The sequence below is a fragment of the Leuresthes tenuis genome, unplaced genomic scaffold (assembly GCF_036924035.1).
Source record: "Leuresthes tenuis unplaced genomic scaffold, fLeuTen1.0.hap1 SCAF_10, whole genome shotgun sequence".
In the NCBI taxonomy this organism is placed as follows: domain Eukaryota; kingdom Metazoa; phylum Chordata; class Actinopteri; order Atheriniformes; family Atherinopsidae; genus Leuresthes; species Leuresthes tenuis.
In genome coordinates this window covers 33,012,577-33,156,755 of record NW_027325364.1, presented here as the reverse complement: position 1 = coordinate 33,156,755, position 144,179 = coordinate 33,012,577, and the positions used below count along the sequence as shown (strand labels likewise).

General features: G+C 41.2%; 3 protein-coding genes across 11 annotated transcripts; 2 read left to right on the top strand and 1 right to left on the bottom strand.

Annotated features, from left to right (window-relative positions):
• The first annotated feature begins 10,846 nt into the window (after positions 1–10,846).
• On the top strand, positions 10,847–11,615 carry LOC140315770 (uncharacterized). The gene is made up of 2 exons (XM_072393356.1): positions 10,847–10,957; positions 11,049–11,615. The coding sequence occupies exon 2, from the start codon at positions 11,063–11,065 to the stop codon at positions 11,594–11,596; it is 534 nt and encodes a 177-aa protein (XP_072249457.1). The 5' UTR covers positions 10,847–10,957; positions 11,049–11,062; the 3' UTR covers positions 11,597–11,615.
• Positions 11,616–60,822: 49,207 nt separating this feature from the next.
• cep162 (centrosomal protein 162) lies at positions 60,823–113,896 on the top strand. Of its 8 annotated transcripts, XM_072394960.1 has the most exons (32): positions 60,823–60,916; positions 62,190–62,291; positions 62,649–62,784; positions 63,609–63,668; positions 65,222–65,497; positions 67,603–67,780; positions 69,011–69,093; positions 69,166–69,236; positions 70,614–70,643; positions 70,757–70,787; positions 72,052–72,126; positions 74,526–74,723; positions 74,880–74,961; positions 75,493–75,751; positions 75,926–76,136; positions 76,319–76,476; positions 79,047–79,169; positions 79,500–79,631; positions 80,016–80,128; positions 80,255–80,354; positions 80,429–80,555; positions 101,972–102,135; positions 102,420–102,524; positions 102,618–102,857; positions 104,765–104,968; positions 105,110–105,425; positions 109,628–109,748; positions 109,818–109,959; positions 110,030–110,128; positions 110,586–110,720; positions 111,670–111,852; positions 113,567–113,896. In XM_072394960.1, exons 2-32 carry the CDS (start codon positions 62,232–62,234, stop codon positions 113,570–113,572), a joined length of 4,218 nt encoding a protein of 1,405 aa, XP_072251061.1. In that variant the 5' UTR covers positions 60,823–60,916; positions 62,190–62,231; the 3' UTR covers positions 113,573–113,896. The 8 variants fall into 8 exon arrangements, with proteins under 8 accessions (XP_072251061.1, XP_072251057.1, XP_072251059.1 ...); XM_072394956.1 differs by lacking the exon at positions 113,567–113,896 and having other exon boundaries at positions 62,216–62,291; positions 111,670–112,044; XM_072394958.1 differs by lacking the exon at positions 113,567–113,896 and having other exon boundaries at positions 63,612–63,668; positions 111,670–112,044.
• A 1,204-nt stretch (positions 113,897–115,100) lies between these two features.
• On the bottom strand, positions 115,101–142,804 carry cyb5r4 (cytochrome b5 reductase 4). 2 transcript variants are annotated; one of them, XM_072394953.1, is made up of 17 exons: positions 142,621–142,804; positions 141,231–141,355; positions 140,877–141,030; positions 139,326–139,426; positions 138,206–138,290; positions 136,322–136,400; positions 136,181–136,238; positions 135,738–135,831; positions 129,260–129,292; positions 128,707–128,829; positions 127,960–128,100; positions 122,226–122,372; positions 119,968–120,118; positions 117,269–117,355; positions 116,754–116,915; positions 115,894–115,993; positions 115,101–115,842 (listed from the first exon to the last, which is right to left on the bottom strand). In XM_072394953.1, the coding sequence occupies exons 1-16, from the start codon at positions 142,733–142,735 to the stop codon at positions 115,939–115,941; spliced, it is 1,710 nt and encodes a 569-aa protein (XP_072251054.1). In that variant the 5' UTR covers positions 142,736–142,804; the 3' UTR covers positions 115,101–115,842; positions 115,894–115,938. The 2 variants fall into 2 exon arrangements, with proteins under 2 accessions (XP_072251054.1, XP_072251055.1); XM_072394954.1 differs by lacking the exon at positions 142,621–142,804 and adding an exon at positions 141,689–141,738.
• Positions 142,805–144,179: the final 1,375 nt, after the last annotated feature.

Here is a 144,179-nt window from a genome sequence, read left to right as displayed (position 1 = left end):
ATGATGCACTTGCATTTGGCCCACATACTGCAGAGAATGACTGTCGTTTACTGGCCCAGATCCAGTTTGCCACACATGGGCCAGCACTGGGCCTACTGCGGACACACTGTTTGGCCCTGAGGAATCTATACAAGTACAGTCCATTTACCATTTAAAATCTATTCTGTGACTGACTGGAAGCCAGTGTAAAGATTTTAAACCTGGTGTGATGGAATATGAATGGGGCTGTTGCTCAAAGACTAAGGATCCTGTTGGATCTCAGTGCTGCATTTGATATAATCGATCACAGCATTCTGTTACAGAGACATGAACATGTTATTGGGATTAAAGGAACTGCATTAGGCTGGTTTAAGTCATATTTATCTGATAGATTCCAGTTTATTCTTGTAAATGAAGAATCTTCCTCACGCACCAGAGTAAGTCATGGAGTTCCTCAGGGTTCTGTGCTTGGACCAATTATTTTTACTGTAAACATGCTTCCATTAGGTAACAATATTAGACAGCATGGCATACATTTCCATTGCTATGCTGATGATACTCAGCTGTATGTATCTATGAAACCAGATTAAACCAATAGGTTGGTCAGACTACAAGCATGTCTTAAAGACATAAAGACCTGGATGACTCAGAACTGTCTGCTTCTAAATTCAGACAAAACTGTCAGTGCCTCAGGACACAGATGCAGGGTCTTTTTCAAAGGCAAGAATGTTTGTTTATATAAACAGCAGGTTGAGGATCTCCACACAGAGCAAATGAAGAGGCTGTGAAACTCCTAACCCACCCTCCTCAGTAACTATGGTTGTGGAGAGTGCGGCTATGAAAATTAACAAACAAACTCCTATTGAAGCGGACTTAAACGAAAGACGCTCTCTTAAAACAGAGGCACTATGAAACTTAACAATAAATGTAACCACACCTTTAACAGCGGCACAAAGATCTTTAAGAATATAACACAAATAATCACTACACTAGCGGAGGTTTCTATGAAACATTAAGAACTCAAAATCTCTCCAAACGGGAGGAACAAAACCAGGCTATGAAACTTATTATGATGAACACTAAAGCTATGGCTTAAAGAATAAATTACAACAAAAGGATATGCTCTACAGGAGGATCGCTCACTGCAGGCTCAAGGAATCAAAGGCTGTGAAAACTAGGGACGTGGAAACTGTGGAACAAGACGCGAGTAATGAAGCTCATAACAGAAACAACACACTGGCGCAAGACAATGGAGACACAGACTATTTGAGCTCATGAGGAGCCATGGGGAACAGGTGGAAACACTTTGGGAATCAGGGAAGACAACTAGACACAGGAGGAAGGGCAAGGTGCCTAAAACGAGAGGGAAGTTAGTGCTTTCAAAATAAAACAGGAAATGATGAGACAAGACATGAATCAAAACTTAAATCGTGACAAAAACTGAAGTTGTTCTCTTTGGACCTGAGCGCTTCAGGGAGAAATTGTCTAGTTATGTAGTTACTCTAGATGGTATTTCCTTGGCTTCTAGTTCTACAGTGAGGAACCTTGGAGTTATTTTTGACCAGAATTTATCAGTTGACGCACATATAAAACTGGTTTCTAGGACTGCCTTCTTTCACCTTCGTAATATTGTTCAAATCAGGAACAACCTGTCTCAGAGTGATGCAGAGAAACTAGTCCATGTATTTGTTACTTCAAGATTGGACTACTGTAATTCTCTATTATTTGGCTGTCCCACATATTCTCTGAAAAGCCTCCAGCTGATCCAAAATGCTGCAGCTAGAGTTCTGAAGAGAACTAACAGGAGAAATCATGTTTCTCCAGTTTTAGCTTCTCTTCATTGGCTCCCTGTTAAATTCAGAATAGAATTTAAGATTCTTCTCCTCACATATAAAGCTCTTAATGACCGAGCTCCATCATATCTTAAAGATCTCATTGTAAGATATTTTCCTAACAGAGCACTTCGCTCCCAAACTGCAGGTTTACTTGTTGTTCCCAGAGTTTCTAAAAGTAGAATGGGAGGCAGAGCCTTCAGTTATCAGGCCCCTCTCTTGTGGAATAAGCTGCCAGTAAATGTCCAGGAAGCAGACACCATTTCCACTTTTAAGATTAGGCTTAAAACTTTCCTTTTTGATAAAGCTTATAGTTAGGGATGGCTCAGGTAATCCTGAAACATCCCATAGTTAAGCTGCTATAGGCTTAGACTGCTGGGGGACCTCATCTGTCACACCTTTCCTCACTTTGCTCTCTTTTTCCCCCGTTTAATTTCTCAAATGATTTTATGTACATGTGACATTATTGTGGTTATTAACTTGTGTTTCCCTGTTCCAACAGATATCCTTTGAATGGTGTTGTGGTGTTTTTACCCCCTCTTTTCCCTCTTTTCTGTCTTCTCAAACCCCAGCTGGTCGAGGCGGATGGCCACCCTTCCTGAGTCTGGTTCTGCCAGAGGTTTCTTCCTGTTAAAAGGGAGTTGTTTCCCTCCACAGTCGCCTCAGGCACATTCAGGACAGTAGATTGGACTGAAGATAAGTTTTGGTGCAATCTGTTGGTTTCCTTAGCTAGGATATTGTCTTTGAATTGGCTCTATATGAATGAATTGCATTTTTTTCAAATTAATTAATTGAATTCCGATTCCAATTATTTAAGTGCCTTGAGATGACAATTGTTGTAATTTGGCGCTATATAAATAAAACTGAATTGAATTGAATTAAGGAGCACTGTGTGAAAAATGCCTGGTGGGAATCAAAGTCTTCAGTCTTAGGGATTCTGGAGGTAGCACAAATTGCTCACGGTGAGAGACGCTTGTAATTTTTGATCTGGCTGTGGCTGTGGGGCTGGTGAGACAGCTGAGCAGGTAAGGCAGCGAAGTGGCTAGTTGGATGCCAAAGCTGAGAACATAGTTCTTTGCCGCTTTCCAGCAAACTCTCAAGGAGCTGCTCATGCTGTCTTATTCTCATACCTTGTGCTATGATGGCCTTTTGCATTGCCGTGACCATAAAGTGACTGTGGATCAGAGTCTTAATCAGATTGTACTGTTGCATTTTAGCATAGAGAACCCAGATACAGACTTAGAACCATGCAGTAGTTTTGTGGATTCATTTTCATTTGTTTGACCTGGGTTGTCACCTTGAAGAGTTTGTTGTACATAAAACAGAAACAACTAGTGGTGGGGCCCAGACTCCATGGCAGAGAGAAAAAGCAATTAAATCATTTAGAGAAACACTTTGAAAGAGTGACTTGAACGTGACTAACTGTGATTTGGCAGTCAATGACTGTCAGCGTACTGAAGCTGCATCCAAGTATTTGAAGAGGCTGCAATGAGTTGCAGCTGATGCCCATCCTGCACACACCAGGACTTCATTTATAGGCAGAGCACGGGGAACAGAAGGAAAAGCAAGGAAGAGAGGGGGAATTACCTTAGCTTGAACACATCTAATACTTAATTACAACTTGGTCTGAAAGCCTCAAACACTCGATCAAACACAAACAATTAAACCTTTCAAAAGTATGAAACTAAGGAGCAAACTGTGCCAGAACATTTTATGTTAGCACATTTTGACTGTATATTGCATTTACTGTCTTGCACCAAGTTGTCAATAATGGTATAAATGATAAAGAAAAAGCGCCTTTATTCATTAATTTTTTTACACCTACTTAATCCAATTTAGGGTTGTGGGGGAGTTGGAGCCTATCCCAGCTGTCATTGGGTGAGAGGCAGAGTACAGGTTGCCAGTCCATCACAGGGCCACACAGAGACAAATACTCACACTCACTCCTACGGACAATTTAGAGACACCAAATAACTAACATGCATGTTTTTGAATGGTGGGAGGAAGCCAGAGTACCTAGAGAGAACCCACACATACACAGGGAGAACATGCAAACTCCACACAGAAAAGCCCAAGGTGGGAATTGAACCTGGAACTAACCACCACACCACCATGCAGCCCCGCCCTGTCTTAAGGTTATAACATTTGCATATGTATGAGGTGGCGGGTTTCGTCTTATAGTTGGACAGAATTGACTATTCAAAATCAAGTGGCCCTTGCAGCTGAAAAATATTCTGTCTTGTGAATATACAGGGTGTATTATGGCCAAGAGCAGCAGTTAACCATGGCACGATTGGCCAATGCCACTACGTCAAGAGTGACATACAGTTGGCCATTTTTGGAAGTCAGCATCTCTAGTGCTGCATTGGAAGAAGTGTGAACAGCTGTCAGATGTATCACTGTGAGACTTTTTGTTTTAAATCACTTTAGATTTTGAAAAATTTCCTCTCCTGCTGGCCTCGTTTTGTGTAGCTTTTGGTTTTAGCTTGCACATCAGACAAGCTTCTTATTCTCCAAACTAAGAGCTCTAAATTTCTCCTGGCTTTCTGAAGGTTTTTTCAAAGATTTTCTTTGTACATTGACTGCTTTTTCCATTGTTTTCAGTCCAGTCTTTGTACCTGCTACATAGTGGTGTACAGGGACTAGTCCCAACTTCTTTGTGGTATGTTGCTGGTATTTCAAGATAAGCTTATAATTGTCATTTCATAGTAAAATGTCTCACTTGTTTCTCAACATTGGATGTTTTCTGTGTTGTTTATAAACTTGTGTTTTACAAGATTTGCAAATCCTTGCATTTTGTTTAAATTCTGTTTCTATGTTCCAACTCTTTTGGAATTGAAATTCCTTAAAGGAATAACATTTTCTTTGATATCCTTTGCCTGTCTGTGTGTCCTATGCATAATGCCTTTAAAAATGTGATGTTATTTTAAAGTGAAAAAATAGATATTTTATTTATGAACAGCATAAATAGAAAAGCCTGAATTGCTATACACATACACAGATGCGCAAATACAAAAGGAGAGAGGTCACCTTCTGCTGTTTACACATTGTACAAGACTGAGGGATTATAAGTATTCAAATAAAAACACGAGAGGGCTTACAGTTTTTATTGGTGAATGTGCAATAAACTCTGACTTACAATTGCTTACTGTAACATTTACAGTCACTTAACCATCAGACAATGTACAGATCCTAAGATATGTTTTAGGTTCTAGTTTAATGTCCATTTGAGGTCCTAAATGCTTATATCAGGGTGTTCCAGTCTTACAGGATTAACTCAAACTCGTTCTGTAGTCTTTAGTTTGAGGGAAATCAAGATTCACAAGATATGCATTCACCTTTCCATTCAATAGCTTTCTGTCGGGCTTCAGGTCATGCTTGGGGTCTTTCATTCTTGCAGTGTGTCTTCGTATCCGGATCAACCCTCAGAACAAAGGAGATTTCTTGTCCATATATATATATATATCTATATATATATATATATATTTATTTCTCCAACTGTGCAATCCTCCTGGAACTGTGTGCAGAGCTGCGCCAGCGTTGGTGCGCAACAGCGAGGAGCCATGCGCTGCTTGTGCCACAGGTGACGTGCACACTGGGGTTCCTCGCAACCGGGGCATTCCAGAGGGAGCTGGCCAACAGATTAGAACTGTGCCAGTCGATCCTGCCATGCCAGCGGAGTGGGATAGAATTATCCGCATCTCAGCCAGGTAGCCTATATCAAATTCCCACAATGCAGTTGAACAGGCCAACATTGAAGCGCAATTTGAAGCGAGAGCCGGTTTTTCTAATGTAATCGGAGCTATCGACTGCACACACAGTGCTATAAAAGCGCCATCACATGATGAATTTGTTTTGTCATCAGGAAACATTTTAATTTGATCAATGTACAGATCATATGTGACGTGAAAGTGCTTCGTGGGGGTGGCCTGGTTCAACGCACGATTCATACATTCAGTAACAGAATTGTTGGGAACAGACTACAAGCTGGCACTGTGCGCGATGGGTGGCTTCTTGTTGAGTAACTTTATTTGTGTAACTGTCCTAATATTATTCCCCGTGACGTGAGCATGTGCGCCCCCAATTTCTATCCAGCCTTCACAGCATCATAGTTGGTGGTTAAATTTAGTTTCTTGTTGTTTTTGCTGGCTAAACAACAGCTTGAGATCTTTCTAACAAGCCCCTGATTGTCTCTGTGTGCAAATGTTAATAACCCTGTGCGTAAAGTGTGAAATGTCTTAATCAGCCTCACCTTTTCCCCGGCGAACTTCTAGGTTACTGTATGAATACATAGGTATTTACCTTTATTCAGAGTCATCCACATGTGCTCCCACCACCCCTGAGAGAGCAGTGTCACCCATAGCTGTCCTGACTCACTGTTCAAACAGCACCTCTGTTATTGTAGCACCTCCATTTCGCTTTCTGTTAAGTTCTTTTTTCCCGTCTTGCTCATTCTTTTTTCTTTATTTTCTGATCGTGCAGAGAGGGGAATCGTAGGTTCAGGGCTCATTTAAATATGATTTGCATATTTAAGTTGGGGCGTGGACAGGGAGGAGTCGGGTACTCCAACATGTGCGCTCAATTCCACGTTGATTGGGATGTACAAAGGAAATGCGCTTGGATTCATGCGTATGCACAGATTCATACATCCGGATAATTTTGTGTGTGGGAGGATAATTTGGGTTTGAGGTGTGCCATGTTTCAGTAGGAAATCCACGCAAGTCTTTGTACATGAGGCCTCTGGTCTTTTCTTACTCATGTACAAAGGGAACGTACGCACAAAAAAGTGATGTACACACTTTTTCACGTCAACGATCAGATGTTGTAGCGTTCTAGCTATGATATTAATTCTTAATACCTCGTTTAGAAATAGGGCACCACCTACCATTTACGCTGGCAGGAGCGTATGAAAATATTTATATTAAGAGTCGTTACTGAAGGTTAGAATTCTCTCCGAATTGACCGGAATTACTTAAGAAACATGAAACATGGATCAATTACATATATATGGTAATTTATTTAACATAGGGGAAAGACAGTACTTATGATAAGGAGGACATAACACCAAAGATTCAATTCAAGAGCCCAAGGATAAGAGAGACACGGGACTTGATATTTCTATCGTGGTCTCTGGCTGATTATAGGGATGAGTTTACTGCGTGAATGAAAACTTGGTTATTTTAACTCGGCCCTATTTATTACCAAACCACAGCCGATGCTCCGTAGCCAAGGTAGACAAGGGTGGACCTTACTTTGCGCAGAATCCAGAGAATTTGGCCGCCGCCTTCCCAGGAGTTTGGATCATCAGATAAGCGAGTCTACGAGCGGAAGCTCGTAGATTCTCTTTCTCCGGTGGAATCGTGGCCATTGTTGCAGCTCAGGATCCGTGGTGCGTGCGGTCCAGTCTCTGGTTCTGGTTCGGCTTGAAGGCACCTGATGCGGTATCTCGTCTCCTCTTCTTGCCAACGGGGGCGGACAGGTGGCTCAGTGGCTTTGAGCGGGGTTGAGTCAAAATAACCCCAACAAAAATTGGGTTTTCAAGTAAACTTGGTCAAAAAGGGGGGATTATTGGTTGAGTCTGCCCCGTGGGGTTTGCTTAGGAAATGAGCGTCTCAAAAAGGTAACAAAAATGAGAGAAGGGAAATAATCTAAGTAGAGGGTAAATAAGTGACAAAAAGGGAAAATGAGTCTAGAGTCTGAAAGTGTAAAATAAACGTAAAGACTAAATAAAAGAAGAATAAAATAAAACAAGACTAGACTAACAAAAAAAGGAATAAAATTAGACTGCAAACAAGACTGAAGCTCAAACGGCAGCGCGCTTCGATTTCACTGGCGAGGGTGGAGTTTCGTCACTGGTTTACATCCAATGAAGTGTCGGGTTGGCTTTTGGGCGTCACAGAGGGGCTTTGATTCTTAAATTAACTTTTATAAAAGAAAAGTTAATCTCTCTTATCCCGGCATCCCAAATTACATTCAAAGAATACATTAATACCATACTTATCACACAGGCATTAAACATAAGCAATGTAAACATGAATCAGTAGACATGTTCAAACAAGAGATGACAAAGGATTATAGTGAGTGACCAGTAAAACTGAAAATGTATTATTCACACGGTTTATCGACTGCCGATTATTCCGTCGGTTGGACCTCCAGTTCATTGTAACACACACACATTTAATTGGCACTAATGCAGTAGTCACCATATTATAAACCGGAGAATAAAATACAGAATAATTTTAATCCCAAGATTCGCTGTCGCGACCTGTAGATGGCACTGTGGTTCCACAGCACGACGGTCGGGTCCTACGGAGTAATATTAACTTTCCTGGTGGAAAGTCTTAAAATGATGCTTGAGCTGTCCTTTTCCGTATTCCACAGTCAGTAGGTAATTATGAGGCCTATTGGTAACAGATTCATTAATCCATCTGAAACTGGCTCTGAAGTTTTTCCTTTATTTCCAACAAGAGTCTGTCTGTTGTCCAGATGGTGGGTGTCACATCTTAATTTACAGCTCTTTAGATAAGGATGGTAATGTTCTTTTTGATATCTGCTTCAGTGACCTTATCTGGTACCCGAAAGGTGAGGCTGTGTTTATCCAACTCAGCTCTGGCTGGCCGAGCAGATGTTAATCTGACTCCAGAATCTTTCAAAAGTGGGATGTCTTTCTTTAGAATGTTGTTTTCACTCCGTTTCTCATGATCGTAAATTAAGGGGTTTGTTATTTTGAACCCACTCCTAACAGATCAAAGCAAAAAGGGTTCCTTTCGGTCTCCCCCCTTTTTCTGGTCATCATGATTACGCTACAGATGTATCAAGAGCGAAATGACCGTGAAAATGTGCGGTGCCTCACGCAAATTTCAGGGCTGTCGTACGCACTCTTCTACAGCGGTTGTTTCTTTGGCGACACTTACAGGTGATGTTGGGAAACTGTTATAATAAATCAATTTAAACACAATTTGTCCTCAGGCTGAGTGATGTGCACATCTGAGACACATGAACAATTAATACACGTGTCTGCAAGTACACAAGTGGATATAAAAGCATGCGCAAAGTGTTGCAGTGCATACCTTTAAAACAATGGCTGCTTTAGTGGTATTAGAAGAAGTGCAAATAGAAAATAGCGTGTTTTTAAGAGACTGAGAGGATTTGCTGGCATATGATGACAACTGGCTCATCAGCCGTTTTGAGGGCAATCCTCCTGGAACTGTGCGCAGAGCTGCGGCCGGCACACAACACAGCGAGGAGCCATGCGCTGCTTGTGCCACAGGTGATGACCACACTGGGGTTCCTAGCAACCGGGGCATTCCAGAGGGAGCTGGCCAACCGATTGGGACTGTTCCAGTCGACCCTGAGCCGAGCCATGCCAACCTGAGTGGGAGGAATTATCTGCATCTCAGCACGTACATCAAATTCCCACAATGCAGTTGAACAGGCCTACATTGAAGCGCAATTTGAAGCGAGAGCCGGTTTTCCCAATGTAATTGGAGCTATCGACTGCACACACAGGGCTATAAAAGCGCCATCACATGATGCATTTGTATATCAACAGGAAACATTTTCATTCCATCAATGTACAGATCGTATGTGATGCGCAAATGCTTTTTTTTGGGGGGGGGGGGTTCAACGCACGATTCATATATTCAGTAACGGAATTGTTGGGAACAGCCTACAAGCTGGCACTGTGCAGCATCATAGTTAGTGGTTAAAGTTAGTAACTTGCTGTTTTTTACTGGTTAAACAACAGCTTAAGATCTTTCTAACAAGCCCCTGAACGTCTCTGTGTGCAAATGTTAATAATCATGAGCGTAAAGTGTGAAATGTCTTAATCAGCCTCACCTTTTCCCCAGCGCACTTCTGCACTAGTTACTGTATGAACATGTTTGTTGTGAGTTACACACACTTCGGCGGTGGGCAGCCATTCTCCGCTTCACATCCACCTTAATATCGGACCACTTCTTTTTCACCTCTGCTTGTGTGCGCTTCTCAGACGCCTCAGCATTAAAGGCCTCGCTCACGCTCTCCCACCCACTCCTCTTATGTTTGCTGCTTATATCGTAGGACAGCGTGCCAAAGACCACATTTTTGCGGGCCTCCACATCAGAAAGTAGCACCTCCATCTCGATTTCCGTTAAGTTATTCTTTTTCCGTCTTACTCATTCTTTTTTCTTTATTTTATGATCGTGCAGAGGTGCAGGGCTAATTTAAATATGATTTGCATATTTAAGTTGGGGCGTGGACAGGGAGGAGTCGGGTACTCCGACATGTGCGCTCAATTCCACGTCGATTGGGATGTAGAAAAGAAATGTGCTTGGATTCATGCGTGCGCACACATTGATACATCCTGATATTTTTGTACGTTGGAGGGCATTTTGGTTTGAGCGTGCGCCATGTTTCAGTAGGAAATCCACGCAAGTCTTTGTACATGAGGCCCCTGGTCATGTGCCACACCTCAGCCCTTCTCAGACACTTGAAGTCCTTAAACCTAGGATCCAGTGCTGTCGCAACCATCAGCCATGTGATATCAGTTTTTTCTTTGTGTTTATCCATAGAATAGCACTTTAGTTACTTGTTTCCACTAGAATTGTTCCATTAAGTATGAATACTTTATCTTATGGCAGCACTGACTCACCTTTCTCCAGAGATCCATTATATGAAACATTGTGATTTTCATCACCATTTCTGAAGTTGTATTTTTTCACTGATGTAAGTTAAGTTTCAGTAAAATATATCAGTTTTCACAGTAAATGATGGATGGAAAAAAGCCCAAACATTTTTCTTATAAATTAATAATAGATTTGTTGAGGTCACAGATGCGTTTATGAGAAAATGATACTCTGATGAGTCAGAACACATGCTGTAAGGATTATTAAAGTTTAGAAGGGATGGCAGGGGGGCTGCTAATCTGTAGTTGAACACCTGCAGTAAATCTAAAGCTGTGGCTTAAGTTGTCTAAATTTACATTAAACTTTGTGGCAGCTGTGCAGTACTTCCTTTTTCATCACAAACAGAATGTGAAAAGAGGAAGGGCTCTGATCATACACAGATGAGACAGAAGAAGAAAAACAGAGCCAGCAACTCGTGTGTTGACTTCAGCTTCAGCTAACAGCGCACTATAACGAATTTTCTCTTATTTCAACTGAAAGGTGAGTTGGAGAAGAATACTGCTAACTGATATTTTCATGTAGTTTGGAAAATAATGTGTTGATCATATTTTGATGCTTTTTTTGTAGACAGCATACAGCAAAGAGATGTACTGCTTGGTTAATTTCACACTGGTGTTGTCATTGGTCCTGACCTCAGCTCTGAAAACCCTCGACTCAAAACAAGAACTGCAGAGCTGCGGGTTTGGTCAGCCTCCTCCTCGCCACGGCCTCAAGCTTCTTGTATGGTATGTTCAGAGTTGCCTTGACAACAACATGATGGCCCTATGCGATCCCACGCAAGGAGAATATGGATTTCACAGGTTTCAGAATCGAGGGCCCAAGCATCTGCTTCCAGTGATTAGGGACAAAAAACAATACAGATACTATACGATTGGAAACCTCCACTCTCCTCATGCCGAAGACCTGCCATATGAAGTCAGGGAATACTACAACCGCAGCAACCCTGAGAGTAACAAAGACAGAGTTTTGGTGAGATACAGCAACAACAATAAACATGTTGATGAGCTCTATGCATCTGCACATTATGAAGCGAAAGAGACATACATAATTGGACCAAATCTTTTTGCTGCTCTTCGAAACAAACTGGCAAACAAAGAAAAAACAAACTTGGAAATGTGATGTACTTCGACGACAAGGAATCATGATGAAATTTCAAACTTTGTTGAAGTAACCTTTGATTGGTACAACTGTATCAGAAAGAAAAAAAATTGATTTTTTTATGGGAATACATTTTTCTCAGGTTTGAGCATGAGTGAGGACGTTTATGTGACCTGCAAATTTAACCTGCTTGTGAAACTTATAGAATAAATCATATTCAATCAATAAAAATTTTTAAATGTCAGGAGTTTTTATGTGTGTGTGTGTGTGTGTGCGTATATGTGGGTGTCATATAATAATAATCACACAAACATACATATAGGAACATCACCCTCTGCATCCCATGTCACATTCACAGTGTAAGTGTGCATATGTGTGTGTAAATGTGTGTCATTGTAGCAAAACGTGGAAACACGTTTGTCTGTCTGTCATATTTGTCTATCTCTGGAAAGTATTGAACATTAAAACTATGTGCCTCTGACTCATCATCCTTTGTTTTCCACATTTCCGGGCCTGAAACTACCCCAGTGGCAAACATGACACTTCAGAACTTTCGTTTCCTGCCCAGTGTGACACGGTTTTGCTCACAGTTATACTTAAAGAACCATATCATGCACCAGCAACGAGATGTAAACACACTTTCACCACCATCACTGAAGTTTTAAAAAAGAGAAAGGACTGTTGTCAATAGGTGTCAAATTAGGTTTAAGAGGAAGTGAGGAAGAAGAAGTAAAGTGTACCAGCAGGACGAATATAAAAATAAGATTGGATTTTACTGCTGGAGAGAGAAAACACAGGGTGATGTGAAGTTAGCTTCACTGGTACCATCGGTTAGTAATAGTAGTGACGGTGAATAACAAAATGTGTTATTATTTTTCTCTATATGTAAACTTAAAAAAAATATTTACTGAAAAATGTTAGACTTCCGTAGGTGTTTTGGATCTTAACTACTCCTCCATACTGTAGGCCATTAAAACCATTCAAATGTTAAAACGCAGTGGTGGGCCGTCATGGACAGCAAGGCCTTCTCTGCTGGCCTAAACACTATCAGAATCCCTAACTTATATCTACAACCTAAATTATAATGTTAATTTACTTAGTATTCTTAATATTCTCTCTTTTTTCCTGGCTGCGCTGCTTTCCATACATGTCTGTGGCTGATCAATGTTTCGTCTAATCAGATTTCAGTCTCTATGTGTTGCCAGGGTTAATCTAATTTGCCCATCACCTTCAGAATCAGTAGCCAGAGCCGCTACAACCCACACCCCTGTAAACCACGCCCCCAGGTGGCTGTAGAGTCCCATGGCACTTAGAACGTAAACAAAAGGGAAACAAAGCAATAATGGGAGCAATTTTAACAACTTTAACGGTTGATTCACAACATTAAATGTCTCTCAATGCAAACAATGCGTTTGAAACAATACATTTATACAAAAATAGAAAGTAATGTAATTAAAAATATTATATAGGACTGCAGATTTATATTTACTTAAGTATATTTATTTATATAACTGACTAATGTATGTGCACAAGTTTATTTTAAACTCAATAAAATATTTACAATAATAATAATTATTAGTAGTAGTTATTTCAATTAAAATAGGTTGTTTCCACCGTCAGGTTTTCTAAGAGCCACACTGTCACAGAGCTTGGCCTATTACATCAGATGCCATAAATATCACTCTATGGTGATGTTATGGGTTAACAGAAAAGATTGCTTCTCACTAAAGCATATTCCTTGATGTGAATTAATGACTGCAAAAGCATCCAAGTTATTATAATAGGGCAAACAGAGGTTAATGATATAGGCCAAAGCCATGAATTGAAGCATAACATACTGAAGACCTGTGTCACTGCTTTTGGTGTTTTCAAACAGTAATTTCTTTAGAACAAAAGCTCTGAACATCTTAAGAACAAAAGATGGATGCCAAAGCTCCACAAGAACAACCCTAGAAAATAAATACACAGAGTGCATAATAACACAAATAAATTCATCAAATTTGAAATTAGTTTTCCAGATTATTGAATTTTAGCAGAATCGCAGCCTTTTTCTGCACAATTCCGTATATCAAGTCATGCGTTTCTGAGAACATGAAACCCTTATTTCTCCACTCTACACTGAAGCAATTTAGGATAATAAAACCATTTACTGTTGTGCCTACTTGCTCATGTTTTTTGACGTAAAATGAGATCCCCCGAATATGGTCGCTGCAGGCCTCGAGCCTGGTGGACATCAGGCCCTCCTGCCCTGTGGCAGGTCACAGGAAACGGGGGTGCCTATTGCAGCCAGTCCCTGGCTGCCCTCTCCGGGGGTGCTCCTCTCCCCCGGTCTATATCCCCATACCCCTCTCCCTTCTGGCTCCTGTACACAGCACACACTCACACATGAAGGGTTTTGGGGGCGTGTGTCTTCTGTGGGGTGTCGTGGATGGGGCCACGTAGGTGGTCCCCTTTGCTGCACTCTGCAGCCCCCCGCCCCTGTTTTAATTACACCTTAGACATCACTACTCAAACACACACACAGACATTAGGTCTTGGGGGGTGGTTGCACTGAGTGGCATCTGGTGGGCGGGGCTCTTTGGGTATGTAGGCTGCCCAGAGGGCCGCGCTCCCCGTTCTACAAGGTTGGCTGCCCCTCAATTTTAATCGCTCACTATTAGAAAATATTGAAGAGCCAGAAGGGTAAGGGGAGGGGTCTTCCCACGCCCCTGTTGCCTGGTTGCTGCCCAGGGTGGGAGGGGTCAAGAGGATGAGTTTTTCTGCTGGTTTGGGGTCTGTGGTGGCTGGGGGGCTGCTGCGCCACACCCCAGCGGAGTTGAGGGAGGGGGGACGTGTGGATGTATGGGATGTGCAAGTGTGTGTGGTGATGACTGGGCCTGCTTGTGCTGTTCCTGATGGGGGGGTAGCATTGCCTCTCCCCGCTGCTCATGGCTTCACCCACCTGTGGGCACGTCTTGACTCCCGGGGAACTTGGGAGTATGCCCAGCGTATGAGGCATGCACTGGCCCACTGTGCTTGGCTGTCTGGGGCGGTTGGCCCTCTTGGGTATTGGGTGGGGCCTTTGACGGGGGGTTTGGAGTTGCTCGGGCTCCTGGGGCCCAGGTCCGGTGCACGGCCCATGTCTGGGTGGCTGGGGCCTGGCGGAGTCGGTGGGCTGTTGCCACTGGTTCTCGGGGGGCCTCTGCCCTATGCTTAAGGGGGCCCTTTCCGGGGGCTTCCTCTGCAGTCTTCTGGGTGGATGCGTGGTTGTCCCTGTGATGGGCTTCCTGTGTTCTGTGCTCCGAGGGGGCTGCTGGTGGCCTGGGTCTTGTGGCCCTCTCTGCCTGCTTCTGATTGCTGGGGGCAGCTGTGGATTGTGGCCCTGTACATTTATACACTCATAACTAAGCACGGTTATCATGTAGGTCCTGTGCACACACACACACACACACACACTCTGGGCATCAAGGGGAGCTTTTCATTTATAAAGCTTCCCTTGGCAAAGCAAATCTGTTTGGCATAAAAGGTATTCAGATTAGAATTCTGCTGCCGTAATGCTGGACAGGACAAGGAAAAAAAAAGCACAGTTGTAGCTTCTCTTCATTGGCTCCCTGTTAAATTCAGAATAGAATTTAAGATTCTTTTCCTCACATATAAAGCTCTTAATGACCAAGCTCCATCATACCTTAAAGATTAAGATGAGATTTAATGTACAGGGAAATACACAAAGTTTCTCCTCTGCATTTAACCCATCCAGGTTGGCACCTGTCCTTTTTGATAAAGCTTATAGTTAGGGATGGCTCAGGTGATCCTGAAACATCCCATAGTTAAGCTGCTATAGGCTTAGACTGCTGGGAGACCTCATCTGTCACACTTTTCCTCACTTTGCTCTCTTTTTCCCCCTGTTTAATTTCTCAATTGATTTTATGTACAGGTGACATTATTGTGGTTATTAACTTGTGTTTCCCTGTTCCAACAGGTATCCTTTGAATGGTGTTATGGTGTTTCCCCCCCCTCTTTTCCCTCTTTTCTGTCTTCTCAAACCCCAGCTGGTCGAGGCGGATGGCCACTCTTCCTGGTTCTGGTTCTGCCAGAGGTTTCTTCCTGTTAAAAGGGAGTCGTTCCTTTCCACAGTCGCCACAGGCACGCTCAGGACGGGAGATTGGACTGAAGACAAGTTTCTGTACAATCTGTTGGTTTCCTTAGCTAGGATATTGTTTTTGAATTGGCTCTGTATGAATGAATTGGATTCATTTTTAAATAATTTGGATTTGACTGGATTATGATTACAATGAATTGAACTCCAATTGACCTGAATTGGACCTGAATTGGACTGTATTGTTGAAGTGCCTTGAGATGACATGTTGTAATTTGGCCACTATATAAATAAAATTGAATTGAACTGAATTAATGATACTTGTTTTTTTCTGTCCCAACTTTCATTCATTTCAGTGAGCCTGCATGCTTGTGACAAGATGTTCTAGCTGTTCTAACAGGAGTGTGTTTTAAATATCGTGCTGTATCATTGACCTGTTTGTGGACAATCCTCAAGTATAGCATTTTGACCATTACCATCTTGGTTTTACAAAATGGTATAAGTAGGGGCTGGACCAGGCAGTGTTACCTGATTACACTACACATGACTTGAAATATAGCCCCACCCTAACTCTGCTTTTTGTCTTTTTTTCTTTACTCTAAACAAGACCGTGCCTTTTAAAATGTTCATCATTGCTTATTGAAGACAATATGAAACCAGTGACTGAGAACATATCCTCACAAGGATAATGGTCACTTAGTTAATAAAATGGGTGAAAGTGGAGTAATTTCCTGATAGACCTCTGGACAATCTGACATTTGTTTGCAACCACATGTTTTAGTAATCATCAGGAAAAAACGCACTTCCGCCAAGGCTTTAGTTAGCATATGCTTAGATCAAAACTATTATTCATTCACTGTTCATGCTCGCACTTACAAAAACACAGAAATAAAGGAAATGAGAAAACCACCACAGAAAATCTAGTTAGACAGAAAAAAAAAGTCTAAGGGATCCGCCCATTATTTTCTAGACCTGTTTTTTTTTCAATTCAGGGTCGTAGGGAAGAAGACAGACAATAAATATAATTATGAGAGATAGAAAATTATTAGATAATAGAGAAATGGGAATGTGGTATTTGGCACCAGCTTCTAGTGATATTTAATCTTATTACTTTACCCTCAAGGTCAAAATATACCAAAAATACATTATAATACGCTCTCAGTGTGAAAGAATAACAGAGCTTTAGAAATTTGTGTGAATTCCAATATCAGATTAAATAGCAGGTAGTCAATCAAAATGTTGACCCTAATGAGTTGTGAAACAAGGCAGCACATACCTTCATGGCCAAAAGGCACAATCTCCTGCAAAACTCCCTTTCAATATTATGATGACAAAGCACCCTCATGCCTGCAGTCCTCAAATGCCACAGAAAGTCCTCATTCATCTTCAGCTCTCTTCTGTTGCCAATGGGAGGACTGCTGTATGCTCACAGCTTGAATTCAGATTTTATTTGATGCTCCCACTGAAAATATTACAGGGCACTCTCAGCAGATAAGAAAGATTTATAGGATCCTGATTCTGTTAAAAAATATGTGAAGCATTAAAGATCCAGTCCACTCTGATTTTGCCACAAGATCCAAGTGTGTCTTAAAATCTTCAAATTGGTGCTGAGATATTAAAATTAAAATCAGAAGTAAAGAAGCAGCAAGCAGCCAGTATTCATCACATATAAATAACATGACCACTAAAATGCAACCATAAGAATGAGCCTCACTGTATGAGCACATGACAATTAATTTCAGATTCTCGAAACAAACTTGAAAATGTGATTTGTGGGTCACTGTTTAGCTCACTGGGATGAGCAGGCAGCCCATGTATGGAGGGTCTTTGCCCTGTTGCAGCTATGGGTTTGATTCCAGCTTGTGGCCCTTTACTGCATGTCTTCTCCACTCTCTCTGTACCCCATTTCTTGTCAAGCTACTTTCAAATAAAGGCCACTAGAGCCAACAGAACCTATCAAAAAATCTCATTTGTATAGCACTCCCTTCTCACTCCTCTTGGCAATAACAAGGGGATGTGAATATTGAAATCAATCATCAGTATCTCTCTAACTGCACGATGAATGATGATGGATAGGGTCCTAAATTTTCACCCCTAAAATGTTCTTTTGAGTGGAAGTCTTGGAGAATTTAGAAAGATTATTCATTCTAAAGACATCTACATTAGCAGAACACTAGAATACTAATATACTAATATAGACTGCAGTACTGGGGCTCCGCATGGTACTGTTTTGGCTCCTTTTCTTTTCACCCTGTACACATCAGACTTCAGGTACAACTCAGAGTCCTGCCACATACAGAAGTATTCTGATGATACGGCTGTTGTGGCATGTGTGCGTGGTGTACAGGAGAAGGAGTACAGGGACCTTGTGGAGTCCTTCTATGGGCTGGACCAAAAATAACTTTTTGCTCATGAACACTACCAAAACCAAAGAGCTGGTGGTGGACTTCAGGAGATCTAAAACTCCATACCAGTTGGTCTGCATTGATGGAGGGGAGATAGAGACTGTTTACACCTGCAAATACCTGGGGGTGGTGCTGGATAATAAACCGGAGTGGTCTGCCAACATAGAAGCAGTGTACAGGGGGGGGGCAGAGCCGTCTCTTCTTCCTGAGACGGCTCAGGTCCTTTAATGTCTGTAGTGATATGATATGCATGTTTTATCACACTGTCATTGAGAGTGTACTGTTCTATGCTGTTGTCTGCTGGGGGAGTTGCACTACAGACAAAAACTGTAGGTGTCTGGACAAACTGGTGAAAAAGGCCAGTTCTGTTGTAGGAAAAAGACTAGACCCTCTCAGAGCTGTGGTGGAGCGACGGATGAGGAGGAAATTAAATGGATAATAATAGACATCCTCTCCACAGCATCCTGGCAGGACAGAGGAGCAGCTGCAGTGAGAGGCTCATCTCATTGCACTGCAGGACTGAGAGGTTCAGGAGGTCCTTTGTCCCCACAGCCATAAAGCTTTTTAACAGTGACTGCTGACATGTTCTTCTCAAATTCATTTTATTTATTTCGTCATTGATTATTATTATTATTATTATTATTATTATTATTATTATTATTATTATTATTATTAAGTATGAAATCATTGTAAATATTTATCATTTTTTTAACTCCATCCATCCATCATCTGCCGCTTATCCGAGGGTCGGGTCGCGGGGGAAGCGGCTTTAACCCAGACGTCCCTGTCCCCGGCCACTTCCTCCAGCTCTTCCGTGGGGACCCCGAGGCGTTCCCAGGCCAGCCGAGAGACATGGTCTCTCCAACGTGTCCTGGGTCTTCCCCGGGGTCTCCTCCCAGTGGGACGTGCCCGGAACACCTCACCAGGGAGGCGTCCAGGGGGCATCCTAACCAGATGCCCGAGCCACCTCATCTGACTCCTCTCAATGCGGAGGAGTAGCGGTTCTACTCCGAGCCCCTCCCGGATGACTGAGCTTCTCACCCTATCTCTAAGGGAGAGCCCAGACACCCTGCGGAGGAAACCCATTTCGGCCGCTTGTATTCGCGATCTTGTTCTTTCGGTCTCTACCCACAACTCGTGACCATAGGTGAGGATGGGAACGTAGATTGACCAGTAAATAGAGAGCTTCGCCTTCTGGCTCAGCTCCTTCTTCACAACGACGGGTCGGTGCAGAGCCCGCAACACTGCAGACGCTGCACCGATCCGCCCGTCAATCTCAGGCTCCATTCGTCCCTCACTGTGAACAAGACCCCGAGATACTTGAACTCCTCCACTTGGAGAAGGATCTCATTCCCGACCCGGAGAGAGCATTCCACCCTCTTCCATTTTTTTAACTACTTGACTAATTTGAATTCCCCCCACTGGGGGATGAATAAAGTATTTTTTTTATTCTATTCTATTCTATTAGCAACAAAAACAAGTCAGGAATGGGTGTGAAAAGTGGCTATATTCTGAAGGCTGAAAATAATACTGTTTCAAGTGAAACTGCTATTAAACTTTATATACTGTAGTATGTATATAATATATACTTTACACAACGCAACGGCGTTAAGTGTTTGCCGTGTTTACCTGTCTGTATGTTACACCTTTCACTGCTTGCTGAACTGTCCCAGCAGCCTCTTTGCACAGCCAGCACCTGGGGTCCTGTCTGGTGTGTCTGACCTCTATTGCCCTTCTGCTCGGGGCCTGTTCATGAACTGCTACACTGAAAAAATGGAAGGAGGGTTGTTCAATTTACAAGTATGCATTTTGTAAATGCCTCACAATTGATTTATATTTCTTTCCAAAACACGATTAAGTTAGTCTGCCCTGTTGTTTAGACCAGCCTTTTCAGGAATTAATTTGTCTTGATATCAGTGGCTTCTAACTCTTCCTTTGGCAAGTTTATCATAATAGTGGGGTATCTGATTATTGGCAGTGCATATGTGTTGATCACTGGGACTTTGTTCTTCTCGTTTAGTTGTAGGCTTTCTTGTAGTCACACAGATTTATGCATGTCTGAGCTTACAGTTTCTTAGTGTGTATCATGCTATGGCCTGGTCAAGTCCAACTTCATACTTGATACTCTTTCTTGGATGTTTTCCGCTGTGATGATCACTGGTTCCTGTTCTGGAAGATTGCTGTGGTCAGCTCTCAGGTCCATTAACCATGGAACATTAGTGTTGTGTAATGCCTCTTTGTCTATATGCTTTTTCACTATTGTTCAGTCTCAGCCCTGGGTGGGTATATTATATCTATATCCTTCTACTTAAAGTACTCTTCAGATGGTCCTTATGTATGTAGCAAAAGCAAAAACTCCTCATATTTATACATACATATATATATACATATATATGTACATGTACAAACATGGGCACCTGATTATGTTGTAAAGTGAGGGAGCAAACGTGGTCAGACACTTGACTGCAGTGGTGTGAGGGAAATTATTGGGGACATACTCATGCTCGGGCAGAGGGTTCACATTATAAAAGGGATTTCACCTACATATGTACATATGTATACACATGTATTAGACACTTTTTCAGTCTATACTCTGTTTCAGAATTTATGGGAATTTATTTAAATCATCTAGACATTTTTATGCTTGACGATCAAATATCAAAAGGTCCCACGCACAGTATCATGAACTACAAACAACATCAATTTTCTATGTTTTTGGTCTTGTTAGCCTGACTCTTTCATTGGAAGCCCAAGAACAAGCTGGAGAAATCTTAAGTTAAACAAAGTATTTATTAGTGGTCACAGGTAAAGTTTGGCTGGACTCGGAGTGACAGAGCTCTGCAGGAAATCCATCAGCCCGAGCCCTGATATCTGGAAATAGTATTTATCTTCTTCACATTTATCTCACAATGGTTGTACTTATACGTGACCAAGTATGATTGGCAAGTTTTTAGTGACGTGAGCAGGCCAACCACTGTCCTCGTTATGTTCTTTGGATGTGATAATCAACGTGTGTGGGTGGGTGTTGTTTTAGGCGTGTATCTAATGTACCAAACCTAGCTGACAAGATAGAGAAGTTTCATCTGTCCCAGTTATTTAGTCCAGTTATGCTATCTTAAAGTCTTGGACCATTCAATGACATACAATGCATGGTATGAGCAGAGTGGAAAAGTACAAACTAGGAACATGGCTTATTTAGAAAAATACAGAATATGTATATATAATGTCTAAGAACAAAGCCAGTCACAACAGTCTATTAATACTCAGTAAGACCAGCAACTCCGATCTGTAGGGGGTAGGAACAGCTATATATATGGTTAACGTGACTCATGTGGATGCTGTTCCTGGTGTTGTTTTTCTGTGCAATAACATAACAGCTTTAGTAACCAACGCCCCCACACCCTTCCCTCAGGATAATATATCCATCCAAAATTACGTACAGTTCCATGGGTAGTTCAGTCAACAGCAAACTGAGTGAGGCTTGCTTGTACATTCCACTTACCCTGTTTGAATAGGAATATCATTCTTCTGTCTTTCATAGATGCAAAGTGGTTATCAACCATGTCATGAAATTTCTCTCTTGCTTTAAGATCCTTCACAACAGTCAACAGACATTTTGGCTAAGTTGACAAGTCTGGCCTGTCCATACATGTTTCAGAAGTACGTTTTTAATTCACTTAAGACAGGAAAATTAGTGCTCTGAAGATGTGCTGGTAGCTGGTATCATCAGCATAAGCTACAGACAAGAGTCACATGAGAATATCTGAGTTCTTCTTCATCTGTTCATTGAGTTTCGTTATGTCAAGGCTTCTTGTCAAATCCAGAGCTTTATCAATCCTGACACATCCAAAAGGCTTCAATTTCACAGCAGTCTAGGTTGTAACAGTAAAACAGTAACAGGTTGGCGAGGTTGCTAAATCCTGTGATGGCCCAATGGTAATTCAGTGAGCAGACTCCTTGTAAAACAGAAGACAGGGCCAACAAATTTCCACTGAAATTTAGTTGTACCAGCTAGCCACTCTGTGCGGAACTAATTTTCTACAGTGAAAGTCCCAATCGCTCTATTCCATACGCAGCTCCAGTTTTGGTGTTGGCCTGCTGTTTGATTTCATTTTAGCCTGATGCTGTAGTGGTTGTTTTGTAAAATTGTTTTGTTTTTCTCCTAGAACTCCAAATGATCACCCTCTATAATTGTACTTACCCTGCCAATGTTGCTAACACTGTAATTTAATGATCTTGACAAACTGCTGTGATTTGATTGGTGTGATTGGATTTATCACACTTTGGAAGTGGCATATGGGTAACCTCATTTGATTGGTTCATCATTCTTTCATTTTTTCACCAAGGGATGCCCTTTTCTGGCCTTCTTGCTGACCTGACATTGATCTAGTAGCAGAGCAGTGACGCATCTTAACACAGATAGGCGCTGTTTCACTCGTTTCAGAGGGAGCAGTGGGAGGAACATTATTCTTGATTTAAATATTCTAGAAAAATGACAGCCATAGTCTGACAAAAATAAATTAAGAAACAAAGAAATAAATAGAGACGGAGGCTAAATCGCGGCTAACATCTGTCCTGCTCCACTGTACACTTGGTGTCAGGTGAGGTGGGAGAGATCTTGGCTGCATGATACATCAGGAGTCTAAGCAGGCAGTTTTTACCCCTTCATGTGTGGTGTCAAAACTTAATACTAATGTCTTTGCTGGGTATTTGTTTAACATTCATGAGCCCCACATGCACACTGAATAGCTAATAAAAAATACAAAGGAACTTTGTGGTTTTGGCAGTAGCATGGCATTCCCTGCAGGTGTTGTATCAATATGGCAGTTACAAATTTGCGGTTATCGCAACAACCCGACAGGGCGTTTCTGTATTTAGATGATTAATCGTTTGAATAAAATGAGTGGGCCATACTGGTTAATTTAACATACATTTTTTTTGTGTGCTCTGTTTTAAGTCAGTGATTACAGTTAAGCTATATCGCACTTTCCTATCTCCTAGCAGTTGATCCCTGTACAGTTTGACAAACCAACAGCCAAAACAGCCCATGGCCACAGGACATGTTGGACTGAACCAACTGAAAGTGTAGTAGGTTGTTTGTATTCGGTATCAGTGTCTATACCGTGAGATGTTTAAATTCAATGAAATGTCATGATTTCTGGGACTTTACTGCATAATCATAGTTTTAGTTTTGAAACACCAGTATACAAAAAGTGGGGGAGCAAATGTATAAGTTTGCACCCCCACTTTGAATAATGGGGATGTAGTTGCTCCATTTCCTCCATTGCTCAGATGTATATATATAAATACTGCATAATTATATTATATATATATATATATATATATATATATTTGTATATATATACATATATACATGAGAGATACATATATTTATTTAAAAAAATCATACAGAGTGAAACTAGTTTGTTATTCTTTTTACAGCAGTGGTGAGGGATTATGGTGCGGGTTAAAGATAGGTCATTGACACATCCCCAAATATGACAAATACAAACGTTTGTGTGTTACCATATGACAAATGCACATGCACAGAAGTTTTCCCAGTGACATGCAGGCTCTGTTGCCTCATGAAAGCTGGCATTTGCAGAGGCAAATAGCACTAATTTACTCTCTATGTCTCCCTGTGTTTTGGTCGTTTTAAATGGGTTCAAATGGAAATCAAATTGAAGCCGACTCTAAGCAGAGACTGACTCTGATGTTTTACTCTGCCTGTCCATGCTTAACGGAGGACAGGTTTTCTCTGAGTGGATGGTTGGAGGGTGGGGGGAGTCCAAGCTCTTTGACAGAAATGTAAAGCTGTAGAATTACCAGATGTCTCCCAATGATTAATGTTCCTCTCTGCCTTGCCTCATAGGAGCTGTGTGCCTATGCATCTCTAACCCTACGCCTCCTCCCCAGCACTCTGTAAAGTCAATTTCTTTCATTCATAGCTTTCTCCGTGTTTTCTTTGACTTCATCATGCCTCATCATCTTATATCTATACCATTAGAAATGGCCTCTTTTTCTTGCAGATTTTTGTCTCAAATAAAAACGATGCATTTCCTGTTTGATTAATTTCACTTGGACTTTTTATTTTTCTATTCACTGCATTGGAGCTGAAGGACAGTAAAGACTAACTTGTACCTCTTGTAGTGCAAAGGTTTTAAAGAAACCCCATTGTACTGTCTATGTGCTAAAACTGTAGAAAACGGGTCTTTGTCGAAGGGATCAATCATGAAGACAAATGAAAAGAAGCAACCAGGCCCTTTTATTTCTCCTTACTGTAATTTGAAAGACCTTTTTCAAGTGATGTCAGCCTGACCCCTAGTGGTAACAATTGGAACGTAATTTTCATTCCCCTTTGATATGCAGCAGAAAAACGGACCCGTTTAATGTTTTTGTCACTTATATGTTATGCTCAACGGTTTCTCCCTTCAATTTTAAGACTATATCCAAACTTATTTTCATTCTGGTGATTTTTCTTTCATGGAACTTAATGAACTACTATAGAATCACTGAATTAGTTCCACAATAGAAACACTTTTTGTACCATGTCTTGAAAGAGTGAATAGAAAATATTGTAATTCACTGTGAAGAAACAGCTTCTTTTGTTTTCTCAGTACATTTTTCTATATTTATTTATTTATTTGAATGAGTTCTCTGAAAATGCACAGAGCGACAGCATCCCCTGCTGGAGTTCAGAGGGACAGAGAATCTCTACACTGTCTCACGGGATATTGCCCATTAAAATCCAGCACCGCATTGTAATGAATACCAGGTCTTTGGTAAAGGGCTAACATTAAATATTTACATTCTTGCTTAATATTTCATGTGGTAATTTTGTATTTAAATTGAATTTAATATTTGATATAAATACAGAGCTAAGTGAGGTATACTATTTTCAAACACCAATCCAGACACCTTCCATTTGTCTGGGGGAGTAAATATGACACAGACTGCATACATGTGTAAATCCTCAAAGTCAGAACACACATACACACACACAAAGCAGGACCAATAGACAAAACATTCAGCCAGTCTGCAACACTGGGTCTATGACTCATGTTTAGTATTCTATCCGCTTGGGACAGTGGAGTCACCTGAGCCATTGCACTTGAAATGTCTTTATGGCTATGGGAGGACAGAGATGCTATAGATAAACTGAGAAGGTGATTTGAAGCTTGCGAGTTGCAGAACTTGTATTTCAAGGGAAATATAGCACAGTACACTATATCAAGTAGAGGAAGTATTTGTATAATTTACTGGAGTAAAAGTATCTTAAAACAAGTAAGAATAATAAGAACTGTGTCCTTAAAAGGTGAAAAGTCGTAGGTTGAGAAATCATTAGAATCTTTTTACTTATGCATTAATGAGCAAGTGCTGGTTGAACTGAAGAATATTTCTGCACCAGTAATGTTAGACTCCAGTAATTACATTCTCTTAATTCACTCATTTGTTTGTAAAGCATCAGAAAACCTGTAACAAATGTCCATCACAAGTATCCAAGCTTCCCACTTTAGTAATGTAAACAAAATTTTTACATATGAAATTTAAAGATTAAAAGGAAATGCAGTTATTAGTTGAAAAGCTGGAACCACTATCTCTTATTGTCTACAGGAAAAGACATAAATGATTATTAAAAAAGCCAAACGCAATTTGTTTTTTGATGAACAACAAACTGATTATTTCACTCTAGATGCTCATATCTTTTGTATGTAAAATGATAGAACTGTATAATAATTTGTGACATAAATGATCAAACACTCATAGTGAAATAAAATTCCTTCTTAATTTTGAGAAGCAGAAATAAATGTAAGGAAAACACACTGCAGTAAAGTGACTACTTTCTTTTTATATATTTCTCAATATCTATGTGCCAAATGTTAACCTTCTTAAAAACAAGAACTTAAGATGAAAACTTTTGAGATTAATTAGATTTGTGGCCATGTTAGTGTAATGACTGTTCAGCCTGCAGAAGTTAACTTATCAGCCTGGGCGTGTTGGGATGAAGTGACTTTCCTCTACGTCAAAGCTGAATTAGGCAATTACTGTCACAGGACCCAGAAAATTAACAAGAAGTTGAGTTAGTTAAAGCTATTTATTCACAAAGTAGCTGGAATAAATGATTGCGTACAGAGACCCGAAGATGGCTGCGAGGACACAGACAGGGTGGTACGCTGGCAGTAGAGATGACCGAGTAGTGGTTGGACCCGTCCCTCTATAGTGGATAGATGAACCGAGGTCAATTCAATTCAATTCAATTCAATTTTAGTTATATAGCGCCAGATTAAAACAAATTTCATCTCAAGGCACTTAAATAATATAGTCCAATTCAAGCCAATTGGAATTCAATTCATTGTAATCATAATCCAATTCATTCATATAGAGCCAATTCAAAAAATAATATCCTAGCTAAGGAAACCAACAGCTTGCACCGAAACTTGTCTTCAGTCCAATCTCCCGTCCTGAGCGTGCCTGTGGCGACTGTGGAAAGGAAAGACTCCCTTTGAACAGGAAGAAACCTCTGGCAGAACCAGACTCAGGAAGGGTGGCCATCTGCTTCGACCAGCTGGGGTTTGAGAAGACAGAAAAGAGGGAAAAGAGGGGGGAAAACACCATAACACCATTCAAAGGATACCTGTTGGAACAGGGAAACACAAGTTAATAACCACAATAATGTCACCTGTACATAAAATCAATTGAGAAATTAAACAGGGGGAAAAAGAGAGCAAAGTGAGGAAAGGTGTGACAGATGAGGTCCCCCAGCAGTCTAAGCCTATAGCAGCTTAACTATGGGATGTTTCATGATTACCTGAGCCATCCCTAACAATAAGCTTTATCAAAAAGGAAAGTTTTAAGCCTAATCTTAAAAGTGGAAAGGGTGTCTGCTTCCCGGACATTTGCTGGCAGCTTATTCCATAAGAGAGGGGCTTGATAACTGAAGGCTCTGCCTCCCATTCTACTTTTAGAAACTCTGGGAACAACAAGTAAACCTGCAATTTGGGAGCAATGTGCTCTGTTGGGAAAATATCTTATAATGAGATCTTTAAGATATGATGGAGCTCGGTCATTAAGAGCTTTATATGTGAGGAGAAGAATCTTAAATTCTATTCTGAATTTAACAGGGAGCCAATGAAGAGAAGCTAAAACTGGAGAAACATGATCTCTGCTGTTACTTCTCATCAGAACTCTGGCTGCAACATTTTGGATCAGCTGGAGGCTTTTCAGAGAATATGTGGGACAGCCCAATAATAAAGAATTACAGTAGTCCAATCTTGAAGTAACAAATGCATGAACTAGTTTCTCTGCATCACCCTGAGACAGGATGTTCCTGATTTTAGCAATATTATGAAGGTGAAAGAAGGCAGTCCTAGAAACCAGTTTAATATGTGCATCAAATGATAAATTCTGGTCAAACATAACTCCAAGGTTCCTCACGGTAGAACTAGAAGCCAAGGAAATACCATCTAGAGTAACTATATAACTAGACAATTTCTCCCTGAAGCGCTCAGGTCCAAAGATAACAACTTCAGTTTTGTCTGAATTTAAAATCAGACAGTTCTGAGTCATCCAGGTCTTTATGTCTTTAAGACAGGCTTGTAGTCTGACCAACCTATTGGTGTCATCTGGTTTCATAGATAAGTACAGCTGAGTATCATCAGCATAGCAATGGAAATTTATGCCATGCTGTCTAATAATGTTACCTAATGAAAGCATGTACAAAGTAAAAAGAATGGGTCCAAGCACAGAACCCTGAGGAACTCCATGACTTACTCCAATGTGTGAGGAAGATTCTTAATTTACAAGAACAAACTGGAATCTATCAGATAAATATGACTTAAACCAGCCTAATGCAGTTCCTTTAATCCCAATAACATGTTCAAGTCTCTGTAACAGAATGCTGTGGTCGACTGTATCAAATGCAGCACTGAGATCCAACAGGACAAGCACAGAAACAAGTCCAAAATCAGAGGCTAAGAGGAGATCATTGGTAACTTTCACCAGTGCTGTTTCTGTGCTATGATGCACTCTGAATCCTGAATGAAACTCTTCAAACAGATTATTTCTATGTAAATGATCACAAAGTTGAACTGCAACTATTTTTTCAAGAACTTTAGACAAAAAAGGGAGATTGGATATAGGTCGATAATTAGCCAACACTTCTGAATCAAGAGTAGGTTTTTTTAAGTAAAGGTTTACAGCAACCATAAAAGTCTGAGGTACATATCCTGTCAACAAAGACCGATTGATCAAATCCAATACGGAAGTGTCAATTAAGGGGAAAACCTCCTTGAACAGTCTGGTTGGGATTGGGTCTAAAATACAAGTTGAGGGTTTAGAAGAGACTATTGCTGTTGTTAGCTCAGAGAGATCAACTGGGCAGAAGCTGTCTAAATACAAATCAAGTTCTAAAGATACTTCTAAAGCTGCTCTACTTGATGATACATCAGTGATAATAGTGGGAAGGATTCCATCAATCTTCTCTCTGATAGAAACAATTTTATTGATAAAGAATCTCATGAAATCATCACTGCTGAGAGTTGAAGGAATACGTGGCTCAAGAGAGCTCGGACTCTTTGTCAGCCTGGCAACAGTGCTGAAAAGAAACCTGGGATTATTCTTATTCTCTTCTATCAATAATGAATAATAAGCAGTTCTAGCTTTACGAAGTGCTTTCTTATACGTTATTAAACTATCTTTCCAGACTAATTGAGACTCTTCTAAATTAGAGGAACGCCACTGTCTCTCCAGCTTTCTTGCAGTCTGCTTTGAAGCAGCTGTGAATTATACCAAGGAGCCAACCTCTTCTGACTGATTACCTTCCTTTTCAGAGGGGCAACATTGTCCAGTGTTGTACGCACTGAAGCTGTAGTGCTGTCAAGAAGAGAGTCAAGTTCTACTGGAGTAAAATTTAGGTAGCCGTCCTCTGTCATATCTGCACATGGCAGTGAAGAAAAGGATGATGAAATCAACTCTTTAAAACTGGTTACAGCATTCTCTGATAGACACCTTCTATATGTAAAATTCTTCTCAGAAGCCGTATAGTCAAGTAATGTAAATTCAAAAGTTATTAAAAAATGGTCAGACAAGACGGGGTTATGAGGGAACACTGTTAACTGTTCACTCTCAATGCCATAAGTCAGCACAAGGTCAAGGGTATGATTAAGGCAGTGAGTAGGTCTGTGAACACTTTGAGAAAATCCAAGAGAGTCTAATTTAGTCTATATTCTATATAGAGAATTCAGACAGAAATTCAGAATAGGCTGGCCCCTATTCTGGACGATACACAACAACAAACACAAGAGGTTTTTGTGATTTCCACTTTGGGTGGGAAAAACTGAGAATCAGAGATTCAAAAGAGCTAAAACTAATCTTGGGTCTAGGACTGATTAGTAACCCTGATCTGAAAATAGCTGCCACTCCTCCTCCTCTGCCTGTGGTTCGAGGAACATGAACATTTAAATAGTCAGAAGGAGTTGATTCATTAGGTTACATGCTGCCATTCCGACATCTCGCCATTCCGACATGGGTCTCCAATTGTCGGAGTGGCGACACTTATTTTTTTATCAAACGTCCCATCATTCCGACACTTTTTTCCTCCTATGGTCGGAATGGCGGTACGTTTTTTTTTTTTTTTTTAACATACCGCCATTCCGACAGTTCCTTTTAATAGCCTATTTTTTACCCAAAACATTTTGCACTAATGATATGCTGGCGCAAATACGCCCTAAAGTTTGGCGCACAACCTCTGCACATACAGAGGCCACAGCCTCGCAAACAAACTTTAATAATCTATTATCAAAATCCCCTGAAATTTCAAATATAGAAATACAGATATTAATGTAACTCTGGCGAGACTGAAACTGATTAAGAAGAAACAGTGTCAGTGAGCTGTCACAGCAGCCAGCTGGAGCGGAGCTCTCCACAGAGCCCATGCGTCCTTTGCACGCTGTCATCATATGCAAAAGTAATAATTGCAATTACAGATATCACGGCTACTGCACAGGACACAGTTGCGAGCACTCTGCCTTGCCTTGCCAATAGGAGAGGAGAGAAATTACAGCATAGAACGTATAAAACACAACAAAATGCAGTAAAAACGTTTATTCATGTTATTCACATGATTTATGAGTACTTGCTCCAATTTTGGGAAGCGCGGATGGGCTTTGCGCATTTGGCACAAACACACAGCCGTTGCGCAAGGCTTTATACAGCCTGTTGATATCTTAAGGACCTAACTGGTCACACCTGGGAGTAAATGTCATGTAGAGATTGTTTTTACATGACATTACAGCTGAACATATAGCTTTCATCCACAAACCAACGTGGGAGAGCCCGAAGACGCATGTGCCAGACGCACATAGGCATGCGTAAAACCAATTTTGACCACTTCATGCTGTTTATTTGTTTTCTTTTAGTTAACTTTCGTTTCTTTTGGATTCTTGTGCGTGTTATGGAGCCGTTTCGGTCCATGTTTGTAAGCCTTTTTTTCCTGGATTAAATTTTCGGAAGTTGAAACAAGTGGCATTGGAGTGTGTGATTGAAAACCACCGCGGTCTGCTTCTCCTCCTCCAGTTGCCGAGACTTTTTGTCTTTAATAACGCTTATCTGTAAACATGTGTTAAACATATAAATTGCATGAACAGAAAGAAGGGACTCACCTGTTGAGTAACGCACATTTCCTTATACGGAAAGCCTTGTCGGAATGGTGGGACGTTTGAATGTCAGAATAGCGGGATGTCGGAATGGTGGGATGTCGGAATGGTGGGACGTTTGCATGTCGGAATGGTGGGATGTCGGAATAGTGGGATGTCGGAATGGCGGTATTTCGGAATGGGTGTTGCCACCCGATTCATTAATGCTAACATGATCCTCCTGCTGCAGCCAGGTTTCTGTAAGACAAAATATATCAATATGATGATCACAGATCAAATCATTCACTAACAGAGACTTCGAAAGGAGATATCTAATATTCAGCAAACCACATTTAATAGGTTGATGTTTTTGTTCAGTTAAAGTTTTTGTTTCAAATTTTTTTGCACAAGAGGATTTACTCCTTTTGTGTTTTTTGAGGGGTGCAGCATCAGGTGGGAAGCCGCAGAGAAGTGTGTAAGACTACAACTCTGCATCCTCGTCTCAACCCTGGGTTGTCTAGTTTTTGGATGAAATATGGACGAATAAATTTGGCCATATTTCTAGAAATGAGAGCCGCTCCTTCCAAAGTGGGATGGATGCCGTCTCTCCTCATCAGACCAGGTTTTCTCCAGAAAGAATTCCAATTATCTATGTAGCCCAGTTGTTTGCTGGACACCATCAAGACAACCAGCGATTGAATGAGGACATACGTCTAAACATGTCATCACTGGTCAGATTTGGCAGGGGTCCGGAGAAAACTACAGAGACCGACATTGTTTTGGCAAAATTACACACCGATGCAACATTAATTTTAGTGACCTCCGATTGGCATCACCGGGTGTCATTACCGCCGACGTGAATAACTATTTTACCGTATTTACGCTTATCCTTAGCCAGCAGTTTTAAATAGGATTCTATGTCACCTGCTCTGACCTCGAGAATGCATTTGACTATGGTCGCTGGTGTCACTAATGTCACGTTTCTGACTATAGAGCTGCCAATTACCAGGGTTTTGTCCTCAGCGGGTGTGTCACTGAGTGGGGAAAATCTATTTGAAACGTGGACAGTTTGATGGTGAACCACAGGCTTGACTTTAGGACTGTGACTCTTCCTGACAGTCACCCAGCCACTCTGAGGTCCCGGCTGCTCGGGATCTGCTAGGGGACTACTAACAGAGCTAGCTGGGCTGGGTGGCTCCGCACTGGCTAAAGGGACCTGGCTCGCTATCCTGTGGTTTTCAACAGTGCAGAGCAGAGCTTCCAATTCAGATAACGTCGCCTCCAAAACTACAAAAATACATTTGTTACATGTACCATTACCACTAACGGAGGCAGAGGAGTAACTAAACATCTGACACACGGAGCAGGTGAAAGCAGGAGATAGAGGAAGAGAACTGGTTGCCATGCTAAGCTAGAGAACCAGACACACCGCTAAAAAGTGAAAAATAAAGACTGTAAGTCTGTAAGAGTGAGCGTTAGAATATAAAAAGTATGCGATAGAGTTAACTATGCAAGATGTGTAAATTATAGGGAGAAATAAGGTGATTATTAGTAGTTCAAGAGGAGCGAGAAATGTCACAGTGCACACACAAAGCAACAGGAAGTGATGCAATACCAAATCTGACCAGTGATGACATGTTTAGCCGCATGTCCTCTTTCAATAGATGGTGTCCAGCAAACAACGTGGGCTACATAGATAATTGGCAATCTTTCTGGAGAAAACCTGGTCTGATGAGGAGAAACGGCATCCATCCCACTTTGGAAGGAGCTCTTCTCATTTCTAGAAATATGGACGAATTTATTAGTCATCCAAAAACATGACAACCCAGGGTTGAGACGAGGATGCAGAGTTGTAGTCTTACACACTTCTCTGCGGCTTCCCACCTGATGCTGCCTCCCCTCAATCAAAAAACACAAAAGGAGCAAATCCTCTTGTGCAAAACAAATAATTTTAAACAAAAACTTTAACTGAACAAAAACATCAAACTATTAAATGTGGTTATTCTGAATATTAGATCTCTCCCTTCGAAGTCTCTGTTAGTGAATGATTTGATTTGTGATCATCATATTGATATATTTTGTTTTACAAAAACCTGGCTGCAGCAGGAGGATAATGTTAGCATTAATGAATCAACTCCCTCTGACTATTTAAATGTTCACGTTCCTCGAACCACAGGTAGAGGAGGAGGAGTGGCAGCTATCTTCAGATCAGGGTTACTAATCAGTCCTAGACCCAAGATTAGTTTTAGCTCTTTTGAATCTCTGATTCTCAGTTTTTCCCACCCAAAGTGGAAATCACAAAAACCTCTTGTGTTTGTTGTTGTGTATCGTCCACCTGGCCCTTATTCTGAGTTTCTCTCTGAATTCTCAGAGTTTTTATCCCAGTTAGTGCTGAGTACAGATAAAGTCATTGTAGTGGGTGACTTTAATATTCATGTAGATGTTGAAAATGACAGCCTAAATATTAACTTTAATTCTATATTAGACTATTGGATTTTCTCAAAGTGTTCACAGACCTACTCACTGCCTTAATCATACCCTTGACCTTGTGCTGACTTATGGCATTGAGAGTGAACAGTTAACAGTGTTCCCTCATAATCCTGTCTTGTCTGACCATTTTTTAATAACTTTTGAATTTACATTACTTGACTATACGGCTTCTGAGAAGAATTTTACATATAGAAGGTGTCTATCAGAGAATGCTGTAACCAGTTTTAAAGAGTTGATTTCATCATCCTTTTCTTCACTGCCATGTGCAGATATGACAGAGGACGGCTACCTAAATTTTACTCCAGTAGAACTTGACTCTCTTCTTGACAGCACTATAGCTTCAGTGCGTACAACACTGGACAATGTTGCCCCTCTGAAAAGGAAGGTAATCAGTCAGAAGAGGTTGGCTCCTTGGTATAATTCACAGCTGCGTGCGTTAAAGCAGACTGCAAGAAAGCTGGAGAGACAGTGGCGTTCCTCTAATTTAGAAGAGTCTCAATTAGTCTGGAAAGAAAAAGTTTAATAACGTATAAGAAAGCACTTCGTAAAGCTAGAACTGCTTATTATTCATTATTGATAGAAGAGAATAAGAATAATCCTAGGTTTCTTTTCAGCACTGTTGCCAGGCTGACAAAGAGTCCGAGCTCTGTTGAGCCATGTATTCCTTTAACTCTCAGCAGTGATGAGTTCATGAGATTCTTCATCAATAAAATTGTTTCTATCAGAGAGAAGATTAATGGAATCCTTTCCATTATTATCACTGATGTATCATCAAGTAGAGCAGCTTTAGAAGTATCTTTCGAACCTGAATTGTATTTAGACAGCTTCTGTCCAGTTGATCTTTCTGAGCTAACAACAGCAATAGTCTCTTCTAAACCATCAACTTGTATGTTAGACCCAATCCCAACCAGACTGTTCAAGGAGGTTTTCCCCTTAATTGACACTTCCATATTGGATTTGATCAATCGGTCTTTGTTGATAGGATATGTACCTCAGACTTTTAAGGTTGCTGTAATTAAACCTTTACTTAAAAAACCTACTCTTGATTCAGAAGTGTTGGCTAATTATCGACCTATATCCAATCTCCATTTTTTGTCTAAAGTTCTTGAAAAAATAGTTGCAGTTCAACTTTGTGATCATTTACATAGAAATTATCTGTTTGAAGAGTTTCAGTCAGAATTCAGAGTGCATCATAGCACAGAAACAGCACTGGTGAAAGTTACCAATGATCTCCTGTTAGCTTCTGATAGCGGACTTGTTTCTGTGCTTGTCCTGTTGGATCTCAGTGCTACATTTGATACGATCGATCACAGCATTCTGTTACAGAGACTTGAACATGTTATTGGGATTAAAGGAACTGCATTAGGCTGGTTTAAGTCATATTTATCTGATAGATTCCAGTTTGTTCTTGTAAATGAAGAATCTTCCTCACACGTTGGAGTAAGTCATGGAGTTCCTCAGGGTTCTGTGCTTGGACCGATTCTTTTTACTTTATACATGCTTCCATTAGGTAACATTATCAGACAGCATGGCATAAATTTCCATTGTTATGCTGATGATACTCAGCTGTACTTATCTATGAAACCAGATGAAACCAACAGGTTGGTCAGACTACAAGCCTGTCTTAAAGACATAAAGACCTGTATGACTCAGAACTGTCTGCTTTTAAATTCAGACAAAACTGAAGTTGTTCTCTTTGGACCTGAGCGCTTCAGGGAGAAATTGTCTAGTTATATATTTACTCTAGATGGTATTTCCTTGGCTTCTAGTTCTACAGTGAGGAACCTTGGAGTTATTTTTGACCAGAATTTATCATTTGACGCACATATAAAACTGGTTTCTAGGACTGCCTTCTTTCACCTTCGTAATATTGCTAAAATCAGGAACATCCTGTCTCAGGGTGATGCAGAGAAACTAGTTCATGCATTTGTTACTTCAAGATTGGACTACTGTAATTCCTTATTATTGGGCTGTCCCACATATTCTCTGAAAAGCCTCCAGCTGATCCAAAATGCTGCAGCCAGAGTTAACAGGAGAGATCATGTTTCTCCAGTTTTAGCTTCTCTTCATTGGCTCCCTGTTAAATTCAGAATAGAATTTAAGATTCTTCTTCTCACATATAAAGTTCTTAATGACCGAGCTCCATCATATCTTAAAGATTTAATTGTAAGGTATTTTCCTAACAGAGCACTTCGCTCCCAAACTGCAGGTTTACTTGTTGTTCCCAGAGTTTCTAAAAGTAGAATGGGAGGTAGAGCCTTCAGTTATCAGGCCCCTCTCTTGTGGAATAAGCTGCCAGTAAATGTCCGGGAAGCAGACACCCTTTCCACTTTTAAGATTAGGCTTAAAACTTTCCTTTTCGATAAAGCTTATAGTTAGGGATGGCTCAGGTAATCCTGAAACATCCCATAGTTAAGCTGATATAGGCTTAGACTGCTGGGGGACCTCATCTGTCACACCTTTCCTCACTTTGCTCTCTTTTTCCCCCCGTTTAATTTCACAATTGATTTTATGTACATGTGACATTATTGTGGTTATTAACGTATGCTTCCCTGTTCCAACAGATATCCTTTGAATGGCGTTATGGTGTTTTTCCCCCCTCTTTTCCCTCTTTTCTGTCTTCTCAAACCCCAGCTGGTCGAGGCGGATGGCCACCCTTCCTGAGTCTGGTTCTGCCAGAGGTTTCTTCCTGTTAAAAGGGAGTCGTTCCTTTCCACAGTTGCCTCAGGCACGCTCAGGACGGGAGATTGGACTGAAGACAAGTTTCGGTGCAATCTGTTGGTTTCCTTAGCTAGGATATTAATTTTTTGAATTGGCTCTATATGAATTAATTGGATTATGATTACAATGAATTGAATTCCAATTGGCTTGAATTGGACTATATTACTTAAGTGCCTTGAGATGACAATTGTTGTAATCTGGTGCTATATAAATAAAATTTAATTTAATTGAATTGAATTAAAAGAACATTTTCGTGTTCTTATTCTAAGTTTCTCACACTTTTTTCATATTTAGGTCTAATACGAAAACGTCACGTCAGATTCAACAAAGGCTCTTAACTTTGGATAAAACTTTTGGACCTGCTTTAACATGATGAATGCCAAAAAAAAAGCTGACTGCTTTTCATCACTAATATTGCTGAACCTAGACTGCTGGCTTGTCTGGGCCTCATTGCTGCTGCTTCTCTTCATATTTGTCACAGTTTATGTTTTGACTATTTTTATGTTCAGGTTCTGTCACGTTTTATGTTTGATCTTCGTGTTTTAAGGTTCTTTGTTATGTTCTTGTCATGTTTTTACCCTGCCACTTAGTTTCACTCATGTCACTTGTTTCATTGTCATCAGCTGCACTCACTCATGAATCACCCTCCTCAGTATTTAGTCTCCCAGTTGGTTCATGTTCATCGCAGAATCCTCACCTACCCTTTATGTCATGCCATAGAAAGCTAAGTCTGGTTTCCTGCCTCATAGTCTTGTTTATTAATCATAGTCTTATCCATAGTATTTATTCAGAACTACATCTGGGTCCTACCTTTCACCACTGTTTTTGACAATAGTCCCTTAATACCCCTAGGGGAAATGTAATTCAATCACTCAATCGATCAATCTATCAATCAACCAGTCATTCAATTCCCTTTCTATTTATACTACAAATCCCTTTTGATAACACAATTAACACATATTGCATCTCAAACATTTGTGGCATGAATGCAATTTACTCTGCCTCTGCCTATTTAATAGTCTAAAAATATGTGAACGGTGAAGATGGGCTAATTGATACAAACAAAAAGTCCTTTATGTCCGAGAGAAAAAAAGCCTTTAAACAACCCTTAAATCACAGAGCAAATAAATAAACCAAGCTACTTAAATCTAGACTGTCACACTATATTTCACACACTGGTTGGTCAAAAATTTACAAGGTATACTGAACACACACACCTGCAAAAACACCCTCAGTTCAGAAACGTTGCATATTTCATGGCTGTATCCAAATAACAATAAGAAAATGCTAATGTTAAATGCTTAACTCATACCTGCCAATACTGGGCTATTGAAAAGAGGGAGATTTTCCCCCCAGATCAGCTCATCAGCTGTCATCATCGATTGACAGCATTTCTCTTGTTTCTTGTGTTGATGAACTTGACCAACTACCTATTAGATTTGAGGTGGCCACAGGGGTGGCCAATGAGCTTTCAGGGGTGCCACCCCAGCACACCCCCCTGAATTGCCAATGCAGCCATGGCATGAAATTTCCTCTTAATTTGTACTTATTGGGCAGCGGTGTATGGGAATTTGATGTACCATGGGTGATAAACTGATGAGAGCTTTGATGACCAAGGGGAGGGCACGACTCACAGAGGACAGGGACACACCCGGTCTGTCTCCAATCTCCCTCTGAAAGGTTTCCGTGGCCAAAAATCCAAGGGTGGTGAGGACCTGGCGTGTTTCTCTCTGGAGTTGTGACACTCCATCAAGCTGCATATTTGCAGCAGCACAGTCCTTGGCAATCTAAATCGCGATGTCAGTGATTCGTCTGTCTCCACAAGGATATCTACATGGCCTCGGAACACACGCTCTCTTCCAAGAGCCTGACGCGCTAAGACATCCAAAAGCAGCAAGTCAGCTGCTGGTTACACTTCCCATTGACCTTGTTATATACAGTCAAATTAACCTTCAATTAGTGTATAATTTAAGCCAAACAGAATAATGTCAGCATAATTATGGGGTATAATGTATATATTTATTTATGATTGCTTAAAAGTAATTAAATAAACAATCCATTAGTCAAGCAAACTTGATTTGAATAACAGCAGACTATTTTACGGGACTCCTACGAAAGGTCTGAATCACTCCTAAATTCTGTTCGTACCTGAAAGAAAACTCATAACACAAAAAAATTGGTGAATGCGGCAAGTTAGAAGACTTAAGAACAAATCTGTTTGTACGAGTCGTTCTTGTATGAGGCCTAATGTTTTCCTAACCCTAAAGTTATCCGTGCAGCCACTGAAAACAGAAGATCAAAAATTAAAGTAAACTAAAAGTATTAATCATGAGTCGTAGCCTACATGAAGTTCCCTGCAGGAAAGTGTTGAGCCAACAAGTCAGTTTCATTTCCCTATCAACCAAAGATGAAAAACAAAATGTCAAGTCCCAGTTTAAAGTCTTGCACCTGACACATTCCACCACCAGCTGAAGAACTGTGGAGGTATCGGGAGCCAACAGGTCAGCCAAAAAGCCAAATAGAGATGAGGCAGGGCGTGTATCGCATCTGGATTCTCTGTTGTGAATTTTGAGAAAATAAAGACCAAAACTAACTGAGAAATCATAATGTTTGCAGGTGCATTGTGATAATGGTAAGATTCTGTGGAAGATCAAGGTAGCTCTACCACCAGCACCCCCATACACATTCTGACTGTGCTAAAGGTGATAACATCCTGCTGAGCCTGGTATTTGCAGAAAGACATATCTTGGTCATAGACATGGGAGTGATAACAAGTGATAAATGCAATTTAAAGAACTTTATGCATTCAAAGCAAGTGGAAAAATTGTAATTCATTGGCTTCATTATCCTCTCACTTAGGCGCCCTCTCACCCACACACACCAGTGCTTTCTTGCCTTAATAAATCACAGAGTGCCTGAAATAGCTGAGGCTGTTTTTTCCTGTCCATTGAATGAGACAGAAAGAATTAAAGCTCGTTTTAGTTTAATTTTAGCCATCATTAGCACTGAGGACAGTCAGTGTGTTGATGACTGACACAGTTACTGAATGTTGGGAGGACTAAAACTTGTATGTATCTAGGAAAAAAAGATTTACAGCTTTTGAATGTGTCTCAAAGTCCATCAGGAGGGTGTTTAACTCAAGCTTCTTGGATACATAACTTTTTGAGAGTGGCTAGCTACATGAGTTAGGCAAGAAGCTAGTGGTGACAAAGTGCATATAAACTAGCATGGGACAAAAATAGAAGGTGTGCTTAATCACATCAACTCTAAATCTGCTCTGTTCAAGTGCCTCAGTGATTCAGATAGAGTGAGTCAACATACAAAATACCAAGACTAAACTGAAGCAGAGTTCAATATTAGTGCCCTTATTCACATGTGTGCTCTTCCAGCTGACATATTCAAATGTGACAATGACCTCCGTGTATTTCTTTTTGTCTTTAATGCAGTATCTAAAACTAATTTTTGCTGCTGCTATTTTTATTAGATAGATACCAGATACTTGGCTTGTTCATATTTCAACATAGATGAATGTACTTCTAAGCTATTTTGCCAATATGTTAGGAAGGTGTTAAGTCTGGTAGTTTTTAGCTCCTAAAACATAGCATTAAAAAAAGCAAGTCATTCCATTTCATTCTATAGGCAAAATCACGAGAGCACATTAAGTCACCAAAACATAATTTAAATGAACAGATGGCAAATATGTTTAATATACACTATATTGCCAAAAGTATCCACTCACTCATCCAAATAATTATCTTCAGGTGTTCCAGTCCCTTACATGGCCACAGGTGTATAAATTCAAGGCATGCAGACTGCTTCTACAAACATCTGTGACAGATCGGCTCCTCTCAGGAGCTCAGTGAGTTCCAGCATGGTACCCTGATAGGATGCCACCTGTGCAACAAGTCCAGTTGTGAACTTTCCTCGCTGCTAAATATTCCACAGTCAGCTGTCAATGGTATTATAACAAAGTGGAAGCGATTGGGAACGACAGCAGCTCAGCCAGGAAGTGGTCGGCCACGTAAAATGACAGAGTGGGGTCAGCAGATGCTGAAAGGTTGCCAACTTTCTGCAGAGTCAATCGCTACAGACCTCCAAAGAGGAGCACAAAAAGCTAAAAATGTAGGTGGAGAGCAGTTTAAGTGGGAGATGACTGTGAGGAAAAAATGCATTTTCATGTGGAGATATTTTTATTGCAGCCCAGCGTACTACTCAGATAGAAGGAAACATCGAATTAAAGTTTAATTTTGGTTAACTCCGTCAGTACCGGTCATCAATCAATCTCCACCGGTTGAGTGATTTTGCGATTGAAAATGTCAACGACGTCTTCGATTGAAAATTAAACGTTTATTCAGTGTTGATTTCTCAATGTTGGATCTTGAACCTGTTATATATTTCTGCCGGATGCCGGAGCACAACGCAGCAACGCTGCACAGAGCAGCTCGTGCGGGACAGGAAGTCGTGCGCAGAAACTAAATTCATTTGTACCTCTGACACATCTGAAAACATGATGTTGAAATGGCGTGTTGTTTTAATTTCTATCAGTTTAGTATTTAACTGTGTTTATATTCTTCACTAAAGGGAAAACAGGATAGAAAGGAAAAGGCTGAGCCAAACCAAGCTCATCTTTGGTTCAAGCAGCAAGGAGAGGAGCAGTGATAGAGGGAGAGCAGCTACTATAAAAGGAAGAGACTACGCCAGACCTGTATATGTTTTAAAAGTCAGATGTATAATGCAGGATAATTGAAGTTGTCACAGTTTATGTTCTGATTATTGTTATGTTTCAGGTTCTGTCACGTTTTATGTTTAATATTCTTGTTTTCAGGTTCTTTGTTTCAGGTTCTTGTCATGTTTTTTCCCCTGCCACTTAGTTTCACTCAAGTCACCTGTTTTCTGTTCCACAGCTGCACCTCATCACGAATCACCTCCCCACAGTATATAGTTTCCTGGTTTCCCTCACTCATTGCAGAATACTCACTTTACCTTGTATGATCACGCCGCGTATGTTGTCAGGTTTTTCCTCACAGTCCCATAGTCTTGTTTTGTTAGTTTTTTCATAGTCTCGTTTTGTCTCATTATTTTTGCTACAGTTTAGTTTTGGATATCCAGCTCTGCTGCGTTTTTTGTTCTTGCCTTGTGTGCTTTTTTGTTAATAAATCAAGTTGTTTTTAGAAGTCTGCATCTGGGTCCTACCTTCACCACCGTACCCTGACAGAAGTATTGTGTAAGATTATAATAGAAATGTGTTCAAAAGCTGGCTTTCCTTACCAACAGTGAACAGATGAGGCACTATCATTAACATGATAGTGTAATAGGGCTTGGGTATCTATTTTAAATACGGAAGGAAATATGAAGCATTTGTATATATTATCCCTCTGTCCCAGGACAGTTCATTCCTTTTTATTCCTGATCCATGACTTGATGAAATTCATTCTCCAGTTTTACATTAACTCATTTGCAAATCATTTAGGATGAGGGTGATGTTCTCTGATAACAAACAAAGCAAATAAACCTAAAAGTCATGATGTTGCTTTTGCTCTTTAAGACTCTGAAAATGGCCATATTTATATAACAGAATTTAAAAAAATAAAAAATTCCGGGGAGTCCCCGAACCTGCCTAGAAGTTCTGACTCATGACCTCAGTATTTTTTGGGCCCTTCGTACGGTCATGTGTGTGACTAAAAGCTGAGTGAATCTGACCATTGTGACTACTCAGACAACTGGATTAATTTGACAGAGGGTAGTTTATTGTTCAGAGAATTAAAAAATCATATTACTCTAATTAAAAAGGTAGTAAAAACTAAGCTAACACTCACAATCTAGCCAGTCTTACAAAAGCAGCACTCTTCTCCTTTCACTCTCTCGCAATTCTAATTCTCCTCCGTATCATCATTAATTGATTTATTGTTAAAAGAAACACGGCCAGATTGATAGAAGACGGCATTTCGATAGAACTACCTGAGTTTTCTAGATAACGGTAAGTTGTTTTTTTTTCTCTGATGAATTGCTTGTAGTTAGTTGTTGGATGATGGGTGTGAGACAAATTCATGAGTTGTGGAGCAGTTCAACAGTCAAAGCCAGTTTATTCCATTGTTTATTTTATTACAAATGTTAAAAAAAGGCAATTTAAATGGCTTCCTATATTCATTGAAAAAAAAAAAAAAAAAAAGTGTAAAACGAACAGCATGTTATTAAACATTCCAGTAGGTTACACTGTAACTTTCTGTTACTAAAGAGCCAAGAGATGAAAATCTGATTAAATAGTAAACACAATACGAAAATAAAAATTACATGACAGTAATCAAAAGCCTCTAAATTCACAAAAATGCAGTAGTAAACAGACAAGATTATGTGAGACAACGTTAACGTGGTACGTTTTAATTGTACGACAGCTATGACGTAATTACCGGCGCCGAGAGTAGAGTCCGAAAGATTTTTCTGTTGAGCTCGCTATATAGTGCACTACATTTATTTCCCTATATATGAGTAGGGGAAGAGTAAGTGATTTCAGACACAGCCATAACATTCACCCTCACAGTAACACAGTGTTACCCTCTAACTTGTCCGTGTAGCAACAGTCCCCATTACAGGACACTTCCCCCTTTTAGATCTACTTCCTTTATCTCTTTTACTGGTAACTCAAACATTTTCAAGTATATCAGAACATGTTATCCTTAATTGTTATAGTACTCTTATGGGACCATCTTTTCCAGTTCTACCTTAGAACACATTTTATTTGTTATACTCTCTCCCTCTCTGAGAACAGAACAGTCTCTTAAATCAGTTTTATGAGTCCAAACGCACCGGAGGGCGTGACACTCTTCCTGATGAAGTCACATATGATGTGTTAGTGCTGTCAGTATGTATCTGACTGTCAGTGTGTCAGGTACCCCGAACTGGTACGTGACTGAGTGTGTCAGTGTTGGTTGACTCTGTGGATGTATGATGTACCTCCGGAACTGTAGTCTGGACCGGTGGGTTGTGAAGTGTGTGCATGTGTGTACAACTTCTCCTGACCTGACCCATCCATCGTCTGTGTGTATTATGTATGACCTTGGTGTTGATGCCTGTTGTAAGACAGTCCCTTGTTGTTTTTCCCAGGGAAGCCACGGCTTTTGGCCACACTGCAGTTGTGATAAAGGTTGCACTCTGTATTGCCGACGCTGGTTCTCTTTTGTCTGTTTCTCAGACTTCCTAAATTCTCTGTTTGACCAGCGAGGGAGAAGGGTCGCCGGGAGCTGTGTTGAAGCGTATCTGTCTCCGCAATTCCCATAAGAAGCTGTGTAGGGGAATAGCCGCTTTCCAGAGGTGTAGCATGATAGGTCATCAGGGCCTTTGCTTTCTCACCTCCTCCTTTCCACAATCCTTTCACAGTAGCCACTGTGCACTGAGCAAGGGTCTGAAAGAGAGCTCCACTGTATTGTGTCCTGTTGTCAGATACCACTGTCTCTGGTGTTCCATGGTGACTGAAAGCATCCTTCATAGCTGCCACAACTGTCTCTGCTGAAGCTACTGTAAGGTGGGTTACCTCTATGTAAGGTGAAGAGTAATTCACAACAAGAAGGTAAGTATGTTTCTCCCAGAAGAACAAGTCTGTGCTGACTCGTTGCCAGGGTCTCTATGGTACTGGTGTGGTCAGCAGGGGTTCTCTGTGCTGTGAGCATGTTACATACTTTTCCACCACTTGTCTGATAATGTTCTGTTCTCTTCACAAGATCCAGTGAGTTTTTCTACAGCTTTCTGTTTCTCTTGTATCGCCTTCAGCCTGGCTTCTGTGGCAGGAAGTCTTTGAAAAAGGACTTTGACCTCTGCCTCGTTCTCTTTTTCTTGTGTGAACGTGTGTTTCACTGGAGCTCTTGATAGAGTGTCTGCTGTTATCAACTGCTTACCCTGCACATGCACAATGTCAAATGTGAATCTCAGAACTCTGGGTGGGAGCTCATTCAGTGCCTTGGTGCTTAAGATTGGCACCAATTCAGTCAAATTCAATTTTATTTATATAGCGCCAAATTAATACAATTGTCATCTCAAGGCACTTAAATAATATAGTCCAATTCAAGCCAATTGGAATTCAATTCATTGTAATCATAATCCAATTCATTCACATAGAGCCAACTGAAAAAATAATATCCTAGCTAATGAAACCAACAGATTGCACTGAAACTTGTCTTCAGTCCAATCTCCCGTCCTGAGCGTGCCTGAGGCGACTGTGGAAAGGAACGACTCCCTTTTAACAGGAAGAAACCTCTGGCAGAACCAGACTCAGGAAGGGTGGCCATCCGCCTCGACCAGCTGGGGTTTGAGAAGACAGAAAAGAGGGGGGAAAAACACCATAACACCATTCAAAGGATACCTGTTGGAACAGGGAAACACAAGTTAATAACCACAATAATGTCACCTGTACATAAAATCAATTGAGAAATTAAACAGGGGGAAAAAGACAGTAAAGTGAGGAAAGGTGTGACAGATGAGGTCCCCCAGCAGTCTAAACCTATAGCAGCTTAACTATGGGATGTTTCAGGATTACCTGAGCCATCCCTAACTATAAGCTTCATCAAAAAGGAAAGTTTTAAGCCTAATCTTAAAAGCGGAAAGGGTGTCTGCTTCCTAGACATTTACTGGCAGCTTATTCCATAAGAGAGGGGCCTGATAATTGAAAGCTCTGCCTCCCATTCTACTTTTACAAACTCTGGGAACAACAAGTAAACCTGCAGTTTGGGAACAAAGTGCTCTGTTAGAAAAATATCTTACAATTAAATCTTTAAGATATGATGGAGCCCGGTCATTAAGAGCTTTATATGTGAGGAGAAGAATCTTAAATTGCATGGGACAGCGCAATAATAAAGAATTACAGTAGTCCAATCCTGAAGTAACAAATGCATGGAACAGTTTTTCTGCATCACCCTGAGACAGGATGTTCCTGATTTTAACAATATTACAAAGGTGAAAGAAGGCAGTCCTAGAAATCTGCTTTTTATGTGCGTCAAATGATAAATTCTAGTCAAAAATAACTCCAAGGTTCCTCACGGTAGAACTAGAAGCCAAGGAAATACCATCTAGATTAACTATATAACTAGACAATTTCTCCCTGAAGCGCTCAGGTACAAAGATAACGACTTCTGTTTGTCTGAATTTAGAAGCAGACAGTTCTGTGTCATACAGGTCTTTATGTCTTTAAGACAGGCTTGTAGTCTGACCAACCTATTGGTTTCATAGATAGGTACAGCTGAGTATCATCAGCATAACAATGGAAATTTATGCCATGCTGTCTAATAATGTTACCTAATGGAAGCATGTAAAAAGAATTGGTCCAAGCACAGAACCCTGAGGAACTCCATGACTTACTCCAATGTGTGAGGAAGATTCTTCATTTACAAGAACAAACTGGAATCTATCAGATAAATATGACTTAAACCAGCCTAATGCAGTTCCTTTAATCCCAATAACATGTTCAAGTCTCTGTAACAGAATGCTGTGATCGACCATATCAAATGCAGCACTGAGATCCAACAGGACAAGCACAGAAACAAGTCCGCTATCAGAGGCTAAGAGGACATCATTGGTAACTTTCACCAGTGCTGTTTCTGTGCTATGTTGCACTCTGAATCCTGACTGAAACTCTTCAAACAGATTATTTCTATGTAAATGATCACAAAGTTGAACTGCAACTATTTTTTCAAGAACTTTAGACAAAAAAGGGAGATTGGATATGGGTTGATAATTAGCAACACTTCTGAATCAAGAGTAGGTTTTTTAAGTAAAGGTTTAATTACAGCAACCTTAAAAGTCTAAGGTACATATCCTGTCAACAAAGACCGATTGATCAAATCCAATATGGAAGTGTCAATTAAGGGGAAAACCTCCTTGAACAGTCTGGTTGGGATTGGGTCTAACATACAAGTTGATGGTTTAGAAGAGACTATTGCTGTTGTTAGCTCAGAAAGATCAACTGGGCAGAACCCGTCTAAATACAAATCAGGTTAGAAAGATACTACTAAAGCTGCTCTACTTGATGATACATCAGTGATAATGGTGGGAAGGATTCTGTCACGGTTCAGAGAGGTAGGACCCAGATGCAGTTCTTTCTGTTCACAAAAAGGGTTTATTCCACAAGCAGGGAGCAAAAGACAAGAACAAAAGGCGCGGCAGGGCCGGATCAAAATACTTAACTATGACAAAAAAAAAAACAAGACTTTGAAATACAAGACTGACTAAACAAAAAAACAGGACTCTGAGGCATAATCAGACTTATCTCTGTGGCGAAGCATGGAGGGATAGTGAGGTAAGGATTCTGCAATGACTGAAAGGAAACCAGAAGACTAAATACTGTGGAGGGAGTGATCAGTGAATGAGGTGCAGCTGTGAACAATGAGCCAGGTGACTTGAGTGAACCGAGGTGGCAGGGGAAAAACATGACTAGAACATAACTGAAAACATGATTAAACATAAACTGAGACAGATAAAACATAGACTGTGACAGATCCCATCAATCTTCTCTCTGATAGAATCCATTTTATTGATGAAGAATCTCATGAAATCATCACTGCTGAGAGTTAAAGGAATACATGGCTCAACAGAGCTTGGACTCTTTGTCAGCCTGGCAACAGTGCTGAAAAGATACCTGGGATTATTCTTATTCCCTTCTATCAATAATGAATAATAAGCAGTTCTACCTTTACGAAGTGCTTTCTTATACATTATTAAACTATTTTTCCAGACTAATTGAGACTTCTAAATTGTAGATCGGTAGATGTAACCGACAATTAAATACGTCGACAACGTTGACTAATAGTTGCACCCTTATCTGACATTAGGACAGATAAGGCACAGGCACTACCTTGGCATACTATACTGCCCATATATTTTCAAAACTTAGTTGTATAACCTCAGTAGCAGGGATCTACTAATTTCCTATTCTCGGCGCATAAAATCCCCAGTATGGTTGCCGCAATGACTCGCGCAATGACGACATGGTGTCATGCCGGCCATATATAGTAGCGTGAGTCGATGCGCCAGTAGTTGCAATCCAGTAGTGTCGCTGCTAGTGACGGTTACTGCTAACTACTCTACAATGACGAAAGTGAAGAAGAAAACAATGCCCCTGTCAAGAGCAGGAGGAATAGCACTGCCATTAATGATCAGCATTCTCACCTCTACTTACATAATAGCTGATGAACCAACAGACGTTATCATTTCAATTGGCATGATGACACCCATCTCACCTCCAAATATCTGAGCATTCTCACCTCTGCTTACATAGTAGCTGATGAGCCTACAGAAGTTAAAATTTCAACAGATGTGTTATCACCATTATAGTCTGATATAGTACTGGGAATATTGTTATAGGCCTTTTAAGTGCTTCAGTGGCCACACTTGGGAATTATCGTTGCCTTTCTGGATGCAATAATAATAACGGATCAGTTGTTGTATTACTAGCTTATGCTGTTTCAATGCAGTGTCATACAGGTGCCTGTACAGTACCTGTACTTCCTCTCTGCATGCGTCAAGTGAAAAATTTTGAGTGATGCACAACTAAGCGCAGCGCCCCCTTTTCATGGCACACACCAGGCGGAAATATGTCATTTTGACGTCATGCGCCGTATAACTATAAAACAAGCTTAAGACCTGTGATGGACTGACAACCTTTCCAAGGTGTACCCTACCCCCAACCCAATGATAGCTGGGCTTCAGTCCCCCTGAGAACCTGAATAGGATGTGCATGGTAGGTGATAGGGATAACGGATGGTACATAAGGCAAATAGAAGTAAGGAGTCTGAGTTTTTTTTTTTTTTTCTTAAATGATAAAAACTGTTTGAAATGATGGTCAAGGGACATTAAACTGACAAAAATGACACCCGAATTTGTGTGCCTAATTTCTGGAGCAATAATCAAAGTTTCTGTTTTATCAGTATATAACTGAAGGAAGTTGTCATTTGTACATTGCTTGATTACTTAATCTAGACAATTTATAAAACTCGGAGGCTCTAAAAAGAACAGTGTAACTCAATGTCATTAGCATAGAGGTGATGAGAAATATTATTGTCTAATCTAATTATTTGGCCTAGAAGGAATATGTGAAGCAAAAATAGAATCGGACTCAAAACAGATCCCTGAGGTGCCTGGAGAAGGGAGAACTGTTGTTTCAGACATCACTTCATTCATACTAACACTAGCTTCCTGCTTCTGAAGAGTGCAGACGTGTCCCTGCTTCCTCCTGCTGCTTACTGCTTTATTCACTTTTAAATCATTCTACTTCTTTTCACAAATCTTGGATATAATTTTGGAACTTCATGACGCTCCCAATGGAATCCAGTGATAAGAAGTCCACATCTGTTACTATCAGATGCACAGACTTTTCATAAAAAAAGTCAAGGAGTTCATTTGATACCTTTAGCTTTTTCAGAGGGTTGGTTCCTTTTCCCTTGCAGGTCCAAAAGGCTCAGACCAACTGCAGAAACTCCTTAATATCCACCGGGTCCATTCTGGCGAAATCCTTCTGTCACAACTGGTGGTTGTACGTGGCGTGGTGGAGATTTAGGACCCGGATGCAGATATTTTAAAGTAAAAAGAACTTGATTTATTTAAAGGAAACAACAACAGGCTCGGCTGAGCAGGAATACAAAACAAAACTTAACTGTGAAGAAAACTTTAGCAAACACATAAACAAAAACCTGACTGTGAAAACCGTGATGCAAAACCTGACAAAAATACTGAGGGGAGGTGATTGGTGATGGAGTGCAGCTGAGAACAAAACACAGGTGATGTTGTGTCCAAGAGTGACTGATGGGAAAACAATGGCAAAATTAACAGAAACCCAAAAACATGAAAAAGAAACAACTTAAAGTTGTGACAGCCACACTCGCTGGATCCTTAGATCTTGAACTTGTCAGTGGATTTAGGGTAAGGAACTCTTTGTGTTACTATTGTTGGCGAGAAATAGTGTGATTATTAAGGCAAAAATTTGTGATTGTTTAACTAACAACTGTTAACCAACAAGGTTAAATTGAACTGCGTTTAAATAAGACAGTGAAGTGAGTATGGAACAGTATTATGTTCAACTGTAACCTACTCTTCCAGTGAACTTATTAAAATTGATACTCAGCTAATATCTGCTAGACATACATTTATTAAGTTGAACTAATAAATGTGTAATACTTCACAAAAATCTGAAAAAAAACGTTGCTATTCTTTTTGCAAGTGCAGCTAAGTACCCAAGCAGCCTTTAACTAAACTGTATAAGATTGCGATGAGGAACTTGTACTATGATGATACATGACGTAGGGGCATTGCTATTTTTTTTGCTATTTCAGGTGCAGCTAAGTATCAAAGGGTGTAGCCTTTAACTAAAGACTGTATTGTTGTGTTGGATTAACCCATGATAAGTAACATAAAACCAGTCAAGTAAGGGTGTGTGAGTCCATAGTCTGTGTGAGAAGACTACAGGAATGAATATCTCCACGCCGTGCGTTATAAGTGGAATCTTTCTTAAGAGAGTTTGCAATGGGAGATCGCAATAAATAAATCCATCTTTGTTTATTTGTTTGCTTGTTTGCTGCAATGTTGTTGTTATGTTTGCTATGCAGGTATGAAATTGTCAAACAACTGTTGAAGGTGAGCAAACCTTGTGGTTTTTACAGAGGCGTGACGGATCTAAAAGAACAAAAACACTCCAAAAACGGAGGAACAAAACAAGACTGTGAAACTTACCGTGATGAATGAATAAACTATGACTAGGAATAAATTACAAAGAAATATGCCCTGCAGGAGAGTCGCTCGACTGCAGGCTCGAGGTAACTATGGCTGTGAATCTATGAAAGCTATGGAACACGAGGCGAGTCATGAAGCTCAAACGGAGACAACATACTGGCACAAGACAAGGGAGACGCAGACTATTTGAACACATGAGGGATCAAGGGGAACAGTGGAAACACTTTAGGAATCAGGGAAGACAATCAGAAGCTTGACACGGGAGGACGGGAAAGATACGTGAAACGAGAGGGAAGTTAATATTTCAAAATAAAACAGGAAATGAAAAGACAAGACATGAAACAGAATGTAAATTGTGAGAGACATTAGTCTTTTTTTTCCCTTCATTTCAGTTTGTGTCAGCTGTGTGCACTGCTGTTGACTGTTTAGTCATAACAGGGGACTTGAATGTGCACATGGATGTAGCCCAAGATAAGCAAGCGAAAGAACTCACTGCTGTCCTTGAAATCTTTGGTCTAACTCACCATGTGACTGAGCCCCCCTGACCTGTTTGTTACACCCAAACCAGCAGTTGGACTCTCACTGATAAGGGGTTAGGGTTAGTCAAAACTCCAGATTCATAATGAGGTTTACAAAGAAAAACTGTGTTCAACCAGACTTTGCGTAGAACAAGGGAGAGTTATTTTTCTGAAATCATAAAGAAAAATGCAGTAACAACTCTCATGTCTTGCTTGCTACAGTAACAGATTAACAAACCCTCCAGTTTCATTGCCTTTAGAACTCATTTCTACATATAAGTGTTATCAATATTCTTTAATGACAAAGTTCAAGGCATTAAAAATGAAATAATTTCCACCTGAAGCAGGTCTGAGACCAGACAGTCAAACCTTTCAGGTGCAGATGGTTTTCAAGCCAAACTGAAACATTTTCTAGAGTCAAGACTAAACAAGGTGAGGCTGCATTTCAGTTTTATGCTCCTAAAATCTGGAACAGTCTTCCAGAGGAGGCTTCAACTCTGACAACTTTCAAATCCAGGCTGAAAACAGTTCTATTTAGCTGTGCATATGACAACTGAAAGTATTTTAACTGCACTCTATTTGCCTTCTTGTGATTTTATGTTTCTGTAAAGCACTTTGAATTACCTTGTGTACGAATTGTGCTCCACAAATAAACTTGCTTTGCCTTGCCACGAAAACATCTCTCAGAGAGATAACCATATATTTTGCATGTTCATGCATACACACACATTCATTCACGCAGTCACATGCTTATCATACAGGTGCTGTGTCGTCCTGTGGTTTCAAACCATCCGTATCCACAGTTATGTCATATGTACTTGCTGCTGGTGTTGTTGCTGCTAGTGTTTTTTGTTGTTGTTTTTCTCTCTGTTTGTCTACTTGCAGCTGCTCCTGATGGTTCTCCACCTGGTTTCCCCACAGAGGCCGTAGGATGTTTTCTGTTTGGTTTCTACAGATGTAGCAGTTAGTTGTCTGTTTTTGTCTTGTTTTTCATCGTCTTCTCAGATAATTTCTTTCTATCTCTGTCTCATTTACCTTCTTTTTCTTTGTTCTCCCTCTTTTCCTGCCCCCCTGTCAGGTTTGGCATTGTTATATGTAAAGTATTGTAACAAAAATAAATTAATAAACAGTACTTGGGCATCAAGACTGGTAGCAGGTGGCAGAGGAGGAGGGTTAAGTGGAGTTTTGAAGATGGAAAATAGTTTTCAGGTGTCAGTAGTACTGTGAATATTGTCAATGTAGAAAGCCTTTGCATCAGTAACACTGGATGAGAATGATGACAGTAGCACCTGGAATTTAGTTAGATCTAGAGGATCTTTTGATTTGTGCCATTTCCTTTCTGCAGCTCTGAGGTTGGTTTGAGCGATCAGAGGTATCATCAATCCAAGGCTGGGACTGGGAGGATCGGGTGGGTTTGGTGGATAGAGGACACAGACTATCCAGACAAGAGCTCAGTGTAGAGCAAAGGGACTCCGTGGCATCATTAACCTCAAGGGAGGAAAATGTGTTCGAGGTCAGAAGAGCGGAGGCAACAACGGAGGAGAAGTGGGTGGGCGACAGGTTGCGGTTGAAGGAAACCATAGGGGTGGAAGCAGTGGCTCTTTCTGGGAGGCTCACTCTTAAGAAAATCTGAAAAATGCAGAAGTGTGACAGACAGGGCCTCTGTGGCACAGCTTCTTGTGAAAGTGAGATCTAGATCTTTGCTAGTTTTGTGAGTTGGAGGACTGAAAACCAGTTGTAGCTCAAATGAGTGCATTAATGACAGAAAATCTAAAGAGTTAGGACTATCAAGGTGGATATTCATATTACCAAGGACCATTATGCGACAGTCATGCTTAGGGATGGAAGAGAGCAAGGTGCCTAGTTCATCTAGAAAGTCACTGAGTTGTCCTGGTGGGCGATGTACGACAACAATGAAGAATTTGACCGGTGCAGTTACCAAGATGGCATGGTATTCAAAGATGTATTTAGCTATGGGTAGCAATTGTTGGAAATTTATGTTACAACTTTGTCTTTATCTGTTGTTTTGCTTAATGCCAGGGGTTTAAGAGGTCATTTGAAGCATAAAGCGTTACTTTTGTTCGCCAGCAAATGTAGAATCCAAACCCAATCCCCTTAATCAACACTTCCATATTGGATTTGATAGGATGTATCTCAGACTTTTAAGGTTGCTGTTATTAAACATTTACTTAAAAAAAAACAAGCACAGTTTCTTTAGTCTCCATAGTGCAGTGATAAGTAAGTAAAAACAAAACACTTAAATAACTTCTGAATCAAGAGTAGGTTTTTTTTTAAAGTAAATGTAATAATTAGCCAACACTTCTGTTGGCTAATTATCGACCTATATCCAATCCAATCAAGATCAATTTATCTGATAGATTCCAGTTTTCTCTTGTAAATGAAGAATCTTCCTCACACACCAGAGTAAGTCATGGAGTTCCTCAGGGTTCTGTGCTTGGACCGATTCTTTTCACTTTATACATGCTTCCATTAGGTAACATTATTAGACAGCATGATGGCCAAGATGGCACCGCTCCAGTGGCAGCTTGTCACAGCAGCTCCAACTCACTACTGAGTTTTTTTAATTACTTTTAATTATTTAAGTGTTTTGTTTTTACTTACTTATCACTGCACTATGGAGACTAAAGAAACTCTGCTTGTTCTGGTCTTTTTCCTATTTCTTTCACTGTTTATGACTGTGTTCGGGAGATATGGCAATATTACACTATTACAGTAGGGAAGAGCTGTTGTGGCTCAGTGGTGCAGCCCCATGAGAGACCCAACGTTCTCCGCAAGCTTAAGAAGAGAACACGGTGAAGGTGTTCGCCTTGCCAGGAGGAGGAGATGCAGACCTGTCCTCTCGTCCATAGTTATGGGGAACGTAAAATCTCTTCCCAATAAGCTGAACGAGTTATCAGCATTGACCCGGCACCAGAGGACATACCGGACCTGCAGCATCATGGTGTTTGCAGAAACATGGCTGACTGCGCTCACTCCAGACACGGAGCGAGCTAGATGACTTCAAGCTGCTGTGCGTGGACAGGACAAAGGAAAGCAATAAGAGGAAAGGAGTAGGGCTGGCAGTGTTTGTGAATGATAAATAGTGTAACTCTGGGCACATCACAATTAAAGAAAAGCTTTTCATATCTGTGTGTATGTGACCCCAAACCCAATCTCTGTGTAGAATCTTAGTACATTATGGCCAAAAAGCATATGTGGTTTGAGCAGTGGCAAGGCCCTGCTCACCCATAAGTACCATCACAACACATAACAATAATTAACTAAGCAACAAAAATTTATAGAATATTGAAACTCAAAAATTGCTTGAGGCAATTAACATTACCATCAGGATTGTCCACTGTTCACAGCGAATAGGAGTGAAGAACCCAATGGCTGATATCTGGGAAAATTCTCCTATGGCCGCATTCCCACGCCGACCACTGACTTACGTTTCAGTGCCTAAGGTCTCACTCCGAACAGTCGATTCACACCAACGGCAATGGACATGTGTATGATTGGCTCTGACTAGTAATTGGTAAACTTAAAAGGATTCAGCAACAATATCAAATTAAAGCGGAATGAATCAAATGATTAAACGAAAAGCATTTAATAAAATTAATCATAAGCAATACAAAACAAAACATTATAAATTTAACCAAGGCATGGAACTATGAATATATGACCCTGTTGAAAAATGATGATTAATACTGATACAACCATGTGTGATAATTGACCATTCCTTTTTAAGTGAAAAACTTTCTCCATTATTTGTTATGCAGAATCTTTTCATTGTAGTTCTATATCTTTGAATCTTAAAATTAAACATTTCCCTTCAATCATACCCTCCCTCTCTTTCATGAAACATTTTTTGTAAGTGACTTGGTAACAGATTATTCCTGGCTTTAAATAGAAATTGTGCTGTTTGGAATTCTATCATATCATAGAGTTTTATTATTTTAGACTTTACAAATAATGAATTGCTATGTTCCAGATAACCAACTTTATGAATTATTCTGAGGACTCTTTTTTGCAGAATGAATAGTGGCTCTAGTGAACTTTTATATGGGTTTCCCCATACCTCTGTGCAGTAATTTAAGTAATGTAAGACCAGAGAACAGAACCGTGTGGAGTGATTTGTAATCTAAAAAATTCCTTGCTTTGGCTATTACAGAGATACTTCTAGATATTTTAGTGCAGATGTATTTAATATGATACTTCCAGCAAACCTTGTCATTTATTATCACCCCGAGAAATTTTTCTCTTAATTGGAAGAAACCGGTCTATAATTTGTGAGAACTAACTTTAGCTAAATTTAATTGGGAAATTGACCAGTTTGTAATGACAAATTAAAGATATGCGTTAATGGTTTGGAAATCCCACGAATAACCTTTTTTACTATATTCATATCTATTTCATGATAGTCAGTGGACGTCTTGTTTTTGCGCCCATTAACAGTGTCTATAATCTCCTTTTCTTCTACAGGCTTAAGAAACAATGTACTTGAATTTCTATTTATTAGATTATCATTGGATGTCACTGGACCTTCAATTTCATCTGCAAGTTTTGGTCCAACATTTACAAAAAATTATTAAATTTATTAACTACATCATCCATATAATTTATATTCTTAACATTTTCTATAAAATACTGTGGAAAATTAATCTCTCTAGTTTTGTTTCTAATTATACTATTTAATATATTCCATATACCTTTTATATTATGCTTATTATTCTCTAGTAATTTATCATAATAATCTCTCTTACAGTTTCTCATAATGTTAGTTAACTTATTTTTATACTTCTTATATTTATATTCTGCTTCCTTAGTTCTTTGTTTTATAAATTCTCTATGTGGTGTGTTTTTCTTTTTGCAAGCATTCTGCAATCCCTTTGACATCCATTGATCTTTATACTTTTGTTTTCTACGGTATTGTTTAATTGGACCATTTTTATCATATAATATTGTAAATACTCTTAAAAATTCATCATATGCTTTATCAGTATAATTTTTATTCGGGAAATCCCAATCTTGTTTTAGTAACTAATTTTTAAATGCATCCATAGATTCCTCAGACCTCACCCTTCTGTACAGTGGTATCTTACCCTGTTTATTTTTAATTTGATTATCATTATAGACTGTAGAGCCTGGAAGGTGGTTACTGATATCGTTCACTAATAATCCACTTACTGTATTGTTATCCACTTCATTTGAAAATATATTATCAATTAGTGTTGCACATTGAGTTGTAATTTGGCTGGGTCTGGTAATTTTGGGATATAAGTCAATGCTGTATAGTGTATTTATAAATTCAGTGGTCACCTTGTGTTCATTTGGATTTAACAAGTCTATATTAAAATTGCCACCAATAAACATGACTTAATGGCGTTTATGGCGTTCAACACCATACAACCTGCACTTCTGAGGGACGAGCTGGAGAACACCGGGGTGGACCACCATGTCACATACTGGATTTTGGATTACCTCACTGAACGTCCACAGTATGTCAGGACCTGGGACTGTGTGTCAGCTATTATGTAAGTATAGGTGAGAATGCTCAGGTATTTGGAGGTGAGATGGGCATCATCATGCCTACTGAAATTATAACTCCTGTAGGCTCATCAGCTATTATGTAAGCAGTGGTGAGAATGCTGATCATTGATGACAGTGCTACTCTTCCTGCTCTTGATGGGGACATTGTTTTCTTCTCCACTTTCTTCGTTGTAGAGTAGTTAGTGGTAACCCTCACGTAGCAGCGACACCTCTGTGACGGAGAAGATTACAACTACTGGTGCATCGACTCGCGCCACTATATGTGACCGGCACGACACCGTGACATCATCGCAGCAACCATACTGGGGCCTTTACGTGGCTCCTAAATGTACCTGGTATCAGGCCACTTTAGGCCAAAGGTCGATGATCAACTTCGTAGTCGTGTCATCAGACCTGTGGCCGTATGTCTTGGACACTTGGGTGAAGAGACAGGCAGAGCTGTCAACTGATCACCACCTGGTGGTGAGTTGAATCTGCCGGATGGCGAGACTGCCTGACAAAACTGGTAAGCCCAAATGAGTACTGAGGGTGAACTAGGAACGTCTGGTGGAGGCCCCTGTATGTGAGGTGTTTGCGTCACACCTCCGGGAGAATTTTTCTCACATTCCGTGGGAGGTTGAGGACATGGAATCTGAATGGACCATGTTCAGGACCTCCACTGCAGATGTTGTCAGGCGGTGGAAGGAGCACTTTGAGGATCTCTTTAATCTAGCTGGCATGTCCTTCATTGAGAAGGCAGCATGTGAGAACTTGGGAGAAGATTCGGCCATCATCTTGGCGGAAGTTGTTGAAGCTGTTAAAAAGCTTTTGCCACTGGGGGTGGATAAGATTTGCCCTGAGATGCTAAAGGCTCTGGACATGGTGTGGCTGGGAGAGAGAAAGGGGACCGGAGAGTGTGTTCCAACTACAGAGGAAAGTTTACTCCAGGGTGTTAGAGAGGAGGCTCAAACCGATTGTCGAACCTAGGATTCAAGAGAAGCAGTGTGACTTTCGCCCAGGTCGTGGAACAGTGGACCAGATCTTTGCCCTTGCAGAGTTACTGAGGGAATCGTGAGAGTTTGCCGATCTAGTCAACATGTGTTTTGTTAGGCTTTGACCATGTTCCATGAGGGATTCTCTGGGGGGTGCTGAGGCAGTATGGGGTACCGGAGCTGCACTTACGAACTATCCGGTCCCTGTATAACCAAAGCAAAAGCTGTGTCTGTATTCTTGGTAAGAAGTCAAATTTGTTTTCAGTGCGTATTGGACTCTGCTAGGGCTGCCTCTTGTCACCAATCTTGTTTGTGATTTTCATGGACAGGATCTCGAGGCATGGTCGAAAGGGGAGAGAGGGGCGTCTGGTTTGGGAACCTAAGACGTGCATCTCTGCTTTTAGCGGATGATGTAGTTCTGTTGGCTTCTTCAGGCCAAGACCTTCAGCATGTAAAGTGGCCAGGATGAAAGTCGGCTCTCCCAAATCTGAGGCCATGGTTCTCAACCTGAACAAGGAGAGAACATTGCACATGTTCTCTCCAGGTTAGGGATGAGCCCCTCCCTCTAATGGAGGAGTTTAGTGTCTAGGTATCTTGTTCATGAGTGATGACAGGTTGGAGTGAGAGATGGTCAGATGAATTGGGGCTTTGTCAGCAGTAATGAGGGCACTGCTCTGGTCTATTGTGGTAAAGAGGGAGCTGAGCTGGAAGGCGAAGCGTTACAAGTGGCTGAAATAGGTTTCCTTCGGAGGACTGCTGAGTTCAGTCTTAGAGATAGGGTGAGGAGCTTGGCCACCTTGAGGGAACTCGGAGAAGAGCCGCTGCTCCTCTGCATCGAAAGGAGTCCGCTGAAGTGGTTCGGGCATCTGGTTAGGATGTCTCCCGGTCACCTCCCTTTGGAAGTTATAACTACAGTTATACACTTTACAGTTATACACAACAAGTTTTACAAATAAATCACAATCCCCACTCATGTCTTTCTATCTTCATTTTTATTTGTCACAGTCAAAACATGTCGAGCTGCTAACAACCAGTAAAACAAAATTGTGAGGTAAAAAGAAAACCATTCTCAGTCGACTGTGTGTCCTCCACCTCTTTGTGGTGCATGCTTGAGATGTTCTTACAACACATCCTGATGAAGTTCTCTTTGGCTGTGTCATCGAATTTCATGACTCCATCTGCAGAAGTAGAAAAAGAGAAGTGATTAGAAATATGAAGGCAATCTGCTACAGAACGTGGCCGTAATTGCACTTGAAAAATATCCAGTAGCCTACTTGTTAAATAAAAACATATGACCTGCCTTGTGGTAGCCTCTAAAACCCTAGCTTAGTGAATTTAGCCATGAACTATCTTTGATTTATTTTGGCTATCAGCCTGTGGTTAGTGCAGTGACTTAGTTACCGAACAATGCTTGTTTACGTTAAAGCTTGGTAAGCATGAATGTTTTTAGGCACTATGGTCATTTTCAGTAATTCCAATGCCATTTTATGACCAATGTTTAGCTAACTTTAGCTGATGCGAAGACAGGCAATGCTAATAGCCACAGCAAATTCAGGTAGTTTAAGGCCACAAAAGCCAAAACAGATAACATTACAAACAAATACATGAATTAACTGACCTGACCAAACATACCTTCAACTTAATGGAAGACAAGTTCAGTGAAAAGAGCCGAGCTGTCGTTTGCTTGAAATACTCCGAATCGCGCCCAAAGCTTGAAACCGCGCTCAAATTAGCAGTACGTCTGACTCATCACTAAAAATATTACTCCGCCACGTCTGTGGCAACATTGTGAACCTAACCTGATCGCTGGCAGGTTTTCTTCAACACATTTGATCTGAACTCTGTGGACAGAAAGCAGTGGCAGACACGGCATGTTTGCTACTGCTTTGTGATGCTTGCTGAACTCGGCACAAGCGCCTAAGTCCTGACTGCATCACACATTCTATAGAAATCAGTGGTTGAAATAGGCCAACCATGATTTTCCCCATATTGCATTTCCAAATAAATAAACATATGCATAAACTGAATTAAATAGATAACGAAATATCATGTACTCAGATTGTAGGAGCCACATATGTTTATTTGTCTGTCTTTCATAAGTTATGTCAGGTCTTCACAGGTGGCAGTATAGCGTTTTCTTTATGAGCACGGGTGTAGGTAATCCCGGTAATCAATACTGATCATAAAGTTAAGAATAAATATTATATAATACATTTTATAATAATAAATAATCAATTTCCTACACCTGTGTTAGACTTCCCCATGACGTCCAAAAAAGTGACCTAGTCCAAGGTTTAAATCTTTAACTGCATATTGACGTCCAAGTGGGGTCATAGTTAGACTTCCAAACTGACCTAGTTTGCACGTCGTACAGAAGTCCAGAATTGGTCTTGGACCGACGGACGCAATATAGACATAATCTGCACGTCCATATGAGGTCTAATGTTTAGTGGGGAATTAGTGTAGATTTAGCAGATCAAATTAAGAGTCCCGCGACCTGACAGTTGAATTAAGCGGGTATAGAAAATGGATGGATGGAAATTATGACGTTTCCAAAAATGTATTAAATTCAATTCAATTTTATTTATAAAGCACCAAATTACTACAAATGTCATCTCAAGGCACTTAAATAATATAGTCCAATTCAAGCCAGTTGGAGTTCAATTCATTGTAATCATAATCCAATGAAATCCAATTAATTAATTTCAAAATAATCCGATTCATTAATATAGAGCCAATTCAAAAACAATATCCTAGCTAAGGAAACCAACAGATTACACCGAAACCTCTCTTCAGTCCAATCACTGCGGTCAAGCCAGCCGCCCCAACGTTTTCAAGTGCGACCTCATTGCCGACTTTATGGCAAATACTTTAAGACAACTGAGAAAAGTAAGCGCTTACTTACTGCAGCGTGTGTACACTTCCGGTTTTCAAAATAAAGCGTGGGTATTAAATGTGTTAAACATTGATTTATAAATATGAAGAATGTTAAGATTTAATTAAAAAAAAAAAAAAAAAAGAGAAAGTAGGAGTTGTGTCTCATAAAACAAGAATGATCCTGTACTGATTTTAAGTCAATAGGTAAAATAACCTATAAGGAGTGCTCATAATTACATGATGAAATGTATTAAGAATTTATAAGAAAAATATGAGAAGTGTTATGCTATAAAAATAGGTATGTCTCATACAGAACGTGTAGATCTACTGTCCTACATGGATTTTTAGCCAATAAGTCACCTGACCTGGAAGCTATTGAACTTTAAAGCTCATATTTATATCATGAAATGTAATAAAAATTCATGTAAAATATGAGATGTGATCAAATGCTTTAAAATGGGGTGTGTCTCATACAGCATGTGTAGATCTACTGTCCGACATTGATTTTGAGCCAATAGATCACATGACCTCGAAGCTATTGAGCTTTAAAACTCATATTTACATTATGAAATGTCTTAAAAATCCATATGAAATATGAGAAGTGTTAAAATGCAATAAAAACAGGTGTGTCTCATACAGCATGTGTAGATCTACTGTCCGACATTGATTTTGAGCTAATATGTCACATGACCTGGAAGCTATTGATCTTTAAAGCTCATTTTTACATTATGAATTGTATTAAAAATTCATATAAAATATGAGATGTGATCAAATGCTTTAAAATGGGGTGTGTCAGGGTCATTTTCAATGCGGCGGTGAAAAATCTGCCAAAAAAAACAAACAAACAAAAAAACCTGCCAGTTCACACAAAACAAATAAGTTAATACACAATTTACCATTTATCGCGGCCGCTGGTCTCCTTTTCTTTCCTTTTTTCCCGCCTCCAGATTGTTGTTATTGACGCTGCTGAGTTTATACGTCATACGGCGTCTTCTCTGGCGATGGTTAAACGGCTGCCGTAACTTGTGTTACTTTGAGTCTGCGCGCATACCCCCCATTCAATGTCTAAATCGGGGACATTTTCGGGGACAGCTTTGTCCAGGGACAGGTCACCGAAAACGAGGACTGTCCCCAGAAATTGGGGACGTCTGGCCACCTTACTGTAGGTATCTCATGGGGTGATTATGAACAATTTGCCTTATTTTCTCAAATCTATTTCCCAAATGGTCTAATTTCCCATTGGTTATCATCTGTCATGACGCTATTTAGTAGCCAATCAGATTAGTTTGGTCACCCACGTAGTGTCGCGGGAACTGCTAGTCACTCGAAAAAGACAAACCAGTTAGGATGCTACAAGTGTTCAGTTGGAGGATCTGCCAAAGTCGAGTCTCTTGAGTAAGTTCTATTAGGGTTAGTCTGACACGCGTACGTTAACTGCAGTGGGGTACATATATCAACACATATCGCGAAGAGTCGGCTAACTCTTCTGACTAGCAAGCGTTGCTAGCTAAGTGAATACTTAACTGCTGTCAATATACTTGAAAAGCACCGGAAGTACTGCTCTGCTTTCGTCGAAATAAAAACCAGTTTTAAAAACGGTTTTATTCAAAGAAGAGTTTTCAATTGCTTATGAAAAATATGAAGCCACTGTCCCATATTGGTGAAGGTTTTCAGTGGATATTATTTAACTTTGTTTGCACTTGAGCGACATACAACAAATATGCTGATATTTAGACTCCAAGGTTTAAACGCCTATGTGTTGCTTTATTTTCGATTTACTTTTTAAATGGGTACCGGAAACATCATTGTGCTATCTTAAGCAATTGACATGTAAAGTACCGTTTTGCTATTGGTCTACTTTAAGACGTCAGTCCTTATTCGTAAGTTCAGAAGTGTTGTATTACTCTGCCTTGCAATTGTTAGGTTAAATGTGAAGTGTTCCGAATGTGTTCGTAAACAGTATTCAAGATCAGGAACAGTTGATTTCTTATGAATGCCTTGTAAACACGGATATTTTGGGGAATTGTCAGATGTTACAATTGTCAGCTCGGCAAACCGGTCAGTCCCATGTAACGCAGTAATAGAGATCTATTTCTTTGAACGTGTTTTTAATAGAATGAAAATGTGTAAAGAAATCATTAATTTAATTTCACGTCTGAAATGTTTGAAACAAAACTAACTCTGATATATTAACGATACATGTATTAACTACATTTTTATTGAAGGTTGTTTATGGTTGAAAATAATAATGTAGTGAGATGCACCTGGCTGAGAACTGGATTCTCCTGCCAACAGTGCTTTCACACAGTTGGTCATCGTAGCCTAATGTTAGTGATTTATGATAGGTTGATACTAGCAAAGGCAAGGTGAGGAGGTGCCCACTTTTCATTTTCTCAGTTATACCAATCGTCGTTTTAGAAAAAGAACAGTTCTTAAATTAATTTGTTCACACCAGTGCTTTCCTAATGCTGAGTTGCAATGCCATATTGCAGTTTTTGCCATAGATTGTAGATATTGCCATACTTGATGCTTAATGGTTTCATTTAGGTTGTGATTAAGGTGATTTGTACACTTGTCTTAGATTTTAGTGCTTAAAGTAAGTTATGGTATTGCTTTTTTAATGACATACTATGCATAATAAGTTTGATTTTATTGATTTATTTTTCAGCTGTATTGTTTGCTTTTGGCTGATAGGGTGGGTATCATCACTATGTCTCACAGGCTGACCAAGGAAGATCTGGATGCACAGTTTGAGCAGTTTTTAAAAGAGGTAATATAACAAAGTGTGAAAGTGTCATTGCAGTTTTGCAGCACACTACAGTATGATAATAAGGATTACTGTACAGTACATTCTGATACAGCAGATTATCTTACCTGCTGATGGCAGTGGAGCCTCTAGCATCTTCTTCAATGTCAAGAGTTTGACTTGACTTGAGTTTGAGATGAGTCATTGATAGTTGTTATTTTCCTAATTTATGTTTGAATTTGTGTTTGTTTTCTTGTGCTTTGGTAGGGGTGGCTGGGGTCTTATCAGAGGCAAGAAATATGAGTGCCTGACATCAGAGAAGAGGAGACACAGAACCAAGCAGGTTGTGTTTTAACTAGTTTAAACCTTTGTCTCTGACAGTCTGTTTCAGATGACTCTGTGGATTTGGGTGGCCCTGATAAGCAACCCCAGGGCAGAAGCAGCCAGAAATCCAATCGGAAACCAACATTGTCATGGTGGCAAGATGACGAACACAGCAGTGAAGGAACGGGGGGAGGTAATGATCAAAGGGGATTTCTTGATGTTAAAACATAATGCATAGCACTGGGTATGTTAGCTTGTTGGCTTTTTCAGGAGGCTAGTGTGTTAGTCCAGTCACTGTTTAAACTTTGCCTTTCTATTTTAAGTTGCATTACACAGTAGTTTCACAAAGACTATCCTTTTTCAGTGCAGTTTGTTAGCACAGCAATTACTTATCATAGTCACATGTTTGTAGTCATGGTTGTGTTTTGTTGAACACACAGCAGCCAGTTGGAGACAGTTGAAAATATTGCTTTCCACATAGTGAAGTTGTCAAGAGGTTAGAAACACTGATGGGACAGTGGCCGTAAAGAGAAGTGAAGGCTCAGAGAATGACTGTCGCTATAATAAAGCTGTGAATAAATTGAAGCATGTAAAATAAACTTTATGAATACATTATGATAAAAACACAATTGAATATGATTAACAAAACTAAGATTTGCTGCAACAGTTTCAACCTTTTCCATTGTTTCAAGTTATGCTCCCCTGGGCAAGCAGCTCCCTCTGATTCCAGCTGCTTACATGACTGAATTCTGACTCAACAATGCTGAGGCATGATAGTTGTTTCACTGTTCATCTGTTGCACGTCATTGTTTGGAGCTGCCAATGTTTGAGCTCACATAGCTTGTACAACCTGCATTTGAAGGATTTTTCAACATAACTAAATTTCTAATCACTACTTTAAATGCAGAAATGTCTTCACTGTTTTTGATAGAAAAACTTTGTGTTTTGTTGTCTTCTCTTCTCGTATCTCCTTTCCTTTTCTTTTCTTTTTTTTCCCTTCTCTTCACATCTTTGCAGCAGAGTCACCCAAACGCAGATTTATCAAAGCCAAAAAGTCCCAACCTGAGATTAACAAAGGTGAGATAAAGATGACAAAAGGTCCCACAACACAGAGCTCTCCAGTGGGCGTTTTAACTATACACAAAGCTGGTTTATGTTCATGCATGTGGGGTTTTAGTGCAGCTAAAGATACTGCATGTTAAACAGACAATTATTCCCAGGCTCTGTAGCTGTGACACACAGCAAGGTCTTAACAATCATGTGGACGCTTGAAACTGTGAGACACCACAGTTACTACCCCAAGTAGTAACAGTAAAAGTATGACGAGCATTAAACACAATGTGGACTACCCTCGACTGGACAATAGAAGATCTCTTAGGATTATTTAAATACAGGTCCTTACAGGTGTTAAAGTTAGAAAAATACAACTATGCGTGTCATGTTACATTGTGTTTTTAACTAAACTAAGTAAGAATAAAGTATAGTTGTTATAAACAGACTCGTACACTCTTATTGCTTTCCGAGAAATTTAGATGGGAAGTAACAGCTCAGCACTTCTGATCAAATTCACTTGATTAATTGATTATGAACTAGTTTGGCCACCTCGCTTTGTTGGTCTGGAGCATTCAGGCGTGTGTTAATACAATGCCAATAAAGAAAGACATGAGTAGTGATTTTAGAGAGACAATTGTTTCTGACCATTTATCTGGGCTATGAGGACATTTCCCAAGCAATTTAATATCAGTCATTCTACAGTAAGAAAGATTATTTACAAGACATTCAAGACAGTTTATAAACATCCCAGCAAGTTCACCCCAAGGTCAAAAACCCAAGAGCTACATCTCAGACTCTGCAGGCCTCAGTTAGCATGTTAAAGGTTAAAGTTCATGACAGTACAATAAAAAGAACAATGAATAAGTATTGCTAGTTTAGAACGTTTCCTCTCTCTTAAAAGTACATGGCAGCACTTAAGAGGGATCACTTCAAATTCTTTTGCAAACCACAGGACCTAGGAACATTGCAGTCATTGAGTCGACTATGAACTTCTTTGTGTACCAAAGTTTTCTAGAGTAAGATCTGAGGACATTTGTCTGACAACTAATCCTTAACCAAATTGGGTCATGCAAAAGGAAAATGATCCCAAGAACACCATGTGAGAGACTGCTAACGTTATACTTTAGCTGTTGTTCAAAGGGGTTCTGCAGGCTGTTGAATCATGGGTTCAATGTTTTTCCCACGTTTTTCCCACAATGCTTCTGATAACGAATTTAACAGTGCAATATGTCATGTGCCGTTCGTATGAGGTTATGTTTACTCAATTTTAATGCCTGGTAAGGACCACTTTCCTGCTCTGTCTGTTGCTCGTGTTCAACTAGCATTCGAGGTGGTGGCAGCCGCAGCTTCTTGCTGTTTAATGTCAGAGCAGAAGGGACTCTGATCGTTTTAGTTCCAACGCCGTCATTACATTTTTATAGCACATTCAGCTCCTGTAAAATGTAATGAACAATGACCAGAGTGTAAAGATGAATGAACAATCCTTGTGTAGTTCAAACGTTACATTCAAACTATATTGGATTTAACTGGATCCAGCACCAATTCACCTACCCTCTCTCTCTTCTTGCTGTGCAAAGTTGTCAGCAGGGAGCCATTCCAAAAGCCTGTCCCAAAACCTCGCTCCAAGGCTCCAGGTAAACCCATTCAGCCTGACAAGACTCCCAAAGCTGTTGCTTTGGGCATTTCCCAAACTGTGGAAAGACACAGAGCTTCATCAGATGACTCGTGCTCAGAAAGTCTGAGTCCCACTCAGGAAAACCTCCACTCTTTGTCAGGAGAGAGGAATCCTGATGAAACTGGTGACACTCAACCAGCTAGCTCTGATGGTCATTCCCAGGGGGGCAGTGATAATGGTAATCTTAACACAACCCCCCATACCCCTGTTGGTCCCTTAGCAGTGTTGTAGTCCTACTGTGTCTCTTCTTATCGTGTGTTTTTGTCTCTTACGAACTGTATTATGTGTGTGTGTCTGTTTAAGTTATTTGTCCTGTCTGCCTCATTAACCAGGGGAAGATGTTATGTTTGATTTCAGGACCGATCCATACAACATCTAATAGAAGATAATTGCTTCTGTCATTGACATTCTCTGTCTAATGGAGGCTCTTTCTTATTAAGTAGGCTTATAAGAAAGTCTCATTTGATTTAGAATTTTGGAAACTCAACAGGTAGTGGTGATGATTTGGTTAGACATTTTACACCAAACTATGTTTGACTTGACTTTGGTAAAATAACAAACCAGTAAGTTGTGTCATCAAATGCCCAGTGGATGGGTGCATTTTGAATAAAACACACTGGGTGGCAGTAGAGGGTTTTGGCAAACTGTGTACATCAAAGGGTGTTAACCATCTTACTTTGTGTCACACACTTGATTTCTTCACTTTTCTGCTCTGCTTGAGTCTTAGTCTCTCACCAGAGTTGTGAGTGGAGAAAGTGGGGACAGACACACAAAAGAAGAGATGTCGTGGTGACAGGCATTTAAGAAAATGTCATATAACATGTGACACAGCTCCATCATCTAACCATTGTTTTGTTGCAGTGGACAGCCAGTAAGTGTGTGTGACAGTATAGATGTTACTTTTAACTTCGATTACAGTATAGAATTAACTGGCCAGACAAAAGTTCCCACCATGGATACAGCAGCGTGGCCTCTCTTATAGCCTTCAGTAAGCATACATTGAATTTAGGAATCAAGACATCCTTCAGAATATTTGGCTGTGAGGGATATCCTGGGTTACCCTAACCCACAGCCAGATGGGTGGAGGAGAGAGGAGACTAGACACAAGTTAGACAAATGAGATGAGCCTTTTAATAGTTGTTCAAAAACGTTGTCTTTGTATTCCTTAAAAGCTGTATTAACAATGTTAATGTGAAAGAGCAGAGCTTATTGTTGATATAAGAGTAATGAAGACTGTAAATATATAAATGGTTTGTTCAATGATGTTAATCTCTCTTTAGATCCACTGGTGTGACCTACATGTCCCACAGTAACTATGCAAGGCTTATTGTTATGTTTTCTATGACTTTCCTTATGTGGAATACTGTCAGGATCTTTCAGAGAGTCTTTGAGGAAGTCGGTGCCTATCTGAGAAGAGGATGAGGATCCAAGGGATACTTGTTGTTTGAGGGATGAAAGTCTTGAAGCTGCTTTGTTCAGCAGACACAGTACAGAGACAGAGGAAGAGTCCACCACAAGTGAACAGCTGAGAAATACCTATCTGTGGTTAAAGACCGTTTTCTGAAAATCACACATTGAACAGCCACTTGTTTTCTGATATAATAGACATGATCCAGTGTGTTTGGCAATGTTTTATGGAGCACTGCAGCGCAGGATGTCAGTGGTTGACAATGGGAGATTGAGACATGTTACTCACTACACTTTATATTATCTGGGGCCTGCTCTGGATGTAATAATTATGTCCTTTAGTTAGTTGACCAGCTGTGGCTCATTTTTAGCTGTGTGTTTACATTTTGTCGTCATGGCACAATTAAAAGTGCGCTTAGATACCTATTTTTAAGCTGTTGGCCGTGTATCTGTTGACATCTGAAAAACTTTCAGTGGACTACTGCAGAAATAACTTCAGACAATCAGATGATTTTTCGAGCATTTTAAAGTTTTTCAAGTAGATATCTTGATATTTATTCACCATAAACAAAGGGTAGGACTCCAGACTGTGGCTAGTTTTGTAGACGTTGCACATTTGCTGGGAAAACTACTTTGTCTAACCTACTGCAAATCACTCATAAGGCACAATCGCATGGAACATGTGGAGACAGATGCACTGATGGAGCAGCCAAGAATCCTCTAGGACATGACAATCTAAAATACAATGCCTGTGTGTATATAGATGCATGTATATGATTAGAATATGTTTCTTCTCCATCCTTAGACTGTTGTGTTTCTTCTCAGAAATGTTACAGTTGTACTTTCCATTTGTGCCGTCTTTACATGCAAGTGCAGGATCAGCGATGACACCAGCTGCAAACATAACGAGTGTGGGCTTAGACACTCTGGATGAGGAAGAGGAGAAAGACAGGTTCTTTGCTCAGCTAGAGGCAGGAGCTTCATCAACTGTAGATTATGCCAAGCTGAACAGAGAGTTGGACTCAACCAGTTCCACCATCGCTACTGACCTCAGGTACGAAAGCAGACGTTGTGTCATACACAGTGTCTCCTCTGATTTAAAGGAATGGAAAAGTACCCTGCAACAGGTCAGTCCCATCACACTGGGACCTCCTCTCTGGAGACAGTAACCGACTAAAATGTTATGGTCCATCTTCATATTTTTGTTTCTTGTTGAGTTTGTTGCTTTGTCTAGTTGCTGAAATGGAAGTTTTTTTTCAAATGATTTAATGTGTTCATGTGGTGTGTTTAACATGTTAAAGTGGTGCCACAGGAAATTTGCAGTAGGGTCTGAAATCTTTACAACAATGATTCGGAGTTAGTACAACTCATGGAGGGACAGTAGCCACATTAATGGAAAATTCACTGGGTACAAATAGGTCAAAATTGCCCATGAAGGTGGTACTAGTTAGTCCCATAAGCCCTAGACTATTTATTGAACGTTTCTCCTGCAAAATATCTTCACATTCAGTCAGATACAGCACCATAAGTGTGAAGCCAACCAGCAGGTCTCCCTTATCCCCAGGCCAGAGCACAGCTTGGGAAAATTCCAAGCAAAACTGAAATTACTGCATCATTAACATAGTCCCAACAGGTCAGTGATCTGATGTTTTTAAAACCATTTAAAAAATTCTCAACTGCAGGTCTGTCGAATTTTTAACCAACTTATGCTACACCCATTTAGGTTACAGTGATACTTGGCCATATCTTAAGTCTAAATGTACCATGCGTGGAACCCTTCAAATAATGATTTGGTTACGCTGTTATAGGCCAACACTCACCGAGCCAATAGTAACATCTGTTAGCCTTGAATCTGTGCAATAAAACATTAATATGATAGTTCAACTGCGCTTACGTTTGAAGACAAAAATAAAATGACCTACAGCCTGTAGAAATGTGTAACATGAACAGATTTTGCATTAGTACAGCTGAGTTTCACTTCCTGGTTTGTCTGCTTTGCAGTAAGTTGTCTGCCCGGCACTGCCTCTCCGAGACGCCAGGGAAGAGTGTCAGGAAGGAACAACATATTTTAGGGGGCTTAATTTCTATCCTGTATCCTAGACCTCAGTGGAAATGCAGAAGACCCATGGATGAAATTATCTTTGAGACTTTGAAAAAAGGCCAGGCCCATCAAGTTGTAGATGCTGTTGGTTATGTTCTCTGCAGGAATAGATCGTACGTCCTGGTTGACAGATGAATGTGTTCTTTGTCCAGACACTGGTAACATGACATATTCTCGTTGTAGGAAAGCAGAGGAAGCAGCACTGGAGCAGACTGATGGACATCAAAGCAAAGCCAGAGTCACAGAAATTGTCAGAGAGTCTCCAGGTAAGAACGCTGAACAGCAAGCAAACGTTGCTGTGCCTTGCTGCGTATCTCATGCAGGTTTTCCTCTCTTAGCCTGTACAGGCTCCCCACATTACAGTGAAGATTTTGAAGATGAGGAGAATATGAAAGAGCCACTGGAGGAGGTTTGTAGTGGTGCAATCTATAATTCTAAAAGTCACATTCTTTGTCGCTTTGATTGTTGTATTTTAGCCTGAAAGTTTATTTTTGACCTTGCCATAGTGTAGTTTCAGCTGGAGGTCATCTTTTTAGACTCTTCAGTGAGTTGATTACATTGAAGAAATAACCCGTGTTTAAGGCTTTTCTTTGATTTTCAGTATTTAATAATTGACCTACGTTTATTATTAGGTTGGAGTACCACATGATAGCCCATGTAGTTTTTTCTAAACAGCCTCTGATTTTCTTCTTATTTTCTTATTTTATATGTTAGATCAGGGGTGCCTGCAACAATTTCAAACTTGTGAAGAACATTGTGACTTCAGCAACATATATAGTATAGAGAGCACAAGCAAAAGCAGTGCACACAACCTGTGGCTTCTGTCCTGGTTAATTCACTCTCCAAACTTTACACAGAATGTAGATGGTTATAATAGTTACAAAGCAATACAATGACATGGATACAATAACACAGATGGGTTTTTCTCATGTCCCTTGGACAGCCAGCATATAACCAGCAACTAAATCAGTATTTGGTGAATTAGTTAGAAATAAAAAACTGTATTCACGAGCCCTTATTTAAGTAAGATAAGTTATATCAGCCAGACATACAGACATGTCTTTTACATTAGTCATAAAAAATTGTCTTTCTCATGTTTCATGTAGTCAAAAAGATGGATCATGACATTTTTAAGCTACTTTTAGAATGCAATGCCAGTATTGCACACATTACAGTCTTAACGTTGAAACGAAATATTGTGCTGTTTAACTGTGTATTGAGCTCTACTTCAACAACAGGATATAGATCCTAAAAACCTCTCAACAATTCAAAATGGGTTACTGAGAGGATTTAAAATAGTCCTGATAAAAACATCATCACAACTCTGTATAGATCTTAAAAGTGCAGTTCATGCAAGAAACAATAAAATCCATCAAAACAGGAACTTGAAGAAGTTGTTACTGTGAGAAGATGTTTGCCAAAGAGAGTTTTATAGTACATGAGTGTGAGTGTGCATGTCTCTGTGTGGCCTTGTGACAGACTGGCGACCTGTCCAAGGTGTACCCTGCCTCTCGCCCAGTGACAGCTGGGATAGGCTCCAGTATTGAAGCTACAAGGCTACACCCAAAAATACTGTACTTTCCATACAGTTTACCTTCTGTCAAGATGCAGATACAAATCATTTCCTTACCCACCTTCATTCCTCAAAACAACAATTTAGAATTCTTAAGCTAAAAAGTAACTCCAAATGAACACATTTTACTGTAGATGGATGAGACTGTCTCTGTTAGGCAGAATGAGCTTGGGAAAAGCAGGCTGACTTTCCAGTTAATTTGTCTTTGCACAGCTTGGCAGTTCCTGGACTGGCAAGGCTAAGGTCAGCCCTGAAAACTCATTACAGCAGTCTCTGTTTTATCTTTGTTGCGTAATGTCACAAACTGCATCTTGCCACATTGTTCATCAATTCATGTTATTTTTTTGTATTTTCAGAAGTCCAAAATGTCTCCAATTCTGGCAAGAGGTAAGAGAAGCAGATCAAGGACAGATATGTCACTCAAAATAGAGCAGGCAATGATGTTTGCACCCTCATAATGTACTCGCAATCTATTCAATACTAAAACACAAATCAAAATATCACTAAGAAAAATGTTCAATGGTTTTACTACGTTGTAATTATATTTTGATGAGATTTTTAAGTTACAATGGAGCATGGTCATTTAGAGCTCTATTTGAGACGCAGAATTTTAAATTCTTTTCTGAATCTAAGAGAAGATAAAACTGGAGATATATGATTAGCTGTGTTAATTCTCATCTGAACTCTCACTGCAACAATTTGGATCAGCTGTAGACTTTCCGAAGAATTATTGGGACAACCCTTTTATTAAAGAACTGCAGTTGTCTTATCCTGAAGTAACAAATGCATGGAGCAGTGTTATTTAGCATCACTCTGAGAAAGGATGTTCCAAATTTTGGCAATCATGCAAAGGTGAAAGAAGACTGTCGTAGAGACCTATTTTTAGATCCTCTATACATCAAACCAACAACCGGTCATCAAGGACTTCTTGAACATCTGTGTCCATATGTCTCTCTTGTCTTTTTGGTGCGGAATGCATCATCGGCTCTGTCAGACACCATCGGCACTTTTGGTTTTTTTTTTTCCAGCCAGTTTGCAATGTTAAATAGTCGTCAGGTCTGGCAGTAAGAGAGATTAGTCTGGGTGGCTGCTTGGCTTAGGAAGTGAACTCTCTAGAAAGTTAATGCAGCTTTTACTGTTATTTTTCAGTGCATGAAGCTAAAATGCTCAATTACAGCATGCAGGTTTTTGAGTCTAAACACAGTACCCTTCTAACTGAGCTAGAACTAAGTCGGATAGTTCAGATTGCTGAACTATTACTGGCCTGGCCTTATGCAAAGGTTTCATTTGTTTTTTACCTTACTGAGTATTTATATAGACTCCCCCTCCATTCTAAAAAGTTGTGCCCTCTTGCACACGCATGCATTGTGTGTTGGAGTGAGCAGTCAGAGGTTGTCTAACCTCCCCCGACATGAGGAGATATGGCAGGGGGTCTGCTGTTGCTGCTCTTTGTGCTGTGTGGTGTACGAGAGCCAGACCAACCATAAAGGTGGCACTGGAAGTCAAAGTAATACCATTCAAAGTTTGTGAAAATACAAATTATTGAGAAAGTAAAATATTTGAATCTCAGTACTGAAAGGTGTTCTTACCATGTTAAAATGTGACATTTTGTTCGAAAAATTGCTGTTACCAGTAAAACTGTTGGTCTTAGTTTCTCTCTATGATTCCTTGGATGACACTGGTGAAGAGGACAGAAGGAGGGACTCTGCAGGCTCACTGGACAGAGGTAACAAATGTGTTATTTAGTTGCCAACCAAGTAACAGACTATAGTATGTGATGACATTTTCAAAAAGTTGGAATGTTGATGATTTAATGATGATAATAACAAGTGAACACAATCAAATAAAAGACTGTATGGTACTGTGAGATCTACTTTTGTGTTACTGCACATTCCTTCTGACCCAAATGAACAATTGGCTTGTTGGTCAAATTCACCAATGATGTACTGCAGAGAGAAGAGATGATGTGAGCCTTGTTGCATTTAGTGCTCAGAATTGATTCGGACAGGTTCTCGGTAGTAGCTGTGAGCAATGCTCCAGGTGCTCTGCCTGCCAGTGATAGAGGAAACTGATAATGAGAACAACAGGCATTTATTGTTTGGACTCCAGCTGCTGCTATGAGACAATATAGTGTAGGGCAGGACAATTTAGCAAAAAAAAAAACCTTCATGGTATTATTTTCTGTATTGATTGATCACAACATAGAATTTGACAGTGATCTCTGTGCACGGGCGTGTGTGTTTATTATAGTATGATACTGTAGCACAAGTATAATATCTTTCTCTCCATTGTACTGTTGGTCAGAGGAAAATGGAGTTTTTACTGTAGACCAATGGAACTGTAGTCCTCACTCTGACCTTTCAGGGACTTTCTTCTTCATAAGACAGCACCGTCTTAGTTTATACTTCTGTTTCTAACGCATGTTTGGAAATAAAAGATCTAATGACAAAAATTACACTGAACTGTGTATACAGTAATGTTGTCACGATACCAACATTTTGGTATCGATACCGGTAACATGTGTTTTGATACTTTTCCAAATAAAACGAGAACACAAAATATGGCATTATTGACTTTATTTTGATAGAAAATCTTGGAAGTATAACTATGCATCAATAAATAAAATAAAATACCACAAAGACTTTTCTAATGCACAGACAATACAATTTTGAAATGAATAAAATAAAATGATATTAATAAGCTAATTAAAGCAGAGATAGTGGTAGCTAATTGCAATGCAGCTTTAATTTTTTTCCAGAGCTACTTTTGTGGAGAGTGAAGGGGGCTGGCATTGCTTGCTTTCAGCACTGAATGTTAGGGATGTGCGGTCCCAGCGTTTGTTAAGGTTTGTGGTGTCGCCACAATACCGCACAGAGTTTCAACACCAGTCACATGTTGCTTCATTTGCGTTTACTGGAGTGAAATAACTCCAAACGATGCTTCTTTTTCTGTCTGCCATTACTGTAGAGCTTCATTCATTCTCCCCTGTGATGATGTGACTGACAGGGCTGCTAGCATGCGCGAAGCCTGAGAAGAGAGCAGAACCCAGAAGGAAAAGTAGTTCCTATATCCGACACAAATATTGACTATAGAGTTCACTTTCTACTTTTTTTAGAATTGATTACGGATTCAGTGTCATAAAAGTATTGATATTTCTTTTAAAAGCGGTCTTGGAATCGATATTTTTATGTGAAGATAAATCCTAAAAAACGCATGTCCAGATCGAACTATCGATATTTCTGGATCGATATGCACATCCCTACTGAATGTGGCTTTTTTCATGGGTGTATAAGTTATTACCTGTCGTTCTCTGAACTCCTTGTGCAGGTCTGGGTGCTTGTCCTTTGTTTTGCCAGGTTGGAAGTGTTTCCACCCTTGGCCAGACATGTCATGTAACACAGTGGTGCTTCGGTGTTAACGGCTTCACCGTGCTCATTTGTTTTAAAGCCGAAGTAATTCCATATAGCTTCGCGCACCTGGTTTATCTAGGAGTTGCAGCGTGGAGGAGGTTGCAGCAGCTGCCATTCTCTCCCTGCTCCTGTCTCTCGCTCTCTTTCTCTCCTTTATCTCTCTGTCGCTCCATGCTGCTCGCTCACTCCCTCGCTTCGGCTCAAAATACAATGGGTTAGGATTGGGATCACACGGCGACGTAAAAAGAAAAAAAAAAGTATATGAATCCAAGCGCAGTATAGTACCGTTTTAAATGCGTCAGTGCCCCGGTACCAATTTAGTACCGGTGTACCGAACAATTCTCTGAATTCTTTTTTTAGTAAAACATGAGCTGTAGATGATACTATAAGAAAGATTTTGAGATGTTATTGTTAAACTGTTTAACCTCATAGTGCTGAACTCCTCCTCATCTGTACTTTTGAAAGATTGCCTCAGCAATATGTTTTTATATTCAGTTATGTCACTGACCAGTTACCTTATAATGTGTGAGATGTTTGAAAGTTGTATGAAACTTATACAGCAAATCATCCCAGCGAAAGCTGTTTGTAGAATGTTTAACTTTAACCATGATGAAATTTCTGCATCCTTCTGAGTTTCCAGACGTTTCATATTAGATAAAACCTTGGATGAATTCATGATGGATATTTTGAAGACACTAATTTGTTTTCTTTTCAGGCCAGCCATATGTACAGAGTGGAGGCTCAGAGATGGAGGCTCTTCAAGAGGCTTACAGGCAGATTCAAGCTGTGCAAAATTCAGATGATCAGTTCTTATCTCTGGAAAGTAGAGCAAGAATCTGTAGACCTACCTCGCCATCCTCCCACCCTCAGCTTGCTCAGCAGTCTCTTCAGCCGGCTTCTACCAATGAGTCAGGTCAGACACTACCCTGCTGTCAACAGGCTGGCCTGAAGTATTGCTGGACCTGTTGTCTGTGGTAGACTGGTGTACTATTCCATGATTGGTGACATGTTTAGAAATACAAAGGTGATATTTTTAGAAATCTTTATATGATTGTGTGTTTGCATTTAGACCTGCCAACTGCTGAGGAGCTGATGAGACCCATCCGGCCAGAAAATGAGCAAATTGGAGGCTTCACCCTGCAGCCTGTCAGGTTAGGACTTCAGAAACTTGAAATTATCTGAAAGAATGATGTCACAACACACAGAATTACCAGCTAATTGCTTAGTGGTTCATTTGAGCTGTCGTAGTCAGTACATAGTTTGTGGTTAATACTCATGGCTTCGCTAGTTCAGTACTAGATTTGTAAAATATACTAGTTTTCATGTTTAAAGGGAGTTTAAGGTCATAATGGGTTACATAAAATATTTAATGACTGAAGCTTGGATAGTAAAACATGCCTAGAAATAGCAGCGAATACAAACTAGTACAGTACACTAGACCTTGTTGGACTTTATCTCCTCATAACCAACACTGTATTGTAAATTTCTTTCAGTTCAGTGTAAGATCAGTAAGCATTGATTGTTGGAGATTAAATGTATTAAAACTAAACTGGTGACATTTGAAGTGCTTGAATGTTTGATCTCTCAATAAGCTTAATATTTGATGTTCCTTCTTTAATCTGATTAGTAAAGGTTTCTTCATCCTGTAAAAGCTCTTTCTTTGATTGAATATCTGATTGCAGTGCTGTGGAAAACAACCAAGAAAATGTTTCACAGTGTCTGGAAAGGACTTTCCCAATATTGACTCATAACGAGTCAGAGTGGAAGCAGCCAGGAAAGGCCAGAACTGCTGCAGCATTGACTACCCATCCATCCAGTTGTGCAGACACCTTTAACCATGACCTGAAATGCAGTATTAGTGAAGAAGTTGACAGACTGATGCAGGATCAAAAAAGCTATTCCACTCAAACATCCTCTCATGCTAGCAAAGCTAAGAAACCGGTAAGGCAAGCTGTATAAAAGGAGCAATTTTCAAATGAATATGCTGTGACACAGCTGACTCAAAAACAGCCCTGAATTTAATGTTTGCACATAAGATTGTATAAATATTTAACGTAATGTATAATATTGCCAAGCTGAAAATGACAAAATTGTGATAATGAACATTTTTCCCAGGGTTCCTGTGGGTTCTCAGAAAGGAGGCCCACTGTGGCTCCTGTGAGAGGCAGGACTGTGGACGGAAGAACAGCAGTGAAGTCCAGGTCATCAGGGATGAGTAGAACTGCTTCTAGAGCAAAAGCCCAAATCTCTCTTACATTTTCCCCGCATCATTCACAAAGAACAAAATCCAAAAAGATCTCAGAAAAAGATGACGGCAACTCCACAGGTTATTAGTGGCTTTCTCAAACACATATCCTGTGTATGGGTCTGTGTCTTCAATGATGAGGTTAAAAAAATGTTCCTGCGATACTTGAGCTTTTTGAGTGGTTGATTTACTTCTATCCACATTTGATCATGCTTAGCTAGAGTAACTTTGAAAGCTTTCAAATAACTCGTGTTTTCTGCCAGCAGAGTCAGGTTTGAAGGTGAGCAGTGAGTTGGTGGCGTCCGTGCAGTCCTTAGTGGCCGTCCTTCAACAGCAGATGGACACCAGCAGTCCCCAGGATGCTGCACATGAAGTCAGAGGTGCTCAAGAAACCAGACTGACGCATCCTCCACAGATTAGTGTAAGAAAAAAACCTCACTTTATAGATAATGTCGAAATGAAGAAGCTTAGTTTATATTTAAATGCTAAATTAATTATATAATACCAGACTTAAGCTATTATCATGGTGGTGCAACAACCTGAGACAGTTCTCATTTTCACACCTCTGAAATGAGCTTTGCCTGACTTGTGTTTTTCATATTGTGTGAAGAGTTGGGAGGAGAGCTGCTGGTTTGGGATGTTTTAGACAAAATTGGGTCTCAGATTGTTTTATTTTAGAATAGAGTGGACCTTTATGAACCAGGCTAATTTCTGGGCCAACATCTTGGTGCTGCTTATTTGGAGATTTTGTCATCTAAAGCAAAACAAAATGTTTGGTGTAAATGGGCAACAGCAGTATCAGACTGTAATAGAAGCTTCTCCATTTCATCAAATCACTACAGCCATCTGAGAGCCACAAGATAATGTACACGCATCTTCCTTTGGTTGGAGAAGATGTACGTCAGAACACAGTAACACTAACAAACCAAATGAATATATTCAATAGAAATAGTGTTTTGCACTGTGGACATCCTCAGCTTTTCCCTTCACATGTATTCTGTTGTTGAGTTGAAAAGGGTATGTATTAGGGATGGACCGATTATCGGCTGGCTGATTATCAGCATTTTGATCAGCATTTTGACACATATCGGCATCGGCCTTTTTTTTTGTAATCCGACGGCCGATAACAGATCAATTTCAAACCGGATTATTTTGGCTCTGATGCAGCCGCGCCTCTCTGTCTGTAGTCTCTACTCTGTCTCCAGCATTGTCCCACCCACAGCACCATCTGATTGGTTACACACAGAGCCAGGTAACAGCCAATCAGCAGTGAGAGCTGTGCACGCACACTGCTCACACACACGGCAGAGAGGGGAAACAGCGAGGAGAGCAGATATGTTTCGAACAGGCTATCAAGTCTCACGCAGTTCAACACGCTGACATGCCACACATGGCGTTTCTCACACTGAAAAAAATGTAGAATAGAAATTTCTCTGGTGCGCCGCTATCACTATGGAAACGGCAGAAAACAAGCATGTGTCCCATGAGTCAGAGCAGAGCAGTTATTGATAACAACAACACTAATAATAATATAAGTAATGAAAGACCCGTCCAACACCCCAATGATCTCACTCTTGCCTTCATTCAAAACTTGAGAGCCCTGGTTTCGAAGGTAAGTTAAGGCAGCAAACTTTCCTGAAATTGTAATCTACATCCCAGCCCTCGACGGCTCACAGCTACTAGTAACGTTACTGTGAGTCCAAGAACGTTTTATAAACATAAGCGGCAGCGTTGCTCGCTCGCACTCCCGACTGGCTGCTGAACATATCGATATGGAAATAGTCCAACTTGCATAGTTAACTCTATCGCATACTTGTTATGTTCTAACGCTCACTCTTACAGACTTACAGTCTTTATTTTTCACTTTTTAGTGGTGTGTCTGGTTCTCTAGCTTAGCATGGCTACCAGTTCTCTTCCTCTATGTCCTGCTTTCACCTGCTCCGTGTGTCAGATGTTTAGTTACTCCTCTGCCTCCTTTAGTGGTAATGGTACATGTAACAAATGCATTTTTTATTTCTGCAAGACTTCCTCAGTGAACATAATGTTCTGAGCAAGAGGATTTACACCACAACACCAAACTACTGACCATAGACAGAGAGAGAGATGCTTCCGAAACTAGCAAGAAAGATTTTTAGTGCACCACACTCATCAGTCCCAAGTAAGTCTTCAGTGAAATCTGAACAACTCTGCTTTTTGCACCACAATCGGGTGGGTTACATGCCGCCATTCCAACTTTAAAGAACAACAGGCAGAGAGAGAGGGTAGAGGCTTTAGTTAAGCTTTTAAAGACTGAATCATGTCTGTACACATCTTAAAACCTGGTACCTGTTGAGTAACGCACGTTTCCTTATATGGGAAGCCTTGTCGGAATGGTGGCACGTTTGCATGTCGGAATGGAAGTTGCTGCCCAATCTGGTGCTGCTCAGTTGGGACTACTAATTGACTCGCATTTCTGTGCATATTTTAGTTAACTTTATTGTATTTACTTTATAAAACTTCAGGAAGCTATTTATGAATTGATTAAAATTTCAGTTGACTTTATAGGAGATGCTGCTGAGCCTTGTTTGTTTTTGTTTGAACTGTAAATTTTATTCACAGTTGAAAACTTCAGGGAGCTATTTCTTTGTTTAAGTTTTCATTTCACTTTATAAGACATGCTGCTCATATTTTTACTTTTACTGCAAATTAATATTGGCTCCAAATATTGGTTATCGGCCCTGAAAAAACCACATCGGTCTATCTCTAGTATGTATGACAATCAGCCCCCATTCTGTCAATATGAGTTCACATCATTTGACTGCTCATGCATGTGTAAGGCAGCGTCTAACATTAGGAAGTTACTGTGAGTTTGAAACAGAAATGAAAACAATTATTTAAAGGTGTTTAAATGAAAGCCTTTTGTAACTCCTGGGGACACTCACGTTTGCGTAGACAGCAGTGTGAAAAAATCTTGACACTGTTCAGTTGATGGTGTTTTGTGACTTTGAGAAGGAAGCAGACAGCTCTGCAGTGGAAGTGCTGAATGTCAAGCTGGCTCGGGAAGTGCAGAAGGTGAAGGAAGCAGCAGAGGAGCTCACTTTACTCAGACAACAGAACTTTTTACTGCAGAGCAAGGTACACACAACACAAGAACTCTAAAACCAACATTCGGTCACTCCATTGTGCTTGTATATAGATGTGTTAAACAATGACCCACATTGTCTCACTTTCAGAGTGGATGCCATTTTGTCATACAAACCTCTCAAATATCCATTTTAATTCTAGTTTGTATGCAACAAAATGTTTTGTTCTAAATGAATGTTTCAGTGGAACATGTGGTACTGTATTTTTAGCTTTATTTTAGCTGCCCCATGCATGCTGTCCTGGAACCACTTAGGAGCCACATCTCTTTACATAGACAACGCCGTGTGAATAATTTGTTTGTTTTCTTTCCTCACTCCTTAGCTGAGAAGTGCAGAAGAAACAAGTGAGAAAAAGAGATGGGTGGAGGCTTCAGATGCTGCTACTGAAGAGAAGCTCAAGCAAATGAATAAAGAAATAAAAGAGCAGGAGACACTCATGAAAGGTTACCAGCAGGTCTGTCTCTGTCAACACTTCCTAATTTAATGGTCCTAATCCTAATTTCACTTTGGTTTCCCCCATAATGTCTTCTTCTATTGCTACTGTAATGGCAGCAACTGTCTTTTAATACCCAAAGTTGTACAACTTTGTCATATGTACATGTGAAAAGTTTTTTTCACATGTACATATGACAAAGTTGTACAACATGCTTTAGGAGCAAAAATAAAGTCAGGATGCTTTCAAAATTGATGAGTTTGCAAAGTGCAGTAAATAGAAAATCTGTCAGCACCCACTATCTTTGAAACAGCACTTATTGTTCTGGCTACACTTTGTTTTCTTCTGCTTAGTTTGTTGTCAGTATTTGTGCAGTTAGTTAATTTTCAATAAATTGGTTCGCAGGAGAACGAGAAACTGTACTTGCAAGTGAAGGCTCAGCAAGCCAAGAGTAAAGCGAATGAGGAGGCCATGTTTAATGAAAACCAGAGGCTGCTGAATGAACTGGCTTTTACAAGGTGATTTCATTGGTTTTCACCTGCAAATGCATTGTTTCTCTGTACGTTTTTCAGATTTTAATATCTGTTTATAATGTATGTTACTAACATACTGTTGTGCACTAACATGCCTTAAATCCACACCAGGGAGCAGCTGAATAAAATCTCAAAGCCTGTGGGCAGTTGGTGCATGATGGATCACACTCAACGCATTTCAGACTTGTTAGCTCAAATCAGCGTTCTTCAGGTTAGTACCACTGCCACTGAAATCATGTCTGACTGAAGTTTCTTTATGATTCGCCAATGTGTTTCTGTGTGCAGAGGAATGAGGCCAAACTGTCTGAGGACAGCCTCAGGCTGAAGCAAGAAAAGCAGTCTCTAGAGGTTGACCTTCAGCTGATGACAAAGGAGAGAGACCTGGCCAAAGCTCAAGCCATCTCCACCTCAGGTTAGACTGTCAACAGAGCGATGCTAAACCAAAACCTTAAATCTATTAAATCTAGCAAGACCTATATACACTATTTGTACAAGTTGCATTTGGTTCAACAGAGACTGAGTGTTAAGTCAGGTCTGTGCACCACTTAGAGAAACCTGGTCCCTCTTAAGTCTTTTCTAGGATGGGCCACACCTGTCGGCAGCATGGTGCAGCCGCTCACATCATATTGTATTTATCTTTGTGTTTTTTCTTTGCACTAAAACACTTAATTATTGTTAGAAAAATTAGGCTCAGAGTCGCTGGATACGATTAACACGAAACATGCAAGAAAGAGACAAGTCCGCACAACCTGTCAGGAAGCTGGCTCAGAGTTGTCTGCTAACAAAATGGTGCTCTTGCTATTTATATTGTTTATGCTTGCTGGCCACACAAAGTTATGGGAAAGGGACATTCAATGTTATAGGAAAAGACATTACGAGCCATTTAATGTTATGGGAAGACGAGTTCAGACAATCAAAACATTTTTGCTTGCTCCATAGTGTTATGAGAACCAAAAGACAGGAGGAGGCCTCCCCCCATCACAGAAACTCTTATTCTTGCAGCTTTTCTCATAGTATAACTACATACTTTTTCTAACATTCCCTCCTGTTTATACTATGAAGAACAAAGGGAAAAACCCTGCATCTTGTACAATTAACATTGAATCATTTTGAATCATTAACATAGAAAATTTCCCACTGTTTGCAGTGCATAGGAGCGAAAAACCCATTTGCTGTATTTACAGGAAAATTCTCCTATGGCCCCATTCTCCCCCTGGAGACCGACCGCTTAGTCACTCACTCAGTATCAAAGGTCGCACTCCGAACAGTTGATTCCAATGAATGGCGATGGACATATGTGTGATTAGCAAACACAAAATGAAGACACAAACAAAAAATGAATGAAATGAAAAGAAGAATAATGAATAATAAAATAAATGAAAATATGATTAAACGCAATTAATGAATAATATGAAATGGATATTGAATGGAAAAAATTAATAAAATGATAACAAATGAAAATCAAGAATAGTCAAACAATAATGATAATAATGCAATGCAGTTTATTCAGTCCAGTCCCGTCACCAACACTGCGATCGTCTGCTTCTGGCCGAACATCAGTCTGGAACTGCTAAGCTATCTTGGAAGGAGAGGTTACTAGCACTTCACTTCCAGGAAGAGGTCTTTACCACCTCTTATTCCCTAACTAATCCTCTTTTAGGACACTTCAGGATATAAACCAGCCATACAGTGGTTGGAGGCTGTAGATTGTTAAGTGAAGGTCAGACGTTACTTGGTGGAATTAACTGTTCAAATCAGCTTTTCATTCTGTTGGGGTGGAGCTCTGAGCTTCGCCGTCCACCCTTTTGTACACATGTGGATAAAAATTTGTGATTGTTCCAAATCATCTTGGCATAATGGGCCCCCTCCAGAATTCCAGACACCTGGTCAGTTACCTGACTTTGAGTCCTGTAGTGGTTCTGCTGCTGATGCAGTTCATTTAACGCAGCGTTTCTCAATTCCGGTCCTCATGACCCACTGCCCTGCACGTTTTCGATGTTTCCCTCCTCCACCACACCTGATTCAAATGAATGGCTCCTTATCAGGCCACTGCAGAGCTTGATGATGAGCTGATCATTTGAATCAGGTGTGGTGAAGGAGGGAAACATCGAAAACGTGCTGGGCAGTGGGTCATGAGGACCGGAATTGAGAAACACTGATTTAACCTGTGGACAAATGTTAGCAGGAAAAAGCAACATATCATCTTTACAATGCTCTACATTCAGGAATTGCTTTTTAATAGGTCTAATTCCCATGTTCATTGGTCTTTCATATGAACGCAAAAATAATCAGAAACAATTCATTGACAATTCACTCGGGGTCATTCAAAGTACTTTGAACTTTAAACATTATCTGTATCCTCGGCTCCATCATCCATGTGTAGCTTGTTGTCATCATCTCTACCTGTTGATACATTATGCAGTAAGGATGGTTTCAATCAGTCTTTGGGACAGTCCGCTCAAGCATGTGATACAACATCAAGCACAGGTGACTACTTTGGCTCTTACAATAGACAGAGACCAACCCACATCTCCATCATGTCAGTGAAGGGGTCCTTGATTTTCTATCAGCTCTGCAGAGAGTGATGCGAGTCCTCTTGATGGTGCTGCCATCTGGGGAAGTATTGTTAGGAATAAAGGAACAGGAAAAAGTTCCAAACATTTCAATTGTTCCGCAATGCCTTGTAGATGTAATTTATTCAATAACATTTTTATTTATTGTTGCCCACCAGAAAAGAAAAGATTCAAACTGAAGTTACTTGATTTCTAGCTTTAAATTCATCTGGGACTCAGAACTCCAATGCTATCCAGGTACACTCTGTTGTCAAATGAACCTCCAGACACAGTTGAACGCTTGAGACGTTGCAGCTTCTCACCCAAGGCCTTAAAGTCCCCCACAGGGAACAGACGGAAAGGCATCTGTAGTTGGGCTATTGTGCAGCTGCCAGTTAGGTGGAAGGATGGACCTCAGTTTCATATCCCCACACAGCCTCCAGAGGTCTGCTCTCATGGAAGTCTGGTTCCGAAACCAAGATGCTGAGTAGTTACCTGCGTCCCGAGTGATATTGATGGATTCTTGACAATTATGTGACATGAGTGTACCCACATTCTTACCTGTACCCCTGTGGATGAAACATATATAATATATATATATTTAATTATCCTTATAAGCCAACGCTGAGGGCAGTGCATCTCTTTTCTTAACTTCTGGGAACAACAAAGAGAGAGTTTTACATTGCTCTGTGTTAGGTACAAAAGATTCATTAAACAATTGTAATGCACATTGGAAACCAGTTGGGTCAGAGTGATTGCTTAATTTCTAGATTTATTCTGGCTTCAGCACATTCAATACAATTAGATTGGTTATTTTGTCATGCTGTATACATTCCAGCCATTTATTCCGATCACTATAACCTGTTGTGGACTATTCGTTATAACAAAATTCCAACTGATACACCGGCGATTCTTGAGAAATCTTGTATTAACATACATTTCACATATGTACTTTTCAGAATACACATGGGCTTTTTGGTTGTCTTTACATAAAATAATTGAGCATAAGTCAATGTCAGCCACCCCATCTATTCCTGCAACAAAAAATAGGTTGACAAGTTGTCTGTTGGACCTGAGGGACCTCCTATCTCTGTGGTCAGTCTGTGTCATGGGTCTGAGGGTGATTCATTGTAATGCTTTATCTTTTAGTTTTTTATTAATCTGTGCTTAGTCCCATAGAATTAGGAATGCGATAATAAGAATAATGATTAACAATACACAACTGGTTCCTTTTAACCTACAAAATCCTGGTAATCTAAATGGATGCCACGGCTGCTGTCTGTCTATCCCTGTCTTATTTTAGCCACACCCTATGTTCTCGTTTTAGCCGTTGTTTTCTTTACTGAGGTTGAGACGAACCCCCTCCTGCTGAGAGAATTCCCCTTTGTAGTCAGACTCATGCCTCAGAGAACGGTGGTGGGTAACTAATCTTTCCCTACTTCTGCAGGTCGTGGCCTTACTAGTTTACAGTGGGATAAGTGAATCCAGGATATATTATTTTAGCTGCTGTGGGTGCTGTAAGCAGTACCTGCTATGAACCTTCCCACCTTGGGCTGGACCAGTTCTCTTTCTTTATCACTTTGATGAGGATCCAGTCTTTGGGTTTTAGAGATTCCTCCACAGGGTCACCTGGAACAGACTAGACAGAAGAGATCTCTCTACTTGTTAACATTTTAACCATGTATCCTGCTAAGGTTTCTTCTCTTTCTTCATCATGTCCCGTGAATAGTTTTAACTGTGGTAGTAAAAATGGTCATACATTATACATTATCTCAAATGGAGTTAATCCTGTGCTAGTTAGAGTAATATGCATGTTTAGGACTACTAGTGGTAAACAGTAAACCCAATTCTTCCCAGTTTCTTCAGTCTTGGCCTAATTATTCCACCTGCTGATTGTGAATGATATGCACAGTGATTTCTGAGATCTATTTTTTTTTTTTTTTAAGTTATTTGCCATCAGGAAGAGAATATTGTTTACAAAGTGCGTCCCATCATCACTGTAGATTTTTTCAGGAATTCCAAATCTAGGTAATATTTAATTCACCAGTGTTGAGAGTGCATCTGCCTGTGCATCTGGAAATACTTCAACTCATTTGGTAAAACATCACTAATCACCAGGGAGACACCTTTATTTAATTCAATGAAATCCATACAAACGTGTTGAAAAGGGTCCTCCGGCCTTGGGAACTGTCCTCATCCCGGTCCTAGGCCATATGTATGGATCATATTTTGCGCATATTTGACATGTTAGACAAAAAAATCTTTATTTATAATATGATTATGATTTTATCATTTATTATAAATAAAACCATACACTGCAAAAACCTTGTTCATTGTTGCTACCATCCCTCCTGTAGAGACATGACGTGGTCCATGACTCAATGACTGCAGCACATTTAAACAAACTCTTTGGCAGTATAAGTTTGACAATGCATAGTAAATGGCACCTTTATTCTTCCACATTTGTCCTTGTATATGCAAGTAAGTATATGCATCCAGTTTCTCAGAATATTCTATTCCTGGCTCCACCTCCTCCCAATCTGAGGCTTCTTCACATGCAGTCACAAACACCCCTAAACGCCTCCAGTGGTCGCCTGTGGGTTTGGAGAGTGACACATGGGGTGCATAACATGATATTTTTTAATTTTTTTTTTCCCTTGTCCTGTTCAGCATTACGGCAGCAGAATTGTAGTCTGAATACCTTTGATGCCAAACAGATTTGCTTTGCCAAGGGAAGTTTTATAAATGTAAAGCTCCCCTTGATGCCCATTTATTTATTTCTGTTTACAACATATGACATGTAATAGAACTGAACCGGACCGGGGGACAAGGAAAGAAGAAGAGGAAACGGAACAAAAATAGAAACAAAAACCAGACAACCAGCTGCTACACCTGTAAAAAACAAAACAGACAACAATCCATGGCCTCTGAGGGGAATTCAGCCTTAGCGCCACCAGGAGCACCTGAAAGCAGACAAGCAGAGAAAAAACAAACACACAAACAGACAAAAACAAGCACAAGAAGCGGCAATCGCATACAATACAGCTGTGGATATAAATGACCTGAGACGACATGATAATACATCAACTGCTTAGCGAGCATGCTACTGGGCTAATAAATGTGTGTGTGTGTGTGAGAACATGCAACACCCATGGCACAGGACCTACATGATAACCGTGCTTAGTTATGAGTGTATAAGTGTACAGAGCCACAATCCACAGCCCCCCCCAAGCAATCAGAAGCAGGCAGAGAGGGCCACAAGACCCAGGCCACCAGCAGCCCCCACGGAGCACAGAACCCAGGAAGCCCACCACAGGGACAACCACGCATCCACCCAGAAGACTGCAGAGGAAGCCCCCGGACAGAGCCCCCATAAGCATAGGGCAGAGGCCCTCCGGGAGCCAGGGGCAACAGCCCACCGACCCCGCCAGGCCCCAGCCGCCCAGGCATGGGCCGCGCACTGGACCCGGGCCCCGGGAGCCCGAGCGCCCCCAAACCCCCCGGCAGAGGCCCCACCCAATACCCAGGAGGGCCAAGCGCCCCAGACAGCCACACAGTGGGTCAGCGCCTGCCCCAGCGCCCCTGGCCAAGTGCCCTGGGAGTCAAGACGTGCCCACAGGTGGGTGAAGTCGCGAGCAGCGGGGAGAGGCAACGCCGCCCCCCCATCGGGAGAAGCACAGGCAGGCCAGGTGACAGCAAGTCCCAGATCCAGGCCCAATCATCACCACACACACTTTCACGTCCCATACATCCACACGTCCTCCCTCCCTCAACTCTGCTGGGGTGTAGCGCAGCGGGCACACCAGGGGGGGCCAGCAGCCCCCCAGCCACCACAGACCCCGAACCAGCAGAACAATTAATTAATCCTCTGGGCCCCTCCCGCCCCGAGCAGCAACCAGGAAGCAGGGGTGTGGGAAGAAGACCCCTCCCCTCACCCTTCTGGCTCTTCAATATTTTCTAATAGTGAGCAATTAAAATTGAGGGGCAGCCAAACTTGTAGAACTGGGAGCGCGGCCCTCTGGGCAGCCTACATACCCAAAGAGCCCCGCCCACCAGATGCCACTCAGTGCAACCACCCCCCAAGACCTAATGTGTGTCTGTGAGTGTGTTTGATAAGTAGTAATGTCAAAGGTGTAATTAAAACAGGGGCGGGGAACTGCAGAGTGCAGCAAAGGGGACCACCTACGTGGCCCCATCCACGACACCCCACAGAAGACACACGCCCCCAAGACCCTTCATGTGTGAGTGTGTGCTGTGTACAGGAGCCAGAAGGGAGAGGGGTATGGGGAGCTACTCTCCCCCGGAGAGGGCAGCCAGGGACTGGCTGCAATAGGCATCCCTGCTACCTGGGACCCAACCCAGGGCAGGAGGGCCTGATGTCCACCAGGCTCGGGGCCTGCAGCGACCATATTCCGGGAGCTACTGTACCCCCAGAAGGTACCCATCCTGCCCCACCCCACCCCGGAGGACCTCTACAAAAAACAAACAAACAAACCACCCGGTCACACCAGTCGCAGCAGCCCGGGCCTGAGACCCACCATCACCCAGGCCCCCCACAACCAAAGCACTGCCCCCCCCACCAGACGCCCGAAGCCACACAGCCACCCCCAGCACACACCCAACCACCCAGATCGACGGGACAGCAACCCACCACCACCACTATGTGATCAAGCTAATCAGAGGGGACCAGAGAGAATGAAATTCAGCCAATTGATGTTTTGAGGAGGCAGACATTGTTTCCATGCTAATATAGTCTAAAAGAAAAATTTCTAAACTGGTTAATACACAGATTGCTCTTGGCTTTCCAGTTAATGAGAATAGTCTTCTTTGCGATACATAGCACTGTGAGGACCATGTGTGCTGAGTTAATTTCCATGATGTTGTCTAAGTCACCCAGTATGCACAGTGTGGGGCATGCAGGGATGCTACACTTTAGCCATGTTGATAGGTCCTCACAGACTTCCAGCCAGAACTTCTGGACAGGCGCACAGAACCACAAAGCGTGTGCATAATCATCAGGTGTGTTATCTGTGCAATGTGAGCAGATGTTTGAGTGTGTTAGACCCATCCTGGACATCCTTTGTCCTGTATAGTGTGTTCTATGAAGAATTTTGTATTGTATGAGCTGTAAATTAGGATTCTGAGTCATTCTGAAGGTGTTCAAACATATTTGTGGCCAGAAGCTATGACTAGAACTGATGGATAAATCTGCCTCCTATTTTGAGGATGGAAGAGACATTGTGTCATCTATCTTAGACAGTAATTTATATATTTTTGATAGTAGTTTTGGGGTGCAGATGCTTAGAAATTCTGCTACCCTAATCGGGAGTTGTAAGTCTGGTTGGTGGAGGATATATTTCTTTGTTATTATAGACTTAAGTTGTTGATATTCTAGGAATTTATTGCTGCCTATCTCGTGTTGTGATATGAGCTCATCAAATGAAATAAAATTTCCATTTTGGATTATATGTTCCAGGTGTTTGATTCCTTTGATCTTCCACAGAGTATAGTTTAGCATTTTTTTGTTTTGCAGTATGTCAGGATTGTTCCAGATGGGTGTAAGCTTACACGGGACAAGTGAAGACTTTGTTTATTTTAAGAAATTCCCACCAGGCTGTCAGAGAGGTGCTGATGTTAATGCTTTTGAAACATTTGTGATTTTTTTACGTTTTGACTAATAAGTGGCAGGTCAGAGATTTCCAGATTATCACACAATGCTTGTTCTATATTTATCCATGGTTCATAACATGATCTTAAAACCTTTCTCATGCTGAGGGAGAGTGAGCAGCGACTGCACAACAACCCTCTTTATTCCAGTATAAGGGTTCTAACTTTAACATGGTCTGTTTTTCTCTGAAAAAACGTTTCTCATATGTTTGTGTCAGACCCTTGAGTGTATTTGTAAGACATAGTGCAGTGTAATTCATCTGGAGACCTGAGGGTGAGCTCTCCTGAGACGTGTTCTTTTGCCTTCTTAAGGAGAGGAAGTGTGATAGAGCTGGGGCCTGTAGACACAAGATCCAAACTATACCAGTATGAAGGTGGTCTCGCATCATGCTGAATCATTGTTTGAGCGGACTTCATTCGAACTACAGTTAACCCTTTTTCTTCTGGAACTATTCGTAGCTTCGATAAATGGAGTAAATATCTTCCCAGTAAGTTACAGGGACACAGAGTGGACAAGACAACCTGACAATCAGCACTCACTCCAGTCCATGTATCTGTTACTGTCAAGAGTTTTGATAAACGCTCAGGATGGCTCTTACCATTTGCTGATTTGACCCAAATTTGTGTCGCATAGAAAAGTTACCTCCGTCCCGGAAACATTCAATGTAATCTCAGGTTTGATGTCATACTGTAAGATAAGTTCAATTCCCTCTAAGTTTAACACTTTTTCTGGCTTTTCTGCTTCTATCCTGGTTACATGCTCGGCTCCTGTTGTTTCCTCATCTAGTCATTACTGACTCCCAAACTCTTCCTCTATCTTACTCTTGCTCCTGCAGTCCATCGCCCAATGCCCCCTCCTTCCACACAGCCGACATGTATCTCCTCCTGCTCTGTCTCTCCTTCTCCGTCACTGCTTCTGTTTTGATCTGTGTTTTCTTTCCCTCATCACCTATATAGTTGCTTCTCTCCCTTCCAACAAAAAGTTTAGTCCTTTCTTCCTTTTCTTTTTGTTGTTAGAGTGCTCCTCTGCATGCCCTCTTTATTCCATTGCTGTGCAAACACATTAAGATGACTGTTTATTGTCTTGTTACAAGTGTTACAAGTCACACAAAATTACTCTCTGTTTGACCCATCTAGTTTGGCACCTGTTGAACACACATGCACAACCTGTCTGTTTAATTTAATTAATATTTATCTGCAGGCTTAGAAACTGCTAATAGTATTAATATATTACTCCATATGTTACGCTGATTTATTGCAGCTCTTTAAATTTCTCTTTAAGAAAGCTATTGTTTGATATCTGACTCACATAGCATATTTCATTGCTGTTTTTTTTTTTTATATATATTTTACATAAAATATATATATCCTAATACTCACTTTAACCCATTCTGTAAGGTATTTTACAGACTTTTCTGCTGATAAGATATGAGATAAATGCTTTAATCTCTGATGAATATGGTGTCAGTTCCTAAGTTCATAAGTTTTAGGGAAGTTAGTCAATCAAAAGTAATGAAGCATTACTTAACTTAACATTAATATGTTAAATTCTCTATTTCCGGCTTATGTTTCTGACACACTTATGATATTGTTGCAGAAGAGCTAATCTCAAATTTAGAAAATGTTTCAGTTTGGCTTGAAAACCATCTGCATCTCCATCTGTTTGACTGTCTGGTCTCAGACCTGCTTCAGGTGGAAATTATTTAATTTTTAATGCCTTGAACTTTGTCATTAAAGAATATTCCAACTTCATTACCCTTATATGTAGAAATGAGTTCTAAAGGCAGTGAAACTGGAGGGTTTGTTAATCTGTTTACTGGAGCAAACAGGACATGAGAGTTGTTACTGCAGTTTTAGTCTTTTCTAACTCAGTCACACGCTGAGTTAGACTAAACACTTCAAGGAAAGCAGTGAGTTCTTTAGCTTGCTTATTATGGGCTTCATGCACGTGCACGTTCAAGTCCCCTGTTATGATTAAACAGTCAACAGCAGTGCACACAATTTAAAGAAATTCAGTAAAATCATCAATAAAATCATTCTGCGGTGAGACAAAGTATTTAAGATCGTTTTATCTCCATTTTAAATGGCACGTGCTCAAATTAAGGAAAAACTAAATGTCTTATCTTGTGAGTGGGTATATTGGCCCTGAATATGGCACAAAGATCCCCCCCACTCTCGGTCTTTTCGTTTCATCTCTCAGTTAAACACATAAAATCAAGACTGTGAGAGAAAAGTATCAAAAGCATTGTTAGACAGGAGAAAGTCAAAACGCTGTTGGTGTACAACTTTTTCTAGAACTTTGCCTAAGAATGGCAGGTTTGTTATGGAAATGATAAAAATCTCAGGTTGTAAAATATATTTTGGTCAGACAGTTTTTTCCTGTGAAAGGAGTAAAGATTTGAAATGCTGTTTTTTTTTTTTTTTTTTTTTTACTCTTTAAGAGAGCTGTTAAATCTTAATACACAAACTTGTACAAATGTCTAGTTTTAACCCTTGTTGTTCCTTTTTTTTGTTTTGATTTTTAAAACTAGATTTACTTTGTACATTACTTTTTGTCTTCCCCTTCTCTAGGATTGGGCAATTTTACCATGTTCAAATCTCCCTCAAACCTAAATTTATTTTCTCATCTGTCTAGGTATTTAATATTATCTGGTTTTTTCTGAAACATGATTTTAGCACTCCGACTTAACTCCCGGTTAGCTTTGACACAAGTATTTCCCATACTGTCCTCTTGCAGCTAATCAATTGTTGGTGGAGTTATTGTGAGTACTACTGAATGAAACACTACTTCTGTCCTTATGTCACGAGCAACAACCAGATTGAAATGTTTAGTACAACTCAATTAGTCAGTAATACATTACTTCTGTCGTCACCATTAGCAACATCGCACACCAGCAGCTGTTTCACTCTTATACAGACATCACACCAGCAGCTGTTTCACTCTCATCCATACATCACACCAGCAGCTGTTTCACTCTCATCCATACATCACACCAGCAGCTGTTTCACTCTCATCCATACATCACACACCAGCAGCTGTTTCACTCTCATCCATACATCACACCAGCAGCTGTTTCACTCTCATCCATACATCACACCAGCAGCTGTTTCACTCTCATCCATACATCACACCAGCAGCTGTTTCACTCTCATCCATACATCACACACCAGCAGCTGTTTCACTCTCATCCATACATCACACCAGCAGCTGTTTCACTCTCATCCATACATCACACCAGCAGCTGTTTCACTCTCATCCATACATCACACACCAGCAGCTGTTTCACTCTCATCCATACATCACACCAGCAGCTGTTTCACTCTCATCCATACATCACACCAGCAGCTGTTTCACTCTCATCCATACATCACACCAGCAGCTGTTTCACTCTCATCCATACATCACACACCAGCAGCTGTTTCACTCTCATCCATACATCACACCAGCAGCTGTTTCACTCTCATCCATACATCACACACAGCAGCTGTTTCACTCTCATCCATACACCACACACAGCAGCTGTTTCACTCTCATCCATACATCACACCAGCAGCTGTTTCACTCTCATCCATACATCACACCAGCAGCTGTTTCACTCTCATCCATACATCACACCAGCAGCTGTTTCACTCTCATCCATACATCACACCAGCAGCTGTTTCACTCTCATCCATACATCACACACCAGCAGCTGTTTCACTCTCATCCATACATCACACCAGCAGCTGTTTCACTCTCATCCATACATCACACACAGCAGCTGTTTCACTCTCATCCATACATCACACCAGCAGCTGTTTCACTCTCATCCATACATCACACCAGCAGCTGTTTCACTCTCATCCATACATCACACCAGCAGCTGTTTCACTCTCATCCATACATCACACCAGCAGCTGTTTCACTCTCATCCATACATCACACCAGCAGCTGTTTCACTCTCATCCATACATCACACCAGCAGCTGTTTCACTCTCATCAATACATCACACACAGCAGCTGTTTCACTCTCATCCATACATCACACCAGCAGCTGTTTCACTCTCATCCATACATCACACACAGCAGCTGTTTCACTCTCATCCATACATCACACCAGCAGCTGTTTCACTCTCATCCATACATCACACACAGCAGCTGTTTCACTCTCATCCATACATCACACACAGCAGCTGTTTCACTCTCATCCATACATCACACCAGCAGCTGTTTCACTCTCATCCATACATCACACCAGCAGCTGTTTCACTCTCATCCATACATCACACCAGCAGCTGTTTCACTCTCATCCATACATCACACACCAGCAGCTGTTTCACTCTCATCCATACATCACACCAGCAGCTGTTTCACTCTCATCCATACATCACACCAGCAGCTGTTTCACTCTCATCCATACATCACACCAGCAGCTGTTTCACTCTCATCCATACATCACACACCAGCAGCTGTTTCACTCTCATCCATACATCACACCAGCAGCTGTTTCACTCTCATCCATACATCACACACAGCAGCTGTTTCACTCTCATCCATACATCACACACAGCAGCTGTTTCACTCTCATCCATACATCACACCAGCAGCTGTTTCACTCTCATCCATACATCACACCAGCAGCTGTTTCACTCTCATCCATACATCACACCAGCAGCTGTTTCACTCTCATCCATACATCACACCAGCAGCTGTTTCACTCTCATCCATACATCACACCAGCAGCTGTTTCACTCTCATCCATACATCACACACAGCAGCTGTTTCACTCTCATCCATACATCACACACAGCAGCTGTTTCACTCTCATCCATACATCACACCAGCAGCTGTTTCACTCTCATCCATACATCACACCAGCAGCTGTTTCACTCTCATCCATACATCACACACAGCAGCTGTTTCACTCTCATCCATACATCACACACCAGCAGCTGTTTCACTCTCATCCATACATCACACCAGCAGCTGTTTCACTCTCATCCATACATCACACCAGCAGCTGTTTCACTCTCATCCATACATCACACCAGCAGCTGTTTCACTCTCATCCATACATCACACACCAGCAGCTGTTTCACTCTCATCCATACATCACACCAGCAGCTGTTTCACTCTCATCCATACATCACACACAGCAGCTGTTTCACTCTCATCCATACACCACACCAGCAGCTGTTTCACTCTCATCCATACATCACACCAGCAGCTGTTTCACTCTCATCCATACATCACACCAGCAGCTGTTTCACTCTCATCCATACATCACACACAGCAGCTGTTTCACTCTCATCCATACATCACACCAGCAGCTGTTTCACTCTCATCCATACATCACACCAGCAGCTGTTTCACTCTCATCCATACATCACACCAGCAGCTGTTTCACTCTCATCCATACATCACACCAGCAGCTGTTTCACTCTCATCCATACATCACACCAGCAGCTGTTTCACTCTCATCAATACATCACACACAGCAGCTGTTTCACTCTCATCAATACATCACACACAGCAGCTGTTTCACTCTCATCCATACATCACACACAGCAGCTGTTTCACTCTCATCCATACATCACACCAGCAGCTGTTTCACTCTCATCCATACATCACACACAGCAGCTGTTTCACTCTCATCCATACACCACACCAGCAGCTGTTTCACTCTCATCCATACACCACACCAGCAGCTGTTTCACTCTCATCCATACATCACACCAGCAGCTGTTTCACTCTCATCCATACATCACACACAGCAGCTGTTTCACTCTCATCCATACATCACACCAGCAGCTGTTTCACTCTCATCCATACATCACACCAGCAGCTGTTTCACTCTCATCCATACATCACACCAGCAGCTGTTTCACTCTCATCCATACATCACACCAGCAGCTGTTTCACTCTCATCCATACATCACACCAGCAGCTGTTTCACTCTCATCAATACATCACACACAGCAGCTGTTTCACTCTCATCCATACATCACACCAGCAGCTGTTTCACTCTCATCCATACATCACACACAGCAGCTGTTTCACTCTCATCCATACATCACACCAGCAGCTGTTTCACTCTCATCCATACATCACACACAGCAGCTGTTTCACTCTCATCCATACATCACACACAGCAGCTGTTTCACTCTCATCCATACATCACACCAGCAGCTGTTTCACTCTCATCCATACATCACACCAGCAGCTGTTTCACTCTCATCCATACATCACACCAGCAGCTGTTTCACTCTCATCCATACATCACACCAGCAGCTGTTTCACTCTCATCCATACATCACACCAGCAGCTGTTTCACTCTCATCCATACATCACACACAGCAGCTGTTTCACTCTCATCCATACATCACACCAGCAGCTGTTTCACTCTCATCCATACATCACACCAGCAGCTGTTTCACTCTCATCCATACATCACACACAGCAGCTGTTTCACTCTCATCCATACATCACACCAGCAGCTGTTTCACTCTCATCCATACATCACACCAGCAGCTGTTTCACTCTCATCCATACATCACACCAGCAGCTGTTTCACTCTCATCCATACATCACACCAGCAGCTGTTTCACTCTTATACAGACATCACACACAGCAGCTGTTTCACTCTCATCCATACATCACACCAGCAGCTGTTTCACTCTCATCCATACATCACACACAGCAGCTGTTTCACTCTCATCCATACATCACACCAGCAGCTGTTTCACTTTCATCCATACATCACACACAGCAGCTGTTTCACTCTCATCCATACATCACACCAGCAGCTGTTTCACTCTCATCCATACATCACACCAGCAGCTGTTTCACTCTCATCCATACATCACACACAGCAGCTGTTTCACTCTCGTCCATACATCACACACAGCAGCTGTTTCACTCTCATACATACATCACACCAGCAGCTGTTTCACTCTCGTCCATACATCACACCAGCAGCTGTTTCACTCTCGTCCATACATCACACCAGCAGCTGTTTCACTCTCGTCCATACATCACACCAGCAGCTGTTTCACTCTCGTCCATACATCACACCAGCAGCTGTTTCACTCTCGTCCATACATCACACCAGCAGCTGTTTCACTCTCATCCATACATCACACACAGCAGCTGTTTCACTCTCATCCATACATCACACCAGTAGCTGTTTCACTCTCATCCATACATCACACCAGCAGCTGTTTCACTCTCATCCATACATCACACACAGCAGCTGTTTCACTCTCATCCATACATCACACCAGCAGCTGTTTCACTCTCATCCATACATCACACCAGCAGCTGTTTCACTCTCATCCATACATCACACCAGCAGCTGTTTCACTCTCATCCATACATCACACCAGCAGCTGTTTCACTCTCATCCATACATCACACCAGCAGCTGTTTCACTCTCATCCATACATCACACCAGCAGCTGTTTCACTCTCATCCATACATCACACCAGCAGCTGTTTCACTCTCATCCATACATCACACCAGCAGCTGTTTCACTCTCATCCATACATCACACACAGCAGCTGTTTCACTCTCATCCATACATCACACCAGCAGCTGTTTCACTCTCATCCATACATCACACCAGCAGCTGTTTCACTCTCATCCATATATCACACACAGCAGCTGTTTCACTCTCATCCATACATCACACGGCAGCTGTTTCACCCTCATACATACATCACACACAGCAGCTGTTTCACTCTCATCCATACATCACACCAGCAGCTGTTTCCCTCTCATACATACATCACACCAGCAGCTGTTTCCCTCTCATACATACATCACACACAGCAGCTGTTTCACTCTCATCCATACATCACACGGCAGCTGTTTCACCCTCATACATACATCACACACAGCAGCTGTTTCACTCTCATCCATACATCACACCAGCAGCTGTTTCACTCTCATCCATACATCACACACAGCAGCTGTTTCACTCTCATCCATACATCACACCAGCAGCTGTTTCACTCTCATCCATACATCACACACAGCAGCTGTTTCACTCTCATCCATACATCACACACAGCAGCTGTTTCACTCTCATCCATACATCACACCAGCAGCTGTTTCACTCTCATCCATACATCACACCAGCAGCTGTTTCACTCTCATCCATACATCACACCAGCAGCTGTTTCACTCTCATCCATACATCACACCAGCAGCTGTTTCACTCTCATCCATACATCACACCAGCAGCTGTTTCACTCTCATCCATACATCACACACAGCAGCTGTTTCACTCTCATCCATACATCACACCAGCAGCTGTTTCACTCTCATCCATACATCACACCAGCAGCTGTTTCACTCTCATCCATACATCACACACAGCAGCTGTTTCACTCTCATCCATACATCACACCAGCAGCTGTTTCACTCTCATCCATACATCACACCAGCAGCTGTTTCACTCTCATCCATACATCACACCAGCAGCTGTTTCACTCTCATCCATACATCACACCAGCAGCTGTTTCACTCTTATACAGACATCACACACAGCAGCTGTTTCACTCTCATCCATACATCACACCAGCAGCTGTTTCACTCTCATCCATACATCACACCAGCAGCTGTTTCACTCTCATCCATACATCACACCAGCAGCTGTTTCACTCTCATCCATACATCACACACAGCAGCTGTTTCACTCTCATCCATACATCACACCAGCAGCTGTTTCACTCTCATCCATACATCACACACAGCAGCTGTTTCACTCTCATCCATACATCACACCAGCAGCTGTTTCACTCTCATCCATACATCACACCAGCAGCTGTTTCACTCTCATCCATACATCACACACAGCAGCTGTTTCACTCTCGTCCATACATCACACACAGCAGCTGTTTCACTCTCATACATACATCACACCAGCAGCTGTTTCACTCTCGTCCATACATCACACCAGCAGCTGTTTCACTCTCGTCCATACATCACACCAGCAGCTGTTTCACTCTCGTCCATACATCACACCAGCAGCTGTTTCACTCTCGTCCATACATCACACCAGCAGCTGTTTCACTCTCGTCCATACATCACACCAGCAGCTGTTTCACTCTCATCCATACATCACACACAGCAGCTGTTTCACTCTCATCCATACATCACACCAGTAGCTGTTTCACTCTCATCCATACATCACACCAGCAGCTGTTTCACTCTCATCCATACATCACACACAGCAGCTGTTTCACTCTCATCCATACATCACACCAGCAGCTGTTTCACTCTCATCCATACATCACACCAGCAGCTGTTTCACTCTCATCCATACATCACACCAGCAGCTGTTTCACTCTCATCCATACATCACACCAGCAGCTGTTTCACTCTCATCCATACATCACACCAGCAGCTGTTTCACTCTCATCCATACATCACACCAGCAGCTGTTTCACTCTCATCCATACATCACACCAGCAGCTGTTTCACTCTCATCCATACATCACACCAGCAGCTGTTTCACTCTCATCCATACATCACACACAGCAGCTGTTTCACTCTCATCCATACATCACACCAGCAGCTGTTTCACTCTCATCCATACATCACACCAGCAGCTGTTTCACTCTCATCCATACATCACACCAGCAGCTGTTTCACTCTCATCCATATATCACACACAGCAGCTGTTTCACTCTCATCCATACATCACACGGCAGCTGTTTCACCCTCATACATACATCACACACAGCAGCTGTTTCACTCTCATCCATACATCACACCAGCAGCTGTTTCCCTCTCATACATACATCACACCAGCAGCTGTTTCCCTCTCATACATACATCACACACAGCAGCTGTTTCACTCTCATCCATACATCACACGGCAGCTGTTTCACCCTCATACATACATCACACACAGCAGCTGTTTCACTCTCATCCATACATCACACACAGCAGCTGTTTCACTCTCATACATACATCACACACAGCAGCTGTTTCACTCTCATACATACATAGCAAATAAAACAACACTGCAGCAAAGAATTTAACAAAGAATTTGACAAACAATTTAACAAACAAACATAGATGGATTTAATTCTTGCGATCTCCCATCGCAAACTCTCTTAAGAAAGATTCCGTTTCTAACGCGCGGCGCGGAGTTATTTATTCCTGTAGTCTTCTCACACAGACTATGGACTGACCTTTGCTGACTGCTTCTGCTATGTGATCCTGGTTTAATCCAACACACTATGACTATGGACCTTCACCTTTCCTGACTGCTTTTACAGTACCAGCTTGTGGCCTGTTGCCACTGCAGGTTCTCTCAGAGAGAGTCAGAGACAGCGCACGGTTCAACGTATAGTTTATTTAACCCTTTTCACGAATGTGGAGTCGTTCGCAGACCTTCCCTCCCAGTTCGTGCTGCCGACTCCACTTCAATCTTCTCCCAGCTCCAGCACGCTACTGAGTTTTTAAAAGAGGACAGTGATTAGACAAGTGACTGCCGGTGTACTAATCACTCACCTCGTCCTGCTCCCCAGAGCTCTCTCCACTGCTCTCTCCTGCAGCTGATGCACCACGCCCTCTCCACACAGCTAAAAGGCTTCCACCTGATAGTCACCTTTCCTGACTGCTTTTACAGTACCAGCCAAAAGGCTACTTACAGTACCAGCTAAAGGCTTTCGTGTTACTAAGTTGCACTCGAAATAGTAACTTTTCTTATTGGAAATTAACAATGCCCATATTTAGTTAAAGGCCTATTGTTTCTAACAATTGTTAGTTAAATAATCACAATTTATCCCTAATAATCACACTATTTCTCGCCAACAATAGTAACACAAAGGATTCCTTACCATAAATCCACTGGTAAGTTCAACAACGAAGAATCCAGCGAGTCTGTCCACTGATTCAAAAATGGATCCTGTCACCTTTCCTCCAGCCAGTGGCAGCCGGCCTCTATCAGAAACTCTGCTGAGAGGACTTCAGTTAGGAGTCCTGGACTGCCCCGTGCACAGTTTCAGCTCCGATTCTGGAAGGTGGAAAGGACTTAGAATCCGGCTCGAAGAACCAATATGTTAGAAAAATTCTCTCAAAATTAGGCTCAGAGTTGCTGGATACGATTAACACAAAACATTTATTTCTTGCAAGAAAGAGACAAGTCTGCACAACCTGTCAGGAAGCTGGCTCAGAGTTGTCTCACTCATAAAATGGTCCTATTGCTATTTATATATATATATATATAGTTTATGCTTGCTGGCCACACAAAGTTATGGGAAAGGGACATTCAATGTTATAGGAAAAGACATTACTAGCTATTCAATGTTATGGGAAGACGAGTTCAGACAGTCAAAACACATTTGCTTGCTACATAGTATTATGAGAACCAAAAGACAGGAGGAGGCCTCCCCCATCACAGAAACTCTTATTCTTGCAGCTTTTCTCATAGTATAACTATATAATTTTTCTAACAATTATCGAGAGGTTTTTTATGCTGATTAGATGCTTTGCTGTACAAGTAATGTCTCCAAGTACTTTGATCATTTTTGAAATTCTATTATGATGAGTAACCATGGCAACGGCAGCTGCCAGAAATATTACCCCAAATTCCAGACGAGTTGAAAAAAGACACCATAAATGCAGAGCAGGAGCATCCGGATCCTCTGCGTAGTGTGGAGAGAAACAAGCACGGGAAGTTTAAACCATTTCTTCCTTCCACTATCATGGGAAATATCAGATTGATGGCAAATAAAAATGGAAGCACTTGAAGTGCTCACAAGGAGACCACAGGAGTTTCCATAACGCAGTATGATGTGTTTCTCTGCGACATGACTGCAGGAGCTCATACTGGATTCAGAGTGCCTTTCTACAGTCTTTATGACTATTTGAGCTGACAGAGACAGCAAAATCAGTTGGAAGAGTACTTTTGGGGGTATGGCAGTGCTTATTAACAATAAATCTCTCACCATGCACCAGTGCCAGCGCTGTTTATGACATCATCAGCTCAGAGCCTCCCAACACACTGATGCCAGAATTTGGAGATTCAACCACATGTCACTTCCAACTCACCAACAGTATGACAACGGCTTCATCAGAGAAAATAAAATGTCAAAAAAGAATTCTAAGTTACTCAGTTTCATATTATAGCCATAGTGACTTCTTAAACTAGCTAAGTAGCCTTCTCAGGGACTTAAACGGATTAAGGGAAACCAAGGTCCTTTTCTAGAGGAATTCCAGGAAAAGTTTTCCGCCAGTCATATAAATTTCCACCAGTAGTACTCCGCCCATAGGAAACTTAAAAAGCAAAAGATGGGTGCATTAATACAACAAGAGATGTCATTTAGAAGAACGTCCCAACTGGGGCCTTTCTGTGTGGTGTTTGCATGTTCTTGTGTATGGGTGAGTATGTCACCCTCCTCTTACTGGCCAAAAACAGGAAGTGAGCATTGTTGTCTCATTTGTCTCGGTGTGGCCCTGTGATGAACTGGCAACCCGTTTAGGGTGTACTTGGCTTCTCGCCTAATGGATCGCCCTGAATTGGATTAAGCAGGTATAGAAAATGGATGGCAATTTATATTGCTGAATAAATTATTTTTTTATTAAGAATTTACACATTTATGTAAACTAAGCAAAACTTTAGAAGGAACACTAGCTATAAGCTTTATCAAAAAGGAACATTTTAATTGTAAAATTTAGATAATAATTTCATTTAACTGTCAAAATGAATGTGCTAATCACAAAATGAACCAAGATTCCTCTTAAAGCTGTTGTTGATGGTGATAAAGATTGGGTGATGACCAGAGTACATGGAGTCTTGAATATTACTTGCTAGTAAAACACACGGCTGATGCAGAGATCCCCGCTCCCTGTTGCCTAAAGTAGAGCATGCAAATAATCACGAGTTGACTGTGAACAATCATACGATTAATTGCAATTAAATATTTCAATCGACTGACAGCTCTAGTTTTATTATAAAGATTGAGGATGTCAGCCTCCTGAAGACATACTGTAAGCTGGTTTCACATGAGAGGAGCTTGATAACTGAAGGCTCTGCCTCTCATTCTACAACCCTGCAATGTATAACAGAAATAAATAATGATTAAATAAGTTTAATTTTTTTCCCCTAATGGATACAATTCTGTCGGTGAAAAAACGTCCCGGTGGTTGAGCGATAAAGAAATACATGGCTGAACAGCGCTATGACTCTTTGGCAGGCTGGCTACAGGGCTGGAAAAAAACCTTGGCTTGGACTACCACAAAGAAAAAGAGATGTGTAAATACAGAAATACGCTTGCAGACGATCGTGGAGTTTCCTTGTGGTATACTTCAAATATATTTGCAATAAACGATGTTGGCTTTTTTTCAGTCACACATAAATGATGCCAACAGGATGTGCTTCATATTTGGTTGGGTTTTCTCTATTCACAACTTTTTTTCTTTTCTAAATGATGCTCATATGTTTGTCAAAATGTCCTCGTAACTGTTTGTATTCTATTTGCATGTGTGTTCTTCAGCAGCAGTTCACCAAAGTCTTATGTCCGCCGTAGTACTGATATACCAACAGAAACAGCCTCACGATGGCTCATACTCGTGCAGTCAAACACTCATTGTAGGTCTGTTGTACTGTGTCAGGGACTCTTGCTTTTGAGATGCGTGTCGTGGAGGACAAGCACAGAGCGGACGTGGCGGCTCTAACGAAGAAGCTGCAGTGGTTTGCTGAAAACCAGGAGTTGCTGGACAGAGATGCTGGCAGACTGAAGACTGCCACAGCTGAGATACACCAGCTCAAAGAACAGGTGAGTCTCTTCTCTGACATGCTGTTTAGGTGTTATCCTTTTTTTTTTTACATTCTGTGAAATATTTCCAAAGATTACTGTTTTCTTTAATAATGTAACAGCAAGTCAGAGCATTTGTGAAGCACTGGAACATTTGGTTACTGAACATGACTTTGTGAACCCATAGTTTTCATCAAGTTAAGACATAATGTTATTTTGTTTGCCATGCTTTTATTCTTAAGCTGTTATCCAGTTGATTGTTTTTATTCAGGCATATAAAACTTAGCCATTTGTCTCCAATCCAGCTAGAAAGACTGAAACAGGAAGTGGGCAAAAGAAGCAATACGCAACAGAAAAAGGCCAAAGACAAATCCATGGATTCAAAGAGAATGCAAGACCTGGAGCATCAGGTTTGTCCCACAGCAATCAGCAAACAAATCAGACACTCCATCCTCCACGTACAAGTTCATACCTTATGCTTAACAAGTTCCTGTTTTTACCAGGTGAAAGAACTGGAGCAGATTCTAAGAAGCAGAAACCCAAACTCACTCCCTGCCCTGATTTATGCTGCAGCCATGACTGCTGGTAACGAGCATGGAGATCGTGGTGGGATGCCCCCACCCAACCAGATCAACACTCTTCTGGAGCGCAGGATTCAGCGCCTGGAGGCTGAGCTGGAGAGTCACGATGAAGATGCCAAACGCAGCCTCCGGGCCATGGAACAACACTTCCACAGAATCAAGGTACAACTTGAGTTAGTCCAATAGTTTTTCAGTACTCTTGCTGTATGATGTAATATCACCATTTTACTCTGCAGACCTGTGCTGAGTGAAGATTCACTACGAAGCAAATTTGTCAAACTATTTATTAGATATTTGCACATAGGAAAGACTTTAGTGGCCAACTTCTAGTATTTGCCAAGTTTTTTAATAAGTGACATGAAAAAGTAATATTTAAGCTCACAGAATAAATCTGATCAGACAGAAGGTTCATCAACTGAATATTTTACCTCCAACTATGTTGTTGTTTGTAGATAGCTTAAGTTATACGCTTGAAGTGTTTAATTATTGTACATAATGACGATGTCTCAAATAACAACAGTGAGTGGTACTCAAGAAGGGTTTACTGGTCAGGATCATTCTACAGAGAGTTGCCTTTCAGTGCAGGCAGCTACATACGGACAAAAGTATCCAATGAAATAGACTCTGGCATACCGGCTGCTGTAGGGTTATCAGTGTGAAAATGTGAGTATTCATGTTGCTGCTGCTGCTGCCCAGAGTGACCACATACTTTCATTATTATATGTTGGGTAAATCCTTTTTTCTTTCAGATTTATTTATTTTTTGTTCTTGTCCTCAGCAGGATTCAAAATATTGTAAATACAACCTCAGACGAAGAACACCTCATTATTTATTTTCCAAACACTTAGCCAAAACACAGAAGCAGCGTATGAACAACTAAATACACTCTTACTTCCTCTGTGTTGTTGGTAAGGAAGGAAACTAACATCAAGGTGCTGCCGACCAAATTAACCGAAGTAACTGATCATCAGCACGTGTAGGCACCTCTAACAAAGGAGAGGTTTGGGCAGTTTGCTGTCTGCAGCCTAAGACCAGATGTTAGCTCATTGAGGCTTTCTTAGTCAAAGAAAACTGTTCTAACAATGGTGCTAACTTTCTATTAACGCAGGACAACTAATGTTACACAAGTGCTACTGTAATGAGTTACAGTAGCACTTGTGCTGCACATGCACTCTCCTACTCATATGTACAGTTTATTTATACAGACTCTAAAGCTGCTCTCATTCACATATTTTTCTTTTTCTCCTGTAACATGGTGGAACAGGCTGAAATTATTATTGAAAATTGGTCCAATACGAGTATATATGCAGTCACTCAGAGGACTTTTCTAAACTGCTATTCAACTTCAATTAAATACATGTAGTATAACTTCTGCGTCATCTCCCAGAGAGAGAGTTAGAAACGACATACAATATCCAACATTTTCTCACACAGTTAAATGGATACAGACACAGCGTAATATGTCATGTGTTGTTGTTCATCAGAGGTTGGATTTAAATGACTTTGAAAAAAAAAAAAAAGAAACCTTAGAATTCAAGAGGGTGAACTTTCTTAGACTGTGTGTTTGGGGACACAGTTGAACACTCTGTAAACGTGTTCAGTGTGCAAACTTACACGGTGTTCCCTGCACCTAATTGAAACTATGTCAACAATATACTTACCTGATGAATGCAAATGAACTATGAGACTACACTCTTATGAAGGCCTTGCCTGATCTACTCATACCATTTGTTCATGTTGGTAACTTATAACAGATACTTCTTGGATTATCTGAGAAAATAGGCACTATTTCCCACTTTTTAAAGGAGTGATGTCCAGACACACATTTAGGACAATGGTTTGTTGGTTTTCACTGTGAACAGAAACTGGTCAATGTCTCATCTTTTTCTGCTGTTGTCTGGTTGATGAGAATCAATAATATTGATCAAGTATAGCCAGACACGATTAAGCATTAAATGTATCTCAATATGCTCAAAGAGTCGATTAATGAAATGAGTGTTGAGTCTTGAGAATAGGGAAACTATGATGTAACTGTAATGAATGTGTGTTCTGTGCTTTGGGTTCTGTAGCTCCGCTATGAGCAGCAGATCACTGAACTGGAGCAACAGCTGGAACAAAAAATGCAGGTCAAAGAAACAGCTGAGACACAGTCATGGCTGGCAAAGTATCAGGCAGTGGAGGAAGAGCTGCTCCGTGTCAAAGAAAGCCACCAGAAGAAAGAGAAATGTCTCCGTGAGCAGATTGAGTCGATACAGCAGCAGCTCAAAAACAAGGTCAGTCCAGGATTTACTCTGGTAAAAAAAATACACATAAATGGAAGCCTTGTGCTCGAAGCCAAAGAGGAGCAGTGCAGGCATGTTGTTGGGCAGAGGAATGTGCACGATACAAACTCAGGTGAGTCCCTTCTTATGCAGGCTCAGCCAAGTCCAGGGCGACACCAGCGTCAAGCTGAGGCAGCATTTGGTGCCCGGATAGAGCGGCTCAACCAAGAGCTCGCGACAAAGACACGAAGCATTCAGGAGCTGAGTCGTACTGTGGAGAGACTGCAGAAAGAGAGGAAAAACATGCTGTCTATACCTGTCCCACGACCAGAAAGCTGTTCTACTGAGACCAAACAACAACCGGGCCCTACCAAAACACATCGCTCTGCTACTGAAGGAGAGCCGCATGCAGAGGAAGCTTTTCCGTCTGCTCAGTATGAGAAGACCTACCAGCCCACCGTCTTTACAGGTCTGCATACATGGTCGGGTTTCTTCTTCACGTGCTGTTATGTAGGGGATAATGCACAAAAGAACACCTGATGCAAAGCAGTCGTGTAATCAACTCTAACGAACACAGATTGTATAAAGCTTTTAACAACAACTGCCAGAATTCCATAGAACTCATCATTTTAAGCACAATAATCCCTCCTGAATTTCCACTTGAGATATGGATTCCTTTTAAGCTTTAAAAACCTTTTTTGTTAGAACAAAGTAAAAGCAGACCTTTCATTTTAACAATCATATGTTGATCAACATCCATGTCAATACTGTTGCAAAAACAATTAATTCAGTTCAATTCAGTTTTATTTATATAGCGCCAATTTACAATTATCATCTCAAGGCACTTAAGTAATATAGTCCAATTCAAGCCAATTGGAATTAAATTCATTGTAATCATAATCCAATTAATTCATATAGAGCCAATTCAAAAATAATATCCTAGCTAAGGAAACCAAGAGATTGCACAGAAACTTGTCTTCAGTCCAATCTCCCGTCCTGAGCGTGCCTGAGGCAACTGTGGAAAGGAACGACTCCCTTTAACAGGAAGAAACCTCTGGCAGAACCAGACTCAGGAAGGGTGGCCATCCGCCTCGACCAGCTGGGGTTTGAGAAGACAGAAAAGAGGGGGGAAAAACACCATAACACCATTCAAAGGATATCTGTTGGAACAGGGAAACACAAGTTAATAACCACAATAATGTCACATGTACATAAAGTCATTTGAGAAATTAAACAGGGGGAAAAAGAGAGCAAAGTGAGGAAAGGTGTGACAGATGAGGTCCCCCAGCAGTCTAAGCCTATAGCAGCTTAACTATGGGATGTTTCAGGATCACCTGAGCCATCCCTAACTATAAGCTTCATCGAAAAGGAAAGTTTTAAGCCTAATCTTAAAAGTGGAAAGGGTGTCTGCTTCCCGGACATTTACTGGCAGCTTATTCCACAAGAGAGGGGCCTGATAACTGAAGGCTCTACCTCCCATTCTACTTTTAGAAACTCTGGGAACAACAAGTAAACCTGCAGTTTGGGAGCAGAGTGCTCTGTTAGGAAAATATCTTACAATGAGATCTTTAAGATATGATGGAGCTCGGTCATTAAGAGCTTTATATGTGAGGAGAAGAATCTTAAATTCTATTCTGAATTTAACAGAGAGCCAATGAAGAGAAGCTAAAACTGGAGAAACATGATCTCTCCTGTCAGTTCTCATCAGAACTCTGGCTGCAGCATTTTGGATCAGCTGGAGGCTTTTCAGAGAATATGTGGGACAGCCCAATAATAAAGAATTACAGTAGTCCAATCCTGAAGTAATAAATGCATGAACTAGTTTCTCTGCATCACCCTGAGACAGGATGTTCCTGATTTTGGCAATATTACGAAGGTGAAAGAAGGCAGTCCTAGAAACCAGTTTTATATATATATTTTTTTATTATTATATTATATTCTGGCCACACCGATGACAGGAAAAATAGAATCAAATCAAATTTTATTTATGCAAAGTGCCTTACATAATAAAATGAATGCCTATTATGATGTTGTGTGACACAAAGTCACACAACATCACACTGACAACAGCACTCATAACCCCCCCAACGTGAGCACCATCAACATCAAGTGGAATTCTGTACTGTCAGTGTGACCATGAGTGCTCTCGTGCCTAAAAGTGATTATCTATAACCCCCCCACACACAATTAATAACTATAGTTAGTGGTGGTTGTTGCTTTTCTTCACAGGAAACAACTTTTAAGCAGAAAAGGTCCAAAATCTTGCAAAATGAAAAGGCCTGCCTCTTTAGTGCTGTGGCTACCTGTAATGTCGGCTCGCTGCCTCTTTAATGCCGTGGCTACCTGTAATGTCGGCTCGCTGCCTTTAATGCCGTGGCTACCTGTAATGTCGGCTCGCTGCCTTTAATGCCGTGGCTACCTGTAATGTCGGCTCGCTGCCTTTAATGCCGTGGCTACCTGTAATGTCGGCTCGCTGCCTCTTTAATGCCGTGGCTACCTGTAATGTCGGCTCGCTGCCTCTTTAATGCCGTGGCTACCTGTAATGTAGGCTCGCTGCCTCTTTAATGCCGTGGCTACCTGTAATGTCGGCTCGCTGCCTCTTTAATGCCGTGGCTACCTGTAATGTAGGCTCGCTGCCTTTAATGCCGTGGCTACCTGTAATGTCGGCTCGCTGCCTCTTTAATGCCGTGGCTACCTGTAATGTCGGCTCGCTGCCTCTTTAATGCCGTGGCTACCTGTAATTTCGGCTCGCTGCCTCTTTAATGCCGTGGCTACCTGTAATGTCGGCTCGCTGCCTTTAATGCCGTGGCTACCTGTAATGTCGGCTCGCTGCCTTTAATGCCGTGGCTACCTGTAATGTCGGCTCGCTGCCTCTTTAATGCCGTGGCTACCTGTAATGTCGGCTCGCTGCCTCTTTAATGCCGTGGCTACCTGTAATGTCGGCTCGCTGCCTCTTTAATGCCGTGGCTACCTGTAATGTCGGCTCGCTGCCTCTTTAATGCCGTGGCTACCTGTAATGTCGGCTCGCTGCCTCTTTAATGCCGTGGCTACCTGTAATGTCGGCTCGCTGCCTTTAATGCCGTGGCTACCTGTAATGTCGGCTCGCTGCCTCTTTAATGCCGTGGCTACCTGTAATGTCGGCTCGCTGCCTCTTTAATGCCGTGGCTACCTGTAATGTCGGCTCGCTGCCTTTAATGCCGTGGCTACCTGTAATGTCGGCTCGCTGCCTTTAATGCCGTGGCTACCTGTAATGTCGGCTCGCTGCCTCTTTAATGCCGTGGCTACCTGTAATGTCGGCTCGCTGCCTTTAATGCCGTGGCTACCTGTAATGTCGGCTCGCTGCCTTTAATGCCGTGGCTACCTGTAATGTCGGCTCGCTGCCTTTAATGCCGTGGCTACCTGTAATGTCGGCTCGCTGCCTCTTTAATGCCGTGGCTACCTGTAATGTCGGCTCGCTGCCTCTTTAATGCCGTGGCTACCTGTAATGTCGGCTCGCTGCCTCTTTAATGCCGTGGCTACCTGTAATGTCGGCTCGCTGCCTCTTTAATGCCGTGGCTACCTGTAATGTCGGCTCGCTGCCTCTTTAATGCCGTGGCTACCTGTAATGTCGGCTCGCTGCCTCTTTAATGCCGTGGCTACCTGTAATGTCGGCTCGCTGCCTTTAATGCCGTGGCTACCTGTAATGTCGGCTCGCTGCCTCTTTAATGCCGTGGCTACCTGTAATGTCGGCTCGCTGCCTCTTTAATGCCGTGGCTACCTGTAATGTCGGCTCGCTGCCTTTAATGCCGTGGCTACCTGTAATGTCGGCTCGCTGCCTCTTTAATGCCGTGGCTACCTGTAATGTCGGCTCGCTGCCTTTAATGCCGTGGCTACCTGTAATGTCGGCTCGCTGCCTCTTTAATGCCGTGGCTACCTGTAATGTCGGCTCGCTGCCTCTTTAATGCCGTGGCTACCTGTAATGTCGGCTCGCTGCCTCTTTAATGCCGTGGCTACCTGTAATGTCGGCTCGCTGCCTCTTTAATGCCGTGGCTACCTGTAATGTCGGCTCGCTGCCTCTTTAATGCCGTGGCTACCTGTAATGTCGGCTCGCTGCCTCTTTAATGCCGTGGCGACCTGTAATGTCGGCTCGCTGCCTCTTTATTGCGGTGCTGAACCACCGCTGTTTAGTATATGTGAGTTGCCGAAGATGAACAGAGACAGTTTCCGAGGTCCTATTTGAGTAATAATGTTCGTGTTAAAAACTAAGCAAAACGAGTGTATGCTGTTCATTGTTAGTTTTTAAAGCACTAATCGGGTTGTTGTTCATGCTAATCTTGATCATTTTCCAGTCAAAACAACCAATGGGCAACAGAACCGATGAATTAGTTTTTCCCTCTCATTGGCATGTAGGCTGAAACCTAAAAAATGAATGAATTCACCTTAAAAAAGAATGAAAATGTACACCTTGTCTGTCAAACTCTGTCATAGTGTGGTGATACACCTTTAAAGTGGCAAAAGTGTGTCACAGTTATAGGATTATATTGTCTGTCGTATATAACCAGATTACCACATATAACCACATTCACGGAAAGTAATTGCATTACGTTGATAAAGTAAGTAGTGACCTAACTTTCTACATTTGTAACAAGGTAACTTGTAAGAGTCGTAGCATGCTCTCCCTCCTTCACACAGGGAGTCATATCTCAGAGGTGCTGCAGGAGAGGGAGGCTCTGCAGGAGCGTGTGAAGCTGCTCCAGCTGCAGAATGAGCAGGACAAGGCTGACGCTGCGCAGGCAAAGGAGGAGCTGTGCAGGTAGGTGGCTTTGTTAAACACTTTCTGCACAACATGAATGAGAAGACAGACTGTCATGTGACCTGTTAGGCTGAAGGAGCAGTCTGCAGAGCAGCTGTCCTCCATGAAGGCCGAACATCTCAGGGTGCTGGACCATCTGCGGGCCAGCCATGCCCTGGAGCACTCCTCCTCAAAGGTTGCACAATTGGCCAACAAGCTTAACACTCAGGAGGTATGGGCTTGATTACCTGCCAACCTCATGTCAAGTGATGCTTTGCTTTAACCTTGGTATCTTCCTGCAGATAGCCATGAAACATTTGCAAGAACAACTTAAAGAGCTGCAGGGATCCAGAGAAGCACTTGATATATCCAGAAGCAGAGAAGATGCAGTGCAGAAGCAGGTGAGCAGCCCTCCTGTTCCACAGCTTCCACAGTGTTTCTGATTTCCAAAAGGAATCTCATACTTTGATCCAAAAACGCTGTGTTTCTGGGGCTTGTGTGGTGAAATTTGGATTTACAGACGGTGATTTTTAGTATTTTTTTTTCCCCAGCATAATTCTGTCCTTTTTATGAAGCCCTATGATTCTGGTCACTAAATGCACCTTTGTCTGTTGTGTGTACAGATGTCCAGGTTCTGTGTACCCACATAAACTTTACATGAGTTATTTAAAATCGATTCATGCAGGGAAAGTATTGAAGACCTATGTAAACTGAAGAAGTTCAGCACTTTATTCACAGCAGCACCACGTGCCTTCCTGTGCTAAATTATCTCACTTTCTTTCAGCTAAAATCAAAAGCTAATTCTTCAGTTTGGTGTATTTTCTTATGATTTAACATTGAGTCAATTGTTGTGTGTAGCTGACAAGGCTGCTGCAGGAGCTGAAGGAAGCTAAAGAGGCTCAGAGCTCAGAGGTCAAACTCCTGTGTAGCCTGGAGAGGAAGATCCTGAGCATGGAGCTGAGACACCAGCACAGAGAGAGGGAGCTGCAGCAGGTAGTGACCGCATGGATGATCATGTAGAGCTAAAGTCTAGTTTAAGTAGTTGCCCACCTTCTATGACTAATATTCCTGTGTTTGTGTAAACAACTAAAACAGAAAAGATTTCTGTGATGCAGCTCACATTTCCCACAATGAGATGAGGAAGGTTTTCTTCACACACCTACAGCGACGCCTCGACAAAGCTTAATGGAATCATTCCAAACACGTGAAACTGAGCTGACTGACTGTAGTATATTTAAAGTCCACTTTAGACTCGGTCATGAGAAGAAATCCTCAGGCTCTCATAGAGCCTGAGTGTTTGTGTCTGATACTGAAGACCAGGATCAGTCATTTCAGAGATAAAACCACGTTGTACCACGTGCAGCAGGTTAGCGGAGGATATGCCACTTCCATCAGCGTGAGGTTGGAAAACAAATCTGTCTCATAAAGCAAATCAAGATAGCTCCACCTCAGGGTGACCCATAAAGTGCTACCCAGTTGCCCAGTTTAGTGTAATTGTGGTTCTGGTACCACGGGGGTTTACGGGGGCTGGCAGAAGCCTAAGCCCAGGTGCAGTACAGCTGTGCTGGGTGGCTTCAGCTGGCTCATCAAACCTGGTCACTCAGTGACTTTTGCATTTGTAGGTCAGGCCCGCTGTAACATGAAAGATAGCTCGATGATGGAAAACTCAGGCTACCTACTTTTTTTATGTGCTCCCAGAAACTCAGCACATTATAATGCTCATCTGACCCGAGCTCATTTACAGCCTGACCCGGCCACATAATTAGACAACCGTCGCTGTCCCACCCCACGTACACAGGAGTGGAAAAGAGTTCTTAACCCATGCATGTCTGTCGACTACGTCCAGCTTTCTTTGTGGGAGATGCATAACATAGCTGCATAGACGTAATCTTGGCTTCAGAGGACGTGTGTCATTGAGCTCAGGAGCTCTCTGTCTCTGCAGGTCATCGGAGGGACGTTGCACATGTCTGGAGCTGACCTGCAGTCAGAGGTTGAGCGCTGGAAGCGTTTGGCTCAGGATAAGAGCAGAGAGCTGGAGGCCTTCCGTTTGGAGCTGGACTCTATCCTTGACATTCTGAGACATCTCCAAAGACAGGGAGTGGTCCTCCCCACTCATGACCAGCCGGTAAAAGCTAACACTGAGAACTGTTTAGGTGCTTGTTTATGAGCGTCTCCACGTTAGCTCCATTAGCAGTCTTTCTTTTAGTAAAGTTTGATGGTCACATACATATTTGAAGCTGTTTTGTGCAAATTGAATTGCTACTTTCTAGTTTTTATTTAAATGTTTGTAATTTATTGAAGGATGATGAAAATAAAACTGTACATACTGATTTTAGTAAACTGTATTTTCTACCTTGACCTCTATGAACAGGTTTTATTACAAACTTACACTACATGTGTACATGAATGCTGTCTTCAGGTAAATGTCCCTTTGTAATGGGACCAGGATCACATGGATCAGCATTGGATCCTGCCCTCCACATGCACCCATTTAACTACAAAACGATGAAGTGTGGATGCATAGAAATGAGACTGCTGATCAGTGGCTCTGATCACAGCTTCAACTGAAAGGATCTTTTCTGACATAGAGTGAGCAGCCCCCCAGCCACCACAGACCCCGAACAACTCATCCTCCTGGCCCCTCCCGCCCCGGGCAGCAATCAGGAAGCAGGGGTGTGGGAAGACCCCTCCCCTCACCCCTCTGGCTCTTCAATATTTGCTAATAGTGAGCGATTAAAATTGAGGGGCAGCCAACCTTGTTGAACTGGGAGCGCGGCCCTCTGGGCAGCCTACATACCCAAAGAGCCCCGCCCACCAGATGACACTCAGTGCAACCACCCCCCAAGACCTAATGTGTGTGTGTGAGTGTGTTTGAGTAGTGATGTCTAAGGTGTAACTAAAACAGGGGCGGGGAACTGCAGAGTGCAGCAAAGGGGACCACCTACGTGGCCCCATCCACGACACCCCACAGAACACACACGCCCCCAAAACCCTTCATGTGTGAGTGTGTGCTGTGTACAGGAGCCAGAAGGGAGAGGGGTATGGGGATATAGACCGGGGGAGAGGAGCACCCCCGGAGAGGGCAGCCAGGGACTGGCTGCAATAGGCACCCCCGTTTCCTGTTTCCTGCCACAGGGCAGGAGGGCCTGATGTCCACCAGGCTCGAGGCCTGCAGCGACCGTATTCGGAGAGCTACTGTACTCCCAAAAGGCACCACACCCCGGAAGGCAGCCACCACACCCCAGACGACAGCCACCCCACCCCGGAAGGCAGCCACCACACCCCGGAAGGCAGCCACCACACCCCGGAAGGCAGCCACCACACCCCAGAGGGCACGGAAGGGTGGTCATCCGCCTCGACCAGCTGGGGTTTGAGAAGACAGAAAAGAGGGAAAAGAGGGGGGAAAACACCATAACACCATTCAAAGGATACCTGTTGGAACAGGGAAACACAAGTTAATAACCACAATAATGTCACATGTACATAAAGTCATTTGAGAAATTAAACAGGGGGAAAAAGAGAGCAAAGTGAGGAAAGGTGTGACAGATGAGGTCCCCCAGCAGTCTAAGCCTATAGCAGCTTAACTATGGGATGTTTCAGGATCTTCCAGTAGACATGGCCGTTTTTGATGGACTTACACCAAAAGCTTCATGTTGCCTACATGTCAGCTCATGTGAAAACTCACAGAGGATAATTAGATCTGATTGTGGAAACCTGTACTGACGTGTGTGAGTTTCAGAGCTGAGCAAACCTCAGTGTGCGATGGTGCACCCATTATGAAAGCTTTATCCAATCAGGACTTATTGATCACCAGTCCTTTTGTGATTGTGATTCTTCAGATGTGATCAGCTGATTCCTTCAGTTCTGTTGGAGCCAGAAGACTGGACCCTCTCAGTGCTGTGGTGGAGCGACGGATGAGGGAGGAAATGATGTTCTGACCTGGATAATAATAGACATCCTCTCCACAGCATCCTGGCAGGTCAGAGGAGCAGCTGCAGTGAGAGGCTGCAGGACTGAGAGCTTCAGGAGGTCCTTTGTCCCCACAGCCATCAGGCTTTTTAACAGTGACTGCTGACATGTTCTTCTCAATTTTATCTATTAATATATTATTGTTATTGTTCAAATATACAATCATTGTAAATGTTTTTTTTTTTTTTTAAAGAAAAAGTTTGAGCTACTTGATTAACTTTGAATTTCCCTCACTGGGGGGTGAATAAAGTACTTTTCTATTCTATTACATATTAGAAAGGCTTATTCTTTGACCATTTTAAATGTGACCCACCTCTTCCACTTGGTTTTCAGCCCAGTGTCAAAGGTTGATTTTATTATTTTAGCTTGTGTTTTTATCTGTCTTTTATTCATTTTCTCTACATTTAATTTATTTCATTCTCATGTATTTTTATTCCTATGTTCAGCATTTTGGTCAGAGGTTGCCGTTTTTTAAGTGCTCTATCAATGAAGTTGGCTTGGCTTAAAGCAAACTGAGAACAAGAGAAAACATTGGCCCAGAAAAAACAAGGTATTGAAATCTGGTCTTTGGTCCAAATGTTTAATCTGCTGTATCTGTGAGGCACAGAGATGGTGATAAATGCAAGTTTGGTTTCCATCATGAAACAATCTTTTGGCTCAGAATTCAACACTTTGAGGCTACTGTAACCATTTTTTCAGTGGACAATGAGCCTAAACACATCTCAACCTTCTGTAAGGGGTGTTTGACCAAGATGAAGCGTGATGGAGTGCTGCCTCAGATGACCTAAACCAAAGTTTGACCTCAGAGGGAAAAAGTGCTCACCATCAGGGGGAACAATTGGAAAAGCTCCAGCTGGCAGGGAATGTGTACATCAGTTAGTGGAGCAAAATGCAGCTCTGTCCAAAAATGGGTGTAAAGGCGGAACCTGAAACATAATCTGCCTTTACTGTCACATTTGTTGCTTCCTATAGAAATCAATGAATAGTTGTCTCTAAAGTTTCACCAGCGCTGAAACCTGTGCGTTTATACTCTGTCTGCACATGCTCAGAGTTCACTCGGTGGAACTTACCTCAGTCAGCTCAATCTTGCTTTCAGACGCTTACACACAAAGACACACACCGTTAAAACAATACTAGCCTCGCCATTGCACCTGGTAGAAAAATCATTGTGTGGGTGGAATTAAGGGTGTTCAAAACTTCCACTATGATACTCAGCAGAGTAGGCAAAGCGGTGGTGTTTGACCACAGGCCCCACTGCCAGTGGCACAAGGCAGCAGAATGAGATTCAGTTGTAGTGTCACCTGCAGTGCTTTAAAAAAAAAATGTATTGAAAGTAGTGTGTGCAAATTCATTTCCCCTCACTGTTATGAAGCCCGTAATTAAGTTGGTCTTTAACCTCAGAAGTCACATAGCTAGCTCAGTTAAGTCCATCTGTGAGCACTTTGGTTCCAATCACCAAAGTTTAAGTCCAGGTACAAAATAGGACAAATGCTAAAGGGAGAGTATTCAAGTAGTGTAAAAGCCATGTTCATTTGTTGTGGCACGGTTAGTTCAGCCTGAGTGCGTTTATTATTCACTCCTTCAAACACACACCATTTTGAGCAGCTTGAACTGTCCTTCATACAAAAGTTAGGCTGTCAATACAGCAAAGTCCCTCAGTACATTGTGTACTGTACATGTAACATTCACGCCGCTGAATACCGTGGAATAAGGCTGGAGTGTTGCAACAGTGGAGTTATGTTACTATTTAAAGGGGAAACATTTTAATGGTTGACCTGAGGACTGGAAATGAAACCTTGCTGACTCTGACTCCAGTAAGAAGTAATAATCAGAAATGCTTCAGCAACAACTTATTGCTGCAGCTGTGTGAAACAAAGAGAGCCAGAAACATGCAGAGGAGCCTGTGCTGCACACTGTGAGGTTGGAATGGTCGTCCCTTTTCACACTTCATACCCACTGCTTTATTAGTTTCAGTACTTTTAGCCTCTGTAGATCTTACTGCCTTTATTTTACATACCTTTACAAATCATCATTGGTGACAAAACTGTGCCCAGCCATAAGAATCTCACTGCATGTTTTCCCTTACAGTCCACAGATGCCTGGGGGGGATTATTTGTGCTGATGGCATCATCATGTCCTTGGTTCATAGAAATACAACATTTCTTTCCTAAATTAAGACAGACTCTTGCCCCTCCCACCACAGGCACACAGTCGGAGTGGAGTTGGCTCGGAGCAGAACTCATCACCCCTGAAAGGCGTGGAGCTCCTCCTCACTGAAGCCCAGCTGCTTCAACAACCTGAGACATGAACATAAAGGAGAGGGGGCCAAGTTAGAACTGCTCAGCCCAAATACATCAGAGTGCATTCCTTCTTACTTGATGGACATTGATTTATGCACAGAGGTAGTGTTAAAGAGACGCTCTGAATGGAGAAGCTCCAACATATCCCAGAAAAGTGGCTTCTACACGTTCGTCTGCCGCTGAGACGAAAGTGAGATTCATTTCATTCTGAACTTCTTAAATATGAAGATTAAATGTATATTAAATATTCATTAGCCCAGACACTTATGACAGCACCCATCAGGCCAGAGTAAAAGAGCTTTAGAAAACAAGTGAAGTCTTAGTAAGTTCTGCTCACGGTCAAGCTGAGCGTTCATCACTTCATCTTTTGAACACTTCATCACAGTGATGAATTCTTGGGTTAGAGCTTAACTGCCTTTTGTGAAGTTAGGGACACTAAAATGTAATGAGTTGATCCTGGACCTGAGTCAGATATAATTCTGATCTATCTGTGTGAGGTCCGTTACGCTGACCTTTATACAACCAAATCTAAACAGTTGAGTTCAGAACAGCTTCCCCGATGGCTCTGCTCAGTCCAAAAGACTTCATTTATCACATTACACACATTGTCAAGCCTCCATCTATTCAAATCCCACAGTAGCAGACTGTGATCTAAGTGCTCATGTTGTCCTCTTCAGTTGGAAGGTCTCATCACTCCACTGAGGTCATTGTTCTATCTGCTAAGAACTGAGGTCATCAAACAGTGTTATTTTCATACCCCATGGTTATCTCTGTAAAGGCTGCAGGGCCACAAACACAAACGTAGCATCTGGAGCCGCACGGCTTGACGAGGAAATCGCTCAGCATGGCCTCGTCTACGCGACCCTTCCTGCCAGTCCAGCTGTCAGAGGGCTCAGAGAGGACCAACTCCACCTGAAAGCTGTCACACAATACAACCGTTTAAGACCTTAACAACGAGCTTTCTCTACAGCAAAATCACAAAGTGCTCCCAGAAGGTCTGTGGCCCTGTCCCACACATTTTGGTGTACTGCACACTGAGCTGGGTGTCCGTTTCATCATTTCATTAGAAAGAAAAAGTTTTACTTCAACAATGATTGAATTAGTGCTGAACCACAAAGCCTCGTCACACCTATCACAGATAACTTAAGTTTGCTTAAAGGATGGACTGGTAACAACTGCCCCGTCTTCCTGAGTTCTTCCCTCTTTCACAGAGGTTTCCTTCTGATTCTGGTTTTTTTTAATCCCTACTGCACAAAAACACAGCTGCTGTACCGTTCATTTTTAGCTGCCAGGTCATCCAGTTCACGGTGCCAGAGAATGTCCTCCTCCCGTCGGTTAAAAAAGAGCAGCTTTGTTGTTCTGAGAACACAAACATGTTATGGGTATCAGCAAGTATGCATTTAGAATCAGTGACATCTGTAGTAAAATTTAATTATGCACTGAAGAAAAAAATAACAAGAAAAGCACACATTCATTCATTCATCTGAAATGTGAACACACTGCCACTGATCTCATTTAAATGGGAATATTTCACAGCAGGAAAATACTCGTTACTCTTACAGACTGAACTAAGAGTGAGTTTTTCTGCATTTGTGCCATGAAGCAGTTCCTCTCAACCATCTTTCTACTATTTGGATCTATATCTCTTCAAACCTATCACCCTCAAAGACGGCCTGTAGAAAACAACCTAAAGTTTAAATTGAAAACAAAAAAAGGAGATTATTTTTCACACTGGTGAATCACTTGTGTGCAACAACACGAATTCTATCTCCCACACTGGAGACTTTGTGTCCTACTGCAGGATTTCCCAGCAGAAGGCTGAATGAACGTTTCTCGACGTTATGACACAGTGCCCTAAACTTCACCCTGGGTATGTTGGAATTGTGGAATTCTGTGTTTTGTCTTTCAAAGAGCTAATAAGTCCATTGTAAATCAGCACAATACAATGTGGCAAAGTTCAGAGTAACGTCGATGATGTTTGGGTCGCAGTGGTTTTCTTTTTTGGATAGTGGAGAAATGCACGGTGACCTTTCCTGAGATGAGTGAAGCCTTGCTTTGATAGGTTTAGACTTTCTGGATTAACCTATCCTTTAATACTTTGAAAGCTTCCTGAGGAAAGGGTTCAGCCTGTCACCACCTGATGGGAGTTTCTGCCTGAAACTCACTAAAATATTTCCTTTACTAACTGCGTTTCTTATCACTTCTGTTCTCTCTTAACAACAGCTAATTAAGATGAGAATAAAATATAAACTGTTTGAGTTCTGCCTGCAGAAGTGTGCTCAATAAATGTGTCTCATGGTTTGTGGATAAAGTGAATGTCCTCCTCTGTACGGAGGTTTAATAAGCCTTTTATTAAAGCACCCACCAACAATACGGTACACAATTCTACGTATGCGGGGGACCTCACAGAGGCTGAAATCCCAAGTAAATGTTCCAAGTAAACACAGGAAACTTGTGCTACAAAATCATTTTTTAAAAATGGACCAGTCACAGTGAATAATTCCCCAAATTCAACAATTAACCTTCCAATACTGGCTCAGTACCTAATGAAGAACCTCTTGATCCCTATAATCCCTGTATGGACCAGTGAGCAGTGCTGACCAACAGGTCGTTGGGGTCATCAGGTGGGAACCTCCTTTCATCAGTGTTTCGTCTTTCCTCCAGGAGGCTAGACAGTGATCACTGGGGTCCCAGAGTCACTCCCCTAATGCCAGCCATCACTGCTCCTCACACCACAACAACCACCTTTCCTTTCACAAGCAGCATTATTATCAGCTACCCCAGCCTCTCACCAACTGCACACCAGCCATAGCGGGGTGGAGATTCAAACCCTGGTTCGGGTAGGGGGTAATGAAAGTAAAGAGGGTGCCAGAGGTGGAGGCAGGACAAGACTCACTTGCAGATTCAGCAGACAAACTCACCTAAACAGTCCTACAATCACTAAAAATACCAGCAAAAACAAGGCCATACAGGCTGACTCACCTGAAATGGCCGCCTGGTTTCAAAAGCCTCACATGGGCCACACCCTCCAATTAACTACATCCTGGATTTCTTCCTTGCTTCTCCCAGGAGTCTCCCAGGAGTTTACCCTAATTGCTCCCCCTGCTGGGCCACCAGCTACTGTTGCTTCTTCTAATCCAAATCCACTGACTGGACTTTACAGCCTCGTCTGACACTTCCTTCACTATTTTCCTCACACTCTGTCCACTTACACCCAACTCCCTCAACTATGAGACAACAGACTTTACAACAAATCCTCTACATCCTACTTCCACTGGACATATCCTAACTTTCCATCCTGAATAGATCTGAACCCACAAAAAGATTTGGCAGTGTATTAAGTACATTAGATCTGCTGACAGTAAATGATTTTGATTAAAAACAGCGATCAGCTTTATAACAAACAAAAACTCATGAAACTCGGTCAAAAATAAAGCGAGTTGCAGTTGATTTTGGAGACCACAGGTATGGTAGAACATTGTACTTCAGCAGTACATCAGTGAAACGTAGGATTTTCTTTATCTATGCAGGGAAAAAGATAAGGGAGGGTTAGTCTGCCATAGCAGCTCAGATTAAACACTGTCACCTGTAAGTCTTCTCTGTTTGCAGAGAACATCTCTCACTGTGGATCTGCAGCATCCCAGATATTCAAAAATAACTCATTTATCTTCAAAATAACCGAACAAGTCTGGCCGAGTGTGCTTGGTCAAGCTGTGATGACTTATCGATGATTTTTTTGGATTTCTCACATTGACATGAGAAAAGCTTTTTGCTTCAATAAAGACATTGTGTTCTGTGATTTTAAGATTGCATTTTCTTGATCTTCTATATGTTTGAACAGGCACGGTTTAATAGCCAAACACATGGAAGAAATCAGGAGGGGTTTAAATACTTTTTACCATCCCTGCATTGACTTTGGTGGTACCAGCTGATTGTTTGCTGGCTAAGCTGCGTCTTCTGATGGTTCTCACCTGATGGTTTCAATGTCTTGAAGGGCCAGGTGGATGAGGCGAGCCATGGGTGTGAACCCTGTACCTGCTGCTAACAGGTAGAGGTTTGTGACATCACGAAGGGGGCGGAGATTGAAAGTGCCCTCTGGACCACTGATAGATATACGGTCACCTTCAAAAGTAGATATTTAAAGAAAGTAGAAGATTTGAAGAAAAAAAACACAATTAAAAGTCAAAATCTGCAGTAACACTAGAAAGGGTTAAAAGACGATTGAAATGAGCATTTTGTCGGTGACATTCAGTTTTTACATTCCTAGTTATTAATCTAAAAACTAGGACTCCTTGATGACAAGATGAATAACTAAGTACAAGGACAATGTGACAGCACAGCACTGTTTAAAAAGTCGTAATCAATCTCAATCAGACAAAGCAAACTGCATATCAGGGGTAATGAAATATTTTTTCCATTAAACTTCATGATGCTGAGTCATGTTTTTCAACAGAAACTTGTTCATTAGCGTTAGGGCCAAAACAATCAGTCTAACAGAGGGTATGCCTTTACGTCACTTCCGCCCCGCGACACGCCCCCCTCCTTCGGACTGAGTGGCAAAACAAAGCGCCCACAACATGGCGAAGCGTAGCGGTGGACACAGCCAAACTGAATACAAATGGATCATTCAAAACAAATTGAGATCAGTTGGACTCGACAGTGATCCAGACCAGCTCCCCAAAACCATCTGGGCCACGGACACTGACATGTGGCCAGAAATCCTGTATCCGGACATTTCAAGGTCAGGTAAATACACACTGCAAAGCCTATACATACATACAACCATTTCTATATGAATCAGAGCCAGATTAGCACATTTAAAAATCTGTTTATTCCTCAGCCATTAGATTTAAACAGAAACCAAAACTAAACATCATAGCTGATCATAAGCTGATAAAGTCCATTTACAGTTGTACAAGCAAATCACTTAGTTGTACTTGATATTTAAGTAGAGAGATAGGAAGATTATTTTATACACCCCCAAAGGGAAATTCGGTTGTCATAGCAGTCCGGTATTTGGATACAATAAAAATACCATAAGATACTAAGATAGAAAAATAAAAAAAGTAACAGAAGAAAAGTATAGCCAACATCAGATACTTTGAGACTTTTACCCAAGGACTATTTATTTTGGTGACTTTCACCCTTACCAAAGTAATACTTTAACACAATATCTTTATTTTTAAGTATTTTCACTTTAAGTATGACTTTTGGGTACTTCAGTCACCTTAAGTTAGCTGGGGTTATGAATATAGCTAAATGAAAGATGCTAACATTAAGAGCTTTACTGAAGTAACATTGGCAATACATTATGTAATTTAATGATATGATTTTGCCTGAAAACTGCTCTGACCCCTTTGAAAACCTGTTTGTACAGTCGATTGAACAGCAGCTCTTCCCCATGTTCAATATCGAATATAATTGATTATTTAAAAATTTGGCAGCTCTGCCACTTGTCTTTTTGCCACTCAGTGGGCGTAACCGCAACGACTTCCGGGTACCGTGGCGTCACCTGCATACCCTCGATTAACTGTGTTCCTACAGGTCGGTGTGCAGGACTGGTAGAAAATATGTTCCAGGTATTGCTACACAATGTAGTCTAAGCAAGTTTAAGCAAGACTTCAAGCACGCACACACAAGCAGTTACGATCATATATTTGATGTCAAAATTGACATCATGTGAAGGCTGAATGCTGATTTATTGAAAGTTGAGTCAGGAGGGGCCAAGACCAAGAGGTTCCATAGAAACAAGGATGAAGCGCCTTAATATCAAAGAAGCACAGACAACAGCTGCACTGAGCAATCTTCATTAACTTAACACTTAGTTCCCCTCCATCACGAAGCAGATCTTTGTGCACTGCGACATATGTTTTCAGCAGAGCAAAGCTAAAGAACCAGCAACAGTACAGACACAATCAACTGCAGCCCACAGCCCCAACTGTTCCATATATTTCTGAAACTGCGCCCAATGACAGCTAAATACTGCTGCACTTCAGTCCCTGTATAGTTTTCTTCTGTTGCTGCATTCACAAGTGTCTGATGTTGAAATTTCACCAAACAAGGAATTATCCAGTTTTAATTTAAAATGTTAGCCAGCCAACCAGCCAAACTGGAAGGACTGATCAAAATATCAATATACCAAACAAGGAGATCAAAATATCAAAGAGATAATTCTATAACATACCCTCATACACAAACAGCTTTATAGCATAGTGTGGTGGTGACTTACCGATGTGTAGGCTGCTGAGATATGGAGTGAACACTCCATCAGGGTAAACTTTAATCATGAGGTAGAGGTCTGACTCCTGTGAGGAGTGGTGGGAAGCTGCTAGCAGATTTTGATCCACTGGAGTGTATGGTCTCACCACCTCGGTGTCTGGATATAAGGGGAGGAGTAAAATAAAATAAAAACTATCATGAATGCTTGGGTGGGATGGTATGTTGGGTGGGAAGCTTGTAGACATACACACTGGTATACTTTTATTTAAAAGGCAGTTCTCGGGTTGCTCTCAACTTACCTCAGTTCTTTTTTTTTCTTTAAAACGTCATGGTCAATACTCACTGCATTCTAGGGACTTTTATACCTTATCAATACCAAATGTTCTTGGGAAAAGGGCATTTGGGTGCCATCTGATTGGAATTTTTTAAAAAATGTTTTAAAAGTCAAAGATCTGTTGCTGTATTCACAAAGCTTTTTATCTTACTCGCGCTGAAACATATTACGTAGAAGTTTTTCCTTAAAAGTAATTCACAACGCCGCTGAGACCTACTCATACTAAGGATAAATAACATAATAAGTTAACTAAGAGTGACGCACCGTTGCCATGGATTACGTCGATTCTCGTGCACGACTGTAGAAGCGCTCAGTACGGTGATTGGTTGTTTGAGTGCAGGCGGTCTTGGCGAAACGCTTCTGCAACATCCCACAAACTCAACGAAAAACGAGGATATAGCCGAGGCTACAAATGAACTCCTATCAAATAGTTATGGACAGTGTAACTAGCAGAATACACGCATGACAACAAGTTTGTGCCGACTACGATAATGACGCTATGCACGTTAAAGAGAGAGGGAAAGCAAACCTTACAAACACGTCAATTGCATTAAATCAACGAGGTAATTAATTGGCACCCTGCAAATGATCAATTATCCAATGAACATATTTCCATAATTTAAACCCTTTAAATATCAGCCTCCTTCATGATGAGTAAAACAAGTGAAGACACCATGAAACGCAAGCGAAAGCCCAATTGGTCCCAGCACCAATTATTACTGCTGGCCCAGTTTGTGCTGGAGAGAAGAGGGATTATTAAGGGAAAATTTGGCTTTGGGTGAACAGTAAACAACAATAAATATGGATTCAAATAAAATAAAAGGCGACAACGAGCCAATACAATGTTTTTAAGCATTGGGCTAAGCGTAATCTGCATAATCACTTACATGTTATACTTTAACTGCGCTCCCGGTTGTGGATTGAGAGGGTGTCAAGAGCCACGTCTTGCAGGGATAGCCACTGTCACCCAGCAAGTGACATCCAACTGGTACATGGCGCCTCTCAAAAAGCTGCCTCATACCGCTCCCCATTAAAATATGCAAAGCATGGGTAGATCCAGGCCATTTTGAAACATCCGTTAAAATTTGCATCAAAAACAACCTGTGTGTTGATGGAGTGGACTTTCTTTCGATTGACAAACACGTCCTCGTCTATTGATGGCGCAATTATTTTTATATGCGTCCCGTCAATAGCACCGACCACCCCGGGCATTCCTGCAACTGCCATAAAATTGTCTTTGAGCGTGTTGATGGTTTGGTTTATGCCACGGCTGACTGACGGCATTGCAAAGCTGCAATTTTTCTGTTGCTAAATATCGTAGTGTTGCCAAACATTTTGTCTCCAGACTGATTGGATTATTTCTGTTAGTGGGGGACATTATTTGGTCTCGCTGTAGCCATTTTCTGATTCTTTGTGAATAGGTCTTACTGAGAAGAGTCATCTCAAGGACTTTTAAGCTCTCCTAGAGTTAGGTGCTACTTTTAAGCCTAAAATCCTTTGTGAACTGCTCTTTGTCAAAAAAATCAGGAGTCCTAAATTAAAGACTGACAGGCCAGTTATTTTTAGGAGTTTCTCCTAAATTTGCCATTTTGGAGCTACTTTTGGCCCTAAGATCCTTTGTGAATACGGCCACTGATCTATTTGAATGCTTCTAAATCCAAATTGAAAGATTTAGAAAAGGAATCGTCAAGGTTTTGTTGTTTTCATGATTTGTATTGTACTTTTAGCATTTTTGTACCATTATTTGTTGTAATATTATCTGAATGTCTTGTGTCTGTTTTGATTGATGTGTTCTTTGTTTGTAGTAGTAGTAATAGTAGTAACCTTTATTCAACCAGGCAAAAATTATGGCATTATGGCAATGGCCTGGTAAAAGACCTCCTATGACGTAAAGGGCAAGGGGGAGTATAAAATACATTTAAAAAAATTTAAAAAATAATAATAATACAAAAATAATACTAAAAATATATATATAAAAGCACATATGACAATAGTGACAATAGAGACCATAAGTCTGACATGACATACAGAGAGATAGATAATTTGACTTAGTGACAATTAGTAATGTGAAAGCAGTAAAACTAAACAACCATATAAAATGGAACTTAGCAGAAATAACAAGCAGTGAGGAAGGGGCTGAAAGGTGACAGGATCAGCTTTGGCTGGGACAGCTGCAGGTATACTTTAGGGATTTTGATATGACATGTTTAAAGGAGTTGACAGAAATAAGAGTTTGTAGCTGTAGGGATTTTTGAAGTCGAGTCCAGCTGTCTGCAGCCGCAACCTGGAAGGAGGAATAGCCCAGTGAAGAGTGTGCCCTCGGGGCATTTAACAGAATGAGTGGAGCAGATCAGGTGTTGTGTATGGGGGGCGAGCACAGATGCAAGAGCTGGGTCAGGTAGGGAGGAGTAAGACCTAAAAGAGTTTTGAAAACCAACATCAGCCAGTGAATGTTGTGTCTGATTTCCAGGGGTGGCCAATTTATCAGGGTGTAGAGGTCACAGTGATGGGTCCTATAGGAGGCGTTGGTTGCAAAGTGAATGGTGGAATGATATAGGACGTTGAGCCTCTCTTGAGCCTTCACTTTTGACTGCAGAAAGGACAGGTTCTCAGTGAACGACAGGCTGCTATCTATCCAGACTCCTAAATATTTATAAGAGGATGCCAGATCAAGTTTTTGGCCGTCAGCGGTCAGAATGGTACCATCTTGGCCGGCATGCTGACAACCAAACCACATGGAGTTCATGGACAGGCCAAAGGCAGCGAAGCCAGACTGCAAGGAATAAAAGTTCCGTTGGAGTGTTTCCAGAGCGATGTCAGGGGAGGGGCCGGTGGCATAGAGCACTGTGTCGTCGGCATAAAGGTGAATAGATAAATTGCCAACTGAATTAGCTATATCATTTATGTAGATTGAGAATAGGACTGGGGGTAAGATTGAGGCCTGTGGAACACCTTTTAAAATAGACGGGTTGTGATGAGATGCAGTCAGATTTCACAAATTGGGAGCGTCCTGTGAGATAGCTATCGAACCAGGCTGGCTAACTAGAAGCTGTTTGTGAACTACATTGTCAAAGGCCTTAGCCAAGTCGATGAAGATAGCTACACAGTGATGCTTTGAGTCCAGAGCACTGATAATGTCATTCAGAACTTTGAGTCGCAGTCTCACAGCTGAAAAAAAAGATGTTGTTGTTGATGTTTAGGAAGCGTACCAGCTTTTTACAGACCAGCCTCTCCAGAACTTTATATTCATGTTTATGTTCATGCACTTAGCAGACGCTTTTATGTGACAGGTACACGTAGGCAGTTAGGGTAAGGGGGTCTTGCCTAAGGACCCCTACACCTACTTTCATGCAGGGGATTTGAACCCACCTCTCCCACACGAAAGGTGGCAATAATACCACTACACTATCCAGTCCAGAATAGAGATAGGACGATAGCAGTTGGGAACAGCTTGATCTCCCCCTTTAAATAAGGGCCGTACTGAGGCTGTCCTCCAGGCAGATGGTAGTTCAGCTGCGTGTATGGATAAGTTGCAAAGGAGGACAATGGGTTCTGCAAGAATGGGAGCTGCAACTTTAAGAAAAAAGGGGTCCAGGCCATCCGGTCCAGGTGTTTTTTTTAGGGTCAAGCTTGCTCAGGATTTCAAAGACCTCCCTCACAGAGACATCCTGCAGGGAGACGCTATGGGCGGCGACTCTGTGAGGAGTACTCAGGGGAGAGAGGTTGAGGGCGGGGTCATGAGGAGTTACGGCGATAGGTGAATTGGAAATTTGAACAAAATGCTGGTTGAAAAGGTCAATCATACGTTTGTTATCAGAGACAATGTTTCCGTCCCAGATGAGAGAAGAAGGTGTTGGGATGGTGCAGCTTTACCCTCCATGTCATTAACTGTCTTCTAGAACTTTTGTGGGTTAGTGCCACATAGGTTAAACTGGTCTTGAAAGTAATCAATTTTGGCTTTGCGGATGGATTGGGTGCATTTATTTCTAATTCTTCTGAAGAGTAACCAATCGGCAGAGGATCTAGATTAACGAGCCCTCCGCCAGGTGTTGAGACGAAGCTGTACAGCTAAGTCATGATTAAACCATGGGCTTCATTTGTTCCTTAGCCTCATCTTTTTGATGGGGTCATGTTTGTTTATTATTTCACTAAAGGAGTCATTAAAGAAGGTTCATGCATTCTTTATTTCAGAGATCAGGCTGTGCAGCTGTTCTGTCTTGGCCAGGACTCCCTTGAAAAAGAGATTTTTAATCTCAATGGACCTTGTACTTGGTTAAATAAAGGTTTAATAATAGAAAAAGGATAATAATGAAGCATCTAATTATGTCCACTTTGTTCCTTGATATAGTGACAGTTGAAAGAAGCCAAATATTACATATGCAACTCATGTATTTCTTCATTGATCTGCTGGTTATTTTCTCAAATAGAGCAACAATAGAGAAGTTTGTGAAGCTTAAAACTAAAAACTAGACATTTACTTTAGTGGTCTGCATCATGAACAGCGATGTGTTCATCCATGTTATGTCATATATTAGAGGTTGAAACCTTTATATCACTCTCATCTGTGTTTTACAAATGACATGTTTCAGACTAACAACAACAGAAATATGTTCTTCTCATGTAAGAATGTCTGGTCAATTTGTGCAAATTTCACATGAAAATATGTTTTAGCCTTTCAAAATGTCTTCTGCTATCTTGCAATACAATCTGCATTATGTTGCACATGTATTGATTTCACACACGTCAACAATCTCTCATAAATATAAAAATCTGAACAAAGGAAACTTTATTACAGATAGACTCAAACATTATATGTTTAAATTTCGTCTTTTTGAGATTATGTTTTTTTTAATCATATATCATTGTATATAAAAATATGCAGTCTTATTCTTGTTAGTTCCTGGAACATTACCCGACCTTGGCTCATGACATTTTGGTGGCTTCTTTAGTCAGCCTCTACAGCATGACAACAAATTCAAGTGTACAGCAGCTCATGTGCAGGGGTTTAGTGGAGTGTTTTTACAACTGTAAAGGGAGCAAAAGAGCAAAAAAATTGCCTAATTCTATTGTGGTGCTTTTCATGAAAGAAATGCCTGGTTTTAAAAAAAATCTAAATTTACTCTCTGAGCTCAAATCGACATCACAATGTTTGCCTTATCAGAAGATCAAAATTATCCAAAAGACAGAAAGACAAAAATACCATATTTACAAAGGCAAAACCATTCCATTTTGACATTTTAGGTGAAAGGTATCATGTCTTAAATAGTAAAAGGAAAAAACAATTAGAATTTTCAGTTAATCAACCAAACATTTCAGCTCTAATTCTAGGTACAAATTTGTCCGTCAGAAAAGAAAAAACTAACAAAAATTACAATAAATCTACCATGAGGTGGACACTATAGCTTCTTACCTTGAATTTGGGCTTTGAGGTAGACGTGTTTTCCAATGGGCACATGCATGACAGTCCCACGTGAAAATTGCAATCTGAACATGTGGGTGTTATGGTTCACGTCAGTCTTAGATACCAACACACAATCCCGATAGAAGAGAGCTGTAAAAATGAGAGCAGTAGTGAAGGCTCATTATCCACGTTCTTTCTTAGCGACCTGAAAAGGAGCTGTTATTCATGACAAACGATGCAGAACGTGAGGATGTGGCATGGCTGAAACTACAAAAGCTAACTTTTGATTCCAATCAACTTCAATGGAATATGTAATTATTGTCCGTACATCTATATAACACACTGTTTGCTTTAAAGGTATTGTCTTGTAAAATTAATATTTAGCAAATTCAAATTAATTGTAAAATGTCATCCAAAAGTTACATCCACAGTGTGTGCTGCAGCAGCGTGCATCGATGACGTCATTCCATTAGACGAGTGTGTAGAAAGCCCTCTATAAGCCCCCCGATAGCCGGCAATAACATCAACACAGCAGCTATGAGCTAACAGAGCTATAGTACACGTTCATTCATTCTTCTTAAAGTATTGGTGAAATAAAGACAGATAATGCCTTATTTAGAGGCTGCATCGTCTAAGCCCCGTTATATGGAGCGACTTTCACCAAACTGTTCTCGGTGAGTAGATGAACGTATTTCATGCCAGAAATAAGGTCTAGGTTTAAAAATACCGGAGTTCCCCTTTCAACTTGTATCTCACCTCTGTCTTTTTTGCATAGAAATGTATTATGGAATTCCAGTGGCTGACCAAGACTTGTCCATTTTCCTGTCGTCTGCTTGCGTAAGGTGATCTGGATCTTTCCCACAGAGAAAGCAGTGTGGACTGGATATAAGGGTTGTAAACACAAGCAACGTAAAAAACTCAAGTCAAGGTGTGTTACATCAAGAAACATGGGCAAGAGCAGACAGTTAACTGCATTGTACAAACACAGAGTAATGATCAATGATTAAAAGTAAATCTTAGCCAGCTGATTGTTTAGCGGCGGGAGCATTCAGAAATGACATCTTCAGGATGATCAACCTTTCTTTGACTGAATGCTAGTAATGTCAGTTATAAAAGAAGTTCTCAAAACTATTCATATAACACAGTAACACTATTACCAGTAAGAAGTTTATTAGATATATTGATTATGTCGACATTCCTTTCTTTATTCTTCAAGATAATAACTAATCCAGTAAAAGCACTGAACAAGCAGCATCAGCAGAAGTATGATTGGAATCTTAAACTCATATTAATTCCTAGGTTGTCTTACCAGCAATGTTTCCCTCAACTTCATCTGCAAGACCTGAAAATGTATACAGAGTCATTTTACAACCAAAACCCTGATTTCATAGGTACAATATTTGGTACAGTGAGCCCATATCAATGCACATTGTTTTTGCAAATACAGTTTGTACATCCCCTGGTTCATTACTAGGAAAAGAAAACAAGGAAAAAATGATGCTATCTAAAACAGATACGTGAACAAGTCTGCAGCACATTTTACCAAGCTGCTACCCTCAATGCATGACAGGAAACATGGAGAGCTGTCAGTACAAGAGAATTAATGATCACACTCCTTCCACAAAGTAATTCAACTTGGATCGAGGCATAAAATGTTGGTTTTTGAATTGAAACAACTGAAGCAAGCACAAAATGGAAAGGCTTTAAAATAGAAGCATACAAACTGACCAAGGAATACATCAAATGTCAGGATGCAAGATGCCTTGAAAATAGAAAATACACAACAAAAGAAATCAGCTGAGGGAAATGTGATTTACATCAAGAAAAGCCCAAAAAATAAGGTTACAGCGGGCTAAAGAGACGCTGCCGTGCATGGAAGTGATATTTCCAATAATCTGAAAGGACATGATGCCAGACCAAATGAAAAATATAAAAATACTGCCTGAAGAAATCCTGAAAGATATTTCACAATAATTTATGATATAGGGATGACTTCAAGAAAAGGACCAGGGGAGACAGCAGTCTTTACCTCTACAGTAAATGCACAGACAAGCTGTCATCAGAAGTAGGTTTGGTAACGATGAAGACATCTATCACAATCATCTTGCAATATGACTGCACAATATATAAATGGCTGAATAAACAAGTTCATATGATGATGAATATCACTAAAATTAAGTTCAAAATTAACTCATGCGATAGTAATTTGACAGAATATGAAAAAGCCGCCTGCATAATAGCACAATTGTCAGATCCAAATTGTCCAAATTGTTGGACTTCTGTGCTCATCATGGATTGTCCATAACGAACACCATGTTCAGGCATAAGGGTGTCCATATGTGCACTTGGCACCAGGACACCCTTGGCCGCAGTTCGATGATCGACTTTGTGGTTGTATCGTCGGACTTGTGGCCGTATGTCCTGGACACTCGGGTGAAGAGAGGGGCGGAGCTGTCAACTGATCACCACCTGGTGGTGAGTTGGCTCCGCTGGTGGGGAAGGATGCCGATCAGACCTGGCAGGCCCAAACGTATTGTGAGGGTCTGCTGGGAGCGTTTGTCAGAATCCCCCGTCAGAAGGAGCTTTAACTCCCACCTCCGGCAGAGCTTCAACCATATCCCGGGGGAGGTGGGGGATATTGAGTCCGAAGGGGCCATGTTCCGTGACTCCATTGCCGAGGCGGCTGATTGGAGTTGTGGCCGTAAGGTGGTCGTGCCTGTCGTGGCGGCAACCCACGAACCTGCTGGTGGACACCAGTGGTGAGGGAAGCCGTCAAGCTGAAGGAGTCCTATCGGGCCATTTTGGCCAGTGGGACCCTGGAAGCAGCTGATAGGTACCGGCAGGCCAGACGGGCTGCGGCTTCGGCGGTTGCTGAGGCAAAAACTCGGGCCAGGGAGGAGTTCGGTGAGACCATGGAGAACGATTTCCGGACGGCCTCGAAGAGATTCTGGTCCACCATGCGGCGTCTCGGGGGGGGAAGCGGCTCACAGTCAACACTGTGTACAGTGGGGACGGGGCTTTGCTGACCTCAACTAGAGATGTTGTGAGTCGGTGGGGGGAGTACTTTGAGGAACTCCTCAATCCTACCAACACGTGCTCGGAAGAGGCAGAGTCCGAGAGCTTGGAGACGGGGCCTCCCATTTCTGGGGCTGAGGTTGCTGAGGTGGTCAAAAAGCTCCTCGGTGGCAAGGCCCTGGGGGTGGATTAGGTCCGTCCTGAGTTTCTCAAGGCTCTGGATGTTGTAGGGCTGTCTTGGCTGACACGCCTCTGCAGCATCGCGTGGACAATCGGGGACAGTGCTTCTGGACTGGCAGATTGGGGTGGTGGTCCCCCTCTTTAAAAAGGGGGACCGGAGGGTGTGTTCCAACTATAGGGGTATCACACTCCTCAGCCTCCCTGGTAAGGTCTATTCGGGGGTACTTCAGAGGAGGACCCGTCGGATAATCGAGCCTCGGATTCAGGAGGTGCAGTGTGGTTTTCGTCCTGGCCGTGGAGCAGTGGACCAGCTCTATACCCTCGGCAGGATCCTGGAGGGTGCATGGGAATTCGCCCAACCAGTCTACATGTGTTTTGTGGACTTGGAGAAAGCGTTCGACTGTGTCCCTTGTGGAGTCCTGTGGGGGGTGCCCCCGGGAATATGGAGTGCCGGACCCCTTGATAGGGGCCGTTCTGTCTCTGTGTGACCGGTGCCAGAGTTTGGTCCGCATTGCCGGCAGTAAGTCGGATATGTTTCCGGTGAGAGTTTGACTCCGTCAGGGCTGCCCTTTGTCACCGATTCTGTTCCTAACTTTTATGGACAGAATTTCTAGGCGGAGCCAGGGCGTTGAGGGTGTCCGATTTGGCGACCTCAGAATCGCGTCTCTGCTTTTTGCGGATGATGTGGTTCTGTTAGCGTCGTCAGGCCGTGACCTTGAGCTGGAGCGATTCGCTGGAGCGATTCGCAGCCGAGTGTGAAGCGGCTGGGATGAGAATCAGCACCTCCAAATCCGAGACTATGGTTCTCAGCCGGAAAAGGGTGGAATGCTCTCTCCGGGTCGGGAATGAGATCCTTCCCCAAGTGGAGGAGTTCAAGTATCTCGGGGTCTTGTTCACGAGTGAGGGACGAATGGAGCGTGAGATTGACGGGCAGATCGGTGCGGCGTCTGCAGTGTTGCGGGCTCTGCACCGACCCGTCATTGTGAAGAAGGAGCTGAGCCAGAAGGCGAAGCTCTCTATTTACTGGTCAATCTACGTTCCCATCCTCACCTATGGTCACGAGTTGTGGGTAGAGACCGAAAGAACAAGATCGCGAATACAAGCGGCCGAAATGGGTTTCCTCCGCAGGGTGTCTGGGCTCTCCCTTAGAGATAGGGTGAGAAGCTCAGTCATCCGGGAGGGGCTCGGAGTAGAACCGCTGCTCCTCCGCATTGAGAGGAGTCAGATGAGGTGGCTCGGGCATCTAGTTAGGATGCCCCCTGGACGCCTCCCTGGTGAAGTGTTCCAGGCATGTCCCACTGGGAGGAGACCCCGGGGAAGACCCAGGACACGTTGGAGAGACTATGTCTCTCGGCTGGCCTGGGAACGCCTCGGGGTCCCCCCGGAAGAGCTGGAGGAAGTGGCCGAGGACAGGGACGTCTGGGTTTCTCTGTTAAAGCTGCTTCCCCCGCGACCCGACCCTCGGATAAGCGGCAGATGATGGATGGATAATAGCACAATGAATCAGAAATGTGTGGTATATAGAGCCATCAGTGATATACCAACATTGTTATTATTTATATGGTTAATATTACTTGCATTAAGATAAGTTCATGAGTGTGTTGAAAATTGTCTGTGTGTTGTCTGAGGTTCGTTTATTGTTTGACAAATGTGGTGATGCAGTGTCAAAGTCTCACCAGCAGAGGGCGCGTTCGCTACACTATGAACCGGGACAAGTGAAATCTCGCGAGAATACGCTGTGAGAACGGGAACACACACTTGAGTGTGAAGATGTGTGTGGCATAACGCGATAAATAATACATATTTTTGGCTTTTTGCTTGTAAGAGAGAAGAGTGGTAATTGTGTGGTTGATGGGTGAAGTGTGAGTTTATGGTCTCTGTTGGATTTTAGATCATATTGTTCAGAAACTTTACTTGTTTATAAAACCTAACGGTCTATCAGTCCATAGTACTCGTTGCCTAGCAACCGCGAGAAAGCGTAAGGCTGGAGAAAGCTATGAGCCGGTGTAAAGAGCCCGGGCCATTCGCGTATTGTTAATAGATAAATAAATAAGTTAAGATAGATACATAATTGATTTCGTTAATGTGATCATTTTGGTAGATATGAATGGCTGATTGTGTATTGGAGAAACAAATTGATATTGAATGTACAAAATAAGACAACTGGTCTGGAATAGCAATGTAACGGTCGTGATTATTGTTTGGCTGTTTTGTGCAGATGTTCATAATTTTTCTGTGTTATGTAAATATGCTGGGAGAACGGGAACACACACCTGAATGTGAAGATGTGTGTGGCGAATGCGATAAATAATATATATTTTTGGCTTTTTGCAGAACAAAAATAAAGACTTTCAAATTAAATGTGTAGTGGAGGACAACTTCACTTTGTACCATGCTACAAATGCATAAAAAATAAGAAGAGTAAATGCATCAATAAATAAGAAACAATACAAAATTCTGCTGAAAAATGAATAGTAAAATTTAAATAAAATAAACAAATGAATTAAAAAAAATGTTTCATGTATACTTGACCCAGCTAGAAGGAGCAGCTAAATAAAATATGTTTGTGTTCCAGCAGGTAAATAAAACAGTGCGGTGATTCTTATTCCTTTTACTTATTGTTACACTCAAATCCAAAAGTCTGATTCATTTGATGGTCATGTTTCAGAAAAAATATCCAACCATTATTTAAAGGAATTTACATGCACAGTACTAAGCAAATCTTACGAGCACATCTATTGATTTTCTTTTATCTTTTACTAAATTCTCTGGAATAACACTAAAGATATAAACTATTAACGAACACTTCTAATTATGCAGGAAGCAAAGACTCTCTTCATCTCTTAAACAGCTTCCTTTTCAAACTGTCCCGAGGGAGTTCCCGTACATGTCGAGTAATTCCATCCGTTAACCTAATGTCCAGCTCATCCTAAACCAACACCAGTTTGGACCGGATCAAAGTGCAGGTTTGACAAGAGTCTGATTCATACCGTTTCCTCCCAGCAGCTACTGAGATGTGCCTGCCTTATGAACTCTGGGAAACACTGATGGCTGCTCTCACTTAGTGAAATGTCCTTAATTGTTGATTTATGAGGTCAGTAACTCCAATAAACCCAAGTAAAGTTTTTCTGGATCTCCAGTTGTCATTATCTTTCCTTTCAGAGGTGATTGTTTAATGGATTACTTAGCTAATGGAACAGGACGACGTCCTTGTTCAACATAAGCACCTTGACATCCCAACTGATACTTTCCTATGCATTAAAAACAAAAAAAAACAAGGAAAACGAGAGCTGCACGCCTTTAAGAAGACGTGATATTCGATATCATTGTTGAATATTGTGATAATGACAGCACTTGTGATATATGATGGAATGCTTTAATATCTGGTGCTCATCTCAGGTTGCATTTCTCTGCACATGCTGGTTAGTTGTAAAACATGAACAAAAACAGAACTTGTTCTAAGTGGAATAAAACCCTCATAAATACACCAAGAGAAATACCTCTTAAAGTCAAATGTGTTATATTGACTTTGACACTATCGAGGTGATATATAGATCAGCGTTTCCGATCGAAAAAAATGGCACCGGGTTTTCAATTTACCAGACAAATGTTTGAAATTCCGGTCAAATATTATCTGAATTTATTGAGCTTAAAATGATAATTGAGATGCAGGTTATAAATTAATTATATCAAAGCATGTCAATTAATAATCCTTTTTATTGAAAAGTATAGGCTCTATCAAATTAAAAGAGTACCGTCAATTGACCACACCAATTCTAAAATAAATACTGCACAAGCCTGCGCTCATAGCCTCCATAACGAACATGAAGAACCTGAAGGCCTCAGACACAACCATCTGCAGACATAAAACACACCTGGACTGGCTCATTCCATTTTAACGTGGCGTGCTGGCAACGTGCCATAATAAGAAGAAAAAGTCTGCTGCTTTGCAATAAAAAGTCTACAAACAAACTGAAAAAAAATCTCTTGACACGTTCTCTTTTTTTCTTTTTACGCATTTTCGTGTGTGTGAAATGTGCTGCAGCCTTTTTAAAATTAATGTGTGCAGCGTCTCCACGCAGCCTGAAATGCGCATCAGTCGTGTGACTTTGCTCTCCCCCAGACGACTTCGCTGTGCAGTTTTGAGATGGGGATCACGGAGGCTATCTTGGCCAGTTTAGCCCACTCGGGGTAGATGTCGCTGAAATCTCTGATGAGAACTTTGCAGGCTGTTGAGAAGTTTAAGCATCCGTAACCGCGGAGCGCTGTCATTACGGCAATGGCGTCTCGCTTGTGTGTGTGTGCGTTTTATTTATTTATTTATCTTTTTTTTATAAAATTCAAATTGTGCTCGGACTCGGAGGGAATATTTTCACCGGACAATACTTACCAGACAACGGAAACCCAGATATAGATTGCGCATGTTGATCCTGAAACGTTTTCAGTATATTGCAGCCTTAGATATCCTCACTGGCTACACTTCCATGCAACAACAAGCACACAAACTAATTTTGACTCTGATAAAAATGAAGAAAATAAAAGTTACTGTTGCTGGAAAAGAGAGAGAAAAAAGTTGTATCACGTATGCTCACATAAATGTATCATGTATGACATTTTCCCAAGCAGCACCTCCACCCGAAGTACACCTGCCTGAAGGTCAGCGCTAGTGCAGCCTGAGCTGGGGATCTGAGGGGGAAGAAATGAAAAATGCACGAACACGTTATCTTCAACCACTGATCACACCCCGGTGACCTGCCGGTCAAACTTTAACCTGTGGCTGTGCAGCTGGCTGTCACAGGCATTTTTTATGTCATTTGAAATACTGGATAAATTCTGTTTGATGGACAGACACAGCGAAGCACCACAATCATCATTCATTATAAAGCCAACAGAGTCTAAATAAAAGCTCAATCATGGCAATTAAGTTTTGTGTGTGCTTCAACCTCACACAATGCATGAGAGGGTGTGATTATGGCTTCTGTTGGTGTGTTTGATCTGTGTCGGACAGCATACGGTTAAATAAATGCGTGATTACCTTTCTTTTGGCATAAACAACCAGATGAACCGTGGCATCAGTTTGGAACCAGTCATACCTACATTAACAGCAGACAGCATATAAGTCATTGAACTCATTTTTCCAATACTGATAAGCATGCATTAGATTTGTTGTTCATACCGAGGCCGAGAGTCTTTATTTGGTGGAGGAGCCACTGAGGCAGGTGGAGCAAGGCTTGTAGGAGGTGGAGGGATGATAGCTAGGAAAAAAAAATACTTCAAATTGGGCTTACACTTAAAAAAAGACTTTACGCCAACATTGGATTTCACATAAAACTTCAATCATAAAGAGTGAAATATAATTGATTCTACAAATTCATCCTGAAACATAATGGGTGCGAGCCAGCTGCTTTTTTACCATTTTACTCAACTATTTGCAACAAGTGGGGATGTGAAATCAGCCCTGTCTCAGATCATTCGATCGTGGCCACTGTGGATCGCTGATAGACGATCCAATCGAAAATCACTCCATCCCTATTACAGCTTATTATTTATTTAGAAATATAGGTTTTGTGCCACATTGTACAGACAAAAGTGTCTGTGGCTCAAAATTATATTTTGGTTTGGTTATTTGTGCGAGGATCATTTAATTTATACACGCTGATCCCTCGATCTAATAAAGCTATAGTTGTTCAGATATATGCGTGAATTATTTATTTTGTGACTAAAAAGAAAGATGATATAGCAAACCACTTGTGGCGCAGACAAAAGTGTTTGGTAAGCAAGCAAAAGATGAAGAACAGAGGAGAAAAAGAGAGCCTGCGTCCACGGTGCACACCACGGAAACAAAGATGCAGCAGGGTGTAATTAAGAGTTTATTATTCACTCCTCAGTTGCACAGGTCAAAGGGCTCGTGTGCACACGTTGCTCCATGAGAAACATTTTTAAGAACACAGCAGGTTCTACAGATTTTTTATTTAACATCTTATGGGATTAAATTAATTCAAGATCGCCTTAAAGATCGCCGTTTGAAAAAACTTCACAATCCTCCCTTCGATTGCTGATAGACGATCCGATCAAAAATCCCTCCATCCCTAGTAGCAAGATTTTCTACATTTATCGACCGCATTAAACCAATTTTTCAAAACATTCTGTAACTCACTGTGGATCCTACCTTAATGACCAACTATGAAAAGAAATGTATTAACTTTGTCATCAATTTTTCACATTTTGATTCCTGGGGGCTGAATTGTATTGTAGTCTTTTTAAAGTGGTCCTGAACAGTAGTTCTCTGTTCTTTGGACATTGGCTTTATCGCTCATTTTCACTTCAGTCCTGACCATTGTTTTCCTTTTCTCTGGCCATCATTAGAAAATGAATGGTCTCAAAACTTTTGCACAGTACTTTTACTCACTAATGAGTAAGGCTGTTGTTAAAATGAGGTTTCTCCACAATAATAGCAGTGTTAGCAGACAAGCAGGGTGTCAGGGTGTCCGGTGACTTTTGTTGCTTCTCAGGAGCAGGGTGTGCAGTACTTGAGCTCTTTTCTGTACTTGGACTTGGAGTAGAATAGCTACTCCACCAGGCTGGACAGTTTCAGGCCAAGTTTTACCTACTACCATGACACCTGGAGGGGTTCTCAAAAAAACCTGGCAAAAATTAAGCAGGCATTGGTTTGCAAAGAGAACCTACAATGGCTAGTAGAAATGGGCTGTTTGTCCATGTTTAAAAAAGTAGTCTTTGGAACTCACAGTTTGCAACCAAAGACCACCAGAGTACATTAGCATTCCGAGCTGAAGCGGGTGTTAGCTACAGAGGTCCAGTGAAACATGTACTGCAGGCTCTGTGTGTGTGCATTAGTATCATTGAGACATAAATCTGGAAAGAAATAAAGGGTAAATCCCCAAGATCATAACATTTTAAAGGTGAAGATTTGTTTCAAGTTAGTTCCAAGCTCTAATCAGGGAAGGGTTGGTTATACGCAATTTTTACTTATGATTGGTGATTGATAAGGTCTCCTGAAAAGAAACGCAATACGTAATGTCCACTGTAAAGATGCGTTTACCTTTCACAGCTGTTGTGACCTTAGTTGCCATTCTGCCCACCAGGCACTCTTTTAACATAGACTCATAGTTCACCCAGCGATGGACCTGTGCACAAATGCACACAAAACCAGAGCAACACATATAATTCATCCATATCCACAGTTACAACAAACATCAACTTTCACAGTCACATGAATGGCTGTTAGAGTTTCGTTAGACCAGTTGTGCTGAATGTCAGTCTTGGAGAACTTCAGCTCTTCTTACTTGTACTTGGTCAAAACCAGCTACATTGCTTCTTTGTGCATGAAGTTGTTAGTTTTTGTAATTCTGTTACTTTTGAGTGTAACATGTTTTGCTGTTCCCATAATTGTTCGGACAGTTGGCATTGTGGGATGTAGTAGGTGACGTAGACTAGTTCAACGCAGACCATCCAGAATGTTTTTGTACACAACCGACGAAGCTTTTTTAAAAATGTTTTCTTAAGAAATGCTGCATTTTGGCCGAATCAGTCCACAGCACAATTGTGGATACAGCCTGTGGGAAAGAAGACCATTCTGCTTTATTTCTAACAGATTGTTGTCTCTACTCATTTAGATGAAACAGTGGAAGTTCGGGGAGTTAACTAAGACAACATCACTGAACTTGATGAGAATGAGATGCAGTAATGTTTTTATGCTGAGGGGAAAAGGAGATATGATGTGTGAAAAAATGTGCCATTAAATTAAAAAGAACAATGAAGTCATCTCAGTTAGATCTATGTTCAAAAAACCCGAGAGATAATAAAGTAGTACACAAGTCAACAAAATACATTGGTGTCCTCAGTTTGAAACATTTTAATGTGGATCCTAACACATGCCAACATGAACTGTAATGGCTATGTGACACTGGATAAAATGGAGACTGTGGGCAGACTTCTGTAACTTGATAAAAATGAATCTGTTTACATTGGCCATTGTCTCCTGATTTCAAAGGATCAGACCTGGAAAAAACAATATCGGTAAACCTCTAATAACCTGGCAACAAAATTAAATCTTATTTTGACAAACACCTTGAAATGAAGAATTAACTTTTTCCATTTTAATCTTCAGCTTTAAAAAGGAACATTTAAACAACAATACTTTACTTCATTACTTTTCATACCTGGTCAAAGAGTTCAGTCCCATCTATTCCTGCTGCCTTCATCAGCTCCTCTTCTCCACCAGGGTGGTAGTCCATATAGGGGGTCACATTGTAAACCATACCTGAATAAACAGAAAAAGAGAAAAATGCTATGTTCCAGTGCCCTCTGCAGACAGACTCCAGTAGCAGCACTCATGACACTCAGATGTCAGAAAATGCCAAGAAACTACTTCCTCTTTAAATTTGAACAGTTTTTAATAGGATAATCTGCACACCCAAGACTGTTCACCACAGTTGAAAACCCATCAGCTGTGAGGTTTTGACATTTATATTCACAGTCAGATAAATCTAAAAGTCATTGTCTATTGACCTGTGGCCAACACAGTCTGCTTGCACACCAGGCCATCCTTACAACCACATTGCTACTGTAGCTGTATCAGAATTAGAATGTGCATACATACTGCTACATATGCAGTATATGTAGGTGAGCTCACAAATGATCATAAAAGTGGTAGACCACAGAAGACAGGTGTAGTCCATAATGAAATACAATCTCATCCAAGCCAGAAAGATCATGAACTTTCATGGAACGGTAAATGGACTTGTACTTGTATAGCGCTTTTCTAGACATCTAACTGACCACTCAGAGTGCTTCACTACATGCACCCCCACTCACACACATTCATACAGAACATCTTAAGAACACATTCTTAACTAAGATTCTTAACTACGTGCTTTTTTTTCTTCTAATCATTCATACACACATTCATACCCCAGTGATACACTAGGAGGCAACGAGGGGTTCAGTGGACGCTTCGACATTTAGCCTGGGGAAGCCAGAGTCGAACCACCGACCTTCCGATTGGTGGGCGACTGCTCTTCCTCCTGAGCTACAGCCGAACGGTGAAGTTACTTCATTTGGGATGCTGGAGGCAGAGTCACAACTTCAGCAGGTATAACTCAAATGGAAATGGCTTACCAGTTTAGTAATGATGTTACAAGTTCAAAGACCTGTATCCAAAATCTGTTGTATATGGCAACATACTCTTTGCAGTTTCCTGCTATCTAAAATAAACTTAAAACTTGCTTGGACTTTCCACAGAGGGTTGGCCTTTTTCTAATCAAAGAAGAAAGTGCATACCCCTCTTCTGTCATGCATACACCGAGCCAGCTGCAAATTAGCTTGTTGGGGATTGATGCATCTAATATCCTACAAAATTCTCAAAATTTGCATGTGTAAGTTTACATGAAACAATGCAACAGGACCATGTTAAGTCTTGGCTGTTCTTGTCCTATTACAGATCTCTTAAAATTCTTATAGCAGGAAGTTTTGTGATGTGCAAGACACAACCAAGATAACTGGAATGGTAAGTGATTTTTTTTCAGCACAAACTAGACATTTTGAATCGGAGAAATGGGGCCTCTCTGTCAGCAAAGTATTCAAGAAGGAGCAGCACCAAGCATTACGACGATGACATCAAGTGTCCTCCAATGCTGCTACTCACTACAGCTCCTTTGCAGGGTCATCATTTCCGAAGTGCTAATCAGACCCTATCAGCTGGTGTCTCTCACCTCGTATGCAGGTCCAGCAGTCATCTCTCCTGTTATGTTTCTGCAGCTCTTCTTGGGTCACTTCAATCAGACGCCCTCTGAGACCAGTAAGATCTTTTCCACTCTTGGCAAACCTGATCCAGTCCATCAGACTGTGGCCTGGTTTCAGTGCCACCTGACACAAGATGAAGTAGTTGTTATCTTCACAAAAATATGTATTCATTCGAATAAATAGATAGACATCGACATGTAAACTATACATTTTCCTATTAGCTTATACCATTTCGTCAAGCTCAAACAAATATAAGCAGTCACATTTTAAACATGGTTTAATGAACTCTTAGGGAATAGATGCGAAATGACGGTGAGTACTACCTTATTCCTCCCGGACTGGCCGGACTGAGCGACCCTCTGCTGGGAGCTCGGTGAAGGGAAGGACTGGGTCGGAATGTTCAACATGTTGTGAACGCTTCGGAGGCAGGCAAAGTGTCTTAAAAAACCTATTCAATCAGCAGAATTTTCTTTTACCACGACACACGAAAGACAGCTCTGGATTCACAGTTGTTGCATTTTGTAACTGGTACAAGCTCCTTCCTTGTTGTGACACATCCCTTTAAATGCGTTGAGTAATGCTGCTTCGTTACAAGGCTAAGCTAAGCTAGGCTAATATGACAAAATGCATACAGACGACCTTCTTCATAATCACGAATTGTTAAAGTGTGACGTTTAATTGCGAATAAGGTAAAGTTTTTGGGGTCAACTTGATACTTGACAAGAAAATTCAATAGTTCCTAGATATTTAGGAGTTAATTACGAGTTGTCTGCTGCCTTACTCTGGTTCCGTCATTTTAAGACTACAATATTTGTCGCTTCCTCTGACGACAGTAATAAAACAGTGTCATCAAATTGCGACGGTTCTGCATGGTTCAGTTGGCCAGAAGCCGCATTGACTCCTGCAGCTCTCTAGAGGGGCGTGCCTTCAGGGCGGCCATGTTGGTACAGTGCCAGTCGCTCCTACGGTACATTTTATCTATGGAGGACTGGCGTTTCCACACAATTCACGTTATCATAAATCGTTCAGTTGTCAAGCTAGTTTTACGAGATTTGTTTGTCAAACGTCAGACTTGACAGAAAGACATAGATAGAACGAAAAAAAAATGTCTGCTGTTTTATACTGCAATGCAGTCGATCTGTATAAAAGCCGGAGCAGAAAGAAAACTAAGATACACTCGTCCTTCGCCATAACGCGGTCCACATTTAGCGGATTTTTAAATTGTATACATTATATAATTATATATCTCATTTCGGTAAATAGATATTTTCTTATATTTATCTATTATTAAAGTTTTTATTACTATTATTGCGCTAACATAAGTATTTTCTAGACTAAAAAATGTAAAACAATATAAAAAATATACAAAAAATAATTCAAACGTATTAAAATGCTATTAAATCGAAATAAAATACTTAGTATACAATAAATAAGTCACTAATTCGCGGATTTTCGCCAGTCTCGGGGGTTCTAGAACCAACCTCCGCGATAGACAAGGGATCACTGTGTTCTGCAAGCAAAATGTCCTTCTGTGATGCACACAAGCAGAAGAGCAATAAAAACTATTGATTGCGCAGTTATTTACGTGTTTATATTGACAGCTTTAATCTTAAATGTACCAGTTTCCAGCTACTTTCTGAATGTCGCGCGTTCACGCGCACTGAACTGTACTCTGTAGCCTACTAGATGACAAGAAAACGGCCAATAACCCACCTGGAATCAAACTGTTGAAAAATGTGGTGAAGAAACCATTTCGTTCTCTGCTCGATGCACTTTCACTGTCCCCATCGTCATCCTCCTCTGAATCTCTCTGGTTTTCACCTGACATTGCGGAGTCGTAGTATTCATAGTACTAGTACTACGGAATCATAGCGCAGTTTATTGTATTTTACAGTGAAATACAGTGAACGTTAGACTTCCATCATGGCAGTTGGAGCTTTCGCTTCTGAAAGGTTAATCTGCTAAGAGGATTCCTGGACAAGAGTCCCTCTCTTCAAAGTAAAGGTCCAAAAAACTTGGTAGATACTTTGTGTACAAGAGGGAGGTTTTATTTGGCGGTATATTGGCGAATAATGACATTTAACAATATAAAGGCTGTGTTGCAAGATGAAATTAATTCAGATTTCCCATTCTTCCTCGGGAAAAACAAGAAGCTGTGTAGGGCTGTCACTTTCCGATAACTTGCTAATCTGTAATTAAATTACTAATAAGCATTTTTACGGCAGTTTTGTTAGATAAAAAATAAAATAACGCCATGTATATTGTGGGCCACTTTGGAAATTGGAAATAGGCATAACTGATCATGAAATGTAACGACATTATCACATCAAATAATCGCAGAGTCATTCTGACAGTTTTTTGTCTTTTTAAAAATATATATATATATATATATATATATTGTAGACATCTGTATTGCTATTTTGGTTAGGAATGTACGAATTTAGTTGAATGTAGAATAAAGTATGAATATGGTTTTGACAAGGAGACACATTGTTATGGATATCTAAAGTAATCTTGTGGGTAGTAGATGAACACTTTAGAAATTCAAAATGATGTCCTACCTGTCATTAGATATCCAATATATGTTTTTTTTTACATATGAAATTGCTTTTTAAATGAACTGAATTTTAAATGGTCACAACCTGCATATCCATATTTCCATTTTCCCAGATTAAAATCTATTTTTGGACCATGTAAAATCTAATTAAGGAATCTACTGTGTTAAATTTAGATATCTAAAATTACCGTTGCTGATATATTAAATGTCCACTTTAACTAGCGGGGAATCAGTTTCAGATATCTGCAGTGTATATCCAGTCTAGCTGAGTCTACGGAGTCTAGCTCAGTCTTAATGTGTTAATAATGGATTTGTTACATTTTGAAATGTCTATGGCCTGGCTGTAATTCCACTTTCATAAAAAGAATATTCAAAAAAGTAATAGATGTTTTAGATCACCACTACTGCAGTACTATTTTCACTATTTGTTCACCCTGAACAGGTCGCCAGTCCATCACAGGGCCACGCACAGACAAACAACCACACACGCTCACACTCACTCCTACGCACAATTTTAGAGTCAACAGTTAACCTTACATGAATGTTTTTGTACGGTGGGAGGAAGCCAGAGTACCTGAAGAGAACCCATGCATACACGGGGAGAACATGCAGACTCCACACAGAAAGAACCAGCTGGGATTCTAACCAGGAGCCCTCTGCTGTGAGGAGACGTTGCTAACCACTGTTATGGATATGCAAAAGGCATTTACAAAAA

Bases quoted from the DNA above. Each gene is read 5' to 3' on its own strand.
- LOC140315770 (XM_072393356.1), top strand. From the start codon at position 11,063: ATGTACTGCTTGGTTAATTTCACACTGGTGTTGTCATTGGTCCTGACC.
- cep162 (XM_072394956.1), top strand. From the start codon at position 62,232: ATGTCTCACAGGCTGACCAAGGAAGATCTGGATGCACAGTTTGAGCAG. The intron at 79,170-79,499 runs GTACACACAACA...CTCACTCCTTAG, and splicing joins ACTTTTTACTGCAGAGCAAG to CTGAGAAGTGCAGAAGAAAC. The intron at 104,969-105,109 runs GTCAGTCCAGGA...CTTCTTATGCAG, and splicing joins AGCAGCAGCTCAAAAACAAG to GCTCAGCCAAGTCCAGGGCG.
- cyb5r4 (XM_072394953.1), bottom strand. From the start codon at position 142,735: ATGTCAGGTGAAAACCAGAGAGATTCAGAGGAGGATGACGATGGGGAC. The intron at 129,293-135,737 runs GTGAGCATACGT...ATACATTTTCAG, and splicing joins GTCATACATGATACATTTAT to GTCTTGCAGATGAAGTTGAG. The intron at 120,119-122,225 runs GTAAGTCACCAC...CTACTTTTGAAG, and splicing joins TCTCAGCAGCCTACACATCG to GTGACCGTATATCTATCAGT.